Below are 134,806 nucleotides of genomic sequence, written 5' to 3' on the forward strand. Positions count from 1 at the left end.
CTCATGTCTCTCTTCCAGCACCCTTCTCCATTCCTCCAGTTTCTTCTGTCTTATCATTGGATGTTTTGGACATAAAATTACCCGTAACATCATATTTCATGATGCTCTAGTTTTTAGTTCCCTCGCCAATACAACCATTACCAAATTGAACAAATATTAGCTGAAAGCTGAGCCCTGATGTAGACCAACTTCTAGAGGAAAACATTCTTCATACTCATGCTACTCATCACTTTGGTCTCTGCTCCCTTGTACATGTCCCTTACCAACTGTACGTATTTTCCAATAACCTCCTTCTATCTCATGCATCGCCATATTTCTTGTTTCAGCATTCTGTAGTGCACCTTTTCCATGTTTATGAAAACGAGGTGCAACTCCGTTTGCAATTCCATCAACTGTTTCAACGTAAAAATCAGCTCACTTGTTCTTCTTCCTGGCATGAAACCAAACTGTTCCTCTCCAATAGTCGCATCTTTCCTTCAACTATTCTTACTCAGATCTTCAAAGTATGAAACATTAGTTTAATTCTCCTGTAATTTCCACAGTCTTGCACATCAGCTTTAGGTTTTTTTTAGGTTCACTAATATACTTTTCCTCCATTAATCTACCCTAGCTTCCACAACTTTTTCATTAAATTCCGTAAGATATCTACTCTTTCTTTGTATAGGCTTCTCCAAACCTCTATAGAGATTTGATAAGCACTTTCTGTTTTTCTGCTTTTCATTTTATTAATTGCGTATCCATCTATTTCCAACATATTTCCATCTTGCTTAGTAGTTTTCTCATTTAGTAGCTTCTTAAACTAGCCTTTCCACTTGTCCTGGATCATCGTCTGGTCTTGCAGCATTTTATCCTCATAATCTTTTGTGTGCTTAAATGATACAATGTCCTTGGATGCTTTATATCTTGCTTTGGTAGTTCCCATTATTAGTACGTATCCATCTTTCTTTTCCAGCTCTACATAAACCTCGTCTATGATCTTTCCTTTTGCTATTGCCACAGCTCTTTTAGTCTTCTTATTTGTTAGCTTGAATACAGCTTTGTCTTCTTTGATACATGTTTATCCCATCCTTTCTTCGTCTCTTCCTTATACTTTATTGTCACTTACTCTTCCTCGTTTCACCACCAAGTCTCCTACCCTTGTGATGGTCTTTGCCTAATATTTTCTCCAGCACTTCTTCTCCTACCTTCCTCAGAGTATGAATATTCTACTTCCACCATTTCTGCACGTATTCTATTAGTTTTATTTGTTGTAGACTCTTTTCCTTAAACTCATTCCTTTGGTCTGCTTCTTTTAGAATCCATCACTTTTATCCTTTTCTCACTCTGACATGTGTGCTTTGAGTTGAGTTGATTTTGAGTTTAACGTCCCGTTCAGCAGTGAGGCTATATGAGACGTGGACTTACTGATTAACGTGGAATCCGAACCACATGAACTCCGTGGGAATCGAACCCGGGTCTCCCACGCCAAAGGCGCGTACGCGTCTTGTGTGCTTTGTCTACTATTATCTCACAATCGATTATAAGAATTCTATACTGCAATGATACATTTTCTCCTTTCTCGCCTTACTGTCCCTCAGTTCCTTAGGGTGCCTAACTCCTTCTGACACTATTTTGTAAATTATAAGCTGGCAGTTTCGCTTCTCGAATGGGCAATTCGTTGGTTTTTGCTTAGAAAAGAATTAAAATTTCAGTTCATAAATATGGGGGTTGAAATAGGACCATATTGAAAAAAACATAGTAGATATTACTGATTCTTATCTGCACACTTACTTGAAAGCCAATGCTAAGTATGTTTATACCCAGGAGGTTATAAACAAAACTTATGCATCAATCATTCCTCGTGACAACTCTAAAGGGAGTTAAATTGGTATCTTTACAAGCACATGCTCTAATTCTCTTATTTTATGCCAATTATTTGTTGAGCATGACACAAAAATAGATTGACAATGGTTTATTAGTATTAGTGATATTAGTCTTTAACATCCTTCGATGATACCTTTATGTAGCGTTTCTCAACCACTATATCGCGACACATTAGTGTATCAGGAATACATGTCAGGTCACAAGATTTTTAAAGTCTTCGAAGATCTTCCTCAAAGAATTTATCTTCAGAAGAATTTTTTAAAAAAATATTACCAATCTACTTGATATCACACTTGTTTTTCAAGTTTAAAGCTGGAAAGTTTGCTTTTAACGCTGTTCATTTTTCTTTGGAAAGCAACACTGGTCATGAGAGTCTGTCAGTTAAGAGTTCGTCCACGCATAGATATGCATTGCAAAAATCGCCAAGGAAAAATACCTTACTAGTTTTAAGTTTGATGTCTTCTTTAGATTCTTGACAATAATATTTCTTTCTCGTATTCCTCCTTAAGAATAATAAGCTTTTTTATGTTAATGTTTTTCTATTCAAAAGTTTTACGTAATTTGCTTGTAAAATTTGTATCTCATAGTCGTTTCAATAATAATAATAATAATAATAATAATAATAATAATAATAATAATAATAATAATAATAATAATAATAATAATAATAATAATAATAATAATAATAATAAAACATATTGTGTGTTTGCTTTTTTGCATCTAGGAATAAAATCACATGCATGGGTTTTGCGAAAGTTTGAAACGTACTTTGGTGTGCCCCACAGGAAAAAAAGGGTTGAGAAAGGCTGCACTGAAGGTACGGAACCAAACAGAACTTCACAGCACTGGATACCAGGGTGATTCTGTTTCAAGCTGTACGAACATGCCAGGGATGCCATACATTTGCAGGAGTTCAATACAGGTGACTGGACATTATATTGAATGAAGTAAAATGGATGAAAATAAGCTAACGCTCAATAAAGTATGATGATCGCATCTTAAATTCTATTTTGAAGAGAACAGCATTAAGTTACATGTTAATTTAATAGTGAAACTTACGAAATGAATCATTAGTGTAAAGATTACCATAGGAAAGCGAAATTATACTAAGAGAAATTAAACATAATATAAAAGAACATTAACTTTTGATTTCATTCAAGAATCTTAAATGTCGTTATGGTTTGTAACTTTTAGCTAACTATACATGAACCGTTGAAGAAGAAACAGAAGCGTAGAGCACACTGTGCGTGCGTTTCCTTGATACTTACATAATGATTTCCTGTAAACCAGGATTCCACTATTTACAATTATCAGTTTCCTTTTTTTGTTGAATTCTTTCTGCTGCCAAGTGAAATGTAACTATATCTGAGAAAATGAATCAGTTTACTATCAGTTCCTCCAATTAGAAATCTGATTTCTTTAAAAAATTGGAATGTAACAAGCTTAGACACATGAGTTCATTGCCTTCTTGATCTTCCGCTAGTTTGCATGTAAGCGTTTTAATGATTTCAAATGGAAATTGATTACTGCACTTCTTAAGTGTTTTATTAAAGACTTGGAGTTACAATTGTCATTATTGTTTTTTCACGTTTTTTTAAATAACATTAAGAGAAACAACACTATTATAATTTACTTTTATACTGACCTAGAATTTACAAACTACAATAAAAGAAAGCTACTACTCTCTTCAAGGTATACACGTACTTTCCTTGTTCATATTTTTTTCTACAGGATATTTATGACTACATCAACAGAGAATCTTTTTAAAATGTCTAGGAAATTAGTAATACTTCTAAAAACATAGAAGTATCCTCTTAGCTAGGAGAACGGCTAGTCCGTCGTCCATCCATCGACAGGTATCAGAACAAAACAGTAAGATATATCGAGAAGCAGCTTTTTAAAAATCGATTCGGAGTCCCAAAAATAGGTGCCATCTGCTCCGTTAATCCTCTATTAAAATCTGAAGTGGTTCAAATTAACCATTTCCAGTTTCAACGCTTATCACTATATAACAAAAACAGTAACAGATAGTGACAAGCTGTCCACAACACTACAGGAACAAGAAGAGGTTGAAATGAACCATTTCCGGTTTCAATGTTTATTACCCTAGAACAAACATGGTAATCGATAACAACAAGTTGTTTCTTGGAATCGATTCAGCGTCTCATGAGAACATATCATCACTAACCAGTGTTGAAATTTATTAGTACCTCCGAATTTAATGTTGATTTCCGTGGAGCAAAATTCGGTAAGAGATATGGAGAATCTGTTTTCTGAAATCGATTCAGCGTCCTTAAAGAGTTCTCGATTATTAGTATAAGAAATAGCAGTGCCATGTCTCACGTGTGTACTACGCGAAGGAGTTTGGTTTGTATGGTAAGATATTTTTATAATTAATATTGAAACCATAAGTTAAATAGTAGATTTCTACCACTTCCGGTTTCAGTAGAGAGAGACTAGAGTGGAAATGGGTTTGTATTCTTAGGCCGCTTAACTGATGCAGAAAACGTCTTCTCTCTATCTACTACCGTTTTATAGTCGGGTTCAAAAAAGGACATTCTTAATTTGTACCATTTACATATATATATATATATATATATATATATATATATATATATATATATATATATATATATATATATATATATATATAGAGAGAGAGAGAGAGAGAGAGAGAGAGAGAGAGAGAGGGTGTTTCAATATAGCTTCGACAACGTTTGGGAAACTATTCCTGACACCAAGATAAGAAAAAAATATAGACCAACTTGAGTATATAAATGCTTCCTTCTGGCTATGACCAAGCTCAAGAACAAAATGTCGGATTGAAGTCGGGTAAATGGGAATGCCCACTATTTTTAGAAAGAGATTCCATTAATACATAGAGGTCGCGGTGGCTCAGTGATAGCGTGTTTACGTTTGGTGCGTGGGGTCCCTGGTTCGATCGCAGCTCGGGCCAAGTGAGCTTCGTAGTGGACAAACAACATGTGTGTGGGTTTCTTGGGGTTTTCCCGTTTCCTCCCATTTTCTTCATTCACCATTGCATTCATTTCTCATCATCACCGTCTCCTTTAGCCTCGCTGCATAATCATGGGACAAACTAAATATTTCGTTTCATATTTCCATTAATGCACAATTAGACATGGTGCCTGAGCGGCGAAAGGGTGACTCTCAAAGAAGCCATAGTATTCTTGAGATATTTTATCAAAAGATTAATGTAATAAACTGGCATTTGGCGTTTCTTGTTTCGAGCACTGGTTATATAGGGAATATTTCGAAAACTAGGGAAATGGTAACTGAGATTAAAGAAATGAAAAAAAAAAGAGTACACCATTCCTCCTAATTCGAACACCCTTATTTGCGTGAAAATGTTTTTATAATGCAGATATGACCAAAATCACCAGTGGTTATTTAGTTTTGAAACCATTTTATTATTCCAAAACCCAAAAAATCAGTTTCACTTTTCAAAATAAAAAACATTTTCAAGTATTCGATTTTTCAAAAAAACGAAAACCGAAAATACCATGAAATATGAATAGTATTACTGGCCAGTGTTATTTTTCGTAAAGCAACAATTGTTTAACGCTGTAAGCTTGTTCACATGGAGACATCAATTCCCTATGTTTTATTGGCGCCTAGGAAAATTTTGTTTAATATTTAACAATAATTTTTATAAATACCGGTACCTGAAACAGTGTACCAATGAAAGCAGTTCGCTGTAGTAACTACACTGCAGAGTTTCCTTTCCACGGGTCCGGGACTACTGTTACTACTGGCAGTAATACTAATAATAAAAATAAGAATTTAAAGTAATAATAAGGATTAGAAAAAAATAGTAAAAGTAAAATTTTCATCACTTAAACTAGCGAAAACTACAGTTGGGAATAAGTCATAGCGGATCGTCTGCTAGCATTCCGCAGCATCCCGGAGAGAATTTCACCCAGCATTGCCTTCCACATAAGTACCTGCAGGATGGAACACTTTACTTCTCGTATTTACGAATAGAAATACCAAAGCGACATAGATCAAATCGCCGGCATGACATGACATGACATTACATTACGGAAGCTGCATCGTGTCCATATCGTAGTATAAGATATGCATGCACCTAATGAATTATTATTAGTTAGGCTTCAATTCGTGAATCAACAAACGGGAGAAAAGTGACAATAATGGTGTCTACAAGGAATTGCTCAAGAACACTGTTGCATGTCGGCCTCTTCATAATGTTATGTATAAACTTAAATGATAGTCTTTTCATTACGTACACGTTTTAAAATGTCATAAGGACTGGAACATTCGTAGGGCTAAGCAGGGCTGTGCCGTAGAAAATCAGCGCCCGGGACGAGAGTATACGACGATGCCCCTATACATATGAGTGAGGTGACAGATCAACCACGTAGCGCTACAGTGGTAGATGCGAAGTGCAAGAACATTTTCTAAAACAAACCCTGCTTTTCCTAGATTTTGAGTACTTTTTATTACTTTTTCCCTTCCATTTTATGTATGTGCACATGGACATCCTCGCGAATTTTGCGCTCCCTTACTTCGGCGCCCGGAGCCGTCACCCCGCTCGCCCCCGATGGCACGGCACTGGGGCTAAGGGGCTTTAAATCCTTCAGATGCTAAACAAACACAGCATTATTTTAATTATCACAATAAAAATTAAATAAAAGTGAAGGTACATCCTCCAAATTTGTGTTTATTCAATTATTGAAGTTTAGCGCCCCCTTTCAAAACCAAGGGTAAGTTATATGACACCTGAACCGACAGTTTAATGTGGAATTCGAACCACGATAATGCGCTCAAACTTTAAAAGGCTCCCCATCATGAATCAAATCTGGGACCCATTGCATCAAGGCAAGCATACTAACCACCAGACCAGAAGAAAGAGCTCTAAATTTATATTTTTTGTGTTCGTGATTTGTTGTATTTTTAACACTTCCAGGGTAGAAGGCAGGGATGTTAACAGGGACCTGCCCCAAATTTCCGCCTCGCTCACAATTCTCGGCACTTTTCGTGAACTTATACCCAGTAATGCCAACCCGTGAAAAAATCCCATTTTATGAGCATTGATTATATTAATCTCACGAAAAGGAATAAAAGGAATTTTTGTCATAATTGACAGGAAATATGGGAATTTTCATCGACATCAATAAAATTCTCTATGAACGGAAAGAAGAGCAGTTACTCCTCAATAATCTTTAAATCAATGTTAATTGCTAAGATTTGTTACCGAAAAATGCGCACTAGTGCAGAAGTAACCTGTAATTCTAAATAAAAAAAGGAAGAAACAGAAAAAGAAACAAAAAGAAAGAAAAAGCTCCAAGAAATGTAAATTGTCCTCTGGTATTTTTTTAATACAAATAATATAATTAGCGGGAAAAAAGTAAAATTCAAAATGAGAAACAACCGACTTGAGAAAGGTTCTACACAAAACGACTGAAGAAAACAGTTCTTCTAGTATCCTTACATTCACTACAATAAGATGACACAAGGAATTATGTAAATACTAGAGATGCAAAAAAAGCCGGCTTTTTTGAATCGATGGTTTTTTTCACATAAAAAGCCGGCTTTTTTGGGAAAAAACGAGAATTTTGGAAATTTTGGCTTTTTTCAACTTCATGATTTTTCTATCTAAATAGCTTTCTTATAGTATATTCTATAGTTAGATAAGAATTCCATGACCTGAATGTCATATTTCGCTCTGAAATTCACCATCAAGATGGATGGAGCACATGTTTTACGAATTAAAGCTAACATGAAAAATGTAGTATTTGAGGGTAATTTTAGAGGCTATTTAACTTTATTTTAACTTTTGAGTTATCGACATCTTTTTTCTTCTCTAGTTTGTCATCCGTGTTTCATTTCTAAGAGCTTTTAGTACTCTAGCTTCTAGCGCAAAAGTTAAACTTGCCCGTTTTTCTATTTATCCGTCAAAGCGTACGTTTTTCAATATATCCGTCAAACCGTACTTCCACATTTCTGTTATACTGTAGCTGTGAAGTGATTTAGCATTAATTTTCCGGACACAACCTTGAATACCAATTTATATAAATAATCAGTAGCGGATTTAGAAAAGTTCTTTAGGAGGGGTTTTTCTCATTGTTTCGTTTCCTAAAAAGTCCTAATTTTATTTGGGAAGTGCTTGAAGTTTATGAGTACAGGCATAACTAATATTTCGCTTCGTTTATATGTTTAGCATTAATCTTCCGGATACAACTTTAAAAATCATTTTATACTGAAAATCAGTGGCGGATTTAGAAAAGTATTTTGGGAAGGGTTTCTTACTAATGTTTAGTTTTTTTTAAACATTCATAATTTTTATTTGACGGGAGCTTAAAGTTTATGAGTAAAGGCATAAATAATAGATATTTCGTTTGTTGCAGACATTCCGTAACTTTGGGGAACGGGCTTCAGTCCGAAAGACCGCCCCCCTAACCTTCGCAAAACCGTCACTGCTGGTAATTAGTAATAATAACGATTTAAAAACAATAAAAAAGGAAGTCGCTCAACTCACAGTACACGCACTATTTCTACATTCACAGATGGAATGAAGAAAAGCTTTGTCAGAATGGTCGAATGCTGGTTGAATCCCGGACTTCCCGATAGAAGCTCAAAAGCTAATCACTCAGTCATGTTTGTTGTGCAGTTGTATTTAGCTTAACTTAAATATATTCCGTAGTCTTTTTTTTTGGGGGGGGGGGGAGTTCCGTAATGATATGTTGAATCCCTCTTGTTAAAAATTCAGAAAACTTGAGGATTGGGTAAACTGTGATGGTGGTTCTATAAAACTTAACTGTAGAAGTTCAAGAATATACAGAACCAAAAGCTCTAGATGTTCAGCCTTTAAGTGTATCATATAAATCTAAGTTTTTCTCTTATGTTTTATTTTAATTTTATTTTGTTTCAAAAAGAGGGTATGGAATATTTTGAAGTAAAAATACTACATACTATTTTGCTAGTTATTTGTGTATTCTTTAAAAAGAAGTGTTTACTTTTAGAGTTGGCTGGTTAACACCAATTTTTTTTTTTTTAATAACTGGTTTAAACCACAAAAATAAAAAGAATGAAAAATGCAAATCGTGTGAACTTCATGGTGACGTTTCCAGATATCAAACCACCTGCAATAGTTTTATTTCCCTTTCACCTTTTAATCAAGGTGTCCCATGTTCAATTCTCGGCCGAACCACAACCCTTCTTTCATGCGTAACCCAAGTAGCGGTTCGGATGTCAGTTTAAGCGAAAGTCTTCTCCTTGATAACCTCGGTATTTCGTAAGGATGTTAAGCTTAAATATACAAAACAAACCAAATTGTATATTTCTGCATGCCTAAATGCGTGTTGTTTTATAAAGAAACCAATATTGCTTAAATTTATTGATAGAAATTGGCAAAACTTATCGATTGCCTACGTAGCTTCCAACATTAGCTTGGATTGAACTTTCAATGATATCTACGTACCGGTACTAAATTTGTAATTTAATACCTCAGTTTTAGCGTACTGATTATGGTACGTTGACCTTTAAATTTTACATGCAAAGCAATAACAGGATTTTCCCGTTATTGTCTTACATTTCAAGTAATGACGGGATTTTCCCAATGGCTAGGGCGGGAGATTCTCAACTTAAGAAATTTACTGACCGCACTTCTTTAAGCTTATGGGAGTTCTTCCGGCATAACCCCGCTGTTGCATAATAACATCAAGGCGAAACAAACTTATTTCTGTGAATATGTAATATAAATACATAAAGCAAAAAATCTAAGTCAAAAAAGCCTGGTTTAAACCAAAAAAGCCTGGTTTAAAACATCCCCCAAAAAACTGGTTTTCGGCATTTTCAAAAACAACCACGGTTCTTGCCAACTCTGCTTACTTTTGTATATAGGAGGTTAAAAAATTCTTATTATATACATTGGTTAATCCTGTGGAATTCATAATGTAAATATGTTGAAGAAAAATTGTTTGAAATATTTTTTCGAAATTCATAGTTTATTTTCGATGTTTTATATTATTATCAGCATCAACCACTAATTAAATGATTTTTTGTGTTATAGAGAAGCGATACAAAGTCTGTTTTATCAATTTAAAGCAGTATTTTGAAAAAAGCCCAAAATTTCCCAATCAAAAAAGCAAAGCAGAAAAAACCGAGTTTTTTTTTTCAAAAAAGCCGGTTTTTTTCCGAGCCCTTGCATCTCTAGTAAATACTGTAAGTGCTGACGAGAAAATTTATTTATTTTGCCAACATTTTCAACTCTTTCAATTAAGAAAAATAGTTATGTATCAACTAGTTGATAAACGTAGAAGATCGAGATTTACGGATAGCTTACTCATGTGTTGAAAATGTGTAACATGTAATAGTTTCATTTTTATGTTGTTTTTTTTTAAATTTAATTTTGTTACTAGCATAAGGTGGGAAATTCAAGAGCAAAATGGGAATTTCTGTCTGTCAAGATGGGATTTTATAATGTGTAAGGTTGGCATCACTGCTTACAACATAGGCTCTCTTCTGAAATGTGTGGCAACGCTATCCTGGAGACCGGTAGCTTTCTGATCTGCTTCATTAAAAAAAAAATAATTATGCATTCCACTTCTGTATAGACAATCTTTAGAGCCTGTTTGTATGCAACTCGACGCTTATTACTATTGGCCTCCATTATATATATTTAAAAAAATTAAATAATTCTAATATTCCATGTCTAGTTGCATGAATAAATTAAAATAATGGCCACGTTTAATCGCCGCAACCTATGATCATCTGTTGAGGAATGCCTGTCATAGATTTCAGTGAGAGATGAGAGGGACTGGACTTGCAACTACACATTCAAACTTCACCTTTTATCCCAGCTGTTACAGTCTCAAATTTTAAGCGAGTTAGCCTTGAAATTATTTTGATTATGTTTTTTAATAGACATGCAAAAAGTCAGTTGTTATTTTGCAATTGATTTTTTTTATATAAGAAGCTAACCTTTGGGGGAATCGGAATATATATACAAAATATATATAAAATTTTCATTCTCAGTGTACTCAGCTGATAAAAGAAGGAACAATACAACAATAAAGATCAGAATCAAAAAGCATCTACCGACATTTTTACCATTTGTCCAAAAACATATATTGCAATTATAAGCGCCCCTCAAGAAATTTAGCTCTGTATTTTGAATAAAATGGGAGCCAATTATATCGAAGTGAATGCGGTATATAGAATTGAATCGAAATTCTGATGGTCCATTCTTTAGTAAGTTATGGGGCAAAGCAATTGCTTTAGTAGTCACCAGTTTTGAACATGTGTGTTCAGAACTGATATACGACAAAAACAAGTTAAAATAACCGAAAACGGTTTTGAATATGGAATATCAAAGAATAAAAAGAAACCCTTTCACTCGTAAAGGCGTTTAAAACGAGAGACGACGCACTGCAAAAAATATTGACTTTCACTCACGTTAACGTATCACATGTTGCCAACACGCATACACACACACACACACACACATATATATATATATATATATATATATATATATATATATATATATATATATATATATATATATATATATATATATATATATATATATATATAACTGTTGTTTTTTTCACACGAATGGGTGCAGAATGTACACACAATCTGCTCTTTTTTAATACACATTATATATGATTAAGTAGAAGAAAGGTATTAAGAATGTACCGTTTAGTCTCTGTCACAAAATATTTTTTTCTCTCTTCATACTTTATGCTGTTTTTACTAATGAAAACATCTGGGAGGCGCTTCTAATGACTATGTCAGATCACCAGAAGCCATCAATCATAACTCCAGCATTGAATTCTGGAAAAAACATTCCTTCGGTGCGAACGGTCCCGGGTGCGATTTCCGGTGGGGGCATTCGGTCGAAAAAGTGTTCAGGCAAGCCACCCTGAATGAGGTTTTCCTGGGTTTTCCTTATTCAAACCAGGCAAAGGTGTCGGAGTGGTACCTAACTTATAGGTCCCAGACCGCTTTCTTCCTTCCCCAATCCTTTCTTCCTTCTCTTTCCCCGGATAGTGTGCTCGCCGAGGGACGTCACCCCTCAAAACGTGACAGGCTAAATGGCCTTAGATGCCGAAAGCCCAGAAATCTAAATCCTAAATCCCTGGAACAAACATTTTAAAATTCTATGATTCTGTCCGTGTTTCGGAGCGAACCCAGTCATTTTTTAAACAATAAACTTAATATGATAAAAGATTTGAAGTAAGTAGGAATAAAATTTAAAGGAAAAGAAAGGAAAGAAAAAGGTGACAATATATGTAAGTATAATTGAAAGGGTACAGAATAGAAAAAATTGAAAACTATACTCAAATAATAAAAAGTGCAATAAAATTACCTGCAATATATATGAAAAATTATAATAAACTAACAATAACGTGCATAATTAAACAAAACAAAATTAATAATCATGGTTACAACAATAGGATTTTAGGAAATTGGGCAGAGCACCTACCCCCTTTTTTTATGTAGCTTTCAGCCGAGTTGGAAAGTTATGCAACCAGCAGTGCAGTTTTGTACCGCGGGTTGTCTCTTGATAGTTATTCAACTTTTATTCAGCACCTGAGGCGCAAGATTCTTTTTAACCGCTGCCTTCGGCAGCTCGCCGTAGCAACTACCACTTCTTTGAAGAATTTAATTCTTCAAAACATGCAATGTCACAAATCATCAAGCGGCTGTAGTATTAACTCAGTTCTTACTTGTACAGAAGGTCGTTTGAAGTTTATAGTAATGAATTTGGCACCCTTTCCGCAACGCCCATCGGTGAATTTCACAGGAATACCTAAAAGACCATGCCCGTTTCACATACCATGCGCTCCAAGTACGTCACCGTTGACTTCACTCTATAACTGGACTCCTTGTCCTGTTGAATGACAACACATGATGTGTCGCTGTCACATAGTAGGGTTTCCACATTTTTGTTATTCAAAATTAGGATAAGTTATTATGTGGTAAAAAATTCCAAACTGGAACTTTGATGGGAGGGATTAGTGATTAGGAATTATACTTCTGGACTTCCGTCATCTATGGCCATATGGGTCCATCATTTATGAGTGAAGACGTCCCTCAGCGATCACACTATTCAAGGAAAGGGAAGGAAGAAAGCGGGCTGGGACCTATATGTAAGGAACTATTCCGGAATTTGCCTGGTGGAAATGAGGAAAACCTCGCTCAAGATGACTGGTCTGAAAAATAGTCTTACACTTTTCGACCGAGTGTCTCCACCGGGAATCGAACCGGGACCGCTCGCACTAAAGACGAAAGTGTTAGCGCTACGCAGGGCCACTGGTGGGAGTTTTATTTGCACTTCCTTCATAGAAAACACCTAGAAAGCACAAGAGTCATTTTCATTTCATTCCTGTTAGATGTATTAATAATGCTAGTTAGGAAAGTAAGAAATAGGTTAGACTGCAACGTCATTTAAGATTTGCTTGAAGAGTAAAGGAGACAAGATTCTCTATTGATAAATAGAGTTCCAAAGTTTTATAATATATACCTACATTATTGATTGAAATATACATACCTCAAACTGGAAGAGGAGGGGGTATTTTGCCCCTTGCCATCTTTAAATGATGCGCATGATCATCGATCTAAAAGATTATACCTAGGTATATGAACTGTATGCCGGTGCACTCGACTCATATTAAAGTGTACTATAAATTAAGATTACAAATGTAGCTGTCAATGTAAAAAAAAAAAAAAAAAAAAAAAAAAAAAAAAAAAAAAACGAAATACCAGATTAGCATATTCCAATGAGATGAGGCCACACACACACATAAACATAGAAAAGAATAAAAGGTAAGACCACCACACTAAACTTACAAGCTTCAGTTCCTTAAACTAAATCATGTTGTGCTGCAGTTGTTAACGAAACATTTTCTTATGAAATACGAACAAAATTATAAGGCGTTGTCGAAAATTTCTCCTAAAGAAAACTCATCCCCAAAAGTGTACAACCTCTTGTAGATTTTTCCATACGGAAATGACTTATGCCATATGTTCGGGTTATTAATGGAATATTTGCATATAAAATAACAAAATTGCAAAAGTCGTATCTCATAAAATCGTCAAGAAACTCACTTCAAGAGTAAACTGTCCCACTATCCTTTTGGATATTCTCATAGAAGTTATTTATGCAATATTATAGGAATGTTCATGAAATATTTATTTAAGAAATATGAACAAAATCATCTGTGTCGTTCTTGAGAAAATCGACTGATTAAATTCACCCTTAGAATAAACCACCCGTCGTATATCTTTCAGAACAAATGAGTTGTGCCATATTATAATATTGTTAATGAAATATTTATTTATGAAACATTAACAAAATCTCCTGAGTCGTTTTTGAGAAAATCATCCAAAAAAAAAACTCCCAAGCGTAAGCTACCCCTTCTCAATTTTTCCTAGAGAAACGACTTCTACCACAGAATACTTGCAATACAGTATAGGGTTGTTATTGAGAAATTTGTTTATGAAATATAAACAAAATCGTTAGACATTTTTTGAGAAAATCGCAAATTTTAATTTTCACCTTTTAGTGAATTTTCCTTATTTTTAGGGGTAGGAAGAAAATTCAAACCCCCTCCCACTGGAGAATCACATAGAAACTTTTAAGTTTAAAATTTGGTCTCGATACACTGAACGGTATAGCTTTTAGGTGAATGTGCATAAGCAGGGACAGACGGACAGATGTAGAAAAATCACTTTTTCGGTATGTACGGGGCATGAAATGAGTAAATCCGTTAAAATATCGAATTCGATTCTTTTTTCACGATCACCTTTTTTTCTTCTCTCCTTTCGTCGCTCGAAAGTAAACAAGTGAAAAAGATTGTCACAACTGAAGACCGGAACAAAATGTAAACCCACGACGCTAGATCAAGAGACTTTAAACTGGGACTATTCCGCGGTCAAAGTGAGCAGTATAGTTCAGTTTTGAGTAGAGTTTTATTTTAGCGTTTCTTTCAAGCAGCAAGGTTATACGAAACGTGGACCTACCGCTTAACGTGGGATTTGAACCACATGAGCTCCTGCCGGGAATTGAATCCGAGTCCCCAATGGATGTAATATCATGACAATATAATGGTTTCATAATATTCAACTAGTAATAAGCTGCATTAGTTTTAGGTTTTTCTGTCCACTCTGTGTAATGTAAGTTTGCCATACTATGCAAAGATTAGACAAATTATAGAATCTATGGCAAACTATGGGATCTATGATAAGCTGCTGATCTATTACAGGCTTATGATAACTGTTTCATCAAAGTGAAATAATAAAAACATTTTCCGAGTTAAGGTCTATTTTGATCTAAAATGTCATCAAAATCAGTCCATTTGTTTTGGTGTAATAATATATAACACATAAAGCTATATTTGATATTTTTCCTATAGGAGATAGATATTCGTAATTTTATAGGATTTTCAATCAATTATTTAATAAATTCTTACATATTTGAATATTCTTTTCATTATTCAGTAGTTGTAATGACACGCAAATATTATATGATAATACAGTATGAAATGATGAATATAATGAATTTGCATCAATTTCTTAGAAGCATTTTACTTGGCAATGCAGACCACATCAATAGTATTCATTATAATTATGAAATTCCTATTTAGTTGATAACAACAAATTATGGTATTTTTATATATCACAAAATTTCCAAAGTTCATCGTAATATTTGTAACATTCTTTCAGTTGTGAAACATTTCAAATGTTTTATATTCTATTGAATAATCTTTATATCTTCCACGTAGTAGTGCTTCCAAATTAGTTATATTTTTGTATTCTTTTATTACCGAAATGTACAAATAATAATGGTCTCAGGTTCCGATGTTGATTCACGCTGAATATTTTACCTATAAAATCTTACATTTTATAACGATAAGATTTTATTAAATACTTTTGATGGCTATGAATGTCATAATTTCTATATCAAGGAAACTGAAACAAAAAAAAAGTTGTTTTGTATAAAGCTTTAGTTATGTCAGCAGATATGTCAGCAGATATCAGGAAATGTAAAAGTAAATATATAGGTTCCTGTAGATAATAGTGATACTATATGATAATACAGTTATTAGATTTGTGACCTTACTAATCTTCAAGTTCACAAATGCCTCATTATATAGGAACCACAATAACAGAACGAAAACACACCAATTACAATATATCTTAACCACATATCTTTATATTAACCATTAATTCGCTTTATGCTAATAGATTAATAATTTCTTTTATTCTTTTTAATTTTCAAATTTACGAGCTGTTTTTACGAAACTTTAACAGTCGGACTGGCAAATCCCGAATAGATGTGTACACTTCTATTGACCACAATGTCTCGCTTGAATTTCATCCGTGCAAACGCCCAGCCAAGCCTCAGAAGGTTCTAGCAGGGAAATCCGTGTGTCGTTCGGCACTTAGAGAGGAGAACGATCGAATGAATTTCGCCCAGATAGGTGTGTAAAGGCCAATTGCTTACAATGAACTGCTACCTCATTCGAGACGACACCAGAATAGTTGTGTAGGGAAGCTTAAGGCTAAAATTAAATCAAGTACCCATCCTACCAAACTCATATATCTACCAGTAGCTCAACATGACCACTTCTCGATGTGATTGCCGGTGAGCATGACGATTTAGTGGTAGAGTGTGAGAAGGGTATCTCGTTCGATCTCAGGTCACGTGAGTTTGATATAAACATCACCTTGTTCGTGAGTTTTCTCAAGGTTCTCCTATTTCTTCCACATTGTCATTCCATCACTACTTTCATAATCATACATTTAATTGATTCTTCCTTTAGCCTACAATACATAAAAGTGACATGAAACTATAATTTAACTTAAAAAAAGTCTAACTCTATTATATACGGGATGTTTATAGATATTGAAACAGTCTTAAAAACTAAATTAAATTTATACTACTGCAATGGATAATATTAACAGCTTTTTTTTTTTTTTTTAATAAACCTCGGTATTAAAGGTTCCAAAAAGTACTGTAGTTGTAAGTGTTTTGATCTTTCATAAAAAATTATTACAAATCCGAATACGAAGCACTTAACCACAACGTTATGATAAGCTTAAAAGTATTTACAACAACATTTTTGTACGTATCTTCGTACGATACATTAAATACACTTTCTTAATTAACTAACAAAGAACATCCGTTCAAGAACGTCTGTATAATTAATAAGTAGAAAATAGTAATTCTTAATGTGAATACAATCAACATAGGAATTCTTCGTATTTTAGCTTATTTAATGAATGAAATCTGTTAGGCATTAGTTATTAAAAACAGGAAAACATTTCTTTACGCTTAAACATTGTTACGTTTTAATATAACTTCCTTACTACTTTAGAAAAAAACTCATTGATAACAAAGCAAAATCCTCTGAATTTACAAGTGAACAAGTTTATTTCCAAACTAGCTGAAATACCCGTTCTTCGCACAGGGAGTCCTTTTCCCAGAATGATGCATGAATTTGGAAGTGGTATGAATGTGGCATTAATTTAGACTTAAAACTACGTCGGGAATGTCATTATTAATTTAAGATACAACGAAAACTATGAATTGAACACTAATATAGTTTGTTTTCGATTATTTTTACATATGTTACCTATAAACTTACCCTCATCTTATCATACCCGTGTTAAATGAATTTAGCTAAAATGGCATAGGAAGTGCAACTATTTATCTTGATGATCCCGCTAACTATGCATTGCAAACTAATATTGGTTCTCTTTAATTATTTTTACATGTCACCACCTTCCCAATCTTATCCCTCACCCCTTTTCACCCTCCATGCCAAGAATGTGATGGGAATTTGAGTTAACCTATGGTCCACTTACGTATCAAAAATCATCAAATGTGATTGCAACGGTCTAGAGGAGTTATTCGCCAAGAGTTGTTATATTACATTTTATTTATAGAAAATGCTCCATCCCCATTTAAACGGTTGTTTTTAAAAAGCTGGGGCAAGTGTCCCCTTATTTTCAATGAGGAGTTTATATACCGAGTTTCACCTTTCTAACTTGACGGACTTTCGAGGTACTGTCAGATTTTGGTATCCCATTTTTAACCTCTCTACCCGTTTTAGTTAAACTCTTCGGCAAAACTAATACGATAAATACTTAAATAGGCCATGATACACTCAGGTACTAAAAATAATCAAAATCAATCCAGCAGTCTATGTAAGAGGAGTTAAGCATCAAACAGTTTTGTATTTCATTTTTGGAATACTAGGTCGTCTAAAAAGTATTGAGCCCTATCGAACGAATTGGCGTTAGTGAGCCATGTCTCAGAGTCTATGAGTCGCAACGAATCAAACTTAACATCATTTTACAGTTGGCAGTTGACGCTAGTAGATGTGGCAAATTGTTGTATTCTTATAATCAGACGTAAGGTTTGGCGCCGTGCAAAAGCAACAGTCAAACTGTTCAATCGATTTCGTTCTGGACATTTCGATGTCAAAAGATACTCTTGCAGTGAGTGACCAAGCATAGCAAATGTAGATGATATTTATTCTGCCAGAAGTCTAAAAATACCAGCACGTAACCAGTCATTACCTAAATATCCATCATTCAACTGTGAAAATTATTATCATAGGTATTCTGTCATTATTGGCAGGTCGCTTGCTACAACTGAGAAGCTTCCATGCTTCATGGTTTTAAGTTAACGTCTTCGTCTTTATGTACGACTTTTCTGTTTTGATACTATCCTTAACTAAAATCTCCTTCACCATCTCCCTCTTTTTCCTGCCACCATAACCTCTGGCACATCCCTCACAATAGATTCATTCTTAGCCAATAAAACTGTTCTTTTCTTCTCCACCATTTCTAACATCCTCTCATTCGTTTTTCGCTCGACCCAGCTAATTATTTCCATTCTTCTCCATACCGACATCTCGAAGACTTCTAGTCATTCTTCATAATTTTTTAGTAATGTCCATATTTCTACTCCGTATAGTACAATACTCCACATGAAGCATTCTATGAATACTCTTATCAATTCTTTATTCAAGAACCCACAAAACAGATGACTTTTCCACCTAAAGACATCATTCACTATTCCTACCCTTGCTTTTATTTCACGTATGCACTTTATATCATCACTACAAAAACAGTCATCTGTTCTATTTTCTTCCCTCCTACTTTTATATTTGACACCAACCACTTCGTTCCAATCACCATGGCTTTTGTCTTCCTAAAATTTATTTTCAGCTCTTATTTTTTACAGTCCTTCCTCGAGTTTTTTTTAACTTCTTATTTATTTATTTTCAGATTCCGCAACAAGTGCTATATCATCTCCAATACACTTAATCATTTTCCCTCCTACCGAAATACCGTCTTAATTATGTATGTTCTCTTCTAGTTTTTCATGTTTTTTTCTCTTCTAGATAGATATGAAATAATTGGCTCTAAACACTACCCCTGTCGAACTTACTTCCAATTGCACTCTTCTCTGTCATTTCCTCTCCTATTCTAACACTTACTTGTAGGTTCATGTATAAGTTTCTTATGAGTATTCGATATTTTCATTCCAACCAAATCTTCTTTAGTGTCCCCAGCAATAATTCCCAGTTCACGTTGTCGAAAGCAGTTTCTACAGCAACAAATATAACACACACCTCTCTTCCTTTTCCTATAAACCTCTCACCGATTACCCACATTAATTCAATTGCATCTTTTATGTCCTTACCCCTCGTGAAACCCAACTGTTTCTTCTCAGTTTCTTCATTTGGGATTCCATACAACCTTCTGTTCAATATTCGAAGCATAATTTTTGCTGCATGCAATATAAGACTAATAGTTCTATAGTCCTCACATCTCTCTGGATTCAATTTCTTAGCCAACAGTATCATAATTTTCTTCAGGAAATCATTTGGCCACTCTCCTGTTTCATATATTTCATTGCAGAGTCAGAACAACTCTTTCTTGCCTTTGTCTCACATATTCTTCATAAATTCGATTGATATATTATTTACCGCGGTTCCCTTTCCATTCCTAATCTCGGATACAGTTTTCTAAACTCATGCCGAAGAATATTATACTGTTTATCGTCCTCGTGTTTTTCAATCTTTACCTTAACATTAACATGTTTCCACATCATCATTTCCTTCAATTTTTGCAAAATGTGCTCTGTAACTCTGTTTTCTTAGCCAGTTTGTATTCGCGGTATCTTATTACTTCTTCTGCAGCCTGCTGTATACAAAATTTAATATGCTCTCACAGTCTATTACTACCTGCACCTATCGATTCTTCACCTGAGTACTTTTCTTCCAGGTTTTCAACGGTTAGATTCTTACTTCATTCTTTTTCAATTTTTCAGTATTCATTTTATTCACTCTTTTTCTTCTGATTATAATTTCTCGTTATCAACTTCGGCAAGCACGAGGTTGTGATCAGAGAAAATGTCGGCACCGGAAAAGGGTCGCGTTCTTCAAGCTACATTTAGATACCTGTCCCAAATCATGACAATCTATTTGATACCTTCGGTAGTTTATTGAGGATTTCAATGAATACATTCTTCTTTTGTGTTGATTGCACTAAGTGTTACTAATTACTATGAATTATGTCTACAGAAATTGACCAATCTCTCTCCCCTTTCATTTCTTTCGCCTAAACCATATTTGCCTACGACACAGTCTTCCTATTTCTCCTACAACAGATTTGAAAAAGCTAGTTACAAGAAGAAACTCGACGATTGGCTGCCACATGATCTGACCCAAAAACATTTACAGACCGAAATTCTATCTGCGAATCTCTACTGAAACGTAACGAGCCATTTTTGAAGTAGTTGATCACGAGTAATGAAAAATGGATAACAACAACATCCGAAAAAGATCATGATCGAGCAAGGAGAAGCTCCACAGTCTTTGGTAAAGTCTCCACTTACACCCAGGAAGGTTATGCTGTGTGTTTGGTGGGATTGGAAGGCTTCGCGCATCACAAGCTGCTGCCATTGAGCAGAACGATAAACTTGGGCTAATACTGTCAAAAATTAGCGCAAATACATCTATCAATTCAACAGAAACTGCAGGAGCTGGTCAAAGAAAAGGGCAGCGCCACAGTGACGGGACGATGGTGTTGACAGAAAAATGGCAGATCATCAAACAAAATGGTACATATAGGGTTTCAAAGTGTTATTTTTAATAACAGTAAATATATTCTCAATTTTGTTCTCCGAAGGCTCAATACTTATAATCGATCTGATATATAGATATTTGAAATGCCCGTTCTTCGCACTGGGACAATAGATTTGTGAAAAGTATTATAACACTTTCTTCTCATACGCATTTCAATGAAAGAGTAATGATAAAAATCCGCAATGCTACCTCTTTCAACTACCACCCCTCACCCTCTATGTCAATGGGAGCCGAACCTGGTCTTAAACGACATCGGGAGTGTCACTGTTAATCCAAGTGACCTTGAAATACATAATGACACTAATATGGAACATTTTAGATTATTTTTATATGTCATAACTCTCCACTCCTCTCATCACCCTCCACATTGCCAACCGAAAAATGTGAGAAAAATCTAAATTACTCACTTTGCACTAATGTACTAATGTACTATTGGATTATTAAAGCCTTGTAACTCGTCTCTGCTTTAAAATGGTTACTAGTTATCAGCTTGGTTTTGTATAAAAATTCAATGGTTATAACTCTACTCTTACTCAAGAGTTAGGAATGTTCTTTAGACACCAATAAATGCTGTTTTAAAATTAGGTATAAAATAAATATAAGGTGGCCAGATTTAGAATATCAAAGAATGGGACATTCGGAAAACGACATAATTTGACAGTTATATATATAGGACAGTTTGCGTAGAGCAACTTTAAAAGATATTAATAGTTAAGAATTTGTTGTGTCCAATAGGATCCAATTTGTTTAAGCTTCGTGTGACACGTGACTAAATTTCATTTGGTGATCAATGCATTAATGAAATATTAATTATTAAATTATAAATTAAAACAAAACAATAATTTCCTTCAGAATACACCTTAAAAGTGTGCTTGATTTCAGAAAATTATATTCGGGGAGAAAGAGCAAAATCAAAATATGAGGAGACTGCACTGGGGCATTATTAGCTATATGAAGTGCTCTGCACAAAAATGACATATACTCAAATACTCCGATATTTCCCCACTATGTATTGCTACTGTTCGAATAACTTTATCACCATTAGTAATTTACTTGTTATTTGAATAACTATTCTCAAAATATTTTTTTTTATTTTAAATAGATGACGAGCAAATATTAGCTATTAAAATAATTGTTCGTTACTCGAATAACTTTTTAACTTTCGAATAGTGAAAATTGGGCGCAGCAACCGCCAACTTATACCCATACCTCTAGCGGAGATTCAAATTTGGTAAGAAAAGGGTAAGCAGCAATATACTCTTCTAACGTCATGTTCATTAAAGTAAAACAATAACAACATACGAAAGAAAGTCAAAAGATTTTAAGCAATTAGTTTCCACTTACGTTAGTAAGAAAATCAGTTTATGAAATAAAGGCAACTATCCTTCGTAATAGGCTTTGAGGTGTACTCAGGAAGAGGCAAAAGTTGGTAATATCCCACAAAAAGAGATCGTCTTAACATTTTCCAATTCGTATTTGTCGTTTTGTACATTTCGAACTTTAGTACAATTTTCTTTATGCTTAAAGAAATCATCTTTCTATACTGGTAATTTAAACGGGTGAATTGAACAGTATCTTAAGGTCTTATAAAGATGTTTTCTGAGGTTCATATTACTGCATTGGGTTTCTGACTTCTCACTTGTTCAAACTCGCTCAACAATGATTTCTCTTCCATTTTTCAACGTTTATTGTTGAGTTGGCATAAATACATGAGTCAATTTCAGAGTTATACTTTCTGAATGAAATCTGAAAGAAAGAAAAAAAAAACTTCTCAGAGGTTGCAGCTCACAAACAAAAACATAAAACACTCGAAAATATTAATTGTTACTTTAAGTACTTGGTATTCACATGGTATTCTCCGTGATACTTCGTGAAGATAATGATCACTATTAAGATTATCTAATGTATCTTCAAGTGACCAGCAACTTTCAATAGTAAATGTAACTCTTATTTATAACGAGGAATCTTAAGTTTGACGTCCCACGGTTATATCCTGTTAAGTGAGTGGTGTAAGAATTGGTCTAATTAGAAAGGAGTAGAAAACGAAAAGACTCCGAGGTAACACATAAGATGTCACCTAGTAGAAGCACATATGGTATAGGATTAACCAAATAAATTTATTTTCATACAAAACGAATGACAATTAATCTGATACATGAATTGAAGGAAATATACATAATTTTTGGGTTTAGCGTCCCTTTCAATAATGCTATATGAGACGTGTACCTAGAACTTAACATGGGATCCGAATCACTGAACTGTTGCCGGGATTTGAGCCCGGGTCTCCCACGCCAAAGATATGTACACTAATCCTTAGCCATGTGGAAGGTTTTGGAAGGAAATAAAATACTGTTGTCACTGTGCGTCATTTATGATAATAATGAACACTATTTGAAATCTCGAGTTTCGATCGGGAAGGAAGAGTTTAGTAATAAATTTGCCACTTATAAAAATCTCATGCAAAAAGAGTTAATATTTCTCCAGATTTCAACCCCAAGTAATATTAGAAAAATTCACATGTATCACGTTTCGTGATAGAAGGAAAATTATTTCGCAAGTTATCATGGGATAATTACAAAATAAAGTGGAATAAAATCAACACTTTTATTCTTAGCCATCTTCAACGTTAATCTGGATAGGAAAATGTCAAAGAAAACATGCTAATTTTGATGAAGATTGGACATTCTTTTTAATGAAAGTTATCGTTGAACCAAGACTTTTACTAATGTATAATGGATCAAATTTTCGCGCTGATTTTTGCTCTCTTCAATTATTCAGTGAATCCTCAACTGAAATCAAGATCCTGGATGGAGCTCATTAGGGATGACGCCATTTTTAATTTCTTAAGTGGGGAAGTGAAGGGACACTGATATTTCCGGGAGCAGTGAGGGGGCGGACGATTCCATCGGGGGGCCTGCCCCTTATCCCCTTTAGCTCATATGATTTGAATCCCAGTCAAGCTCTAGGTGTACGTATTACATAGCCTTGCTGAAGGAGACGTTAAACTCTAATCCAAATAATCAATCAATCTATTGAAATCAAACACAGAGGTCACATGTGTCAAAGGCTTATGTTGTAACATACCAAAGAGAAGGATAAAAGGTTTACAGAGCTTACAGCAAGTTAAAACAAAAAAGGGAATATATATATTAGCATATTTCATACTTTGCGCAGATAGTTTCGGTGTAAAACGACATATTTTTAAGATGGAACTAAATTAACTGTAGTCTTGCAAAAGTAATGAACAAGAGATTATTTTCTACGAATGCTGGACTTAGTTCCTGGAATCCAAATTAAGCTGTTTGGTTAACCTTACCCTGAGCGCTGTCCCAATTAAACCTTCATCAGTCAGTCATCCTCAGCGCTGATGAGGAATGATAAATCCCAATCTATCAATCAAATAATAAAATTGTGTACTCTACGACCGTAGCAGCACATTTGGTTAGGCCCTACGTAGGCTAATGGTCGGCTGTTGATCGGTGACTGCAAATATAAAGTTGAAAAACACATTGCTCAACCTAAGGTATTTTAAAGTATATATCAACAATTAACCATCATTTGTCTAACAGCTTCCATCGTAGTTCTAATCACATTCTTTCTCTTTCATATTGGATACACTAACAATTGATTCTGTTGGCAAATATTTGGCAAAGCGGCCAATTAGAACGTAGGACCAACGTTGGCAGTTAGCTAGCCTTCCGTTCCCCACTGTTGGGCCAACTGTCTTTGCAGCTAGAGGGAGGAAGTAATTATAAGTACATTCATCAGTACTCCTGACGTTTTCAAACTTTTTTCTAAATAAAAGAAAATATCGAATTCGACGCTGATTTCCCCATGCTCTTTTAGTACTTTTAATTAATTACATATTTAAACCGATCGAAAATGGTTTGAATATTATTCTAATGAAACTAAGTGATAGCAATTTTATAAGTTAAAAAAATCTTCCATAACTGTTGAATAAGGGGAAAATCTAATGCATTTCCCCTATAACGATGAACAAAATGAAATTGAGAGTAAATATGAAGTAACTGTTAGTATTTTTTTTTTTTTTTTACGAAGCCCGTTAAAAGGAAGCAAAACAGGTTTTAATATGGAAATAAAAATTATACATAAAACATAGTTAATGCTACCGTGAATAACATATTCAAATACCTAACGGATGTACGTACTTTTTTAATATCAAGCAGAAAATTTAATAAATAGTAGGAATCATTAATGATGCGGAATATTAAATTTATTATTACATCTTCATCTTTGATAAGAGTCTTGCGAACAACTGCTCTTACAACACTTAAGCCACGTATACCTTCCAGATCCCAGCGAAAACTCCGATATCTAGGTCAGGAGGGCGCCGTATAAAACCACAGCAGAAAGCGCGCGGACGCTCACACTATCACGGGCCACCGTTCCACACAGGTGAGCCCTATCTCACTTACAACTTCGACTTAAACCAACAATAGTGCTGCCACCAAACCACAGTGAATAGAAACAGAAGTAGGATATTCTATATATATTAATACTTCTTCCAGCGAGTCCTTCTTCATAAGGACAGGACCTCCATCTTCCAGTGTTAGGATTATATGGTCAGCATGTGGAAATTAAGGTATGTATCGAGTGATGCTTCAACAATTGTGTGTGTGTGCTTTTTTCAGTTAAAACATGAAAGAAAAAAATTCTTCGAAACATCAAGGACTTGTATTCAAATCATTGATCACAGTTAACAATGAAGGATTTCTATTTAAAAAGGAGAAAAAAGTTTGGTGCTATGATAAGTGATGCGTGTAACTAGACCATGTGGCGTCAAGTTCTTTGACAGCGAACGGCAAGGAAGTGTCAATTGAAGAAGTCTTTTTTTTTTTTTTTAGAAAAGTGTGTTAGATATTTTTTTAAACGTTTATAATTTGAGTGAGGGTGGGGGTACTTGTACATGGACTATCAATAATGGATGTGAAAGTATACACATTTCTTTCTATCTTCGTGGATTCATCCAGTTATATGTGATGATTGTGCATTCTCAAAACATAACAGGAATCGGACAGAGAAATTCCAATTACAGTCGGCACATTTTGAATCGTCAAGTACCAAGCTCTTTCGCAAAAGCAAAATGTTGTCAATTTATTTTTTTAAGTCTGTGAATATTGTTCTGGTATCTTCTTATGCATTGGTATCCCATATTACCATTTCATAATTTACACTTTCCAATATTGTTTGTTCATGTGAAAAAAAATACATATTACTTCGTCTTCCGCGTACCGTATTAAGACATAAGGAAGTGTAACAATTTCTGGGAATAATAAAGAAAGAATCATATGAGAAAAATGAAAGAAACATGCAGTTGTGTCCTATCAAAAAATGCTTCCGGTAACTTTGTTTATCAAGGGATTCAAGATTGACTTATGAGAAAACTTCTCACAAGTAAACCTTACGTTTGGGTGAATCGAGTTGCTGACTGAGACACATATGAGAAAGTAGTACTAAATGTGGTCAGTATTTCAGTGAAGTTATAGGTGCGAAGCTCCAGGGGTTTAGGAGATACAGCTACCAGAACATCACATGGAAGTACAGAATAGTCTGCATACAGTTGGAGGTAAAAGCCCTGTAAGACCTCTTGTAATGACAAAAGGTGAATAACAAATATATGGGTACATATTAGGACTAGGGGGAAGTCATATAGTAAGGGTATACTTGACGGCGGCCATCTTGAAATCCGCCATTTTGAATTAAGGTTAAGTTTTTAAAATAGGAGTAGGGTCATGTGATACATGATTTAAGGCGCAAATTTAATCAGAAGAACAATGGTGACATTAATTTTGATTTACGCGCAATTGGTAAAAAGTTACAGGGAAATTAAATATTGTTGCAGCATATGTATTATTCCTTTACCCTACCTTGTAAATTTTGTGTTAATGATAATAATTAAATAAAAAGCAGGTGGGTAAATATTAGGTCTATGGCAAGAGTTGCCTTTATGGCGGCCATGTTCAAATCCGCCATTTTGAATCAGACAAAAGTTTTAAACATAACACATAACATTGACACCTTATTAATAGCAAATTTTACCATAAATCCAACTGTATAACGCCACCATTGTATTTCTGATTAACTTCTAGCCCGAAGTCATCTATTGCATTACTCTATTCCCATTTAATTTTGTGCTGGTTAATGATAAAGCAAAAATGGTTATACCGTTGGATTTATGGTAAAAATTTGCTATTAATATGGTGTCACTGTTATGCGTTTTGTTTAAAACTTTTGTCTGATTCAAAGTGGCGGATTTTAACATGGCCGCCATCAAGGCAACTCTTACCATAGACCTAATATTTATCCACCTGCTTTTTATTTAATTATTATCATTAACACAAAATTTACAAGGTGGGGTAAAGCTGCTGCAACAATAATTAATTCCCCAGTAACTTTTTACCAATTGCGCGTAAATCAAAATTAACGTCACCATTGTTCTTCTGATTAAATTTGCGCCTTAAATCATGTATCACATGACCCTACTCCTATTTTAAAAACTTAACCTTAATTCAAAATGGCGGATTTCAAGATGGCCGCCGTCAGGTATACCCTTACTATATGACTTCCACCTAGTCCTAATATGTACCCATATATTTGTTATTCACCTTTTGTCATTACAAGAGGTCTTACAGGGCTTTTACCTCCAACTGTATGCAGACTATTCTGTACTTCCATGTGATGTTCTGGTAGCTGTATCTCCTAAACCCCTGGAGCTTCGCACCTATAACTTCACTGAAATACTGACCACATTTAGTACTACTTTCTCATATGTGTCTCAGTCAGCAACTCGATTCACCCAAACGTAAGGTTTACTTGTCAGTAATCTTCTTATAGATTTATCTCATTTACACTCCATCATTCTTATGTCTGAAAAAGAAAACATATCATATAAGACAACCAAAAAAATTATTCGAACTGTTCAGTTTCTAAGTATTGAGCTTTTGAGGTATATTCTCAAAGTTTGTAATATTTCACAAACTACAAAGTATATTTAAGAACTGGCAAAAAGTTCTGCTTGAAGTACTTCTTGTATTATTTCCTAAATTTTAGCACATTTTATTCTGTTTTTGTTTGACGTTTAAAATCATTAGCTAGGTGCTCCCGCCAGATATCGAACTCATATTCACGAACATGAAAACATTTGTTTACGACTAGCCTATTTAGAAATCTATATGCACGTGGTTGGGAATATTTTATTGTCATTGAAAATTATAGATCACAGTGACGTTTTAAAATTCAAAGGAAAATTTAGTGTAATTTGGAGATTCTTTTTTTTTTTCAAAAATAGTAAACATTGTCTTAAGAAAAAGTCTAAACACTCCCATTTAGTAAAATAAAATTTAAAGAAGCAAAAAAAAATATATGACACCAATTACATATTAATCATATAGATCTCTAAAAAATTATACCAATCCCAATATATGATTTTTTGTCATTAAATTTGTATTCGCTACTTACGATTCCAAGATAATTCGTTTTTTTTTTATCAAAGATAACTGGAGCAAATTGAGGTATTGATAACGTATCTTAAGTATAGCATGTTATAAAGAATATGCGCTTTTCTGGTGACCCTATAATTAATACGGACTTTTAAAAGATGGTTGTAAAGCAATATGATGCTAGTTTTAAAAATCCATCCCTATCTTAGTATTTTCTTTTTCGTGGATTTGTGGTAATCCGTGGTAAATTAAAGCAGTAACGATACACTAATCTATAAAAGTAGCATAATTCCAAGATACATTTCGTTTTCTTATATTTAACTAAAAGAAGTGCTTCTCATCACAACTTTCTTACAGAAAATATTGTTGATTCTGTTTAAAGTAGTTTTTTAAAAATTATACTGACAATTTTTATTAAAATATTGATAATAAAATTGTTTAATTTTTTGTACTACATTATATTATTATTCGATTTGAAATTAAAAATAGAGATACTATCAAACCTAGGGTCATGTCATACACGATTGGCTCTTAATTTGAGCTAAAGAAGCAACAATGAGGAAATAATTTGTGAAAAAGCACAAACTTTGTTGCACGTTACCTCCATATGTCAAGTCATGTGGGGTTCAATTCCTGCCCAAGATATTTATTATTACTAAAGTTTACTAGGTTATTTTTCCTTATACTAGAAACATATAGGGATAATACGTGATGTTTAACATGCAGGTGTCTTTCTGTAGAATATTAGTCACTCACAAGATTGCGACAACCTGTGCTAAACTGGTATATAATTTTTTTCTATGAATATATATTTCTATACACAGAGAAACATAAGTAAGCATAGCATGTGACTTACTGGTAGAACGCTAATCACTGACGTGAATGTCTGATTTGATTTCAGACTACAAAAGCTAATGATGGACCATATCGTATCCGTGAATTTTCTCGAGGTAAACCTGTTTCCTTCCTCATCTTCATTTCACCAATTTTTGCGTATTAATTTACTTTTATCTTTCATCTTTAGCCTAAAGAGCATAAGCGTACAATATTAAAGATATCATTTCATTTCATTTACAAAGCAATCAATTTTCTTAGACTCAGAAGTAAAGTAAATGAATCTATTTAAAAGGATAGTAACATTTCAGAACAAAGTATAATGATTCTAAAATCTCATCCTTCTTGAGTTGTCCATGGCTTCGTGGTACAGTGCTCATCTTTTATGGTAAAGTCTAGTGTTTAACACCGACACGTGGTTCCATCGTTTCCTTTTACTCTATGGACTTCACCATATGGATACCTTAAGAGGGGACATTATGGAAGCACATCTTTAAAATTTTGCCCGGAGGAGGGGAGAAAAACTTTAGTTGCAATACTTCAATCAATTAAAATGTATATAAAAATGTCTAATTTTTGAAATAACAACATATATTATAAAAGAATATCCAGAAGTCAGAGGTTTATTGTAGTTCAGAGACATTGAATATAAGTGGATGCTAAACATGTCAGAAACACCTAGGGGTGCGTCACAAGACATGGGAAGGTAGACAGCCATGGACTATCATTTATTTACTTCTCCTTTAGCCTCAGAGTACAACTATGGAACCTTTTAAAATGTATTTTTTTAAAAAGATTCGTCAGTTCAGGTATAATACCATGCAATACATTAATTAAAGCGTTAGAAGAGCTTGTGTGATCTTTCTATATGGAAAATGTTCAGAAAAAAACAGATGCAATGCACGATTCACTACATTCGTGTAGTATTTTCTCCTAGCAGTTATATATTACATTGCTTTATGTCTACACCAGGTTTTCTCAACCTATTTCAAATCAGGACCCTAGGCGTCCTACCCCCAGGTTAAGACCATGAGTCTACCCAATCACGTTTTCAGTTTATTGACTAACATTCCTATTTAAACAGATATCTGTCCGGTTTTTATTTTGCTTAATGTAAATGAAAATAAATATGAACTCTTATTTCAAAATAAATTTGAGATATTTGACAATAGAAAAGATTGTTGATTTGATTGATTGATTTTTAGTTTAGCGTCCCTTTTCCGCAGCTAGACTATATGAAACATGGAATCCGAACCATATGAGCTCCCGTCGGGGATCTAACTTGAGTCTCCCACTCCAAAGGCTCGATTATCACCATAGCACATCCTATGCTCTTCCTCTCCTCCCTGAATATATCAAATAACCTACAATCATCTAACTATAAATATTTCTAGTATTATAAACAATCGTTTCGTATTTATTTTTTCTAGACTACTAGCTGAACCTGGGATCTCTACACATCGATCATTTACATATGAGCATGAATCTCCTTGTCACTCCTCACAACATCTGTACATATCCCTTTATAGACACAAATGAAAGAAGTCTTGATAAAAATCGGCAAGGGTTACCATAAAGGGGAGTTTTTTTAGATTATTTTTTTCAATATCTCGTACCGTTTGCAAGATTTGAGCCTACATCCGATTGGAGTTTTTAATTCATGTATGATCAGTATTTTCTTTCTTCTTGCATGCAGTATGTAATAAGCAAATACATTACACATACAATTAATTATAATGTCAGTGATATATGGTGTTCATTGGCCCAAAATACTCCAAATAATAAAGATTCATTTTAGGCTGGAGAAATGGTTATATTCGTTTTTCACTATCATTTGGGCATAAAACAAACACTAGGGAAATATACTACTCCTGCATACAATTATGTGGTGTTGGAATCTCTTACTAGTGGGATATGATGCTTTTCTTTTTTTAAAATTTCAACACTTCCAGTGTATCCCTAACAACTGTAATAAAGAAATAATGGCCATGTTTCTTAAACATTCAATTAGAACTGGACAATCTAAACAAAATTTGGAATCGAGCAGCAAAAACGACACGTTCCTAGCACTTCTGATTTTCGAGACCTCGTTGTTGAAAGGATTGGAGACAAACATACAAACTTTTCTTTGGAGACAAACATATAAACCTAGCATTCTTAATATATAGATTTTTCAATATCAAAATTACTTCAACTCATACGAAAACTGTTAAAAGTCATATTTCACTAAGTTTAATGTAACTTGCTGAAAAATGTTTATTGCAGACTTTCCCAATTCAAAAAAAAATATATATATATTATTTTCCTAATCGATTTGTTTTGTCAAATTTTCGTGAATGAAATAAATCGTTTCCTACAAAATAGACATATATTACATAATTGTTTCGTAATGTAGCGCACTTGTAAACACAAGATCTTCAGAGACGATAAATAGAAAAGAAAAACTGCTTGTGAAACGTTGCACAAGGAAATCTAACGGAGAATCATAGAAATCGAAAGTGGTAACGGTGCTTCGCGATACGGTGACACACACACACAGTTAGAGTGAATCAGTGTTACGATCTTTCAGTCTAACATATAGATTGCTTTAAAGTTTTTTTTTTTTTTTTTTACTAAAGATATCACTTTGTACAGTGCAACCTTTGCTATTATTTCTCAGACATTTTAATGAAACTATTATTACACCCTTTAACACACCTCAATTAAATTTAATATTATTATTAACCATATACGATGTTTTATTGATCTTTGTATTTCAAACATTAATGGGAATGTATCTATAGAAACCCACAGTGACCAAAAGAATGATGATGGAAATTGCTTTGATTAGCGTCTAGTTAAGACACCTGAAGAGTAGAATGTTCAGTTGCACTCATTCAACCATAACCAATAACTTATCCACAAATAACGCCCTTCGGTCTTTTTTTGTTAATTAATATCCTGACCATGATGGTCACAGAAGAAAATGTATACTTGCTCCCATATATATTTATACTTACAGTGACAAGTTGAATTGATGGTCGTGGTCAATTGAATGAGAGAAAGCCCTTTTCCGTTGCGCTCACGTCATTTGTCAAATCAACGCATGGTTTCCTCTATCTTTCTCCTCCTCTGATCGTCAAGAATTTCAGAAAAAAAAAATCGGAGAGACTGAGATCCACGTACAGACTATCGCCAATTCTTGGGATAGATTGCTTCGTTGTTCTTTTTCTTATGTTGTATCTGTCCATTTTTCTCTTTGGAAAACAGTGGCGGATTGCAGTTAGTAAACAATTATATTTTCTAGTTGATGTCTGGCAACAGTTCTTTCCTAAAGTCTTAAGTAGGTAAAAATGTGGGAGGAGTACAAAATTTGATTTGCAAGAGGAAAAAAGAAAGAATTAGTGAAATTAACATGTGAGAGGAAACATGGAATACCCCGAGTAAACCTACGGGCACGGTTTGGTTTACTACAAAACTCACATGATCTGGAATCAAACAGGGATCTCTCGCACCAGAATTGAACACTTTACCACTGAGCCATTAATATTCCCTGTTATTTAGGCTTACATATGATTTCCAATATATTAAACAACTAACTAACTTTATAAGATTTAAGACTCATTGTAAAAAGATCAAAACCATGGCAACAGATGTTACACTGTAGCAGTCCAGAGTTGTTATTAGTTTCTAGGTTTTAGATTTAGATTTATAATTTTCCTTTTATCTTCTTCTTGGTCTATCAAAAATATATTTCGTAAAGATTTTTCTCACTAGAACTCTACAGCACCCACGCATTTTTTGTAGTAATATGGTAAAAAGTAGTACGTCATTTCTTCCAAAAATTTGCATTCTATTATAAAGCTTCCTAAGCAGAAAAAATAATAGCAAAGGAAGCTCTACAAATAAAAATTTCTTTTAGATTTATTTAAACAAATTACATGTAGTTCGGAATAGAATTGTAGTCTGTTCATTAATCTAAACTTTTCAATGCATACAGAAATTTTAAAAACTAGGTATTTACAAAGATGAACATATCACATTTGCCATGTATGTAATCAATATGAACATTTAAGCGACTCGATCAACTTACATGGAGTTATGCATTAAATAACAAAAATATGCAACTACTACTTGAAAATATCTATTAGAAATCACAATATATGTATATATTCGCTTTTATAATCCATATTGACACAAGGCACATTTGACGTAAACTGTATATTTCTCCAGATGTTCTAGATATTCAGTAATTTTTGTTTGTATGTTTTGACTAGCAATTTCAAGCAAGTGCTTATCAACATCATCCTAAACCTTCAAATTTTAGACCTCATTGAATAAACGTTTATAAAATAATAATAAATACTTAGAGATCTCAATTTAGCTTAGTATCATGTATGGTTAGACACACTAGCAGAGAGAAAAATCAAATCTGTTCTACTTCTAATTGAAATGATTTTGTTCTCCAACCGCCCTTACTATTCTAGTTGTCAGTGTATTGTCCTAAAACTAGCATAAGTAAATAGGAGCGCTAAGCCAATAGAGTTGAGACACGATCGCCAGTTCTTTTATACTCCAATTCAAAAGGACGTATGGAAAAAAAACAAGAAAACTGGTATAAAGGGATATTTTCTTTTAGTAACATCTGAGCTATATTACCTATAATTTCGGATATAAAGAAGGAAGAACCACACATTAGTGTTTTCTCTTGTGACGTGGGTAGTGCGATAGACATGGATTTTGAAGTTCGATGACAATGTTGTTACTGATAGCTGAGACTAATGTTGTAATGAGATTGTTGCTTCTAACAATTAATTGGATGATCTTAAACAAACCTAAGCATCACCATAAACATTCATCTATCGCTAGCAGGTTCTCTAACCGCAAATTTAGAACGCTAACATCTTCGTTCTATCACAAGTATTTACGATCTTTACTATCGAACTAATTGCAATCTTGCACTTGCAATCTTCTTGTTCTCCTCAATACTACTACTACTACTACTACTACTACTACTAATAATAATAATAATAATAATAATAATAATAATAATAATAATAATAATAATAATAATAAATCTATTCATCTTGACGCAAAAGTTATCGCTTACTTTGAAAATTAAACTAATAAACATCTACATAATTTCTACCGTTAACATTCCCGGCGAAAACTTATGTGGTTTGGATCCAATGTTAAGCTCTAGGTCCATGTCTCATATAGCCTCGCTGCTGAAAAGGACGCTAAACTCTAATCCATCCATCTACCACTAACAGCTTTTACACACTTCAAAAGCATTTAATGTGGACATGAAGACCAGTATTTCTTTTTTTTTTTTTTTAAAAGTTCCTTGCAGTCGAAAAAGTGTGTATGATCTGAATGAGTTTGATTCACGTTGAAGATAGAATTTTCGGTGTTTACTCAGCCCCATGTGCCGATTGGGGATTTCAATTAAGTAATACCGAAAAATACTTCAGTCTTGAAAACCAAAAATAGTGAGGTTGGGAGCCAACGTGATGGCTATGTATGACTGTGGTAAAAAACTATCACCTAGAGTTGTTAAAGTTAGTCAAATAGTTATTCATCATCATCATAGGTATTTCACCATTATTGGCAGGTCCCTTGCTGCAACTGAGAACTTTCTATTGTCCACGGTCTTCCACTAATCTCTTTGTCTTCACGTATGATTTCCCTCTTTTGATATCGTCCATTAATTGTAGTCTCCTTCGCCCCCTCCCTCCCTTTCCTGCCACCATACCCTCTAGGATGTCCCTCATGATACAGTTCCTTCTCAGTTTCTCTTTCTCTTTTCAATAATATCTAAAATTGTTTTTTTTTTCACACCATTTCTAATACCGTCTCATTCGTTTTCCGTTCGACCGAACTAATTCTCTCCATCCTTCTCCACACCCACATTTCGAAAGATTCCAGTCGCTTTTCATCGCTTTTGCGTATTGTATATTTTTCTGACCCATATAGTTATTCAAATATTCATTATTGGCATATATTATGTTGTTATTCGAGTATCCGAATATTTGTTTTCAATATTCGAACGACTATTGGGATACTAAATCGTTATTCGAGTAATTAATCATTTTCCAAATAACGAATCGTTATCCAAATAATTATTCGAATAATTAATTTTACTCTAATAACGATTATTCAAATAGTCGTTATTCGAATAACGATTTTTATTAGAATATTCGAGGAATTCATTAATCGAATATTTGAGAAATACATTATTTGAATATTCGAGTATGGTACTGGTGAAATCTAGCCGCCTTTATGTCTAAATATAAAATTACTTCAGTAAAATGTTATGCATGGCTACATAGTGATATCTATAATGAACGCCATTTCTAAGCTAACATGCAATCATAATGTACCGACTACTTATATAACAAATTCTCAGTAAATAGTTACGTTGTCGCTTACTGTTTTTTTTTTCTAAATAAGAGTTCATGTTCTTATTACTCTGCGAGCTAACATAACACTGATGAGCTCTTCTTTTCATTTTATTTTGCATAAAATGTAGTAGAGTGATTACCATTAGCACACTTAGCTTTCTATAAAGAAGAGAGATTACTGGATTTTGTTTTCTTATTTATTTTGAATAACATACGTGGTTTGCGGATAAATAATTCATGCCATTACATAATAGTAGATACTTAATTTTAACTGTCAGTATTTCCAATAATTCCATACTGCTCCTTATATGGTTTTTCAAGTAGTTCAGGCATTAAAAAAAGAACACATCTCTGATTTCGGCAAAATTCAGCTACGCATACGTAGGACGTATTTAGACGTTCTGTGTCTCGGAACATGCCATCTCCATTTGAAATATTAATCCTACGATGGAATCCCGAGCAGCAATCTGGTCCGAAATTCGATCTCTGGTTAGAATGTAAAGTTAAATTGTAGTCACATCTCACGTAACCTCGGTGCTGAAGTAATATAGCCCGGTAACAATGACTTAATCGGTGGGACAATTAGAATTATAGCTAAAAAAAAAATATGGTGTAACAAAGTGTCATACACCCAAATGAGCAAAGCAATAGCTAGAAATGATTCATTCTCGATCAACTGTTGTAAATATATCAATAGAACGTTGTGCTAGTTTGTAACTTCCAGTTCATTCCAGTGCGTATAAATTCTAAAGTTCTTCCACTGGAAATCGAACCAGGGACCTTGTGCGTCAAATGCGCACGCGATAGCCACTAGATTAGTGGAGGATGGTATAGTACAGTTCAGCATTTTGGCTTTAAAGAAAAATATTAAAGTAACCAGGACATCCATTTTTTTGTTTCAATTGTGGATAGTATTCCAGAGCTTAAAAAATAAGGTCCAAATAAATACATAAAATTAAATTAGATTTTTAAAAATAAGAATACATTTAAACCAAGAAGTATCCCACAAAAATTTTGAAAAATTTTACAAATCTGTGACATCAATATCCAATCTGTGGTATCAGTATATATACTACAGTTTATATCAATTCATCAGATTGGAGCACCTAAAAAAAGGAGGCACAATCTTAGGATTAGCGTAATAATTCTTTTATATGATGACAGTTGGCTCTTTTAATTGCATATCTAGTGTCTGACACCGCTGAAATAAAAACTTATATTAGTCTAAATGAAAGGGAAATTGAAAAGGTTGGTAATAAATCGAAAGAGTTTCACTTTTTTTTTATATGTAGTCAAAGATCCCGTTATGCTTTTTCCTCTCCCTTCCTTGCTCACTCCTTAGCATTGAGTGTCCTTAGTCATTTCACTTTCCCGTTGTTCCATCATTCAACTCAATGTATGCTACGTCATGTTACGTCACTTTGTTATGGCGGCAAAACAGTTTACCTTCACACTCCCGTTATAATTTTGTACTTGTGAATTCACCGTTGAAAACCACACAATAACAACATATGTCAAATTATATAGAATATTTGTCCACTGGATAAGGACAAGTCAAATTTTTTTTTTCTCTTTTATGTAAGGCTATACCTTTTATACTCCTATCTTGAAAATTGTACTATTAATATTAAGTCAACTTTAGAAGTTTAATTTTACAAAACAGTTAATCACAGATTATAACAATAAATCAAAATCATTATTAGACAATGGCAATTCAAAATTAGTATTTTCCTTAATTGTGTTGAACACTCGCGCCATCTTTGATTTTAAGCTCATTGATTTATATGAAGAATTATTTTTCTATTTTCTTTAAAATAAACTGGCACTTAAATAATTTAATTTTAGTGATTTCTTCTTCAAAACTATTTAGATGTCCCTCTCTTAGTGAAAATTAAATTTCATTACATATAATTCTAATAGTTAATAATCATATCTAAGTTATTAAATTTACATGAAATGAAAATTAATTTTGAAAAAAAGTAAGGTAAATTTCACTACATTCGAACAAGAAATTAGTAAAATTACATCATCATTATTTTAGAATTTCAAAGAAAAAGAAAAATAATCCCATATAAACCAATAGGCTAAAAATCAAGATAGCGTTGGTACTCGACAATGTTAAGATCAATTTAATTTTATATATATATATATATATATATATATATATATATATATATATATATATATATATATATATATATATATATATATATATAAACAATGTTTATAAAGAAAAGAGAAAATATCTCTGAACTGGAGCTTACCACTGTCAACAAAAATAGTTTCTAACTTGAAATAAAAAAGGCTAACATTCGACATTATTTGTATACCGTAAAATGTTCCATTAAGTACGTTTCCCATTATTTCTTAGCTCATTGATTTTTTTTTTTACAAATAAATATATTAATTTTTTCTTTATGTCTAATTAATATATTCCTTGCTTTGACGGAATGCATTTCCGTTATAGATAAATTTAATAATATAACTAAAACTAATTAACTCTATTTCCTATGGAACCCGGAGGTTCAATGGCGCGTTCACAAAAGCTTCCCATTGACTTTTATCGTTAGCCAACTTCGGATCCAATTTCTACTTTATATTCCTATTTCTGCGAGATCCGTCTTAATATTGTCCTCATATCTCTGTCTAGGCCTTCCTAATGGTCGTTTTCCGGTTGGTCTTTCAGTCAAGACTTTGAAACCGTTTCTACTTTCTTCCATCCTAGCTACATGACCTGCCCACCTAACCCTCCTAGACTTGATGTCCCTAACAATGTTTGGTGAACCATATAAATTATGTAGTTTCTCGTTATGAAATTTCCACCATTCCCCTTTCTCGTTCCTTTTGGGTCCGAATATTCGTCTCAGTATCTTGTTCTCAAGTATTTCCAGTCTACGTTCTTCCCTTGAAGTAAGTGACTATGTTTAGAACCATACAGAACAGGAGTGATTACCGTTTTATATCATTTGAGATTATTCGAATTAAACTCGATTATAAAATTAGTTACCAGACAACTTAATTTTCACAAAGCAAAAGGGAGTATTTAAACAGATTATTTTAAAGAAGAAATCAGTGAAATGACAACATTAAAATTACAAGTAATTTCAAAGACAAAAGAAGAAGAGATAATCTGCTTCCATGTTCCATTAAGTACGTTGAAAGCCAAGTATAAGCTTCCAGAGAAGGATTGCCAGTTATTTAGATTTATTTTTTTAAAAACTGTCTATGAGATTCCATCTTCGAGATGTAATATTACAGCTTATTCACATTAAAGGCACTTTTGTGAAAATAAATTTATGCGTGGGTTTGCTTTACTTCACAAAGCAAATCTGGAAAGTTACAATTATATAATTACATCTTTTATAACCTTTAAATATAATTTAAACCATCTAATATTCACTATAATGTTTTCAAAAATATTTTCGTTTTAGGTTTTATAAACAAAAGCATTTTGAATTTCTGAAGTTATCTATTTAAATTAAGGAACTCATAATTATACTCTTTAAGTATCTAGTTGTTTCACCCAATTTACCTTTCTCGCTGTACGACCTTGGCTCAGCCAAGTATAAGCTTCCAGAGAAGGATTGCCAGTCATTTTTTCCTCTCTTTCCTTTTGGAAAATGAAGTAAATAGCGGTTTATTTTAGGCGATGTTTATTACTATACTTTTGTTGTGATGACTGGATATTATATGTCATGCGCAGGGAAGATCTGTTTCTTCAGTTCAGCACCACTCTTTGGTTCTTCCTCTTTTTCTGTTCTACTATTCTAACTAAATCTACTGTTTGTGATAGATCAACATAGTTTTTCAAGCCATTCTTTTGGTTTTCGTAAATATTCTTCTTTCATCAAATTACTTCACGATTATTTACTTTAATTAAACATTAGTCTCCATTTAGCTTAAAGAAAAGCGTAATAGTGGGACTTAGTTTCATTTTTATTATCTGAAATATTACTTTATACTATCCGCGGCTTGATTAAAATTATTGAAATTACTTTACAGTTAATAAGAGGATTCCGCCAAGGTTTAAGAAACTGTTTATACGATAGATGACAGATTAATATCATTGTAGTTATTGTGATGTTATTATTTCAATTAATTATTATTTCCGTTGATTATTATTATTATTAACTTTATAGTTACTGCAGCAGAGTAGTGTGATATATACTACTCAAGATTTTTTATAGGGCACTTGATGCGAATATGAGCTTATCGATATTTATTAAAGATATAAAAGAAAAGAAATATATCAAGAGTTTCGCAGAAAGGCATAAAGTACGAAATTTAACCAAAAGAAAGTATTTTCTGGTGGAGTTCTCACTCAAAATATGCATTGACAGTAGATATCAACCTACCAAGTAATTGATTTCTGGCTATTTTAGCGTAATTTTCATCTTTAAGTAAAAGCATTTCCTGCAGAAGTTTCCTTTGCATATCTTCATCCTTCATTTTTTCTTTTTTTGCAATGTTTGTATTGATTTAAATATTAATACAATCTTGGAATCTATTTATAATGCTTCCCTCAGCATAACTTTTAACTGTCACTTCAAATTTGATTTTTTAAAACCTGTTTACTTGATTTATTGGTAGAAAACACAAAAGCTGTTATTTTAATGTATTTTCTTCTTCTAATAAAGTCTTCTGCTTCGAAAGATTCTACAGAAAAAAAAGAAATGTTATTCTGTAAGCTGAAAAAGAACGAAGATTGTATATTACAATAAACGATAGGGAAAGTGGAGAAAAGTATCCGAAGGAACATCCTGAGTAATTAATTTTCCTCTTACTTCAGGAAGGAATTTTTGCACTGTTGCCAACTAAACACTGGCAAATAAAAATAAATAAATAAATAAATAAAACGTTAAAAATTCCACAATTTATTGTTTATAATTTGCTTACAAGAAAGCACGATTTAATGTCCAACTTCTTGGAAATACAGCAGTTTAAAATTCAGACTTTGTGATATGATCCGAGTTATTTAGATTTATTTTTTTAAAAACTGTCTATGAGATTGCATCTTCGAGATGTAATATTACAGCTTATACACATTAAAGGCACTTTTGTGAAAATAAATTTATGCGTGGGTTTGCTTTACTTCACAAAGCAAATCTGGAAAGTTACAATTATATAATTACATCTTTTATAACCTTTAAATATAATTTAAACCATCTAATATTCACTATAATGTTTTCAAAAATATTTTCGTTTTAGGTTTTATAAACAAAAGCATTTTGAATTTCAGAAGTTATCTATTTAAATTAAGGAATTCATAATTATACTCTTTAAGTATCTAGTTGTTTCACCCAACTTTGTCCTGCTGTTAATTACATAGATTCTTAATTGAATGCCCTAATAGTTTGCATTTAACAAGTTTTATTTTTAGTTTTCCTATCAATCAATCCCAAGCCCTATTCCATAGTTATGCGATTACTCAAAATTTCCATTGTACGTACAAGGTTTGCTTCTAGCAGACTTAAATCCGATTTAAACCATTCGTTGAGCAAAACAATACGTTTATTGTGTATATATATATATATATATATATATATATATATATATATATATATATATATATATATATATATATATATATATATATATATAGTAACGTGTAACAGTTTCGCCAACTATCCACTTTGGCTTCATCAAACTAGATAGTGTCTGATGAAGCCAAAGTGGATAGTTGGCGATGTTACACGTTAATATATATATATACACAATAAACGTATTGTTTTGCTCAGCAAGTATTTAAATTAGATCAAAGACTTTGTTATACGGGCAAGAGATAATGCAGTTAGCGACATCTATTAGCGCAACTGTTTATTATTAGAATTAGAGTGGCAGACAGACTAATTTTCTACTTATAATTAGGAAAGTAGATGAACTTATGTAATAAAAGTATAGATGAGACCAACATTTATATAGAGGCTGCTTTTGAGACTGCTAAATTTCCTTTATGACTTAAGATACAGTATTTACAGATGTTATAAACCAGAGTCATCAGTACTTCCGAGATGTTCCCTTACAAAATGAAATTACAATCATCTTCAATTTTGCCATAATACGTAAAAAAGAAAAGTGATTGCAAGATTGAGGATATTTCTATAAGTTCAACCCCTGACCGGTTGAAAATTTTCGTAAATTCTACCATAGCTAATCTTTACTTCCACTTTTCACACAAGGCCGTATTACGTAGCCATATCCGCCATTGGTGTCAATATGTCTTAAATAATTCTTCAAAATAATGAATCATAAAAAGGATATTTGCTAATATTAGTAGAACGATGCAAAGGTAGGTCGCCATAATGCTGCAGGGCAGTGAGTTCATTTGTTACTTTGAACAAGAATGACACTTAACTTATCATTTACTTCATGATTAAACGTATAGAAAGGAACAATAAGGGAAAACCAACAGAAATTGTCTAATGAACTAACACTTTTTTTTCTTCTTTCCAAACGAAGAAAGTGAACAAAAACCGGTTACAGTTTCACCTTTTGCAGGTACCTTTCTCGCTGTACGACCTTGGCTCAGCCAAGTATAAGCTTCCAGAGAAGGATTGCCAGTCATTTTTTTCTCTCTTTCCTTTTGGAAAATGAAGTAAATAGCGGCTTATTTTAGACGATGTTTATTACTATACTTTTGTTGTGATGACTGGATGTTATATTCTTTGCTTCCTGTTTTGTTCTTGACTAACAAATTAATTTTCGCACTATTTTTACACATAACGTGTTTATAGCCTAATAATATTGTTGGTATATATATTTATCAAGTAGACACGATTATATAATCTCGAAGAAAATATCGAACACATTTTTTATTTATTTTAAATATTAAATAAACATTAATAATACTGAAATTTTATTACTATTTTTCGGTATGTGTGGGATTTATACTGTAATCTAAACAATGTTTTACCAAAAGAGAGATTACCGAGTTCTAACCCCCTTTCCGTAAGACATTAGGAGAAAATATCTGGTGAGTTAATGGTAAAGAGTTCATTTGGTGCAAGAAATCCTTGGTTCGATTCCCAACTACTTGAGTTTGTGGCGGACAACATCGTTTCTTTGTATTTCCTCCATATTCTCATTCTACCTACTTTAGCCTAAAGAACATAACGTGCGACATAAAATTAGAAATTTCATTTCATTTCACTAAGCTCATACAACATTACTAACTAACATAACAAGAACAAATACATAAGAATAATAACATATTTTTACAGAATGACAGCGAATAGTTTCTACATTAAAAGCTAATAGTTTCTGCGTTTCCCAACTTCAGTCGGTTTAGTCGGTTTGCAAGGGTAGTTTTCAATAAGTTTTATACTATAGTTTCGATGTAAGTTTTAGAAAGTGACATTGCGATTGTTGAATATCGTTCTTTAATTTTTTGAATATATACAGTACGTTTCAAACAGACATTAGATTAATTAAAATATGTTTAAATGAATCCCAAAGTAAAGTCCGGGTAGGAAAATTTTTGTCCACGAGCTTTCATGTCGAGAATGGCCTAAAACAAGGAGATGCGTTGTCGCCATTATTATTCAACTTTATCCTGGAGTACGCTATAAGGAAAACCAAAAATATCAACCAGGACCTAAAGTTGAATGGTATGCACCAGGTTATGGCATATGCTGATGATGTAAATTTAGTAGGGGATGACAGGAGAACAATAGAAAGAAATGCAGAGGTCTTATTAAACGCTTACAGGGAGGCTATAGAGACATACTGCTTAACATGTTTATAGAATGCAAGCCATGTGAACTCTTACCAGGTATCGAAGCTGCGTCATTGTCACTAAAATACTATTATTACAAGAAAATATTATTATTGTCATTATACCGTCCTAGCAATTTCTGTTCTGCTATCAGAGGCTTAAATATTCATTTACTTACAAAATGCTTTTTAGAATAATTGTAGTAAATATTTATAATAAGTTTTTCAATTTTAATATTTCATTGTTTAATATGTCTAGTATACTATATGATATATAAATACTAGACGTAATATAAATATTTGCTTTTTCTCTTTAAAGTTCTAAGAAAATAATTAGTTCGTTTGTTAATCAAACGACTAATACACTCGACACATACATTCGTGCATACGACTAATATACAACTAACACATTCGACACATTTAAGATGTGTAGGACAAGTCACTCTCTTAAGAAATAGGCGCTCAGGGAAATAAATCTTTGAGTACATTAAGAAAAAGAGGTGAGGTAATATAGGGAGTTAAATACCAATCCAGACTCGATTAAGTCGACAAATCATGGGATCCAATGGCGAGATTTTGTTTCTGTGACGATGAACATTCGAGGTTCTCAGGCCATTTTTTGTTTGTTAAACATATGTTGTGACACGTATTATTGAGTTATCTATTAGTAGTCATAAATAACTGATCTGTATTGGATATTGAAACTTATTGACAAAAATAACATAAAATACAATAAATATAAATGATAACGTGACTTTAGACATAAAAGAGTCAATTGTAAATATCCAAATTTTAAAAGCCGAAATGCATTTTAACACTGTCTTCAACATCAGTTGCTTTCAGTTGTGACTATTGGCCATAATACCCAAAGTATCCAGGAAAGTAATGTTTTTTACAGCTATTTTCAGACGAGCGCAGGGTAGTAAATGCAACATTATTTTTGTCAAATATACATTGGCCTTTCAGATCAAAATTTATCTGGGAGACTAGAAAGTATATTAAGTTTATTCAATAGATATGCATTTACTTTCCGTAAAGCAAGAACTTTGTGACCTTGTATATAGTACACATATATATATATATAACGTTTAATATGACGAATTGTGATTACTCTTATTTAAAAAATGAGACAATTTCTTTCTGAAGTGAAGCATTAAATTACAAAACATATTCTTATGAAAGAAAGGATTAAGGGAGAAAGCATATCAATTTAGTATATCCCTAAATGTGATAGCAATATAACATAACTGGTAATGAAATAAGGATAATAAAACTAAAAAAATGTAAATTCATTTCACTTTTCTCATTTAACGAAAGGTGAATTTCTTGGATGATACAGTTTCTCTTTCAATATTCCATTCCCTTTCCTTACGTTGCTGAGAAATACCTGTAATTAATCCACAATATAATTCAACTATATGTGTTTTCGTGGTGATATAAAAAAGAAATATTTTGAAAATCCTGGAAGCTATGAGGAGAAAGTGAAACATTATCTGTGATGTAAAAAAAACTCATTTTGCTGTAAGCCTCTGATAAGCTGCTACAGATTCAAACGTTGAATACTGTTTTTCCCACTCGTCAAAAGTAACACTGCATTACATTATTATTCTTTCTGTTATTCGTTTGTGAGAAAATTCCCAAACAGTTAAAATAAAAAAAAAAGCATCACTACATTCTTACAACGATGAAACCTGTAACCTATTTGTACGTCATATTCTTTGTTAATTATGTATGTATTCATGTAACAATATTGAAACATTGACAGTAACTTTTTTTCTTGAATGAATGAAGATAGAAAAGTAAGAAACAGTATGTGAAATATTTTAAACGTTGATGAAACGATGTCACTTAATTATAGATTAGATGAGAAAATAAGTGATGCGTATCAACAATTGGTCTGAAAAACAATATAGAAATACAGTTTGGAAGAAATAGAAGAATGTCAAGTATATGATGTTAGTTTACGATCTTCACTGTTCAATCTTTTGGTTAGTGGGCAGGCAACAACGGTTTTCTTTAGTTTTCAACCTCATTTTAAATAGATTTTATCTATTGACATAATTTCCATTATGGTTGATCATCTAAAAACACTCTAATTCAAGACTTTCTTTATTTGATTTGATTTTCAATTGAATGTCCCCTGCCGGGAATCAAACCATGGTCTCCCACGCCAAAAGCACGTACGCTCACCGCTTAGCCATGAGGAGTTCACATGGCTTTCTTCTTCGGTCTTCCTTCTTTTCCCTCAAGTAGAAATAACTCCATTTGACGTGTCCTATGAGACGGACAATCATCGAGTTTCTTCTGTTCTCTATGGTTTTCAGAATCTACTTTCTATCGTCTACCTATTTCAAAACGTCGTTATTTCTTTTTCCTTCGCAGGATACACGTATGTTCTACAAGCACAAAGGTTCAAAACACTTCATTTTCCTTGATATTAATATTTCTAAAGCGTACAGCAAATGCAACGCTCTCAATTAAGTGTTTTTGGAAGTTAGTAGTCGCTCTTTCTTCCTGTAAAATAATTTCTTCTCTTAAGTTATTCGTGTTATCACGTCTGCTTTAACTGTTTTTGTTTGGGGTAATCACATCTTTACGCAAATGTTTTCACATCTTCTATCTTAACCTCTTTTAACTTTACATTAATTAATTTTGTTCTTTCTTTATACATTTCATGACTTTTATTTATTTCTTGATTTTTCTCGTTTTAATTTTTTTTCTGTTAGTGGTTCGTTAAGCCGTGAAATAGACTACTACAGTTTTTTTCCATCGTATTCTAACACTAGTGCTATATCATCAGTAAATCTTAAATCTGCAGAACAATTTCCTACTTATAGTACTATAACTTCTACTTCTAGTTGGAAAACAAAACTTCGTTGACTCTTCTAATTGTTGAATTAAGATGGTGAAAATCGTCATCCCTGTTTTAAATATTTCCTTATTCTTTCTTCCTTCTATTCTTCTTCCGTTAGTTGCATGATTATTATATAATGTCGTACACTATATCTCTGTTTCTGTAGTCCAAATTCTTTGCCTGTTATGAACGTAGTATTCAAATCTATGTTATTGAAGCTTTACTGTATATATTTAAGTTCCCAATATTTGCATCCTGACTTTACTAGAAATAAATTAATAAGAAAATTTTATTTCGGATGATGGTGAATTAAATATGCACTGCCATTCTTTTTATTTGTTGGTCATATACAAGTTCTTTATGAATTTTCATAAAGTCTAGTCCATCGCAACCTTCCCTATCATGTTCATTAATGTTTCCCAATTCACTAAAAGCTGTTTCTAAATCAACAGACGCCACGCACATTTCCTTCTCTACATCCTAAAACCTCTGATTACTCACAACACTCCAGTACCATCTCTAGTTTCTTTTCACACACACTATTTCTTCCTAGCTTCAAAAAGTTACAAATTCTGTACATTTCTTTCTTTAGCCTATATTTTCATTAACTCAGTGGGTATACTGTCTACGCCCCGTCGCATTCTCATTCTTCTTTTGCTTATCGTTTTCTAGAATTAATCCTTTAGTATCACGAATCCTTTATTACTTTACTTCATTTAGCTCATCAATACCTAGACTAGAATTCAATTCTCACCTTCAAGTCTTCATTGTATCGATTCAAACTACAGAAAACTGATTTTTGACTGCTTAAAGTCTTTCCATCATTAGTTTCCAGCGTAATTTTGATTGCTCTATGTCATTATATTTTATCGCGTTTGTATCTGTATTATGTTTAACTGTTTTTTTTTTAAAGTTTTCCTTCGAATTATTGTTTAGCTTTCTATAGTTTCCTCCTTAGTACAACCCTATTTTAATACCATTCTTTCACATTTCTCTTCAAAATAGTTGATTTTTAGCCTTTTCTCTTTACTATACCCTACAGTTTCTTTGAAAACCCCAAGAACACACGTTACGGTATTTCACCGCCCACTAGTTCGTGTTTCCGTTTTTTTTTTTTTTTAATTCAATTTGTTAATATTCTACTTCTTGTTTCCTACTTTCTGCTAACTATGTTTTTCACTTTGATATACATTTCAGCCAGCACATGGCTGTGTTCTGAGAAGATATAGGCTTCAAAGAGGCCTTCGCATTCTTAAAAAAATGTGGAAGCCCATTGTATATCGTTTAACTTTCTTTGTTTCCAGAAGTTTTCAATAAATTCTATTTACCATCATCTAAGTAATGTTTAATGTCAATGTGGTAGAAAGAAGGTAAATCAGAATTTAACATACATGAGCAATAAAGTCAGAAATCTTGTAAAAGGAGTTACTATCTGTGACCTTGCCATCGATTCATTCATTTATTATTATACGATCTTTGTATGCAAAACCAGAGTCGACATTAAATTGGTTAGCAACAAGCTTTCCATGTCCTTGGATAGGACACCAGATGAAGTAGTATAAATGTAATTTTGCATCAATAATTTTTAAGATTTGCTAAGAGGAAGTATATAACCAGTTTGCCCTCGTGACTCACTACCGGATATGCAACTCATATGTCAGTTATAAGGATAAAATACAATAGAATCTTAATGTTTTAATGTTCTTTACATCAATTTGAGGAAGATATGAAAACCATACTTACTTTTTAGTGTATTTTGCAATTTAAAATTACAAAATTGTAATAGATGTACAGAATCTTAAAAGAAGTGTTAGGTATTTGTTATAATTAACCTTGTCAATGCAATTTCTGTAAGAAACAGAGCATAAAATGCATCAAACAAAACTTTTCGTGCATGCATTATATTATGCTCTTTTGTCCTTAAAACAAGTTAATTGTCATTTAGTTTTAACTATAACAGCTCAATCCAAACGGAATTCAATTTCATCAGCTTGAATTGAATTAAGCGATGATGTTATCAGGCAGAAAAATTGTTAATATATCAAAATTGTCAATTAAACGTATTAAGATAACCAACACTATATATTCCAATGCTTGCTTTCTTGATTTTGTCCATATTACTGGATCAAAGGAATTATAATTTGTATTTTGACTAAAACATTAAATGTATTCTTTTAAACTAGGAAACATTGTATAGTATTTTCCCAGAAATTATATTTTAAAATAATTGAAATTTTTAATTAGGATTTCCAATATTACTTATCACAAACTCGTTGAAGAGCTAGGCAATATTTCTTATGCTATTCTCACAGGACAATGGACATTTGTATGATTGTGCAAGTAGCCTGTATTTTAGTAAACACAATCTACCTTTACTTAAATCAAAATGTCTATTTACAGTAGTAGCTGTTAAAGTCACAGAGCCTAATTCTGTTTTTCTCCCTTAGTCTCAATATGTAAAAACCGAAGTATTGTAAAATCAGAATGTATTCACATTTATCTTATATTATTTTCTCAGATTGCTACAGTATCAGACCATGTTTTAGAAAGTATAATCAGTTAGTACTAGTAATATATTTATATAAAGGATGGAATCTACTGATATACCCACATACGAGTGACAAATTGATTGTTGGATATAATATTAAATTTATTGATTAAAATAAGTTAAATCTAACATATTCCAGGATGTAATTGCATAATTAAATAATTTAAATAAAAAAATCAAGCATATGATTATGAAATTATTTAATGTCATAGAATTATGTTAAGTGTGAAGGAACAGGATATTCCAATTAATCAACGACAGATTGTTATCCAACGAATCCTCATCTCACTAAAAATCGAACCTGGATATGTTGTAACAGGGAATATCATTCTCCGATTGACCCATCATACTTGCAAGTTGTTTATTGTTCTAGAAAGATAATATTTTATAACAACGTACATATTATAATAATAAAAAGAATGCGCTATATTGTGAAGAATTCTCGTAATATTGATATTTCTTATTGTAGTTGTAGCGAGAGATTTCAACGCTCGGAATAAAAGCTAACCAACGAATTCGCACAAAACAATACATTTTATACTTTTAAAGTTTTCACAATATGTTACAAGAATGTAGCAGTTTAGTTGTTTATTATGGTATCTTGTTCTCTGTTTACTTTTTAATACATCTGAAACGCAAACAAACACTCACTAGTTTGCGAGAAAAATGTCGTTCTTACATTTTCAATATTGACATCAATCTTTGTCGTATGTGACCAGTTCAACCGGAATTATCTAAGAAAAATCATTCAAAGAATGAAAAATATAATAACGAATTTAATATTCCATTAGTATTATGGTGTCATGTAAGCACAGAGGTAACAATATAACAAAACATTAGTAATTTGTTCAATATACAGTAGATAATAATGGAATGAATGTTGGAAATTCCATAATGAATCTTAGATTAAAACTACAAACAATATTTGCATAACAGAAAATATTCTTGCAAACACTTTGAGACTAAGGAAGGATATTTTACAAAATGACTAAGCTACTTTTATGTACACCGAAGGAATTCACATTTTAGAATTATTCAAAACTTTTATAAATCTAATTCAAGAACAAACAACAATGACGAAGATCTTGTAATGACCAAACAATCGAATTCAAAGACTTCATTCATTTAGGCTGTTCATGATTACTTAACAAAAGTTTCCATTAAATTCTAATCTGTGTGAAAGCAATCCAGACATATTCTTGTTACTCATCTCATTAGGATTCTGTTATATACTCGTATTATCCTTTCACATTTATGTTGGTTAACTTAAAGGTCTCTTGGTCTATACAAGATGCTCATATTCCCTATATGAGCTGTGCATTCTCATCTTAGATGTCTTCATCAGATAATTTGTATACTGTTAGGTAGGTGATGTGCACATACTGTGAAGTTTTATATTATGAAGCTTCATTCATTCACTTTTACCATTTTTTAACTTCTTCTTCTCTGAAAGTTAGCATCAAGTTTCAAGTATATACATTACAACGGGCAAGTTATATTTTATATACTCTCCTTGCTTCAGGGATTTATTTCTAGCCAGGGAAGCCTGGGAATTTCCCCCCTTCTAAGTTTTGGTTTCCCTGTCTCTAGGTTTAATTCAATCTTCCCAGCCTGGGAAGATATTTTCGACATTTCTTAGGCTATACAATCTGTTTTAAAGTACAATAATTCAACTCCATATTTTAGTAACAATTCTTTACTTTTTTTAGTATGTTTATTGTCGCGAGCTATGCTGGTCTTGTTTATAGAATTCTTTCCCGAAGAAAAATCTTGCTGCTGAAACCACTGATTATCGTACTTCATCTGAGTAGCACAGTAATAATAATAATAATAATAATAATAATAATAATAATAATAATAATAATAATAATAATAATAATAATAATAATAATAATAATAATAATAATAATAATAAAAACATTTTCAGTTATCAGTGAGCAGTTACTGCGGTTGTGAATTGGTAGTTTCTTCGTTGACAAGCACCTTAAAAAGAACATAAGGAAGTGGATATTAGACTATATTTAAATAAAGGAAAAGCTCCTGACGATTAAAAGCCAAGTAATTCCGGTACACAAAGTAAGAGGCTTTCGTGTGAATTGTGAATGAAATGCGTGTTAAAAAGATAACTGTGATATTTAAAACTGCCTATGTTATTGCCCAAAATCGTCTGTCGTTTACCGTCCATCTTATTAAATAGTAAGAAATAAATGGAATGAACCTCGAACAAGTTCTCTACTCTAATGTTACGTGTTCAAATATTATTGACTTTGAAGCTACAGAAATGAACGAAAAATGACCCAGTATCTTGCGAATTCCGATGAACCCTTCGCGCCAATGATGGATGAATCCTCAACTGTGTCTCATAAATCGGTTCTCATCCGTACTGTAGTTAATCAGGTGTGTAGCAATATATTTTTACGTTTATTTGAGTTATAGGTGACAACAGCCAGAGAGGTTTGTGATTCCATAGTTAAAATATGTGAAAGTATGAATCTTTCCCAAATTATATTACGGGAAAGACTTATAGCAGTTTGTATTGATGGCGCAAATAACATGCAAGGCGAAATAAATGGTGCTGTTTCTTTACTGTGTTTACTCAATGTCCCCGAAGAACAGGGGAGAAATCGAATTAATATCAAGAGAATTAAGTATTCGCTTCTATAATATTATTAAACTTTTTGATGTACGGTGGTTAGGCTCTTCATACCGTTCAGTAGAAGCATTGCGGAAGTCCTAGTGGAACACTTTCGAGAAGCTTCTACAAATTTTCAGAGAAGCTTTCAGCAGCGTGCAATATTTTCAGATATGTACGTAAAACTCACTAAGTGGAATTTTGTTTATGAAATGTCCATGATCCGAGATGCGCTGGAACCTCTACATATCCTTAGCCTGTTTCTACAAGAAAGGTCTGCATTCCTTTTACGGGTAATAAGCAAAATTGAAGGGTAAGGGGAAAAAAAGAAGAAATATCACAAAACTGCATTTTCGAGAAAACTGCGATTTAATATTGAAAACCGCGTAAGAAGAATAGGGTTAGTTGCATCTTTTGCCCCTTTTTATATGAACATTTTTACATCTACGTATGCATGGCATATACAGTCAAATAGTACCAAGAGTCGCCAACAGATAGGACAAAGCACCCGAAAAAGCACACACATGGACATTCCTTGTTTTTTTCCCTTACCCTTCAATTGAAAAACTAAATGTTCTGGAAGTGTTGAAAGACAAAGGCGGCATGTCCATGAAACAATTACGTCAGTTTGAAGAAACTGGTCAGTTTTGTGGAGTCTCACTGGCAAAACTCTTAGGCAATTCTCTTGAGAAGTATCAGAAAATAAGACTACAAGGGTCTAGCAGATAACATACAATCCAATTGGCGAGAAGAATTGTCTGCAAGAATGTTAAACGGCGACAAAGAAGTAGTGCAAATTTCAAAAATAAAAATAAAAGAATTAAAATGTTGCTCTGATGATTTAGACAAAATTCTGCAGGAATTTCTAGAGCATAAGGTGAAACCTAATATTGGCCCAAATCTACAAAATCTTAACATGGAAGTCAGTGTTTTTCCAGTTTCTTCTGCAGAGTGTGAGAGAGGCTTTTCCAGCTTAAACTTCTAGCATACAGATACTAGAAACCATTTATCTGTAAAAACCCTCGAATTTATTCTTTTCATAAACGTTAATGGACCAGATATTACCTCGTTCAATGCAGAAAAGTATGCCATCAGCTGGATAAAAAATGGTCATCATGACATCATGCTACTACCAACAAACCAACTGGGGAAAAGACGGTATCCGATGTAAAACAACCTCGTATTGCTACACTATTCTAAAGTGAGGTACGGTGTGAAAGTATTGTTAATTTCTAAAGACAGTGTTAGATAGCATGCCGTAAATCATGCTTCAACTTAACCCTTTCTTTGTTCAATTCTGGATTCATTTTAATGCCAGTATGTTTTGTTGGCCAAAAGTTTACTTCCAGCAGAACATTCATAGGTGCACATACCCCTGAATCCAATTTTATTAAGTACAAGCAGCAAAATGGTACTAAAACTTATTTATGATAATGAGCAATGACATTTAGTAGCGTCTTTCCCCTTCTATTTAATAAAATTAGGCTCAAGTATATGTGCACCTATCACTGTTCTACCCAAAGTAAACTCTTACCTTTTGTTGTATTTATTGTTCGGGTGGGGAATTTGGTGTTTAAGGACCAAATTAGAACAGACTAAAGAATTATTTGTCATAGCAAAACCGTTTTGCGTAGGAGTGTGACACTTATTATGACAAGATGTGCAGATTGCAATGCAACTATAGGGCTTTAACTGGATGTTCTACACTTGTCCTCAGCAGTAGGACAAAAAGTAGTGCGGTAACTAACGCATGCAATCTAATCTACCTAACCAAATCTTATCTAACGTACCTATCCGTATTTACCATAAAATTGTTTTTAAAAAAGTTTAAAAAATGATGAACTTGGGGTCTCCTGTCAAACTATTATCATAATTTCAAAGTAGGTAGGTTCAAAAATAACGTTGTCCCAACCCCACTTTAAAGTTGTTCTGTTATATGGAATACAATCTTCCATAAATATTCCCCCTTTCTACAAAATCCACAAATAAATCACTGCCTTGCTTGTCTAGAGGTTACCGCGCATGCTTTTCCTCCCGAGTTCAATTCTAGGTGGGAGAAGATCGAAGTATAGTAGTGCAGATCCCACTTTAAACTATAGATATTGTCTTGTGTAGCCTTCATCACAGAATATCAATCAATCAAATAAAAATATTTTTGTATTTTTAATTTCTTTCATTTCACATACCAGTAAGCGAGCCTGGAATGTCTGTTAAAATAAGATATTGAAATAAGACCTTAAACTTAAAAATTTTAGAGAAGTATCAAGATTTTATTATTTCTGTATTATTTCAAATATTAGTATTGTACTACTAAAGTAAACTCAACTATAATCTTCGTGGTACGGAGTGTCGAAGAATTTAAGCTGATAGCCCGGTAATTTTAAGTTGGCGTGTGTGTGTGACCACCAGATCGCAAGTTCTCGTCATTTTTGCTGATATTGTAGACCGAGGTCTACTACTTCATTCATTGAATTAGCTTCCCATTTGTCGCCGCAAGGCTGGGTAAACACTGTATTACCAACTCAACCTGGTTCTCCACAATGGTCACCCTTGCAATCTAGTTGGAAACTCTCTGACTAGTTATCAATACGAAAGACTGCTTTAGGAGCCAAATATCCGATAATATGCTACATTAAGAACTAGTTAGCTTTTCAATTTTTTACTTTATTATTATTATTATTATTATTATTATTATTATTATTATTATTATTATTATTATTATTAGTAGTAGTAGTAGTAGTAGTAGTAGTAGTAGTAGTAGTAGTATTTTCAACCGTGGATATACTAAATGATTTTTGTATTAATAATCATTTCGACATATTCATTTATTATGTTAATTCTTTGAATAATATGATTAATATTAATATTTCCTTTCGTTTTGAGATCTTCAAAGAATCCTTTCATAGTAGTCCGCTGACGTTTCTCTCCAGAAATGCTGAACTGCAACATAGTTAAAAGTAGTTTAGGCTACTGTGTTTTTGATAAATAAAAGTTAAAACTGTATGTTCTCAATATCGGCTTCAGTAATTTTCTTAATATGATATCTTGTAAATCTGTTTCATAATAATAATAATCCTACAATTTGTCACTATTGATTGCCCTGGAGAAACCCTGAAAGTATTGTTTAAGATTAAAAAAGTATTGTTGTAGGATGAAATAAAATATTCATATATTACTGTACAATACATACTGTTAAACTACTCGATAGAAAAAAATATTCAATATTAATTGTTGAGCTTGCGGAAGAAAAAAAATTGAATTAATATTTTAACTCTCTTAAGTTGATCGATAAAGACACAAACTGGAAGGAAACTTTCTTCTTGTTAATGAGTACATTGCAAACCACAAATCTTATTTATTTATACATTTATAAAATAATTTCCACCAAGACCAAAGAATAATGAACATATAAGGAAGCATTGAAAAGTGCATTTGAATCGACATATCTAAAAATTATTCAATGCATGATATTAAAAAATAAACTGCTAATAATTGATATATTAAACACATAATATCAATTTAGATATTTTACATATTTACATATGCTCAACAATTTACATTAAATATTGTTTTTTTTCTATCAAAGAGTTAGCAGCATGTGTTGCATCAAATAAACATTTCTCTTCAATCTAGAAAAGTATAGTTTACTAAAGAACGAAAATCAAAGATCATGGTGAATTAACTGTTTGTTATAACTAGAAGTTATTACAGACAAATACAAGAATTAGTTAGAACTATTATGTTTCAAAACAAGAATCTTAATATCTTGGGACTAAATATTGTTTTAATCACAGATATTAAAACACATAAATGTTCAACACATGTCAACTGATAACATTAAAAGATCTTGACGCTCATCGATTAATACTCTTCAACTTGTATTTAACACGATTAGAAAGTGAAGACAAGAAAAAGTTTTCGTTCAGTTTCATATAGAAGACAAAGTGATGCAGTAAGAATGAATAATGTTGCAGCAATGATGCAGGGTGTGGAAAAGCATTGGATGTGGCAGTCGAAGAACTAGTTTGGTTTACAATTGGCCACGTTGCTCATGTTAAGAATTACTTGTTGCAAATCTTAACGTAGGCGTCGCAAAGAATTTTAGAATCTTTTCACTTTATAGGAATTTCGCATTGTATGAGTCATCTCTATCGAATATCTTTGCTGTATGGAATTTAAATGTGTTTAAAAGCTCAAATGAAACACTTCTGAATAAAATGGAAACTACATTCTCCTATAAATCTAAGTTGTACGTGTCGAAATGTAACACTATTCTCCTTCCACCAAGAGAGGTCTAAACTAGTAACATGTATTTGTAAAGTTAGCTCGGGTGACCAGTATATCTTTCTTTCCCCTCACTCGCTAACTTGGAGGAATGTCTTATAAGTATGTAATGATTCACTCAAAATTTAGAAACGTAGCATAAGTTTGGAGCTACCGACCGCAATAAGTAATCAGCATTGAAAGAAATTGTAAATTTCTTTCATTTGTAACTATTGTCAACTTACTGTTATTTCAACAAACTTAAAGTTTACTGATTATTTGAGATATTCGTATTCTGGTATGTGTATTAATTTAAGTCACACTCGTTTTAACTGTGGGGGCGCGGTGGCTCAGCGGTAGAGCCTTCACCTCTGGTGCTTGGGGTCCCTGGTTCGATCCCAGCTCGCGCCGTGTGGACTTTGTGGTGGACAAACACCGTGCTCGTGGGTTTTATCGGGGTTCTCCCGTTTCCTCCCACTTTCTTCATTCCACCATTTCACTCATCTTTCATTATCACCGTCTCCTTTAGCCTAACCGGCATAACAGTGAGACGTAAAACTTAAAAAATTCATTTTTTTTAACTGTCTATGTACATTAACTTTTCTCTAAGGAATCTGCTTAGTTTGTTGCAGTTGTATAACTATATGAGATTAGAGTGAGATCTGAACCACTTCTGGTTTTGTACCCGAGGTAAGTAAGGAGAATCGAACCCGAATTACCTGTACAGAAAGTTTGCACAATAACAACTTGACTACTAATTCTCGCTCTAACAAACCTAGTATTCTAGAAGGCTTGTAACAGAAACAGAAAATATATATCATTGGACAAGTGTTTCTAGCCAGTAAAGGGAGAAAGTACTTCTTTGTGAGGTAATATTAGACTACTAAATGTAAATTATGGTATATTTGTCTTTATTTATGGATGTGAATACGCGTATGTAGAAATAGTAACACACAATAAGTTGTTCAAAAGGCAATATTGCCCAAAAATATTAATTGGCGCAAAAGGACGAGTTAGTTGTTTGTATAGGGGAGCCAAAGTGTCATTACCCCTCTGTATGCTATTAATATGGGTGTTGATGGAACTAAAGCGAATAAAGTAAGCTATGATAACAGAAAATATGTTATCTGTTATATGAAAAATCTATAGATATTTTATTCCAAAATGTCTGTGCGTATACCATCATTTTTATAACAGTGAATTATTTGCTTCAAGTACGATGTAAAATTTCTCCGCAACATTGCAAACTGTTTAAAAAAACATTCTCCTATCACAATATCGTTTGAGGGGAGAGACTTGTTAAACCTTGGAGCAAAATTCCTGTGGATGTTTATCATTGATCTGCCTATGTGAGGTCACTCATGAGCTCCGGTGCTCTTTACAATCCTTTCCTCCACGGTATGCAGTGGCTCATCAGCCATAGATCTCACTATCCGTACAAACAATAATACACTAAATACAAACAATACAATTCGATAATGAGAAATACCTATAATAAAACATGTAACAATTAGATCACTGTTTGCAAAGAAATACGTACAGAATAAGCACTTACATCTCACTAAGAAATAATGAAACTTTCTGTTCACCTTGTGTAACGATTAAAGATAAGAAGTTAGAAGGAATGTTCATACATATAATTTAGTTGTAGTTACCTGAAAATAAAAAAGTTAGCGCCTTTATTTAAGTCGTATACCAGGTACGTAAATAGACGGACCAAAGAAAACTACAACTTGAAAAACAGACTGTCTAGATTCGAGCGCGAGAACTCCTACTACGCTTTCGCAATCACGTATTCCATATATGTTTGTAGCAGAGTCATTGTATAACGATTATTTGAAATAAAGGCTAAATAGAAATACAATTATAATTTATAAAGTTAATAATTAATTAAAGAGCTTAAGAAAAGTCTATAATGAAGGAGCAAGACAAATAGTACACGCCCTGTCAATACCTTTTTAGTCACTGATTTACTACCGGTAACGAAACTGGTTCTGATGAAAGCTGATAATTGATAATTTATATCTTAAACTTTTCAAAAGGCAATTAATCCTTCGGAAGTTATTTTTTCTTCCTTTAATATCAATATATCTCACAAGAAATTTAATGTTCATTAATTATTATTATTCGAGACACCTTACAAGTGGAAAAAGTATTGTAATTATCAAACCAAGTCGAAATACAATATTTAGACATATTTAGGTATTTCATCGTATCTATGTTTCCAAGGCTTACGAAATCTGAATGTTTATCGCCGCCGAAACAAAAAAACTTAAAAAAATAAATACTATCCGGTCCTAATCCAGTCTACTCAGCATTGTTATTACATACTTCCCTATTGTTTTCCTTCATATTATTCTTTTACTTTCTTCTTGGTTTTCTCAAAGGAATTTATCTCAGAGTCTTCTCAAGTAATCTATATTTTCCTAGTTTGTCTCTTTCTCTTTTGAAGATTTGCCACATTCTTTTTTAACGGAAGGATGGAAGAGATTATTTATCAAAATTACTATGTAGTTGTGAGGGGTTGTTAGATATTGTTTAATGTAAGAAAAGTAAACAAATTATTGACATTATTGTTACAAGGAGAAAGGGTAGAAGGAAGTAAAAAGCAGAAACTCGAGTTTACGGTTGCGTTATCTACTGCAATCCGCTCAAATTCTCGAAAATGTATTGTACTATCGTGGTTCAAAATTACGAAGTGTCTTATAGAAGATTTGTAGTAACTTCTGTACTTCAGAAGGGTTTTCATACATTTCAGTATACGTCCTTTCTTGGAGTTTGATAGTCAACTTAAAATAGCTCAGTAAACTGACCTTTTGCTTAAGAAATACGCGGCTGCAGAAATGAAACTTTACAAATGAATCATGTTCTGTCCTGAGTCAATCGAATCTGGCTTATTCTTGTCCAGGTTCTTAAAATCCTCTGGAGAATCTTAACACTGGAAAATTTCGAACAAATTGAGAGACAAGATAATATTATCTTGCTTCGGACCGTGGCTGGAAATGACACATGCTGACTTCTAATTATTCAATTGAAGACCTTACTTCAGTATTTGTATAGTTAAAAATCTTCCGCTTGTTAAATAGTTTATGAGATACACATATCTTACACGAAGAACGTACGGAATAATAACAATTTATTCATTTATATAAGCTGAACGTTGACTGGCAAACTCCCGTTGACTGAAAACTTCTTACGGTCTCAATAAACGTGATTGAGAAGAATTGATTCCGAACAACTAGAGAATAATAATAATTGACCGTCTGCGTGGATAGGTGTATCCGGAAAGTGAACGATTTTAGTCGTTGCTTGGCGGCATTTTATTTGACGTACTATGAACAAGTTCCTGTAATGCAAAAAATATTTATCTTCAAGGTTAAATGGTTCGGTGAACAGCCTTTTTCCTTTATTTCTTTACTTTATAATTGCTTTATCAAGGCTGATCGGTTACCGGCAGACACATAAAGGGTCGTATCGGCTGCTACGTTTAAATACTTACTAGTTTGCAAGAGCTGTAATTACCTTCACCGAATTTCATTCCATCACAAAACAAGAGGTACTCATTAGACAAAAAAAAAAAAAAAAAAATGTAAGGGATTAGTAAAAAGAATATATTTGAAAGGAAAGTGACAACCAAAGAATTAATAAGGTTGAAGAAGAGGAAGAAAGAAAAAAAAGAAAATTTGAAAGTGATGAAGATAAAAATTCGTAACTCTAAGCGCGAAAAGAAATGGTTCTACACAACATATTATATTTAGTTTTCATTCGAAAACATGTAATAGTGTCTTGAAATCAATGCTATTTTGTTTCCGTAATGACTACCTTTGTTGTTTAAACTTGCTTTTGGTTACTTTCTATTTCGATAATTGGATAAGAACTCATTCATTACAACTTTTCTCTCTCTCTCTCTCTCTAAAGATGTTCTTCTTAAACGAAAGTGCTTACAGTGATCATCATATTCATACATCATTTCCATCTTCATGTAAGAAAATGCCATACTTTATACAGGGTGTTTCAAAACAGCACCAACAACGTTTGGGAAGTAATTCCTCACACCAAGATAAGACAAAAACTATAGACCAACCTGAGTGCACAAATGCTTCCTTTTAAAGTTATAGGTTGCAGAAAACATGAAAAAATGAACTGTAAAGGTCCATAGTTCCGAAACTACGGAACCTACCGTAGTTGGGTCAAGACTTCACTTAGGAACTAGTATGTGCCCTAACCAAATATCCAATTTGCAGAATCCTGCGGTACTTCCGCAACAATTTTTATAAATGTATTTGATGAGTACTTCAGATTTTATGCCCGTAGCCAAATTGCCTCTACAAAAATTGTTCTCCTGAATATCTTAGGATTCTGAAATATGTATTTTTGGATAGCACACATACAGTATTAGTTCCTAAGTAAGGTCTTGACCCGATTACGATAGGTCCCATAGTTTTGGAGCTTTAAAGTTCATTTTTTAAAATATTTTCGGCAGCCATAACTCCGAAAGGAAGCATTTGTGCAGCCAGGTTGGTCTATATTTTTTTGTCTTATCTTGGTACCAGGAATCACCTCCCAAACATTATCGGTGTTATTTTGAAACTTTCTGTATTTAAAAAAAAATTACTTACGTTGAAGTATCGAACTGATCAAAGTCAATATGCTTCCCATTTTACTTTTATTTATTTTCTACATTTTCTCAAAATAACTAAATAGAAATATGAAGTCATCCGAAGTCCAATTAACAGCAACTTGCTATTTGTATCCAAAATGATTGCAGAAACAAGCAGCAATATAAAAATGAAAGCATAACGCTCTACAATGTAAGAAATACTAGAAAATAAAGCAGTAGAACTCTTAAAAAGGTGAAGTTAGTTTAATAGTATATATATATATATATATATATATATATATATATATATATATATATATATATATATATAATGACTGTAATGCACATGCAGAACAAAAAACAAAATTCTCTAAAAGTAGAATCCGAAACATATAGAATGCAACAAGAATTGGTAGTGAGGATTTAAAAAAAAAAAATCAAGAATCCCTATCTTCTCTTCAAATTCACATACACACACACAAGAAAAGATGAAATCTTTAAGTTTTACGTCCCACGGTTATGCCGTGTAGGCTAAAGAAGACGATAATGATGAGAAATGAATGTAATGGAAGAATGAAAAACTTGGGAGGAAACGGGACAACCCCGAGAAAACCCACGCACACGATGTTTGTCCACCACAAAGTTCACTTGGCGCGAGCTGGGATCGAACCAAGAACCCTATGCAGCAGAGGTGAATGCTCTACAACGGAGCCAATGCGACCCCAAAGAAAAAAAATCACACTTAAAATTACTCGAATGTTGTGTTCGAACTCCTGTATACGAAGCATTATTTTTTTAATTATTTGCTACTCATACTCAAATTATTATTCGGTATTCGGTACTCTTATAACTTTCGAAAAAAATCCTGTTGTTCCTTTAATTAATCGATGAATTGTTTTTATAATTACTTGAACAATTTTTCTGTACTCTTATAATTATTCTGACACTTATTCGTCATTCTTATAATTATTTCAATAACTAGCAGCGTTCACCCCGCTTCGCTGCGGTCACCCCGGAACGCAATAAACTTTGTTACTTAGATAATTTTTACTTTTTCGCTTTCAAGTGATATGATAAAAACCATAGAAGATTGCAGTAAATGTTAACATTATATCGCCTGTCATTTATGTTAACCCGCCCCGCTTCGCTGCGGTCACCCCCGAACGCAATAAACTTTGTTACTTAGATAATTTTTACTTTTTCGCTTTCAAGTGATATGATAAAAACCATTATAACGCCTGTCATTTATGTTAACCCGCCGAGTGACACGGTCATGCGGGTTGCATATAAATACGTTTATTTTTATACCTATGATGAACTAACAAAGGATTTGTACGTAATGGACACCTGAATGGTCAATTATCTCAAGACACTGGTAATTGAAAATTAAAGTGATATGATAAAAACCATCTAGGGTCCAAATCCTAATAACCCCCCAAAAATAAAAGAAATTGGTTCAGCCGTATTAGCGTGATGAGCGGACAAAGGATTTGTACGTTCTCTTTTATATATATAGATTATTTCAATAATTCTTCGTTATCTTAAGGATGAATCGAACAATTATCAATTATTCTTATAAATGAACAATTTTTCGTTGTTCTTATAATGAATCGAGCAATTGTTCGTATTATTCGAACATTTTTATTATTCTTATACTGCTTTTTAAAAAAGTATTTATAATTCTTATGATTATTAGAATCATTTTTAGGTTTTCTTGAAGTTCGATCAACGATTATTTGTAATTCCTTTAATTATTTGAGCACAGACCTTTCTTCGTGATTCTAATTTATTCATTATTTTTAACAACTATTTGTTATTGAAATAATTGCTTGTTTACGTATAAATAAATTGTGTGAAATCATATTTGCATAATAATTCTGTTTTGGAAATTTGGAAAGCGAATATTGGAAGAATAACTTATTCGAATTACAAAAGCATCATACAGTACCTTTGTAACTGTCTGTACACAATGTTACAACATAATAATATAAATCTAAAGAAGACTAATTTATAGTAGATATTATTAGTTTAGCAACTCAGTGCTGACACTAAATATGAACAGACAGAAAAGCAAGAATTTAGATATTCATCTGAAAGTACTATAGAAGTTTCACCTGTTTTTTGTAGTGTAAATCTTGCACTGTAAGATTTTTCCGTAAGGTTAGAAAGAATCAACAACAAATAAGCTGACGTGACACAGTTATTAAACTACAATCAAGGCTAACACCATTTCAGATTAGAATAATGACTTATCACTATGGTTATTTTCACAGTTATAACTTGAAATAAATCATTATTATTAAAAAAATCAATCATAGTTCTTTACTTAGTTTTTTTTTCTATAATCTAACAGCACTTTTATGATAGCTGATTTGGCAGTGACTCACTATAATTTTACTGACAAAAAAATATAGTGTGGATTCTAGTTCATATTATATTCTCATATATTAACGAATAACTAACTACCTGTATCCATTACAGCAGCGTTTTCCTTTTCTTATTTCATTCCCTTAGAGTGACGTCAGTATTTGTGAGAGCCTGAGTAATAATTACGAAATGGCAGGAGACTGAAGCTAAAGTGAATGACTGAGCATTTGCGACATCGCTTTGTGATTGTCCCAGGCTCCTTTGACAACGAGCAATAATTGTGTTCCGTTCTTTGACAGCAAATGTTAGATATAAATTAAAACTTGACAATATTAAAAAAAAAAAACTTTTACGCTAGCAGCATACACTGTAATATATGTAGCTTGATTAAGTATCGCAACTCGTTTATATGTAACTTATTGTTTAAATTTAACAATGGAACTCGATACTATAAAAAGCAATATTCTTCCGGGCTCAGGTCGTAAATTGACATTTTTAAAAAAATAAAAATACTAATAAATTTTATTTCTAGTTTCGAGTACCAAATTATGGATTTATTGTAATGTTTCGAATATTATTTCAGTTTCATAAAGTGAAACACTTTGTTGATGTTGCTCAGTTGCACAACACCTGTTCGCCCCTGGAACGAGAAGTCCGTGGTTCGGTCTCCGGTCACTCAGATTTGTAGTGGACAGCATTGTATCCGTGGGTTTACTAGAGATTTTCCCGTCCTCCCTTACATTTTCATTCTACCAATTAGTTAATAGTATTCGGTTTCATTAATCACGCGTCTCGTTTAACCTAAAGAGTATAAGAGTATAATTTGAAAAGTTATTTTAATGCTTTTTTAGGCTAGATACAAACAGAATGCATTAAGAAGTCTCGAACGTTATATGTTTTTGTTTAATTGTAACAAATTTTGCTGTTGATAATATACTTTTCCCTTAAGGTGGATCGCTAGGTGTTCCCATTGCCATGCTAAACGCTGCTTGAATAGTGTGGCGTTGCCAGATAGTGTTGAGTGTTTACTGATGCCAGATAATAAAGGGAGTAATCATGGAATTCTGCTTGGACACTTACTAGAGAAATAGTTTTCGACCCTTACCGCAATTCCGCTTCTCGAACTGCAACGCTAGAACCCAGGAGTTTTCTTATTATGACTACTGCAGTAAACGTACAAATTTGGCAAAAACGCATTATGGCATTCTGCGCAAGTTTCGTCTCAAACTCTATTTCCTTAAATGTAAATTAATATTTAAATAAAATATGAAACCTAACACGAGAAACGGTGAAACAATATATCTGTTTCGTGAGAAGATCGTTACTTTAAAATACTTTACACATACACAGTGGCGGCGGTTGGACATTAAAAGTGGGGGGGCAAGACATGATCTGAACAATTGTATATCAATGTTAGATTTCCTGAGTGTTTCTAACACTGTTTGATGAAAGGTTGTATAACTAATAGGATACTATCTTTTTGCACTGAAAATACTGCATATCGTATTTCTATTTTATTAAGTAAATTCATAAGAGCAATACAGGTAGGTATTAACCCTTTATACTCTTAAACAACGAAAGTGTAAGAAGAGATTTGAGTTCTTGTTCATGAACATCTTAAAATTCTGTCTGGAAAATTGTGTGATAAGATTACTTAGTAAATTTGCAAAACAATTAAATAGAAGGGACAATATTAATCATAGTAATGAATAATATTGTAGTGAATAATATATGTAATGACGCTTGTTTTGCAGAAGTTATATTGAAACTAGGAACTAATGAACAACTTATACTTTTAATTCCACACATGCCATTAAATGATTGTTTTTACTCTTAGAAAATTAAATACAGTAAGTACTCCAAGCATATGCTACGACATTTAAAGAAATATGCAATTGCAATATTAATTGCTTTGAATTGCAATTAAAACGCAATTTCTGTAGTTTTCTTAACTCCACGCGAAGACAAATAACCAATACGTACTCACGCAATGGCAAATATATGGCACTATTTTTTCTATAAAACAGAAATGCATACAAAACCTTTACCAGGGTGTTCACATTCTGGAAAATAAGTGAAAGTCAGGTAAGTAAAAATGTATCAGGTGAAGTTAGGGAAATGGCAGATTGGTCAGGAAAAGTCAGGGAAAAATCGATTTAGGTCCATTGTTCAATTACTGAATTTATGAAATAGGGTTGATTTCTTTACTGTTAATGGATGCAAAATGTGGTGTTCTCAATGATGATATTGAGGGAGTCAGTGTTCTCTGATTTAGTTGTTAAAACTAATTTTCTGCGAGAAACACATCTAACTGCATCCTGGCATATTTGCTCAAAAGGGTAGACGCTGTTCTAGAAGAATTGCATGGTGCCAAGAGGATATCTGGACAAGTGGCTGAGAACGCGAAGAAATGGTATCTCCAGCTCACAGTGAAAGCTCAGACTGAAGAATTTAAGGAACACTCGAGTGAATTCATAGCCAATGACAGAGATTGTATTGGACTTGATGAGTTTTTTACTTAGTCTTAGGAAATGGGAAGAACTTCGTTGACTTATGGTCAGTTATGAAATTGTGTTTTATCTTCTTTCACGGAAACTCATTTTTTGAAAGTGGTTTCACAATAAATAAAATTCTCCTTGTTGACAACTTACAAGAAGAATCTCTGATGCCTGAACGGATCATACATGATTCTGTGATGAGAATAGGTGGATCACCAGGATTAATAATTACAAGAGGAATGACAAATTCAGTGAGAAGTTCAATGAGACAATATCAGATGTATTTGGAAAAGAAGAGAGAAATAAATACTGGAGACGAGAAGAGGAGGGAGAAACGGAAGATTCAGCAACAACTAAAGGTGTTAAAGGAAGAAGAAAAGAAAATTAAACTGCGGAGACAACAAGAAGGATATTCAGATCAATGAGAAGAAAACTATGCGAGAAAGGATGAAAACAAATTTCAAAATGGGTTGCATTTAACAACTGCATCAGCAAAAGTATGTGTTACATAATGTGTGTATATGTGTGTGTGTTTTTTTTTAATAATCATTAAAATCATGTATGAACTGTTTATTACTATAGGCAATATTATAATATTGTAATTGGTATTATAATGTGTATTTTTTTCATATCTTAAGTACTTTGTATACTGCACACTTTCGTTTGTAACAATTTGTGTAATATGTAGGCCTAATCAATATCGGCCTAATGCACATGTTTGTAAATTTACATTCGTTTGAAAGAAAATTTAAAAAAGAAAGAAACATAAGCGGAAAAGAACAAGGCCAACTATTAGGAGTGTAGAGGCTGGGGTTTCTTTCTTTTTTCTATATTTTTAAGTTATTCAGGGGTCAGGGAAACCTGGAACTTTCGTCACGGAAAGTCATGGAAAAGTCAGAGTTTTTTCTTTCTCCAAATTGTATGAACACCCTGTTTACATTTCCAAATAAAACTATATAAATTAGGGCGTCACTTCAAAAAAGTGGGGGGGCAACTGCCCCCTCTTGCCCCCCCTAATCGCCGCCCATGCACATACAAATAAACATTTCAAAAACGGAGCACTTCTAGTAAGCTCTAACAGCAAGTGCCATCTTGTGTGCTCATTGTAAAACGAATCAAATATTTTTTTATTATTTATTACATTTTTCGATATCAGGAGACACAATCAAATGTATTAGTATCTTGTGCTGTAGCTGAAACATTACTCTATCTTGTAGTACAATATTTATAATATATAGCGTTTCATTGCGCAGTAGTTAAGGCAATGAGCTAAAATATGTACTGAATTCTGGGTGGTGATCCACCTTAAACAACTATGTATTTAAAATACAAGTGTTTAATTGATTTAATTAATTAAATATGTAGAGAAAATGTCGTTAAAAGTTTTTGAACTATCTATTAAATATTAATAGATAATTCAAAAACTTTTAATGATATTTTCTCTACATCTTTAATTAATTAAATCAATTAAACACTTGTATTTTAAATACATACTTATTTGGGGAAAAAGAACTACTAATCACGGTTAGATATTAGAATTCCTATTTTAAAATGTATATTTTACGAATTGAAAATACTCATAATTAGTGATTTTTAAGAGATGGGTATTAAAACTTCCCGGAGATAAATTTGATTGGTAATCAGAACATAGTCGTCTTGCACTTCCTCAAGTCTCATCAGTATCATATATCCAATTCTTACCCAGCTTTTACATTTAGTTTCTATTCAATTCTTTCTTAAATTTTACTTGTTTTCATACCAGTTGCGTGTGCAGAAGTTCGCCAAACGGGCTCAAGCTCTCAAGTTTATATAATTCCAGGTGTTTGTATACATATCTTAATATAATAAATGTTTACTTTTGCATAATATCTTGCTCAAGCAGAGAGTTAAAACCCCCGAACTTTCTTGGGTATTCCAGTATTTCATACTATTGTATTATATATTACTATTCGTCAATGTTTGTGGTTGTTTATGATCTATCTACACAAAGGTAAAAAAAATCAAAAACTTCATAGACAAGTTGTTGCCAATTGGATACTCTGTGACGTCATCTTTGCTACTTTCATTCTTAGCAAACCACATACAAAGGAAAAGGGGTGTTAGAGTTCATAAAGACGGTGGTGACAGACAGACAAAAACATCAATGACGTAGCCGATAGTTTTGTGCAGATAAGACACTTGTGGGTACATGATTACTAGTACCCAGACAACGGTTTTGTTCCCCCTTCCCCCATCTGTTTCTTTCTGTCTATTTCCCGATCGTAAAAGAGTGTTTCCAAGTCATACAATGACAGCTATAGATTATCTAAAATGTGGTAAAGTGCACAATATTAAAGAAAAATCACTACCAGACATGTGTCTGTAGAAAATAAAAAGAGACAAATACATAACAGTTTGTTACAGTCTTCGATAGATTGGGTTCACCTGACTTATTTAATCAACCTATTAACTCTTCTGATAGCTGCAAATCGCTGGTGACTAGAGACAAGACGTCACCTTTCAAACTCCGCCTAATTTTGGGTAGAATTCTTTATTCGAAAATTTGTTCGAAAACTTATATAGATAAGGATTAATTATTCCTACAAGTATTCGAATAACAAATGATAATTGCAACAATTATTAGGATAATGACTACTTATTCCTACAATTATTCCGATAACATATAATTATTCCAGCAATTGTTCGGATAATGGTTGATTATTAAAATAATTGTTCAAATAGTGAAAACAAATATCTAGAAGTTCGAATATTCAAATAACAGCAGAAAAAAATATTCGATCAACGAATATTCGAATAATCTTAACAGAACTACTTTCAACACCCAATGAAACAAAAACATAATTTTGAAATGAAATTCAAGTGCAAGGTTTAATTTCTGACTGATTCAATTAGCCTTTGTCAAAAATTCTCGTATCAATTCCTGGGTCTACATCGTGCAAGTGAGTTTTCTAGATAGGGATTCTTTGTTTCTTCCCACATTCCCATTCCACCATTTCTTTCGTTATTGCCTCCTTTAGCCTACAGAGAATAACACTAAGACGTTAAACTAAAACTTTCGCTTTATTTTGTACTTACCTACAAAATACTTTATTTTGTACTTTATTTTGTACTTAATTGATACAATTTTCAGAATTTATAAGTAAATACTACGAAAAGAACAAGAAAAAAAGTACAAGTAATATATGTTAATGTAAAAGAGGAAAACTATTTCCGAAAATTTTATCCACTATACATACTAAATGCCTCTTATGTGAGCATTGCTAAAGAAAATACCGTTGACAGTCGTTGAAATTGTCCAATATCACACTTTACAACTTTCTAATTTAAAAATTTCGTGAGAGTTAACATTATTTGCGACGAAGTGCAAATGTCATGAAGTTAGTGTTCTGGACAGAGTAGCCTATCTTTGGCATATATTCCATGTTAAACTGTAGATATGTATCACATTTACACTTGGAACCAAAAAGGGATGTTAAGCTCGAACCTAGTGAAGCCAAAACAATAAGCACGCAATTCCGGTAAGAAAAGTAATAAGAATTAATACCTATGGTATTCCATTCAAGGAAATTATATTTGTGAAATTACTCGCGTGGAAAATCCAAAGCTCTTCTGAAAGTTATTCATGGAAAGTGGATATTGAAACGATTTTAATCATATAAATAATGCGATTATCTACTAAGATTGTCAGACAACTTTAGCTTTCATTGCTCCTGATTACTCGCCAAGACATTTTCCTTGAAACTATCTTTGAACATTTTAAGTAAATTGTTTTCGCTAAAAGTGTGATATTAGAAACGAATCATTTCATGTTTCAGGTGCACATACTCGTACTTATAAAGTGGACACAACATTATAAGAAAAATGTTGAAACTTAAGTCTCATATCTAACGAAGAATGATATGATATTTGACTATATTAGTAACATCTAGTAAAAAGAATTAGCTATTGAAATATTTTTTTCTCAACCCTTTCTTTAAAGTTCAGTTTGTTTTCAAAGTACTAGAACAAATAATGGATACATTTCAATTTTCCAGTGTAAGTGAACAGTACAAATTGCGGTAGCGTTTATAACCTAATATATTGTATATGACATGCCATCTAAGTACCTAATTTTACAGAAACAAAATGTCATTTACTATTCAATATTCCAATATGACTCCTGGCAAATAATGATACTGCCACGTTAAGGCTGTGTCCAACACTCGGAATGCGATAGGATTTCCCTATATGATAACATGGCATGTTTCTTTCCAAAATTTTATGAAAACTATTTATCTTATACAGTTCAAGATTCGGCCAAATGTTTATTAGTATTAATATTGCATGTTCACTTTTACCTTTTCTTGCTAAAGTAATATTAGAACGCGCTAATTAAAAATTAATTTTCTTCCATTTAAAATCTGTTTAAGATATTGGCTGTATTTTGCAACAGTGCAGAACAGCAAGTAGGAAGGTAACCAGGTAGATTTATTTCATTCTCTGCCCCCTCTAGGTCACGTGCTTGAACTTAGGGTTGTCAGCGGAGAAAAAGAAACTGATGGAATGCAGATTGACAGCAGATAAGAACAAAGTCTGTTTTCTCTCTCTTCATAGATCGTAAAGATTTCCTTTATTCTACGTAAACATCTCCGCGAATAATTACCTGTACAGGCATATTGCAGCTAACAACGTACGAAAGTTTCATAAAATCTGTCTATGTTGTTTTCAAGTCTGTTCATCTTATAAAATCAGTTTCGAACTGTAGAGCAAACTCATTTGTTGCATAACTGACGAAAGTTTACATATAGATCAAAGAGAAGTCTTAGGAAAGACGAACAATATACTAAATGCTGGTACTTACTGCCTGTTAGGTATATTTGTATCAAAATTGTTTAATAAATTTAGAAATAAGTAAAAATAAAGAACGGTCCGTATGATTCTTTTACTATATATATTTTATTTACATATCTGCATTTTGAATGGCATCGAGAGAAATGGATATATTATTTCCAGCGTTGTCACATTTATTTTTAAAATGTAATATTAATGAATTATAAGAGCTAGTTTAAAAATAAAAAAGTAAACATGTAGTATAAGAGTAGGTTAACCTCTGGAAAAAGTTTGAACTACATAAGACAAATAGTTTTCATAATATTTTGGAAAAAAGTTCACCATGTTATTATATAGGGACTGATGATCTCAGTTCAAAATGTTAGACACGGCCTCAAACGATGCACGTTTACCAAAGAGGCATTGGAACCTGTTTAATGATAGTCATGATATGAGTGTCTTTAGAAACATTGGCGACTAAGGCTCTTGTTTGAATATTCAGATCCAAGATCGTGGCTTGGAATATTATTTCCTCAGGTAACGCCATAAAAAAGAAATTTGTAGAAGATAATCCAGGTACCAAACCGACCAAGAGCTGTCACTATAATAATATGAGGAAGAAAACACAGTACAGTGATCATAGCACATCAAACGCATTAACATATAATGTCAACGCATCTATCGCACACCAAGGATTGCTTTTTTTGTGATTTGCGAATCAAAATGTGCTATGTATGAGGTTTCAACTTGCAAGACGTTCTTATAAGTAGGACTTATGACACAAAGTACAGCATTGAAAATTTAGTGGAGTTTGGAAAGTCACTTGAAACATTTAAACAATTTAGCAGCAAATAATAATACAATAATTTATATAAGAACATAATGTTGTAATAAAAACTGTACCCATAAGGTCCAAAACTTTTAAAATAGATATTGCTATTCCGAGAGGACACGTCAAGACAAAATTTAAGGAAAGTAAGTTATGAGCATGGAGGAATGTGTAATTTTGATATGCCGTAGTTAGTAAATGTTATAATTTAGTCGGTTTACTCTGAAGTTCTTCACTTTAAACACTACGTCTATTAGTTAATTCTTATTTCATGCGATTTGATAGTATATTGTTCAGCAATAGTTAACTTCTTGTGAACACTATTTTAGACAATGGCATTTTGTAAGTTCTAAAAGTGGTATTTCAAAATAGTAGTAATATCGCCAATTTGTCACAGTTTTAAAAACTTTTCACTCGTATTATTTTTACCATTGCTACTCTATACACTCGTATATTTTTTTCTGCCAGAAATAATGACTCAATATTGTGTTTCTAAATTATGCTTCATTAAAAAATGAACACTAACATGCACAAAATAATTTTTAAAATCTCTTAGCTCATTTGATGGAGGACGAAGTCGCTTGAATCCATTCGCAGCACAATTTTTAGGCTGTACAGGCTACCACAACAATCAATCCAACTAACCTATACCCTCCTCGATGGTCTTGTGGCTAGTTTCAAGTAACTTTGGTACATGAGGTCCTGGAGTCAAGGGTGAGAATTGGACTCACTACAGTCATTCAGAGAACATTTTAAATTGTAGGTTCGTTCTATGTAGCCTCGCTGCTGACACAATGGTCACATATTCTCGCCACCCGTATAGCCATATACTAACCACTTGCGAACTGCAGTAAGATTGTTCATAGTAGAGTTGACCGCATAGCGGCATTACTCTTGATTTACGGTAAGCTAAAGACTATTTATCATGTTTTGTAATTATTATCATTATTTGTAATTTAACATCAGTAAAGTTTCGTGTTCAGGGTAATTGGATGAGTTGAAAGAAGATTAACAATATTAAATTAGCTTTAAATACAATCTTGGACACTTAAACGCACCATTTTCAGTAGTTTCCTATTATACAATTAAGTTGGAATTGAGTACGTATTTTAAGTGCAATAGTTTAACTTTGCATGTATTGAAGGATTTGATTGTTTAGAGCAGGCATATAAAACTCAGTATCTCTAGTAGCCCAAACAATCATCAGTGTACAGTAATGTGGGCTTCACAGAAAATATTCGTATATATAAAAATATCCATTTTCTTACTTAATGATGTATTTGAAAAATGAAAACTGCATAAAACATTACTGTATTTCATTTATTTTTTAAAAAAAATAGAAGGAATAGAACGAGATCCGAATAACAGATGAATACCTATTGTTTCTTTTCCGATACCTGGAATCATTTTCCGATGTGTGGAGACAATCTGCTAGCACTAACAATTTTCAAACATCTCGCAGCAAACTCTTTTTCTTTCCTTAAGCGGTTAAAGTTGTTTACACTGACACGTACTACTGAACATCGAAATCATGTACGATACAAACTTTCAGATTGCTGTAACCCCACAGAAAAAAATAATGTAAAAAAATCCTTACAACTCTGTAAATAAGTAAATTATATATTTTTAGGTACATTCTTGAGTAAACTGAAAGCCACAAAAAATGAGTCAAGGGCCGCGAGTTTGATATGCTTGGTTTAGAGCAGTGATCGCCAGACCGTCGATCGCGAGCTACTAGTAGCTCGCGGGGAAATTTTCGGTATATTGCATTAACATTCCCGTTGTCTAACTTTGATTTCTCCATAAACAAATGTAAGATTTTTTTTAAAAAAAGAAAAAGTTGGTACTTCTTTTCGTTAGTATTTGACAGTAGGATTTAAAAGCGATATGGTAGCTCAGAAGCTTCATAAGTTTGGCGACCACTGCTTTGGAGAGTCAGTAGTTAGTGATGCGAGCCGATATCGGAACGCCCCTTTGTGTAAGCAAGTTACTAATGAGAACCAGTGGCCAAGCCAGGGGTGGGCAAGCGCTCATCCTCAGATGACTAACTTAAACCTGACCCTTACTATTCCCAGAAATGCTGTATTTTAATGTAAGTCAAATAATATGTAACTAGTTTCTTTAGTATACGAAAAGTAGCCCCACCCGCAAGAAATTAAAGCTGGGTTCGTCACTGACTGGAACAGCCCAAAGTAGCAATAACCTGAGGGTCGGAAGCTGTAAGGCGCCAGGGGTTTGTACTTGATATGCAAAGAAACTAAGACATTCATTTATACATTATAATTTTGTTCATACTGTACTCAAGAAGTAATGTCATTTTAGTTACGGTTTCTCATTGCTAAATCTTTCGCGTTGTTATCTTCAATGAAACACAAATTTGTTTTCCTGTTATGAACTTAATTCACGTCTCACAGAATCTTTAGTATTTGGAAAGATTGCAAAATCTGAAAACACAAAGCAAATTAAACAATCAAATGTTGTTGTTGTTAGAAAGGACATTGAACTCAGTAAATCAAATTTTACTGATACAAGCAACTAAGAAAAAGTATCACCTAAAGGAATAGACCTACTTGAGATTTCATGTGTTACTTGAGGTGAAAACTCCAGAATACCAATAATATTTACAATGTAATCATTAAAACATTATTAGAAAATCCCCTTTCCTCAAAGCTGAGGAAGTATTTTCATACAAAAATAAATTATATTACTTTCAATTCCTTCAGTTCTTTATCTAAAATCGTGCAAAAAGTTTTTTTCCAAGACAGAGGAAGAAAAGTTAGTAAACACTGCAATGGAACTGGGCGTGTCAGAGAATGTGTTTATTTATTAGACAGCATGTATAGTTGTTAATATATATAGTGTGTGGTTATAAGGGATTAATTCTTCACACATCACTGCACTAGAATGCTTTCTTGATCATGTTCATATAGGAACGTTGTTTGACGATACGAGTAGCGATGATCAGCTAGTACCATCTTTGCCTGTTATTTTCTTTAGTAGAAAGTCGTCTTCACATATGTTTCAGTTTCCTGCTTAATCGAATATTTCCTCAGAACCCGGTTTCATATTTGCTGGGGCGTGAAATTATAAATAAAATTTCAGATTTCTTTAATCACAGTTCCTAAAAACTTACAGATGATAAAATTTTCTATCAGTATTTGTTTTATCTTTGAATCTTCAAAGACAATACGAGGACACAGGGGGGTCAGGACTGCTTAGGAGAGGTAACCCCGAGAAATATCAGGGGGCTCAGATCTTTGAGCAGCCCGTGAAAAATAATCTATTTCTTTTTTTAAGTTTCCTTCATTCAATTACGATATTTTCAAATTTGAAATTCTAAGCAGCGACAAAAGTCATAACTTTTCTAAAGATTAAGTTAAATAAAATAAGATTTTAAAAATATGGACTTAGCGATTTTCCAAACACCTTTCGAGGACAAGATTAAAATTTAGTTCCATCGAATAAGCTGTTCGACGCGTTTTAGTGGTAAAGCGCTAATCTCTAGTGCGAGGGGGGTTCCTGCTTAGATTCCAGGTAAGGGTGCCCACAAGACAAAAAATTTGTGAAGAGTTAGGATTCGAGACAGAGCTTTTCCAATAGAAGCACTTTTAAAGACATCACTTTCACATCTTTTCTTGTAGAGACAGCATCAACTCTTATTTCGTAGGCAACTCTAATCACAGGACAAGTGAGTTTGTGGTAGACAGCACCATGTCCATGAGTTATCTCGGGGTTCTCCTGTTTCCTTCCATTTCTTTCATAATTATTTACTTTTATTAAACATACGCCTTTTAGCCTATAGGACATAATCGTCGGACGTAAAACTGAAATACTAAAAGAAAAGAATAAATTATAGTAATAAAGATCTTGGGCGCCAAGAGATCATACATGCCTTGCGTTATATCTATAATATATAGTATTTCACTGTTCTAGTATCTAGCGAGTGTGACTGTGGTCCCGGGTTCGATTTCCAGTAGGAGAGGACGAAATGCATTACAGTTGTTCAGATCCTCTCGTACTTTAAAATGTAGGTCTCGTTCTATAAAACCGCACTATTGGCAAAGGCCATAAATACAAAACAATTCAATCTAATGTAAGATATCTCTAAAGAAAGGGAAGTTCTTCTGCAACCTTCCCACCATAGACAGGAAGAGGGTTTTCAAGTTAATCTCATGAAGCTATATTGGATATCCTCTCATGCAGCTAAGTGCAACCAATTTTCCAACTAGATGCCAAAATACAAAATTACAAATTAATATTATGATTAATTATTTTCCTAATATTTCTTAGTTTCTCGTTTGTCTGAAAAGAGAAAATGGAAAAGTAATGCATTATAAATCAGAAATACTTTTTAAAAAAAGTTAAAAGATGAGTTGAAAAAGAAGAGAATCCAAAGGCTTGACCATTAAAATACTTGTGCGGCATTATACCTGACACCAACAGCGTGTTAATAACACGACTAGCTGCAGGCAACAACACATGTAATATGTGTTAACAGTATTCCTTGTAATAACGATTTCACTGCGCTTCTGTACATAAATATTGGACGACGACTCCAGTTAAAACGGAAGTTCTTGAAATCAATAGGCCTGAAGGCGAAACAAAACAAGGAAAGTAAAAATATTCGAATCGTCCGTACACAAGAGATTAGAAGAGAAAACGTATGTCGATGGTCTCTTGTTACTAAGCATATAGTAACATGATTCTCTTCTTGCATGCAGCAGCCATTTAGGAAGGGGAAAAAAAGAACTAAAATGAATAAAAAATTAAGGAAAAAAATAAAAGAAAAACAGAAGGCAGAGCATCCGGTGTTGGCACTCGATGATGGAGAAAGGTGTTGATGAAGTGCACGAGAAGCAACTTTCTCCAGCTCCAAGACTCGTCCTTTGGCCCACTTCTTCTGCCTCCAACGATGCAACACATTTCAGAATTGCCAACTATGAGTAATTTATCGCATTAGCAACTACAAAAAGTTTAGTATTGTTTAAAAAAGTGTAAACAAAGTAATTACGGGATTCAGAGGTAATTTTAGTTTGTGAGGGATTTAGAGATGATTTGAGTTTATGGAGGATTTAGAGATAATTTGAGTCTGTGGAGGATTTAGAGGTAACTTGAGTTTGTGGAGGTTTTAATGATAATTTGAGTCCGTGAGAAATTTACAGATGATTTCAGTGAAGGATTTACAGATAATTTGAATTTGTGAGGATTTAGACGTAAGTTTTATAGTGTTCATGAGCCAGACATTTCATATAGGTACCCAAACTCCCTAATAGACTAAAATAAAAATTTGTTTCCAAATAGAATAAAAGATATAGATATTTTCAAGATATTTCTATTTGGAAAAGATATTTTCAAATAGAATAGAAATTTGTTTTTATTTTTTTTATTGAAATCTGTGACGTCTGATATCTCAAGTATAACACTATTTATGATAATTGTGCGAAACAACCTTGGATTAATTTGAACGTACTTATCTACAACTTCTGTAAAGTCAAAAGTGGCGCAGACTAACAATAAACTATTTTCTATCAGAAATACTAAACCTGATGATTTGTGAATAAGAGCATATCCTGTTTGAGCATAGCTATAATATTAAAGTTAAGAGTTGAATTTTTAAAGATATATAGATAAATTTAAAGGTTAATAAGAGCCACGATGGCTCAGTGATAGCGTCTTCAACTCTAGTGCGAGGAGTCCCTGATTTAATCTGACGCCACGTGAGTTTGTGGTAGACAATATTATGTTGGTGGGTTTTCTCAAAGTTCTCCCGTTTCCTCGAACATTCTCATTCTAACCATTCTTTCATTGTCATTTACTTGCATTAATCACTCGTTTCTTTTATTTTGAAGTTTAGCGTTCCTTGCAGTTGCAAGGCTATATGAGACATGGACTTACAGCTTAACATGGGATCCAAACCACATGAACTCCTTTCGGGAAATCTACTTTATTGCAAAAGACATAGTCGTAAGACTTTGAATTAAAGATTTCGCAACATTTTATAAAAGTTAATTGGCTTTCTGCTGTAGATAAACCAGAAGATTTTATCAAAAGCCCTTATTCTATAGTACAAATTTGTAAAGAAATGTCAAAGAGATACGGTAAGAACAAGATCAAAGTTTAATGTCTTAAGATTGTATTTGTATTTTTCTCACCAAATGTGAATGTTTTCTTCTAAAGAAGTTCAATACAAAATTTAAATCTATAAATTTAGTTTTACTTACAAAAGCAAGTATAAAAGTTTATTTTTTTTAAAAAAAAAGCTGCATTATTGTAACACGTTCAATATTCAAAGAAAAAAACAAGCGAAAATTTATTAGAGATGTAGAGTTGGAAACTCTGCGACGGTGCTCATAGGTCTCTGGCACCAGCCCAGAGCTTTTGATCCCGAGGTTCGTATCAAAGACCTTGGATTGGAATCTATCGGGAAAAGTGGTTGGCCAGCTTCTTTTCCCCGTTGCCATCCATCCCTCATGAATTTCCCTTTCGTTCTCTTTCCGGTGACTGACCTTTCGGCATTTAACTAACAAGCAACTCGTTGGCCATAAACATCAACAGGAGAGAAACGCCAATTCGTGGCATCAGCTATCCTTTTCTATCCATTGTCATATAACCTAGATTGTAAATGATTGGTGACTTACACGATATGGTTTTCACATGCTAATGGAAAAAGGAGAATGGCACACGCAGCATGTTGTTTCGTAGCGGAAATTTATTTAGTTCTTTTTCCCTTAAAGTGATTATCAATGTTTCTATGCAGCTGTTAACATGAATTCACTAACATAATTAATTCATTAGAGATATTAACATAAATTCATTAAGTAAACGTTAAAGGTTATTAGAGAAAACTTCCGAACTTGATTTTTGTTCTTAGATACACTTTTGAGCTGAACCATTTAATATAATCCTAAACTTAAATGCAGATTAAGAATATAGCCTAATGAATAATATGGATTCATAATTAATTCCGTACAGATTAATAATGTGCTTCCAAACTAATTTTTAATAATAGTTTTCTGGTTCGTCTGGAAATAGCATTTCCTTAGTATTATCAGATTACAAAGATCATCTAGTCATTATTAAGATCATAGCCACGAACGGCTGTATATTATTCTTTTATATTAATAAATTTAATAATTTATTCTTCTTCTCCTTCTTCGGTATGTATGTATACAGCAGAAAATAATGGTGTTAATATATATTCAGTTTTATCCTAACTAGTGGTCTCAGCATGACTGCAATTTTAACGGTGACGTATTTCAACACCAAGAAACCGGCGGTTAACACAGTCCCGGTATTACCGATTTGACACAGAACCAGTGTTGAGGGATGTGGAAAAAAACACCACGGTAGTGTTGGAGAACTCGGTGAATGAACGAGGGAACGCGGAAATAGGAATAATACTACGGTGTTCTTTTAATATATATCCTCTGTTGCAAATAGCAAACGCAAGACATTAAGGTAGTAATATTGACAACTGTATTGTTCGTGAGGGATCAGCCAAACGTTTTATTTGCTACGAACAATGACTTGGATAATGCCTCATAACTGCTTCAAAATCCTGTGTATCAAATTAAAACAGCTATACTGTAATTTTTTTTTACCAGTGTACATTGCCTTTTACAAATATCTAATTAACTGAAATTGAGAATTTGTAATTATTTTATTTTATTTTAGCATGGTTGTCAAATCGCAACATTAAAGTCACTCTGTTCCTCTTCCTCAATAACTATGTGTCGCCCCTTGCAACCACTTATAAATGGGTTTGGCTACACTTTAGTATTCCGTATATTAATCATACCTGCTTACTAAGATTTTTTTCTCTAAACGTAGTTGTTTGGCAACTGTATCAAAGCAACATCAATAGTGTGTTATTGAAACGACTTTATATCAGCAGTCACCATCTCAGATAGTTGATTTAATTCTACAATTCCAACAATTCACTCCAAACTCCGATGGAGTTGAAGTAGGACTAGACATGTATCAATATTTAAGATAATTAGGGTAACAGAGAGCCATTGTGTTGAATTAACACAGCCATTTTTATTCTGCACATGAACAAACTTTTATGACCCATAACAACTGTTGCCGTTGTAATTAAAAATAAAATAAAACAAAATGTTTTAGTAAGACAATATTTCTCCCTTTTTTCACGTCTTTCCTTTCAGATTCAATCACAATACGTGCTGCGATATAACTTAATATAAACAGAATCCTTACCAATTTTAAACCTACTGACAAGCTGGTTACTGAAACATGGTCATAATTTTGTTAGCACTCTCTGGAATAACTTATATTTGCTAGATATTAATCAACATATTTTCTTTTTAATTTAAGTTTTTTAATGTTCAAAGTAATTAAAATTGTTGATTACTTGCGTCATGTTCATTTTATCAACCCATTAATTTGTTTCGAGACGTAATCTTCTCTTTTCTTCAAATTTTAATTGTTTAATTTTACCGATTCCATCTTCAAATCTATATAATTGTTCCTTTACTTTGTAAAAATGGACGTCTTTATTTATAACCTTAATGTTATATGAACAAAATTTGATTTCTAAATACCAAAATTATTGATTACAAAAACATAAAGGAAGATATATATATTTAATGTAAATTTTGAAGGTGAAATTGGTAAAAATAGAATCATTAGTCTATACGAGATGACACATGGATACAGATTAACATGAGATATGAACTTTATTTGCACTCTGAAAATCAATCGCCACTGTCGCCAATCAAAAACAATATCACATTATAAACTCATGGAGTAGCGCAAATAGAAAACTTGGTTGTCCTTTCTCCAATTACATGTATTAAAAATTTATATACACTCTTTAATATATGAGTTAAATTCATTAAAATCTTTTGATGGTATTTTTAGGGGTGTAAAAATCGTGTTCCGATTATTATTAATACTATCAGTTACAACACCCAGTGGAAATATCGTTACTCCCAAATTTCACATATCAGTGCTGAATTTGCTTTCCTTTTTAAAAGATTCCTTCACTGCTAGTTCTTGTAAGTGGGAACACAAACAAGAGGAAATGATAACTGTTTGTTGTGTAACACGGGAAACTAAGTTAATTAAGCATGGAGCGTGGAAGCTTCTACGCAAGTAACCGCTAACTGTCATTGTGGGAGACAGAAATCACGCCAACAGCAAAGAATTACAAAACGACATCCTTCACGGATCAAGAGCATGCAAAGAGCATGTTAATAATAATTATAATAGTAATAATAAAAACTTTGAAAGCTATAAACCGCTCTTAGGCAAAAGGAATGCACTTTAAAAATATCAATATATAACGCAGTGCAAAACGATGAAAAAAAATAGAATAATTATTAATTATAGGACAATAGGCAACTGACAGTGAATTTATTATGATCCTTGTAAGAATATTAAGATATACGAATTTCTAAAATTCAAATAACTTAAAATCAAGATTCAAATAGCCAATGTTCTTAAATATTTTCAAAATAATGTAATTAAAATTTCATTTAAAAGAAGTTAATGAAACTGTTTAAAGCTTCACGCTCATCAAGCTGAAATATATCATTCTGTTGTCATATTGGTTAAAATATTCTAGAGATTAATATAACAATAATATCAAAGTTTGGCATATAATGATTTACTCGTTAATTTGTGTGACTAAAACCATGTTTACAATATATGCACGCTCAGTTTGGACCAATGTAGATCGATTCCTTATTCCATAATTTAGTATATATATATATATATATATATATATATATATATATATATATATATATATATACATTCATAACAATACTATAATTATAATCTGAGTATTGAAAAATATAACAATATATATTACCTTTCTACGAATGTTTATCTGTAGCTTGTGGAGAAACTATATCTCGGCAAATGTTTTGTTTGTAAAACTTTAATGCATTATATTTGTAAAATTAGAAATGATCTCATCTTCTTCAATTTATTAGAAAATATAATATAATAATAATATTACAACGAAATATATAATGAATAAATACTACGAAATAAATTTGTATCGGAAGTTTTAATAAATCACATTACTATTTAATAGGAACTTCACAGAATTTATTAAATAATGCATTATGTATGTACGTACAAAACATAATCCATATATAATTAATCATTATGTAATATAGAAATAATAAATTTAAAATATCCTATAAACAATGGTGTTGAATAAATTGTCTTTAGATAACATCATTCATTCTGTACTCTTCTAATTATTATATAATAAATTATGAAAATCGAATCAAACACACATCATCATCCAAAAGGATAGAAAGTGTCTTGGTATTTCCTCTACAATCAGGAAATTAGTTAAAGAGAAAACACATTGGATAAAAAGGAAAAAACTTCAATTCCTGTACACAGCAAAGGTGGAAACAGGATTTTTATCTGCACGCGGGAAACACTGTTACTTGTTTCTTAATGTGGCTAGTTGAACATATGCTTTTGAAGTCGAATTACGTTCTTAGACAAGACAGACAAAGTTGCGTAAATTTGGTACTTTCTTTCCGAAAAATATTCTTCTCAGGAGAAAACTATCTAATTGTAGTAATCCTAGTATATGAACTATGCCTGTAGATTATTTTTATGAGTTTTTCCAAAGAAAATTACATAGAAACAGAAAATTTGCTTTGCCACTGAATTCACATATTTATACCAAATAGAAAAAGTGTTTCTATTGATGTTTTGAAAATATTTTTTGATGTTTTGAAAATGAGAACGGAAGTTGTAATACATAGCAAATTATTTACATTCCATTGGAATAAATTTCGTAGTGCTTATCTGAAATTTTTCGTGTCAAAACTTTAAAAATAATGATAATTTTGACGGAATCAAATTGCCCTTGAAGATTAATTAGAGGTAACCAAATTTATCACGTACTGACAGTACATTATCTATCAATGTGCAATCTTCATTATAACAATGATTTCTATATTTGTAGTTGTTCAGTTTTACCCATTGCCCTAAAAGATCTGATGCAAATAAATCTCTATTTCCTATAATTTTTAAAATAATTTTTAACAAAGTCAAAAGACACAGAAGTTAACTTTATTATAAAATTAACAATTTTATTAAAATCAATTGAGTCACAATTTTTGTAGACTTGTAAATACTAATTTCTATGGTATTTTAACCCAGAACAGCTTATCAAAATAGAATAATATCCAAGGAAACACTGGCGCAAATCTCAGGGAGATGAGGAGGACGTGTCCCCTTCAATCTTGGAACTGGGAGAGACTGTCCCCCCAATAATCGGATTTGAAATGTGTTTTTTGGAAGAAATGTGATGATTTGTCAGATTGCCACAAAGGAAAGTTAGATGAAATTGATGCCCCACCAAAATAAGTCTCAAACCTGTCCACCTCCCAATGTTGAAGACAACTCTGCTCCCTTGATCCTTCACAGCATTGTTTTTCAATTTCATAAATATTTTGAACATTGCTTAAAAAAAATTATGGGAACGGTCTTATCCGACTTCCCCCCCCTTCCGAATGTTGAAGACAGATTTGCGCCGCTGAAAGGAAATGTATAAATGCGTCTACTAAACTATTCCTTTTATATGTAATATTACAACGACTCACCAAAGGTAGTCATCAACCTGGTTCGGCTAATAATATAAGTAGATCTTGAGTGGTAGTATTTGTTTACACATTAAAATATCTTCCGTGATTACATTTACTAGTATTCTCACCTTTTATATTGAAATTACAAAACGATGATACGTTTTAAACAATTTTATTCGTTGATTCTCTTTGAACGAATATGTACATAGACTGTATTGCAATCGTACATGTTTGTTAGGTATCTATCAACAACTACATAGCAACTAATTATACAATAATGTATATATCTTATATATTTTGAAAACATTCTTCTTTTGTTATTTTTAAATTAACATTATATCTGGTATAGTGCTTATGTAGAAGCACTTTCTTCCCAAAAATACAAGTAATTATCAATTTATACAAAGTATCTCGTTGTATAAAATGTCGCCCGACGATGGGACTGAATATAAAAGTTACAAGGGAGCTTGGTTTTTATATTTAAGAACCACTGGTCCGTTTATAAGAACAATATTCCATTAATTATGACCTATACATTTTGATCGACCCTCGCGTATATATAACATTATTTATTTTCATTCATATAAATATATTTATAATAAATCTTTCATTTCATTATCATTTATCCTTTATTACATTAATATATATATTTTATTATTAAAACGTCGTCGCTTATTTATATAATTAACGAGGGGTACGAATTCAAAATAGTAAGAAGCAATTACATTTTAAAACATGAGTCACCATGATCAAGGGCGCATTATATAGTAACTACTTTAGATGATATTCTACAGTATGCCTTGTATCAATTAAGCGTCAGAATATAGAAGAATCATATTCAAGTAACATATAAGATGGTGCATGAAGACAGTCGTCGAATAATTAGCTTAATAGAATGAATCATATACTTAACATAATCTTTGACAATTAAGTTTCAACACAAATCAAATATACTATAAATAACCTTTGCTTTTAATGAATCGAACTATAATTCTTCATATTAACGAGAAAGAATTAAAATCATTTGAAAATTATCATTTGTTGAAACAAATGTGATAAAATATTTATGAGTCCATTAACTAATCCTATCAAGTATAGTGCTTGTATATCGAAGTCATAAGAATTGTTTTCATTATTGATATTAACACATAAACTTAAAAATAAATGTTCACAAGAATCTATAGCTGGTATGGGTTTAACCCTTACTTCATTAACTAGAGTCAGTTTAAATTTGTACTAGCATATGATTCTAATAAAGTACATTGTACTGCACAATCATGATTAGGTTCCGTACTATTTTGTACATGTATTGCGTCGTGATTCTGATTTTGATACGAAGTGCCATCTCTTGAACAACGATTATGTCTATACATAGGATTTGTAGCATTTCTAGAGTTTCGCCATGTATTTCGATTGTTTTTGTGTCTACTTCGGTTGAGTGATCTGACATAATTATTGTCATGATTGGTTAGATTAGGTTGATTCCCAACATAGCTTTGCCTATTTTGCTCGTTCTGATTGCTTGAATTTACTCGATTTAAGTTTTGTTTCGTATCGTTCACACTACGGATATTTAGATTTCGAACAGGTACAAAATAATCTGAATTGTTTTTAATTTTATCTACTCCCGCTTGATGATTCGGTGGGAATAATAAATGAGGGATTAGTTCCATATATTGCGATCTATCTATACACATTATATTGCACTCGTCCTGAAATTTTTCTAGGAAAGAAGTAGCATTTTCGTTACATTTACCAATGCATTTACTCATAACACGTATTTCACTCATATTTAAGCTTAACTTTACCTTCCTTTTATCATTCCGTGTTCTTGTTGAGTGACCATTCCTATCTACGGCATGATGTGTAGATCCACCGTCTTTTTTCCGCTCAATTGTATTCTTCGGATGGATTTCTTCCAAAATAATGTCCTCATCAGATACGGGTGAAGGCGAGGTCATCTCTTGTGAACAAGGAACTTCCACACAATCATTAACCATGTTGTTATGACATGCATAATCTTTAATCAGCAACGTCTTAATTTCTTCATACTGTCGGCTGGATTCCTTGGATTTCTGCTGTATCATCTGCTTTAATTCCTGCTTCATGGCTTCCATATCGTCTTTTAGGCTTTGTTCATGCCGCTGTAAAGCTAGTATGATTCTGTCTTCTAATGTCATTTCTGGTGCTGGATTTTGTTCACCGTTATCACTATCACTGGTTCCTTTCTCCATTGTCTCACCGTTCATTTTTCTCGTGATTATTCTACCACTTCTAAGTCTTGTCAAGTTTGTAGTCATTAACCTTATTACAGAAGTAAATTCACCCTTACTTTACTTCGGGATATGAATTTACAAGAGTCCCGGGTGAGGTAAACCAAAATTTTTATAAACGACTCACCAAAGGTAGTCATCAACCTGGTTCGGCTAATAATATAAGTAGATCTTGAGTGGTAGTATTTGTTTACACATTAAAATATCTTCCGTGATTACATTTACTAGTATTCTCACCTTTTATATTGAAATTACAAAACGATGATACGTTTTAAACAATTTTATTCGTTGATTCTCTTTGAACGAATATGTACATAGACTGTATTGCAATCGTACATGTTTGTTAGGTATCTATCAACAACTACATAGCAACTAATTATACAATAATGTATATATCTTATATATTTTGAAAACATTCTTCTTTTGTTATTTTTAAATTAACATTATATCTGGTATAGTGCTTATGTAGAAGCACTTTCTGCCCAAAAATACAAGTAATTATCAATTTATACAAAGTATCTCGTTGTAATATGAATTAACAAAAATTTAGTAAAAGTATATCGTTTCAGAGCTTTCATTTTATTGCATCAAATAATGCATTTTAAGGTTTCGTGTGACACCATTTAATTCCTATTTTATAGATTTTTGTGCAGGTTAATGTGTCATGAAATTCCAAAAGTATGTTGTGCGTGTGGGTTTGGTGATGAAGTAACACAGTGTGGTCAGTGGGTTATTTGGGATACTCCCGTTTTCCTCCCACTTATGATTACACCATTAATTTCATAATTCATTCATTCATTCTTTTGCATTTCTTGTTTAAATTGCCCAAGAAAGGAAAACGTCTGGCGCAATCTGCCACTTATTCATCCATCTGCTGTGTGCAGAGGCGACTGAATTGAAAATGTTTTAGACATTAAGCAAAATAATAGAAGACAACACTTTGCTTTAACCAAACAAACTTTTTTCTATTATTTAAAACAAACACTGCTAAAAACAAAACAAGTTAAATTAATATGTTATTTGTTTACTTAACATATTAATATACTATATATATATATATATATATATATATATATATATATATATATATATATATATATATATATATATATATATATATATATATATACTTATTGTACAGAGTATCAAGTACTTTGTTTTAGTAGTATTTGTATAAAATAATAGAAAAAGTTTGCTTTCATTAATATATCACGAGTTTATTTCATTCAAACGTCATTTGTTTTGTGTATGTCCATGATATCTAATCAATGATTGTGTAGGAATGAAGAAAATTTGGTGATTGGTAACATTACTTACTTCGAATGGATATTGTATATATTCATAACCTCGTTATTTCATTTAACCCAATATAATACTTTTCTTTTCGAGCTAGAACTATGATTTAGTGTCCCCAGCTTTTAGCTCATTTACTTAGCATGTCTAATCGTGATCATTAAGCCAGTAAGTAGGAAGGGATGCGATATATTAAAATCAGTGATAAGAAAATTTAATTTGCACAAAGGAAGGAACACAATAATTTTAATAAAGAAACTAGTAAGATCAAATCATTAAAAATCCTCTTTATTTCATTGAAGATAGAAAAAAAATAATACTTCTCCAAATGATGAGCTTCCTTGGAAAACCTGAAGTTAGGAAACAGGGAGAAGAGATTGATAGTTAAGATAAGGAATAGCACAAAATATGACTAAATGTTACTTCATTATACAGATATTCACTTGCACACGTTCAATATTGTGACCTCTTATTTCTCACAGTATGAAGAAATCAGATTCTTACAACTATGATCTCAGGCAAAATCGTTTGATCTGTCACATATACCTGACATAGCTTCACAAAAAGTGATACAACATCAGTCATGTGTGACCACCGAGGGAGTCCACCAACACTAGTAGCTATTGAAAGCGTAATTATTTTGTGGTTAGATGAACACACTTATAATTGTGTTACCATCTAAAGATAAGAAGTATATATACAAGATGAGCCACGGGAAATCTGACACTTGAAAGTGGGAACACTGCCAAACTGAAGCCCATGGTAGCACTAGTTGCCTTGTCGCCTACATCTCAGAGGTCTGCAAGTTAGTTTACCAAGAGTCGTTGGCCAGTGCACGTGCGTGTTTAAGCGGTGGAAGCCTTTGTACACGAGAAGAGCATAGTTACTGTTCGGCGGGAGCTGCGACATGGACAGGGCCGGCATTTTAGTGCCAAACAGGAAAGTAATCACCAGATGGGTGAAACAATGAAGAGAAACTGGTTTTGTCGTCGACAACAAGCACGAAAGAACCTTCAAGGACAGTCCATACACCAGAAAAAATGGTCATGTACGATAGGCTTTGCAGAAAAGTCCGTAGAGATCAGTTCGTTGCCATTTAAGAACACTGCTATGTCGCAAACATACACTATCATCTATACAAGATATAAACTGTGCAACACCTACGGCTGGTTGAAAAAAAAGCTTAGAAAATATATTTGTGACCTGTTTTTGGACAAACTGAATCACAATGAAGACTTGCTGGACAACCTTATGATATCTGATGATTCGAATTATCACCTGAATGGATGTGTCAATAAACAGAATTTTCATTCTTTGTCGGACATAAATCCTCAAATTCTTCATGAGACTCCAGTACAATCCTAAGGTTGTCATTTTGGTGTGACATTTTCCTGTTTGCCACTAAAATGCCGGTCCTGTCCACGTCGCAGCCCCCACTGAACAACAACTATACTCTTCTCGTAAACTAAGGTTTCCACTGCTTGAAAACGCACGTACACTGGCCAACGAGTCATGGTAAACTAAATAGCAGACCTCTGTTATGTAGACGGCATGGCAACTAGTGACACCATGCCTCAGTTTGACAGTGTTGCCACTTCCAAGTGTCCCATTTCCTGTGTTTCACCCTGTACACGCACACACACACATACACGTATGAATGTGTGAATGTGTAAAATATCTTTGCAAATATTAGTGACAAAAGTAAGATAGATACGTGAATGCAGGATAGTATAGAGTCACGTGTAGTGAGATAGGTTGTTGCTCTTGCCGAGAGAGTATTAGAAAGAGCTAGAAGCGACCGGTCAACCCACACCTGACAGGTGAGACAACACCAGCCTCACACAGTGATGCAATCTGATTACAGATGAGCAATATTTTTCTTCCTTTATTTTTAAAAAGGACAGGAGTGGTGTTGATGACAAAATAGACGACAAGATTATGTAGAAAGAGGTAATATATTTTTCCCACTTTCTCTCGTCTGTGACTTCTTAATAACTCAGACTTAGTGTTGGTTCAGAAATGGAAGCTTCATATCGAGTTTTCACTTGCCTTTTTTCTTTGTAAGAGACAACGCCTTATAGGAAGGAAAGGTATCTAGAATTTTTAACGTTTATTCGTCAAGCCTTATTTTTTGTGTTTAGACATTTTTTACGTTTTTTTTAAAAAAAAATAAATAATTTCTCGTTTGTGTTTACTGTAGGAGGAAAAGTAAATGAAATCTATCTGGTTCAACGTTAGAAGGAATTTTAATTAGTTTATATTGTACTCTAGAATTAAAATATGCATATATATTTCTGTGCTGTTACTTAAAATATGAATAACTAGGTTGTGTAACCACTTGATATTTTACATACATACATATATATATATATATATATATATATATATATATATATATATATATATATATATATATATATATATATATATATATATATATATTCTTACTACTTAGACAGTTTTTTATTCAATGTCTTTCGTGTATAAAATTAGAGCAACTTTTACATGTAAGCAAGCTACTGTCGATTAAAGAAAAAAAGCTGAGTCAAACTGAGGTACAAAAACTTAGTTAATCTGGTTATATCGGCTGTTTATCACTTAGACCAACAATGTTAAAATAGATGTTTTCTTCTATACTTCAAACCTTGCATCATGGTTCGTAATACCATTCTTGGAAATGGAAGATGGTTCGAGGGTGTGGCTAATGGTATGTTGTTTGTCATTATTTGATTTACAGAACTTCATAAGATTTTTTTCCTTTAGAAATCTTTTTTTCTTCTTAAGTCTAATTTCTCAAATCGTGCATTTATTTCTGAATATAGTCAAGCACTCTGCATAGAATAATTGATGTGTACTGCACTATATACTGATTACAAATTGGGTTCGAACTCTGTTGATTGACTCATTGAGTGATATATTCTTTTTCAAAAGCACTTTCTGGGTATTTTATTGTTTATCGGTTTATGGTCTTAATTTTTATTTTCAGCACTACGGCCATTTAACCATTTAACCATAAAGGAGATACGGATAATATATTGAAAGTACGTTAAGCGGTTACCATAATATCGAAAAGGTATAACATCAGAATCGTACAAGCTAATATTTTCATTACACTTCATTATAAGATTCTTGCAGATAAGTTTTACTTTTCCAGTGACTTCCAAATGAGTTAGTATACAATTTTCATGTGATTTCCCGTACATTAAAGTAATTATAAAGACAACACATAGGTAAGAACTTTGTACGGAGTGCATATCTGTATGAATAAGAGAAATAAGCATTTCGAACCAACTGAAAGAAGAGTATTCTAGATATTCGCAAGATGGCGAAGTAGAAAAATTTCACAGCTTTCTTACAAGGCTGGCTAGAACATTTATTATAAAAAATAAAGTAGAAAAGTAACGGTTTCGGAAGTATAGCACTTCCTTCCTCAGACTACACTCTACAACTACAGAGTTGAATAAGATGGACACAAGGCCATATTATCATAATATCTAGAAAAATTTTCAGCGCATCATTTGGAAAGAACATATCTGTATTAAATTTCTCAATTTTTAGTTACGCATAAACCCTGCAAGTTACAGGAGACGAGTTAATAAAAGCAAATGATTTTGAAAGAATTTGTAAAATGAGAAAATAGACGGAAACAGCAGAACTTCAAAAACCAAATGGATATGATATTATTCACTACGAAGTCAGTGAGATAGAATCAAGCCAGGGACCTCTCACACCAAAGGTGAGCGCTTTACCATTGAGTTGCCGTGCCTTCCTGGAAAGAAAAGGAATAACCTATGTGTATTGAAAGAAGCTCATGTACAGTATCTTAGTCGGAATAGACAAAATAAGACTAGCATTTATTGGAGTTAAGGACCCACATTCACGCACCGATGCTACGGGGGATTGTGATGATAAGATAGATGATAATGGAACGAGGAAAGTGGAAGGGAATGGGAGAATTCTGATAAAGCATGAGTACACTACAAAACCCACTTGGCGGGAACTAGAATCGAATCAAGTACCCCACGCGCAAGATATGAATGCTCAACCACTGAGCCATGCGGTCCCAAGAAATAGCATGGCTGGCTACTTAATTTACCACTCAGGATGGATAACGTCCTGCGGTAGGAAGAGTTGAAAGGAGAACCAGACGTGAAAGACAAAGAACTGAGTATCTTGATTATGTATATGAAAGAACGATCATTAAGAGGCCTTATCACTGCAAAATTAAAATACTGCTAATTTTACAGTAATAATGTGATATCTTCAAATAGATAAAAAGATAATCGAATTGTAGAACAAGAGCGCGCTAGACAATATTGTTTTGCATGAGGTACTATTATCAGGAGTCACCTAGTAGCTTTCCGTTTGCAGCCATTTAGAAACGCGAAAATAAATGCCTATTTTCTAAATGGTTGGAAATCGAAAGCAGATAAAGTGTGTCGTGATAACGGTATCTCATGTAAAATAATATTGTCTAGCGAGCTCTTGTTCCAGTTTTCGATTATATTTTATCTATTTGAAGATATCACATAATTACTGTAAAATTAGTGGTATTTTAATTTCGCCGTGATGGGGCTGCAGATGAAACAACTAACACAGAAAAGACAGGAAAATTTATCCTTCAGAATTACCATCAATTTTCGGTTAAGAAGAGAAAATAAAGAAGTAATTCACTCCCCTTAGCCTGTTTATTCATAAATTTATTGATAGAATGGATATTGTAAGAGGGAATGTACTTTTCAACAACTTTACACAAAGTAACACCTTTAAAGATTTTTTAAAATATAAATAACTTAACTGATAACTCTCAGATAACTAAAATCTTTTTTTATAATTCTCATCTAAAACAGATAATGAGAAACGTTGAATTTTAGAAAGAAGGTAAACTTATTAACAGTGAAATTTCCAAATGAGATAATAATGCAATATTGCATTACATTACATTACATTTGAGTGCATAGTCAAAGGAGTTTAACAAGAAAAATTATTTCCTTAGGAGAGCCACAACAAACTACAAGATATGTTTACATAAGCCCTTAATACGGATCAAATGGTATGAAATGTGGCTTAAGGCACATTGATTAATAGACAAATGGCATGGCAAACGAAAGAATGTTTTACTGGTCAATAATGTCACAAATCTGAGAAACAATCAAAAAGGGACTTTAAGCTCTTTTGATGAAATGCACCAAAGATATTCTCATCTTCTGTAACTAAAATTAATTAAATATAATTGCTTATTTTGTTTATTTCAAAGGTACAGCGTATATACACATCACCGGAATTTTACTGGAAAGAAAATTATAAAAAGCACTTATCAAGCCTCTGCATGTTTATGTGTTTTTTTTTCAATTATCTAAGAAGCTATCGACTTGTTTCCTTAAGCCATATGTTGGTTGCTATGCTTAAGAAATGTGTAATGTAGACTTCTATAAGAGAGTTATTAACATGGTAGAGCGCTCAACTCTATGGTGTTAGAGATTCTTGGTTTGATTCTAGGTCATGTGAGTTTATGGTGGACAACATGATGTTCGTGAGTTTTTCTCGGGGTTCTCCCATTTTCTCCAATATCTTCAAACCACCAATTATTAACTTTCACCAATCATCTCTCTCGTTTCATCTACACGATATCAACGTAGAACGTAAATCTGAAATATTCTCCAGTGTATATACCATCAAATAGAACTTTTAACAAGTTTATATTTTTGACTTAAAATAGAGGTTATTTTTCTTTAAAATTTAAAATAAAAAGTTTGTTGTACACACTTCAGTGTGTTATCTTTGACTTCATCTAAGTGGCATTGGATGGTGTCAAACGTTTGATATGCCTCTAGAGAAAGGAGTCCAATAGATTTACTCTTCTTATTAGTGACAATGAGGTATCAGTAGTAATGAAATTTGTGCATTGAATATTCAAACATCACTTTCACCTATACGGTAGCTGCCAAGTTTCCTTTTTTTTTAAGCGTTCCTTTATGTTCATGACTTTCAAATCTAATTTGAAATATTTGCAATATATACACATACTTTTTGTTAGATTTTCAGCTCTGACATTACGAGTGACAGAAGTGGTATATGTAATCATACTTATGAAAGCGATATGCTTTGTGAATACTAACTATATCACAACACACACACACACTCTTCTTATTCTGCAATGGACAATGAAAGTAACATTTTGCTTAATTTATTGGTGCTGATTTCTTTCATAAACAATGAACGTGAAAAAAAATGTCTCTGAAAGAAAATATTTGTTACGGAATACATTTGACGAGTCCCTGATAAAAAAAAAATAAAAAGTGCTATTTTGCAATTTGTGTTAATGAATTTCTTCTTCAAATATGTATCATCGATATCTTTATGATATATCTATCATCGATGACGTTTATCATCGAATTTACTCACTGATGCATAGGAATTATTCCTTTGCCTGGTTTTATTTTCTTTCTTTGAAGTTACGTGCTTATACAGATTGGCTTTGAAAGTGTAAAAGTTTTTAACGACTTCACCATCGTGACGATGTAATGAACGCTTTTACATCGATCCTATGTGAAGTGCTTGATACCATGTTAGCTTCGCCTGGCTTTCGACCACATGCATTTCGATCCCTTCCTTATAGCTGCAATAGGCAGTTTATTAGTTCTTACTTGTAGCATTGTGATGGATTTTTTTCGCTTTCTTCTAGATGTGGCAAGGCAATGGAAATATCAGAACTTAAGAATTCACATTCATTAAGCACAAAAATGTTTAGTGGATGTATTCCAAAACTCATAGAAGGAAAAAAACATAATAGTCACTAAAAGCATGTTTGTTTCAGTAGCAGCATTGTTTGCAAGAGCGCTCAAGGTTAACATAACAAATAGATGATGTAATAAAAATATATTCTTAGTTCTGTTGTCATTGTTTGCCTTCTTCGTTTTGTGTATACTGAAAAAATATATACATTCACATTTTTTATTTATTTGTCTAATATTTGATTTATTTTTTAAAGTTATCTCTATATAAGATAGTACTGAGGTATTTTAGTGATACTAGTACAGAAGAAAATGGGTCAATAAGCAAGAGCACATCCAGAGACTTTTTTTAAAATCTTTTTTAGAAATCCTTTAACTTAAAATAAGATGTAAAAACAAATTGATCTTTACATACGTACATTGAAATCAAAAATAATTACGTTCTAATAAGTTATCATTTTATCACACACATCTTTTGTCTTGAGGACACTGGCACTAAGTATCCACATTTTAGGATCGTATTTATAGATGCATTTAATGATGTTTTCCCTCAAGATCTGAATGTGCAGGGTGAGAGTAAATTGCTGTATCATAATCCCACCCAGGCAAGATTTTGAAATATAAGTTTTAGGTAAGTAGGTCCTAATGAAAATGACATTTTGACCTTATTCATAAACATTTCTCAAGACATTCGATCTCGCTAATTCATAGTCAAAAATAAAGTTGATAGCAGGAATGGTCTCATATTTTCTACAAGATAGAAACAGCAGTCTTGATCATGATCCTGTTTCGCTAAGAAATTCTAAAAACATGTTTATGAGTTTGAGTTACCTCAAGAGTAAATTTTTATAAAAAAATAAGTTTTATTCAAAACTCAAGACAAGATCTTAAATGGGTATCATCTATAAACAGGGCCCTAAGCAATTTTTGAAAGTGAGCTGATGTTAGTCTAGGTGTTGCCTACGTAGTTAGCTAAGCTGCCTGTAAGTGGCATCAGCGTGTAGCATGCAATGATCGTTTTTGGGTATAGAAAGCCACGGTCAGTTTGATTACAGTCCGTGTGGTGTGGTGAGTCGTGTTTCTTGTGAATAATAATAGTTATCATCAGACTTCTTTCTCTGATTTTTTTACTCGAAAGAATGTGTAAATCGAAAAACCCTAGTACTCTGTGAAACTTGGAGCGAACCATTACTGTAGAAAAAGAAATGAATTTCATTAGCCCTGATGTCCTACGAAGGTTGTCAAACAGTATAATACGCAGGATTCGGACCTGCCTTTAGGAAAATAATGAACATTTCTAACACTTGCTGTAAGACATTACCAGTTGTGTACAACTACAATCCATGAATCAAATCAAATTGGAATAAAACTATGTTATAATCCACAGTGGAATTACAGTGTATAACATCATGATGTGCGCGATAAAATGATCGCACTTTTACTATGAATAAACAGCATGAGCCTCCCCTTCTTGTAACATTTCTGAATACAGCGCTAATCAAATTCTCCGTTGTGATTAAATAAATTAGTTCCAGTCTTTTGAGTAGAAGATTTTGATTCAATTTCTGATAGAAGTGCACTGGTTTAAAATACCCGGAGACGTCTCATATAGCCTCACATCAGGGGCGGATCCAGGACGGACTTCTGGGGAGGGCGGTGGGTTGTAATACTGCTACTTAGAGCTACTTTTAAGAGCTCCAAACTCTGGGGTGGATTTTATTTAAATATAAAATCAAGTTTCCTCTTCGGGGGGGACGATCCGCCCCTGCCTCACATATATTGAAAAGACATGTGAAATTCAAAAAGAAAAAAAGTAGTGACCAATATAACTTTTGATTAATAATATATCATCCTCTCTATGTTCTTTTGAACAGCAGGTAAACGTAACACAACCTAAATCAAACTATTGATGTTACGAAAAATGTTAGGAAAGTAAAATGTGTTCTTATTATGGAAAGTGCTATAAGAACATAAGAAAATGCAATTTCTAATTTTACGTTCCACGAGAATACCCTTGAGGGTAAAGTAGATGGATGATTAATGAAACTGGATGATTATGAAATAATTGGTGAAATAATTATGTGGGAGAAAACCCCGATAGAACCCATGTACACGATTTCGTACACTATAAACTCACATTGCCTGTGATCAAACCAAGAACCCTTCGAATCAGGGAGGAGCACTGTACCGCTTGTATTTAAGGAATACTTACTTCCTACTGGACTCGACAGGGATATGAACACAGAAACATTGAGAACAATTAAAACGTCCATACTCTTGAGAGAGATTCATGGGTTTAATCTCACGATCGTCAGCGTATCTCCTCAGAATGCTCAACTACACATACCAACTACCACTTAGCCTCTGTGCTCTCCCTATTCGACTTTGCACAGGAAACTTTTTTACTTTGGCAACGTGAAAGCCAATTCATTAAGCTTGACAATAGTGGCTAAATGACAGAGAACGCCATTTAAAAAAAAAAGTGCTTACGTAGTTATTAATTTAGAATATTAGTTTGGGTTGTTTCAAGTTTTGCAAGTCAAATATATTTAGAATTGCAATATTCAACTAGTTATATATAAAAACATTACAAAATGCAAATAGCCATAGAGGAAAATAATTTCATTGCTGATTCGTGGCTGTTTTTCCCATGTAGAAAAAGAAAGTTTACTAAGTGACTGGGGACATTCAAAGCCACCTAGGAAATCTACTCTTGTCTGTGAAAGTAAATAAAAGTCAAGCTGCACAGCAGAGCCTTTCTAAACCACAACCTGTCCACATAATAGGCTAAATGTCACTGCTGACTGTGAGCTTAATAATTGTCAAAAGGAAAAGAGGAATTTATTACCTAATTGAATCGTCCGTTCTGTATGGTCTGTTATAGAAGAATAACAAATTGAAATGCAAAAATGCAAAAATGAAAAAAAAAACTTTCTAAATCAACACAACCGTGCGATTTTCTGAATGCAATGCGTAAAAAGAAAGAGTAAATATGTTCATGTTTTTAAAACCAAATTAAAATTCTATACGTACCATACTACTAATAAGATACACCAATAAAATCAATGGAATTATTTAGTTTATAAGGTGCTTACGATATAGATAGATCAAACTGAAGAAAGTATGATCACATGATGAAGTAACAAGGTCAATCTTATTTTTCAAATTTAGATCTCAGTAATCACATTGTGAGCTTTTAAATCGCAAATAGAAAAAGCTGAGAAACAAAATAAGACATAATACAGGCTGATTAGAAAGTAACTGTGCAAAATAAAGTCTTAATCTTATTTATTACCATATGAAATGAACACCATAACAATGTTGACATAAAATTTAAAAAATAAGTTAACCAATTTTCTTAGTCGACATTGCAAGTGTTACATGTAGATGTCATACTACCTTCTATCATAACATACTACCATCCATATTTTAACTCCTCCAAGACAGAAGTTTGATTTTCAGAGTGATTTAATGTGACTTTTATCCCTTCTTAAGAATAAGACTGTATTATTACTGCAATTAGCCGTCTCATAATTATATTGTGTATATTATTCACAGGTTTTAAGGTGTGAGTAGAAACTCACACGAAAATCTTACAGATATTTTTATAAGTAATAATCATAGAAGCGTCATTTGAATAGACGTATTACTTGACAAACATTTTTATTTTCATTTAGTTGTTTTGATACATAATTTAATTTCATGTAAATGATCAAAACACAATTTCATTTTCTCAACAAGTAAATTGTAGTCAAAACATCTATGTGATTGATTAATTCGTTTGGTTGAAAGTACAGAAATTCGAACCTCAATATCGAGTAATATTGACAACCTGGTGGTTACATCATATTCATAAAGGAAACTTTATGATACTGCAATCAATGAAGGGGTGTGAACGGTCAAATGACTTTTAGTTTAGTTTGGTAATATGTGGTCAGCATATCGGATCCTATTGCCTTATTTCGGATTTTGTACATCTGGAGTTCCCGGAGTTACCAACTTAAGTACATAATTCCCAAATTATCTCTCCCTCCCCCCTCTCTCTATCTATAGATAGATAGATAGATAGATAGATAGATAGATATAGATATAGATAATTCATTTTTATCTACAAATAAAATTATTTGAATGTGAAAAAAGTTATTACTTCTCAGATATATATGAATAAGACATATGTCAATCTTCTTTTCTAAAATATTATTTTTACATACGTTGATGTTCGTAATGTGACTTGAAAGAAAATATGAGAAAAATTACTTTCAACATTCAAATAGTTCTACTTGTCTAGATAAAACATTTAAAGATGTACTTTATCTTGGTTGCTTTACTTTTACTTTTTAAACATAATACATACAACAGATAACAAATCTTTTACTATTAGCCTCAGCCGAATTTTGTATAGCGATCGTCCTTTTTAAATAGACTATTCACGAAATCATGTTCTATTTGTGGACTGGATATGTTTCTTTTTAAGATCCAATGAGATAAAAAGTTAATTAAGTCACGTGGATAACATTTCATAACCATTTTTAGAAAGTTCTCTATATAAGAAAGAGGAATACTGCTTCATTGAAATTCATGACAGTAATATCTTGACTAGCAGTGGAAGGAAATTATTATAGATCATCTGACAATTTTCTACATCTTAAAGCTCTTAAGTGGAACAGGAAATTATTGTTTACTATTAAACGGAAATATCGTTTCCTTCAAAATATAAATATTCAAATACAATTGGTTTTTAAAACTGAAACTAAATATTCACGCTTATTTATTGGTTTCTGCTGTTTTTATACTTGCTTCTATTTTGGAACTTAAAGGGAAACAGGGAAGGATGGGCAGGATTTTCGCATTACGCTGATGGTTATGCAAATTATATTACCTTACTTTCATGCTCTAAGAGTGTATCCGATATTATTAAAGGTAGCTACGTCTAGTATGATCACTTTCAACACCAAGTATTTTAAGCGAAACAGGCGTATCGTAATGGAGGGTTAATCTCTAGTGCGCAGGTCCACATCAAGATTCTTTTGTATGTGTGTGTATGAATGAGTACTTTACTTGTGTGCTTTCTCAAAACATACGCTAATTCTATTTTGACATGATTTTACCTAATTATATCGTTTTCATTCGTTTGCATTTATCATAATATTTAGTGAAGGACATAAACATGGAATGCTAACTAGAAGATCATGTACACAAATCAAAGAATATGAGGCGTCTAGAAAATCAATGACGTATACTTCAATTGTTAGTTTTGAATACTAAAACTTGAGCAGTTCTGTTTGTATTCGAACTGAAATGTCTCTCATATGCACAATGTATAAACCAATGACACTCTCAGTGTTTATAAAGGAAGTTTCACAAAATGTACTAACAGAAACACACACACACAAGTAAAAATGGTCATCTTGTCGCATAAGTTGTTGCTATTCTAGAGGCCTCATATCTTTATGAAATTGGATTTGTTTATTTGAATGAAAATATACTGTGAATTACTTAGCTTCCAATCAGGATCGCCCTTAAGGGGAAGAGGGTCAATCCCGGCAAATATCAGAGTGCCCGTGAAAAATATTTTTGTTAGAGTTTTCTTCATTTCGGGCTGAGAAAATTTGGGAGGTCCTCACAGAAAATTTGTCTGAGACTCGTGGAATTTATGGGCAGCTCTGCTTCCAATAATAACCTGGTCAAACAACATGAGTTAAAATACGAAAACACGATTTAGCTTTAGATAATCCTGCTTCATATTTGTTGTTTAGAAGATCATAAAAATGCACATATAATATTACATTAAGCATGCGAAAATCAATAAACGAACATCTTGCCTACAATGGCTGTCTCATCTCCGAAAGGTCTCGTCTGTGTTTCAATTGGAAGAGCTGGTGCTTCGTCTCGCATCTTATTATAAATAATCTGTCACGTCTCGTCTTATGGACAACTCGAGACGTAATAAATGTTTGCAAATAAAATAAGCGTCGGTCGTTTATTACGTATTATTTCTAGATTTAATTTGGAACACGAAACATAATATTAGAGGAAAATGCACTATTTTTTTTTTTTTTTTTTTTGAGTGCTATATGAAATATTAATAATGTATACTCATCAACAGTTAGAAATAAAACTTAAAGTTGCACTTGTATTGCATCAAGTACAAGAATTATCAAAAACGACTTTACGACTTTGAAAACTCGTATTGATTTATTTATTTAGCTTACAGACATAGTTTTGGTGTCATTTTGTAGCAAAATACATTAAGTTTTTCTTACTTTTTACCGAAAGAGGTTCAATGTGGCTTCAATTGCTGATGTGGCACACATTCCATCTGAAGTCTCAGTTGCTCTACAACGTCTTCAGACGCACGGGGACGACCCGAAGATTTGTTGTGTCTTACCAAACATCCAGTTTCAATAAACGACTTATGCCACTGACAAATAGTAGGTCTACTGGGACAATCTTTGCTATACTTTGCACGAAAATTACGTTACAGAGTTGTCGCAGACTCGGATTCTTCAAGCCAAAACACACAACTAGCACGCTCGGGACCAGTAAAGGCTCCATTTGCATTTTCTAGCGCTTGCATTGGCTTGTTTGTGAACTAATGTACTACGTGAGTCAAAGCTTGATGTATTTTGCTACAAAATGGCACCAAACCATGTCTGTAAGATAAATGAATAAATCAATTTGAGTTTTCAAAGTTGTAGAGTCTTTTTTGATACATTCTGTATGTAAGAGATGTGAACAAAAGTATAGACAAGCTTATGAATTAACGTAACTTCAATATCAAGGAATAGAGTTAAACAGGAATTTATTAATATTCTGAATTTGATGCCCATATTACCAAAGTTCAATGTGGAAAAAATGCCGAATTTTATATCTGTCTTCTCTTTATATGCTTATTATCTTTTCATTTTGCTTTAAATGACCCTGAGTTGTAGGGAAACTTTCCGCAAATATATATATATAAAAAAAAACATGAATAAATATTTTGAACATACCGTATATTCAAAATATTCATTCATGTTTTATAAATTTGGGGAAAGTTTCACTACGGCTCAGGGCCATTTAAAGCTCAAAGTATATAACAGATGATATACAAAAAAAAAAAAAAAATTAATAGCACAAGGTTTTCTAATTTTGAGTTAAATTCATTCAGTATTGAGTTTCTGTTGGTAGCATTCAACCTCAATACAACTCCACTTATTGTCCTTCTAAAGTGTAAAAATAATCAACAACAGGAAGCAATTGTTATCTCAAAATCAAAGTTTCCGCTTTTCAGTGAACATACTGAATACTTTTATACTGTGAAATTACTCAAATAAAATAGAGTTGCATCATCTTCATTCTTCCGTTCACTTTATTTATAAATTCTTTCTTAAGTCACAAATATTGAAATTACAAAATGTATAAAAACGGTGAATTGAGAAAAGAATTCCTGTTTGTTATGTTAACTTTGGCGTTGCTTTACTAATTGAAAGAAGGATATTAATGAACAGTCTTGCATTTAACCTACTTCTCACGGTAGGCTTTTCTTTCAAGTTACAAATTACTCCAATAAAACTTACCGCAAGGCCTCGCCTCGTCCTTGCAAAGAAAATCGGGAACAACGCATCACATCATCAGAATCATAAGTGTCAGCAACTAAAAGTGCATCACAGACCAAAAAATGTATCTGAAATTCGTTCGTAAATCAAAGGACTATTTTGATACAGAAATGCAAAGTGCATTTATTACACTAAAATCAGGTACATTTATTTTTGAACGCGTCTTACACTTATTTTTATTTTTTTTTTTTTATTTTACTTCATTTTTCATTAAAAGTTCCTAATTTAAAACGTTATTTTACTCGTGCACTTCTAAAGTTGGCTAACTTCAAATAAAATTTTACAGGAAAGCCAGAAACCTGGCACTCAAATATCATCTGAATATTCTCCTACCTTTTCCGCGTGGAAACAATTAGTTGATAACTGTAAGACTTTTACACGCTGTATAATTTATTATTTAAATAACGTGGAAAACTAAAACCTTTTTTTTTTTTTTAACAATTGACCGATTTTGTAACAAAGCGGCTCAGGTGCCTCCCAAATATACGAAAAAATTACACTAAACTACATCCAAATTTTCTAGTATAAAAATGATGGAGATATTATTATAAAAGTATTGTAGAACTGTAGATGAGGGAAACAAATATTACCAGAGACAACCTAATAATAATTTATTTTAATAACAATAAAATTATATATTTAGTTTCTTCATCGCTATCTTGTTAGCGTGCGCATCTTCGGAGAGTGAGTATCGGGTTCGATCCCTGGAGAGAGCTCATGTGGTTCGGATCCCACGTTAAGCTGAGAAATTCCATTTATTATTATTTTCTTTGGAGTCTCCTTTCCAACTCCAAAACTTTACGGTACGTTACGCAAAGGGGCGTTTGAATGTGAAAAATCTAGACATCACACATAGAGGCGTATGTAGACCGTTGAGCACCATAACCTTCTTCCTAATAGATTTTGTGTTCCTATACCAAAATGATTAGAGTAGAAGGGGGGATTGGGTGGAGGGGGTAATTGGGCGGAAAACTCTTTAAAGATTTATATTTTGCATTTCGGTATATTTTTATGGAAATTAATTACACCCAAATTTTGGGTGAATAGATGTTTATCAGAAAAATGAATTTTGAGAGCGTGTAATAATGACAAAAGAAACCAAAAACTGATTTGATTGAGAAATGACATATTTGAAACTGAGTTTCAGGTTTGTATATGTTTTGGTTTGAGTCACGATAAATCGCACATCTGTTAATGTTTTGATCTTGATTTTTAATGCTGCTTAAAAACATCATAAGGATGGTGCCGTGAAGAGCAGCTATCTTGGATCCTTACTGTGAGGCAGTTAAAATTTTGTTAAAATTTGTACCTCTCAATTACCTCCAGGAGTAATTTGGTGCATGATGTGGGGGTAAATGGGTGGAATGCCTTAAGTGAACATTGCTTAGAATTCATTTAAATGCTGTGCTATCTTTGTCTGTTGTGGTGTACACTTTTGTGTTAGTACATTGTACTTATTAAACTATTTTATTCAACTTAGGCCTCCAGTGGCCGTTGTGTATGCCAATATAGTGCTCATGCTGTAAATAGGACTTGTTTATCAATCCAGAGTTCCAACACATGTTCTTGTAATAGTTTATAGTTATTTAGCGTTAGTCTTATTATCTTCTCCTTTTTTTTTAAATATCAGGGCCTGTTCTCTTGTTTTTTGTTTCTTTTCTTACGTTTTTGGCCAAAGTTTTGACAACTTTTATTTTTTTTTCGTATGTGATACATTTGGGATTAAGTTCACAGGACAATATACTATGCTATAAACAATAACTGGAAGACTTGAAAAGGCATTCAAATATCTTTGAGATTTAGAAATAATAAGTTACTCCTTATTTTGCATAAACAAAGATATATTTTTTTTCTAGGCCACATAAAACTATTAGTTTTTAAGTGAAATACAAGTTACACACACCAAATGAAAGCTTGAGTTTTCTTCTTTAACACCCAATCACCCCCACGAGTTTATGTGCGAGTTTTAATCATTTTGCACCCAATTATCCCAAGGGGGTAATTGGCTGGGAAACTGTTGCAGCATCAAAAGTAAAGATGCCGAAAGCTTATCACAATCACAGTAGGTGCAGAAGAATCTGTAACATGCAATCAGTTCTTAAAAACTAGAAAAACACCTATAACCTATGAGGAAAAAAAGGTTAAAAAACATACTTCCCATTTCCCCCCTTCTACCCTAGTGTTCGTGTCGATTTCAGTTAAATTCCAGGTTTGTAGTATAGGATTTTCAGTGTTGTTCTATCGCATGGTTGGGAATAAAATGAAATGAAATCTTTCAGTTTAACGTCCCATGATTATGCCCATTAAGCTAAGGGAGTCGGATGATTAGCGCAAGCGAATGATGATGGAAGAATTGGTGAGGGACCACATGAGCAGAATTACGTATATTACCGGTACGTGTAAAATTAAGTCATGGGTGCCCCGCATGTTAGTTTCCCCGGAGGCCCATCATGCTCTTAACATGGCATTGATATTCTATGGGTCAGGGCTAAATTTTAAACTGCCGTTTTCCTTCTTTTTTGCTCTTTCTTTCTTCCTGTTTTTCTTACATAATATGCTATTTTTCTCTTTTCTTCTATTACAAGACATAGTTTCTTAATAAGGAAAATTCGAAAAGTTCTTCCGGAAAACGGTTCTAATGATTTTGTTCATATATCATGAACCGAAAGACTTAGGGTATAGGGACTAACAATTATACGTTGACCAATTCCTAGACGAATATTTAACGATAGGGTTGTACATACTGATTTCTCTGGGAGTAACTTATGAAACCAGGAACATACTTGTTATCACGGAGATTTGTAAAATAAATAAATAAATAACTTTATATTATACTTAAATTATAAAACTAGACTTCTAGACATTACGTAATTAGTTATATATATATATATATATATATATATATATATATATATATATATATATATATATATATATATATATATATATAAGGAGTGGTCAGAAAGTAAGGTTACAAAGCCTGTAGTGAAACGTGTGTATATTATTTCATACAAACAATACAGCCAACAAGTAGTATATACAATTTTTCCACATAGTCTCCATTTAGGTTGGGGCACTTGTCACACCAAGGGAAGAGTTTGAAGATTCGCTCTTGGTAAAAATCCTGCCCTTGCGTGTTCAGCCACGTTGTTACGAAGTGTTTCACCTCCTCGTCTGAAACGAAGCAACGGCCTCCTAGGTGCTCCTTCAAATGTGGGAACAGGTTAAAGTCTCTTGGAGCAAGATCTGGGCTGTAAGGAGGATGGAGCTGCGTTCAAATTTGTTGATGTCGTGCTGGGTCGGCCGCTGTGCTCTTCGTCAGTGACGTTTTCTCTACCAGCCGCAAACTGTCAACACCATTCTGCGATATAGGCTACTGACGATTCATTAAACCTCTACCAGCTGCCGGTGAATTTCAACCACGGTTATATGTTTCGCCCACAGAAATATAATAACTTAGCGGACCTCTGCGCGAGACCAGTTTTCCAAACGAGTTGCCATTTGTGTTTACCTACAACTATCGCTATAGGTGGCAGGTGGCTGAAATTCTGCACAATTGCCAACTCCATACATTAAAATTACCGCACACTCCTCATTCCTCTATAACAGATGAAAATCCAGAAATATCGGCTTTGTAACATTAGTTTCTGATCCTCCCTCGTATATATTTTGTAAGTTATAGGTTTGTGATCATCATCATCACAAACATACACACACACAGAGGCAGACACAAATAGTTTTAATTTATGCATATTTCACTTTAAAAAGTTCAAGGTTAAAAAATTACATTTTGGTCGTAGTAAGCATATTTAATCAGATTTTTTAAAAGGTCGTTTTTTTTTAATAAAAAAATATTTTCAGTGCAAAAAGAAAAACTCAATGGACATAGTGGAAAAAAACATTAACACATACTGATTTTCTTACAACCACTGCTGTTGGAAATATCAGTTGTCATTTCAGCTGAATTTTTATATCGGTATTTTCTCTGAGACTTGTAATTGCGATAAATATTCCTATTGCGATAGTAGCAAACTTGCAGTTTATTTACTTATTTATTTTTCTATCAAACGTATCGTCTATTCATTATACACGCGACTGAAGATTGAATTTTGGGATTTTAATTATCTCTGTGAAAAAAAAAAGAGAGAAAATAACGTAGAATTCCTGTTATGATTCCTATAAAAGCTCCGTTTCTAATTTGTCTCGGACATTCGCAACTGGTGTAGTAGGTCATAGCGCGCGCGGCTTTGGTTCGATTCCCGGTGGGAAACCGTTACAATTAAACACGTTACGATAGTTCGGTTGCCAACTCAAACTGTAGATCTATGTCTTACTTAATCTTGATGTTGAAAAGAGACGCTGAACTTAAATCAACCAACCAATAATTTGTCTCAGAAAATTCTAGAAATATAAATATCTACATTATATCGAAAATGGCTTGATTTTATTCAAACACAATTGTAGCTCTGCGGTGGAGTGGTATCACTTCCTTATTTAATTTTCTATTATTTAGTTTGTAATATTCATCTTAGACAACACAAAATGTATAAGGGTCCGCGGTGTCTCAGTGATAGAGCGTTCATCTCTGGTGCATCGGGTCATTGGTTCGATCCCATCGCGGCAAGTGAGTTTTCTGGTGGACAAACACTGTGTGCGTGGATTTTCTCGGGGTTCTCCCGCACTTTCTTCATTCCATCATTTCATTCATTTCTCATCATCGCCGTCTCCTTTAGCCTAGCCGGCATAACTGTGGGACTAAAACTTAAAAGAAGAAGAAATGTGTAACAATGAGAAAATAAACCAAGATATAAAATACTAAAGAGTTCGTAAAAATTCAGTTTTTTTTTTTTCAGAAAAACATTTCTGAGGAGAGTGGAGAGTAGTTTCATTTTTGGATGTGTGCGGAGAGTGATTGGAACTACTCACTGTCAGAAGCATATTTAGAAAGGCCTATAGGTCTTGAGATCTACCCTCACCCTCAAAAAACGTAAACTACACATTTTTCCATTCAATATGTAAAACAAAATGTTATAATAAGAACAGCCTGATTGCTATATTGGATTTAGCTAACGAGTCCGAAACAGAGTCCTAAATACGATGCTAGTGGTACTATTAATATTTCGAAATAATTAAGTTAACAAGAGAGAGTTTTATTCTGCAGACTCTTCATTCGAGATAAACAATATTATTACCTTTTTTACTGATTTGTTTCTCCTTATTTCAAAAAAGAACTTGCACATCTGTTTAAGTGATTATTGATTAAATTTGTAAGTAGTAAGTAATAAAGCTTATCATGATTCAAAAACATAATTTACGATTATTTTAAAACTGCGCTTATTAAAAAAAACACACACACACACTCGGGATTTTTCTAGATGGATAGCAGATAAAGAAACTTTAGTTTGAACTAGATCTAATATCTAAAAGTTTTCAAAGTAGAGCTTTAAGAAACATTTCCGAAATCATTCTTCTTCCACCGCCTTCTTTTACTACACCAATCAAAGATTTAACAATTTTCTTGTGGGGGAGGGTTAATCTCGAAATCTGGGGGCTAATACCTTTCAGTTATCTTCCTGAAATAAACACTGAGAAAATTCCAAGTACTAAAAAAATAAAAAAAAAAACAAGTGAATTACACAATCTGAAAGATTATAGCTATAATTTCAACAAAATAAAATTTAGGCTGAGCCTGACATACTAAAAATAATACAAAATTTAACATTTTCCTTTTGCTTGTTTTTCATAAGTGAAAGGAGATATTGAAATACAACTTACCATAATCATAGATAATGCTATTCTACTGTACAATAGAAAATATGAACCTGAAGAATTTTCAGTGTTACCATCCATAGAAATCACAGTTTTGCCAGAATAACATCTCCCCAAAATCTAAGTTAAGGCAGCGACTAGAAGAATGAACTCCTGCGTTTGATTACGTATCATGTCTTGAAATCTTGTGAACTACTTTTTAAATAATAGTTTTATTTAGTTTGTAATAAACAAAATATATTTAACATATAGGTATTAAAATTAAATAATAATGTTATTTAAAAAGTAGTTTACAGGGTACCAAAACAACATGATATGCAATCAAATGCAGTTGAGTTCATTCTCCAAGTCGCTACCTTAATTTAGATTTTAAGGGAAATGTTATTCTGGCAACACTGAAAATTCTTCAGGTTCATATGTTCTGTTGTAGAATAACATTCTCTATGATTGTGCTAAGTTGCATTTCATTATTTTCTTTCACTTATGAAAACCAAGCAAAAGAAAAATTGTAAATTTTGTATTATTTTTAGTATGTCAGGCTCAGCCTAAATTTTATTTTGTTGAAATTATAGCTATAATCTTTCAGATTGTGTAATTAACTTGTTTTTACAGTTGCTTGTCTTAAAGGTGTTGAATATCTGCGTCATCTTTTCTTTCTCCCCCCCCCTTTTTTTAGCTCAGAATTATACGGTTTTGCTTTAAAAAAAAACTGGAAATTTAATATTTTGATTTTACTGATCTCTTCTTCAATTACATGTCCTTTATTTCATGAAAATTAAATTTTGTGATACATCATTTTAATATTTAATAAACAGCTATAACTTAAATAACATTTAACATATATACAAATTACAAATTTATTTTGAAGAAACCAAGAGATATTTAACAAAATTTGAAGAAGAGATCAATAAAATTTGGCCCAGAACTTGAAGGGTTATACATCCGTTTGTAAATTATCTTCATCTATTCTATGAAAACTGACAAAAAAATCTGATATCTTATTTTCTATCAGCCGAATATGACCAAAACTTACAAATAAGGAACAAAAGGAGATTAAGAAAGGTATACTGCGTTTTTGTCAGTTATTACTGTGTTGTATGTTTAAGAAGTATTTCCGAAATTTTTCTTCTTCTACCGTCTTCTTTTACTACACCAATCAAAGATTTAACAATTTTCTTGTGAGGGAGGGTTAATCTCGAAGTCTGGGGGCTAATATCTCCCGGTTATCTTCTTGGAAGAAACACTGAGAAAATTCCAAGTAGTTAAAAAAAAAAAAAAAAAAAAGTGAATTACACAATCAGAAAGATTATATTTTGTTTACGCCAATTACATAAATGAAGACGTGAGTTAGATTACTCGCTCTGTTTCTCCATTAAAAACAAAAAGAAAAAAAAGAGGTAACTTGAGAATAAAAAATTGTTTTCTAGTGTAGGCTATTATATAGGGAATCTTCTCGTTCTACATTTTCTGTACTAATTACCTTAGCAAGATGAGATATAAACATCTATTGCAATTCTCATATGTATGGACGAATGTTTTTGCAAGTTTTCGTGTAAATAAAAAAGGGGGCAATTCAAGCTTAGCCTTACTTTCTACTTCACTTCTGCTATAAATTTTAGTAGCTGTGTGTAGTTACATACAGTCATGACTTAAAAAAAGAAGAGAGAGACCACCTTTCTCTCTAAATCTCTATAGTCACACTAATAAGTTATACGTATTAATACGTTAAGTTCTTAAGATAGGCTTCAAATGGATAAAAAGCATAGTTACTGTATGTTCCCATTGCGTATCGGTTTGCGTCAATGCAACACAAAATATGCATTTGAGTTTGCATAATTGACATAGTAGTAATAATTATAACTGTAATAACTTAATTATAATTATAATTGCTTGATGAATTTTTTGCCTTGAACTGCGGTCCTGAATTTCGAAAAAAAAACGTAGTTTCTTAAAGAAATGTGGGTAGGGTTGCGAGATCCTCATTGGCGTAACTTAAAAAAAAAAAAAAAAAAAAAAAAATTAGAAGAGAAATTTAGTGTTGTAGAAGCTTTATCTTCTACGTTCCGCGAAAGTTCTTTTTCATTTTTTTATTTGTGGTTTCTTGTTCTGTAGGAAAATATTTTAACGAAACTGTTGGTAATTACTGAGAGTATTCTTATGATACTTTACCATAATAGGGCAATGCTGCTCAGTAGCTACGCTTAAGACCTATTTTTATGGCAACGTTGCTTTGAAATAAACCCCTTGTATTTTGTAAGCAAAGTACAAAAATACTTTAAAAATTACGAAATTATGATCAGGAAGATATGGTTCAACCATAAAAACAAACTAAATATTTTAATGGTAATGCTATCAGTGTTTGCCAATTAAAGGGTTAATAATTTGCTTTGAGAATCTTAACTATTCAAACATTACTATACTATAAATAAAATAATAAAAGTAAGACTGGTCAATCATACATATATAAACAAGAAAAAATACTACGTCAATAACGCTAATTACTTGAAACAATACAAACATAATTTACGTTACTGAAGCTATAAAATAAAAAAAAAAAAATCGCATATGCGCAAGTTGAGAGGTCGTTATACTGCCCACTGTCACATTGGTCTAGGGATTTTATTACATTAAAGCACCAGACCATATTTTAAAAAGTCGATGGGTGGGTACAGTATAGACACTATTAAACATGTCGAACGCAAGCATCACTAAAATTGTTATGCGTAAATTGAGGTAAATTAATAATATTATTTTCGTCCAGTTGAAAAATTCTGGGGAGGGCCGGCTTTGCTTCTAGGGTGGCCAGCCCTCCCTCTAGTTCCACCTATGGAGATCCGACGTTTTCCCTGTAAGTTTTACGTTTTTTTCTGGCACAATTGCACATATATCATATACTGAATATCACATATTCTCATTGCTCTTTCTCTCTCTGAACATCTGACAATCCTATGGGTGTTTAAGTCTCTTTCCTCTCATATATGCATGTCTACCTAATGGAAATCTACATATCATAAAAACACGGTTACATTTAGATATGTATTAAGTCACGCTAGTTTCTTACGATGGCTTTAATAATCGCAAATTCATTATAGTAATTCTTGCGAGTATCTATGCAGAGATTCTATTCTTATTATGCTAGATTTTATTTGCTTAAAGTAATGCCCAGCTTCTATTTTAAAATTAAATGTATTATCCCATTAATCGATAACCTATTTTAGGGCTATATTCACAGCTCTAACAGAGAAAACTAAATTTAGCTCCAAATTACAGTGTGATTTCTGTTAAATTGTTAGACTAATTTGAAATTAGTTAATAAATGGTACGGACCACCGCAAAAAGTAATATAACGCAAAAATATTCACCTCGATTATAAAAGGTTAATCTGCGAACACCCCCGTATTTCGAAGAATCTGGGTAAAAGCATTGTCGTGTAGTCGGGTAAATACCGTGATAATGTAACTGTACAAAGATTGAAGCCTTACAATGCCAATTTTGAATAGGTGACAAATGAAAAACAAAAGTTTTTTAAAAGAATTATCAATTGTGTACAAACTATCTCACCGTGTACAGTAGCTACATAGTGTCTCGGAACCATAGGTCGCTTATTGAATTGACGTTGGCTGAACATGTTATAGGAACTAAAGCTGACTATATTGTCAGAGCTTATATTTTTTAGCTATAATTCTCCAATAACAACATTGAATTGTAAGACTAAGTGTTGTGATTTTGCTTTCAGCTGTTCTCAGCACAATAATCTGTTTTAAGTGGTTCAAAAAATTTGTTCTTTGTTCATCGCGGTTCATATCAGGGGTACGCTTCCGAATTGGCTCCCATACCCTTGAATCTAACTCCGCCTTTTATATTTTTTTTTTCAATTTGTAAATCAAATTTTGAAACAGGAAACATCAAATGTAAGAATAACTGTTGTAAGAACGGAAAATGTTTCTTGTCTTATTGGGCGAGGGTTCTCAATGAAATCAGGTTCCAGCCTATTTACCTAACAATGCTAGGCACGGCTACTAGATCACCAGAGCAGAAATACATTGGCCAGTCCATTTTTATGGTTTCAAAGTAACATATATAGAAAGTTGAAATTAGGAAGGTATAGAGAGAATAAGGATTAAAAATAAAACCTTCACAAGAGATGGGGATTAAAATATTTATATCATCCAGTTCATTTTGTAATCCCCTATTATTATTTATCTAATACATACGAGGTTCTCTTACATATTTAAGAAATCAGATTCTTAACAGAAATTTCCTGAGTTAATATCACAACATAAATATACACAAAACAACTTTAAATTCTATCTATTATCGTGTACTGTTTCAGTTGTTATATTTCTTTATCATCAAAGACAAGTAAACAATCATACCAGAAACAGAACCACAGACAGACGAAAACCCGACATAAATAAAAGAATTATTTTCCTTGACCTGGTTTCACGATGAAATGGCTTCGAGACCGGATGGGCCTTTTAACTTTTGTTTTCTTCTGTTGTCTCGCAGCGTGAATAAGTAACAGTTCTTTCATATATATATATATATATATATATATATATATATATATATATATATATATATATATATATATATATATATATATATATATATGAAGGTAACCAGACAGACATATAGAGAGCAATGTTGCACTACAAAGCATTGACCGTGGAATGGATCTTTTAGACACAGAATGATGCTCCTTAAATCGTAGTTCCGCGCTGATTTTACACATAACGTAATGTTACGTCCCACAAAATGTCATCGACAGGTCACTCCAAACATGTACGAAACTAGTTCTACATTGTTTAATTTGGGCATTATGTCAATAATTTCCGATTATAATTATGAAGATTTTTATTTCCATGTTGAACTTGGAAATATCTCCATCAAGAAACTTACTGTTAGAACTTTGAAAGATGTAATAAATATATTTTTTACAAAAAAATAATGAAATGTCTATAATTTAGTGACCTTATTTCCTTTACTTTCATAGCGAATGGTGTCGGATAATGTGCTATCTTTGCTTTTCAGTATAGTGATTTATATGGGAAATTATTTTTATATTTTTTAAAAAGGTACTGGGTTTTAATGATTTAATTTTATTGATTTCTTTTTTACAAATCTATTTAAATGTTCCTCATTGCATGAAAATTAAATTTCGTTACATATAATTTTAATGGTATTCAATTTAAGTATTATTAAATTTATATATAATACAAATTCATTTGGAAAAACATGGGGTATTTAAACAGACTCAAAAAAGAAATCAATAAAATCACATTAAAACTCCAGTTTATTTAAAGAAAATAGAAAAATATCTTCACAGATAATCAATGGACTAAAAAGCAAAGATAGAGTAGGTATTCCACACCGTTAATATTGGCTTCCAATGTATTTGCTGTTGCTAGAATGCTCACTAGAGCGCATTCCAAGAAATGACGAAGTAGTTACCTGGTCACACTTTACGTGCAATTGCTAGAATGCTTCCTAGAACACATTTCAAGAGGTGGCGAAGAAATTACCTGCTGATACTTTATGTTCTCTTGCTAGAATGCTTCTTAAAACACATTCCAAGAAATGGCGAAGAAGTTCTCTGCTGATACTTTTTGTTCTCTTGCTAGAATGCTTCCTAGAACACATTCCAAGAAATGGCAAAGAAGTTACCTGGTGATACTTTGTGTTCTCTATGATTAAAATAATGATTGATTTCAACAGAGAACAAGAAAAATAGTCTACAACAGGCACAGATTCGTGCTTCTTTTCAACTTTCCTTGCCTCTATATGTTATTCCAAGCAACAATGCCCAAAATACGGTGTTTTCTCATTAAATTTTCAGTCAATCTTAATATTTGCAAATGTCTAAAGGTATTGGCTGTAATATTTATGATGAAACATGTATTGATGTATTTCTGTATATAACCAAATTCCTTCGAACTCACATGGGTTCATTATCGTAAAACATTTTTTTTTTTTTGGATCTAATATAAATTTAATGCAGATAGATCTTAATCTGATCCATACGAAAATTCTAATTGGCATACGTCATGTGAGTGTGTATGTGTTTTCTATAGCTGTTCATATTTTATTAAACCTAATCCTTTTATTAATTATCATAACATTAAATTATCATCTATATTAGTCTTAGCCCAGATCTTAGTTATATTTAAACACTTCGTAGGGTGGAGCTTTATATTTTGAAACAGAATTTTCTCTTCTGGGTACCTTCTTAAGCTCCGGTTTGAACAATAGACCATTCTTCTACATCAACCAGTTTTCTTCTATCGTCATTCAGCAAAGGTGAAGAGAGAAAGTGATGTATCTCTTTAAGTATTAAGTCAAAGGTTACGGGTGTGGACATTCATTTGTTTATTCGTTGTTAGTAGAACATCAGTATGAGATGTCACATTTTGCGCCCATCTTTGTGCAGATTGTTTTGCTCTGACGTAATGATTTTGATCTTTTAAAACTCAGTTCTACACTTTTTCTAAATATGACATTCTGTTGATATTAAAAAATAATGTGGCATTTGCAGTAGGGAAGAGTGAGAGAGCACCGCGGAATGGCGCTTGTCTTCCTCAAAGAAGTAATATGCCAAGTGTATTTTCAGCTTGGACAGGACATTTACCTTTGATTTACCTTTATCGCACTGTAGAAACACCATATAAAGAATATTGAGGATTAATTAGACATCATAGTAATTAAATACATATAAAATGTTATATCACAGTAATGATTTTGTACCTGATCCTTTTTTTTTCAAAGTACCAATTATTTTGCATTTACAATTTACTTTTAATCTTTTCTGTCAAAGTTTAAAAAATGATTATTTCAGTTTCTTCCGAATCAACATGATAAGCTAGTAGAATTTTATTATCTATAATTTCAACAAAATAAAATTTAGACTGAGCCTGACATACTAAAAATAATACAAAATTTACCATTTTTCTTTTTGTTTTTCATAAGGGAAAGAAGATGATCAAATACAACTTACAATAATCATAGATAATGCTATTCTACAATAGAAAATATGAACCTGAAGAATTTTCAGTGTTACCATCCATAGAAATCACAGTTTTGCCAGAATATCATCTCCCCAAAATCTAAGTTAAGCCAGCGACTAGAAGAATGAACTCAACTGCATTCGAGTACGTATCATGTTGTCTTGAAATCTTGTGAACTACTTTTTTAAATAATAGTTTTATTTAGTTTGTAATAAACAAAATACTTTTAACATATAGTTATTAAAATTAAATAATAATGTTATTTAAAAAGTAGTTCACAGGGTACCAAAACAACATGATATCTAATCAAATGCAGTTGAGTTCATTCTTCTAGTCGCTGCTTTAACTTAGATTTTGAGGGAAATGTTATTCTGGCAACGCTGAAAATTCTTCAGGTTCATATTTTCTGTTGTAGAATAACATTATCTATGATTGTGGTAAGTTTCATTTCATTATCTTCTTTTACTTATGAAAAAGAAGCAAGAGAAAAATTGTAAATTTTGAATTACTTTTTATGTCAGGCTCTTAATGCTGTTGAATATCTGCTTCATCTTTTTCTTTTTTTCTTTTTTTTAAGCTCAGATTTATACGGTTTTGCTTTTTTTTTTTTTTTTTTTTTTTTTGAAAAGAACTGGAAATTTAATATTTTGATTTTACTGATCTCTTCTTCAATTAAATGTCCTTTATTTCATGAAAATTAAATTTTGTGATACATTTTAATATTTAATAAACAGATATAATTTAAATAACATTTAATATATATACAACTTACAAATTTATTTTGAAAAAACAAGAGACAACTAGATTTGAAGAAGAGATCAATAAAATTATATCATTACATTTAACGAAAACAGGAAAATAATTCCCGCCCCCACCCATATAAGTCAATGTGCTAATAAGTAAATAAATGGCGTAAATACTCAACACTGTTAACAGTAGCCGTTCTATTATTACTTAGACCGAAATAATCTAAACTACCTATCGCTGAAGTATTCAATGACCTTAAAATCATAAATTAGAACTACAAGAAGAGAACAAAGTTATTGAACTCCCATCAATTTCTTCTACAGAATATCGCAATTACTGGTGCAAGATTCTTTCAAAGTCTTCTTTTCCTTAAAAACTACAGTAAATGAAGCTATAATACACACATTGCATTTTAAATATAACCCATTATCGAATTTGTATATATTGTCACTAGCCTTTCTCCTAGTGACACTTGTAAACGTCCGTTTTTAGATTTGTGTAACTTCTTTCTTGCTCTTAATTCAGATTTTGTATCTTCCGATGCAGATCTAAGTCCCAGTCGCCTTTATAAATAATGAGTTTATTATAAATAATTGTTTTTAAATTTATCAATTTTAGTGTAAAAAATAATGGAAATGATAGATGAGGTTGAAAGAAGGAGGATGAATTTCGGCCTTCCTTTGTGTACAGTTATTTTTAAAATGATTATGTCAAAGTATTCTTTAATGACATGAAATTTAATGAACCATTTCTCTTCTACTTACAGTTATGTAGCTGTGTTGTTGGTACTGCTCCTTGATCACTCACGAGGTCATCCAAGAGATGACAAGAAACAGGAGATAGAATTGATAACAGAGCCACGACCTGGAGAGGAGTATGTTCTATTCCAAAGTGGACCTATTCAGCTAGGAGGAAGTCCTCGTGCGTCTGCAAGAAATTTTAATAACAAGCCATACGAGGTAACGGAACCGGATTATTATGACGTTACCACTTATAAACCTTCTCTCAACAAAAGCTCGGGAGAACCACTTCTTATGGAGTTGTTAACAGGTACTATCCTCAAAGCTGAAGACATTCTACCCATTGGTGATGCAGCGCAAGTGACCACCTATCGACCACAATCAAGTACGACAGAAGAACCTGAAGTTCAAACTTCTGTCTCCGTGGTAACGAGTCGTGCAGTCTTAGTACAGGGAGGTGCTAAGAAACCAGGAGGTGTACAAATTGTACCCGAAGCTCTTACTGGAGTTCGACCAGTACGACCTTATGATGAGGAAGAACGCAAAATAATGCAGCGCAAAACTCAAGCCAGCGTAGAAGTAACACAAAAGCCAGCAGGACATAAAGTTACCAAAAAAGATGAAGCAGACCCAGATCATGAGACCAAAAAGAAAGTCCAAACAATAGAGATAAAACCTGAATCAAGATCTGGTTTTAAAATCCCAGGATTTGATGGACAACCACTATCCCAACGAACACCAGTTGATATAACGGTTACTCCTCAAGACAAAACATATTCTTCAACACCACGCAATCTGCAAGAACAGCCGGCAACCACCGATTACAAAGATCTAGTGCAGCCATTATCAACTCCTGCTGCTCCATACAAAAGTGAGTTAGTTTCAGTAAATTTATTTTACGGCAAAAATTTAGATAAAAATGATTTCCGTCTCGGCAAAGGAACAGATTTAGATGACAAATTGCTAGTACCTGCTGAGTCCGCACAAGCATCTAGAGTCAATTATAAGAAGGCTCCCAATGGCCAAGACTACGAATACGAATATGTATATTATTATTATGATGATGAAGACGAGGCTAATAACACCCAACCAACACAAACGAATGCACATGATGGTCCACCAGTGGAAAGCATTCAAAGCGGGGAGAAAGAAGCACCATCGCCTACTACCACTACAACAACCTTACCAACTACTACTACCACTACTACTACAACTACTACCACTACTACCACCACAACAACAGAGAAGCCCAGCAGACGTCAGTACCTACCTACAGGTGGAGCTGCTATTAATCGACTCAACCATGACGATATTTCATCTGAAACTCTTCGACCACCTAGTAGAGGACGTGGATCAGACACTAGAGGCAAAAGCTCTCGTGGACGTCACTATTCTTCTAGAGAGGAAGACCAATCATATGAAGAAGTTTCAACTGTTGCTCCACCAAGACAACGCAGTCGTGGTTCCAGCAGTAGTAGAATCAGTGACGACACTAATCCCACAGGAAGAAGTAGATTTAGATACACAACTATTGAACGAAACAGAAACCCTGCGAGTCGTGAAGAAACATCAAGCGAAGAAAATGATAGATTTGTTAATAATGAAGTTGTTCCTTCGCGTGGAGGTTCCAGATTTAGGGGAAGGCCGAGCAATAGTCAGGAAGATTTGTCTAGCCGAGGAGAATCAGTAACCGAAGAAAGACTCCCTTCAAACACACGATTCCCTCCTCGAAGAACAACTCCAAGTACCTTAGTAGAACCTAGCGATGATACATCATCATCTGATACTTATCGAGTGCCAACAGCATCAAGAGGCGCTGTACGTCCAAGTCTTGAGCTTGTGGATAGCAGTTCGTTCAGAACACATTCCGGAACACCACCAGTTCCTGATCCTTCTCAAGCGTTTGTTCCTTCTTTCCCACAAGTTCCTGGCGGTCCAGGTGCTCCAGTAAGATTCTTAGGTGTCTCTCCAGAAGATACGAATGCAAAAGTTGCTGATGTATACGAACCAAACTTTATTCCCTTAATTCCTGATCCAAAAGAAGAGGATGTCTCAACGTATACCGCTGTAAGAAGCCGAGGAAGACCAGTATCACCAACACCAACTCAATTTATTGGTGACTTATCTTCAACAACAGAACGTCCATTAGATGTTACAACTACTGTTGGAACGCTGGAGGAAAAATCAGTATATGATCTTTATGCAATACTTCAAGCTCAAGAGAACACAAGTAACCTGGTTGATGGATCTACTGAAATTCCAGGAGAAGGTACAGGTCTAGAAGCTCTAAGTCACGAGCAAGAAGAGAAGGATGCGTATAGAACAACAGAATATCAGACAACTACACCGACAACCACTACAACTATTCCAACTACTACCACAACAACCACAACCACAACTCCCCCTCCTACCACCACCACTACTGAAGCTTCCGGTCGTGGACGTTATAGAGGCCGAGGGTCAAGCAGAACATCTCCAACGCAACAAACTCAAAATAGAGCTTCATCTAATAGATCTAGTAATCGTCGTTTCCGAAGGCCAGACAAAGGGTCTGGTACAACAACAGAAGCTTCAGTTGAAACCAGCACTACTTCTGGTCCCAGAACAAGAAATCGATTCAATTCAAGAGTATCGAGTGGCTCTAGATCATATTCAAGAAGAACTACCAGTACAACACCAAGAAACGAAGAACCTCTTAGAGACAGCGCAGGGGAAGAACCATCAACAGGTACTAGAACTCCTGTAAGAGCTGGAAGTAGATTTAGACAAAGGCAACAGAGTACCGCTGCCACTTCTGTACTTGGAAGCGTTGGTACAGTCTCACGACCAACTTTTGCTGATAGATATAACCTCAGACGAAGAGGAAGCTCAACTACAACAGCATCTCCACAGGAAGAACAGACACAGGGGGATGATGAAACAGGAGCGGAAAAAGAATCGTCAGGGTTCACTAAACCAACAGTAGCTACGCCTGGAAGATCACGAGGTCGTGTTAATATTGCCCATTCAATTCGTCCAATAGCACGACCTGGCCCACGTATCAGTTTACATTCAAGAGGTCGTGTAGGCAGCACAACCACTACAACTCAAGCCACTGTAGATTCTGAGGGCAAAGCTGAGACTCCAAATGAATCAGACACCCCAACTGCTGAAGCATCACAGAGCAACGATAATGAAGGAACAGGCGACGAAAGAGATATTGTTACAACTCCAACTCCAGGTCCTTTGACACGTCTTAGAAACAGGCCTCGTCTACGGATCACAGAGAAACCAGCTCACATCCGCGCACCAGCTCCCACGAATCGTCGCCAATTGGTTTCATCTTTGCTTCCTCGCCGTCGACCAGGACAAGCTCAACCAGAAGAAGAAGTAAAAGCTCAAGAAGGTGAAGAACAGGAAGTAGAAGCTAGCAAAGCTGAAGAAGAAGAAAAAGAAGAAACTCAAGAACAAGAACATGTTACGTCATCAACCACAGCAGCTCCAGAAGAAGGTAATCGATTATCATTATTAACAAGAAGAAGAGGAAGACGTCCTGGAACGATATATTCCCACAGAACACAACATCAGACTGAGGAGGGAGCGTAAGTCAGAAGACAAAATTATCACAACTGTGTTTAAAATGAGACAAAATGTCGAGTGAGAAGTGTAAATGGAGTCTCCTGTTTGTATATTGTGTGAGTGAGTATGTGTATTAGTTAAAAGATGTGCCTGCGTTGTGGTTTATGCTTGGACTCAATTTATAACGGAGAACATATGAATAAACGAAATAACTGCATTAAAAGAATGTGCCTGTGTGACCTCGAAATATTAGTTATCATACCCACAATTTTATTACTTCCAATTTTTTGGTGCTTTGTATATTTATGACTTTTCAACAAACGGGTGATTGATAGATTTCGATCCCATTGTGTCATTCTTTGTGTGTCACCTTCTCATGTGTATCTGATTCCGCTACTGAGAAGGAATTAATACTACCAGGAAATATAAACATACATGCATAGTGCCAGATATATATATATATATATTACTTAATATATACAGTACATATTCAATACTTCAAAAAATGTTTGGTTATATGCTACTGCACACTTACTACTGTGGTTACTTTGTATATTGGAAGGATATATAGATTCAACAAAACTCATTTTGTTGTCAACTTTAGCATGAGACATTGTAAAACATATCATGTCACTGGGTGCCTAGAATATTTCTTTTCAGCTAGATGGATGTATATTTTCTGGAGATGGAAATCATGACTTAATTACTTTTTCTTCGAAAAGTTTTGACTTTTTTTTTTTTTTTTTTTTGGCTGATGTTTGCCAAATCTTGTCGGTCGGAGAAAATTATGAATCTAGTAGTTGTGATAGGAACGTCAAATTTATGTCCACAGGGATGCCTTTTTCTCTCTATTAACTAATTTTATTTTAAAAATCGTATATGAACTTACATTCATTATAATATTTTTATTACTATAATTGTGTGATGTTGTTTAGCATCAATGTTCTATATATATATATATATATATATATATATATATAATGTCTCAATAAGTGTTTAGTAAAAGAAATTTATTCTGTTTTCTATAACATTTTAAATTCTTTATTCTTTTTCATACATCTTTACCAAATTGTCATTAACTTACTATCGCAATGACTTGACGTTTGAGGCACTGAAACGTTTGGAACTTAATGACTTCTTACAGAGCATAAAATTAACATCTGTTTATATCAATTTATCAATAATAAATCATATTTAGTAACTTCTTTGTATATTTGGCCATGCAACGGCTTGATTTAGTAATTTTATTTCTGGTTCCTAGCTCTGACAACGATCAAGCCATTGCGGTTGGAGTACACAATTTTTCATTATCTTTTTGCAGAAGTATTGCTAAGGAAACTTAAATTGTGCTTTTCTTTTCTAAGTAACAGCATGTATGATGTAAAAAATGTTTCTTCTCCTTTTTTTTTTTTTAATTTTTTTTATTTTACAGTGAGAACCTTGTTTTTCTCTATTCCGAAGATTCATTAATAATGACTTTACTCTTTATTCCACTCAAATGTACAGTAAAACTTTCCACGGGGGGTTGTTCTGTAAATATGGCGTTCCTAGATTTGTGTGTTGTTTGCAAATATTTCTATTTTTGTGATTGAATGCTCATCTATCAAATATAATTGTATAAAAAATATCTTTTTTTTAAGTATTGTAAACAAATCATGTTCCTGAATGTGAATCAATAGTGACAATATTCTTTTCAAATACTTATTTGGAACTATTTTGTTCCAAGAGAAATAAATGTTCCCAGATTTTGTAAGTAAAGCTGATAGATGTACTCATTACAGAAGTTTTATTATAAATAAAAAACGAACAAAAGTTTTGTAATGTAAATAACTATCAACAATAAATAATAAAAATTTAAACAAAAGAGTTTCCATTCACCTTTAATCATGTCAAATATGTATCTACGTATAGGTTGAAAATGGTACGTGTAAGTTTGTTTTTAGACTCTGAGGCAACCTCCAGAATTATAAATGTGTATTTTCTTTACTTAATGATGGGGTGCAAGACAATATAATATGAAGAAACTTAGTTGTGAATCAGAGCACATTATAATCACTACACTCTGATCAGACGATTTCGAGTCGTGCTCAACAGGCTCCCTGTTTATATTTGTAATAATTTCATTTTTAACTATCTACAGATTGTCACCTAAATAGGTATACTATTATACTTCCTAGTAGTTAACTAATATGTCCTATTCTCCTTCAATAGATATTTATTTTCCTTCATACAACAACCTACTGGTCAATCCCTTTTTAACATGGCACTGGTAACTATAAGAATTTCTTTCTTTCTTCAAAACCACTAATGATTATACGGGATATGAAGCAGCACTTAAGCCAAGTTCTCTACGTAAGTAAGTTTGTTAAAAAGTAAAATATTGAATTACATAGAAAGAATCGTTACAGCTGTGCTGCAGCTAATATGCACAGATGTCTGAATCTGTCAGTCCAACGTACAAGCTGAAAAAGTCTTAATTGCTCATATTATATGTTAATCATAGCACTAAATATACTTAAAATAAGTCACACATCATAAAGAAACACTTAAAATAAAAAGAGTATCCAAAAAATATAGAAGATTCTTGGTAACAAAGTTGAAATAATATTGAGTTAATTTTTTTTTGAATTTTAATAACTTCCATAACAACAAAATCCATGATATTATTTAATAAATGAATAAAATAATTATTCAACACTTTCTCCGATAACTGTAATCAGCTTTAACGAGTTCACAACCTCCATTATTCATTCAACAAATTCTTCACAACTCATTTTTACATTGCTTAGAATAAAATACGGAACTGGCAATCTACAAATATATATAAGAACCATATCTAATTTTAAGTTATTTGTGTATATATATATACAAATAACTTAAAATTAGATATTGTTCTTAATATTCTTCATTAAAGGTTTAGGAACATAAGTTACAAACAAGAAATTTTCACCTCAAATAAATAAACAGATATTTAAGTTGCTTTTCCTTTTTAATTGCAGCAGGTAGTTGAATCATAAAATATCACATCCCAATAGCCGCAAATGTTTCACCGTTATTACTCAACAATTGACTCACGTCAAGTTTCATCAACTATTCATTTTCACTCAATTCATGTTGCCATGTTAAGTTGAGGGTGAATATACCGAATGCAGTATAAATATCAGTGCACCAACCTCAAATTAATCATAAATTTTCTCCTGGACAACAGTTGTTATATGAAAAAGAAGCAAAGTAGAATTGTTTCATATGAACCATGGCCGGACTCAGGAACTTTTTGAGAGGGAAGGGGGAACGAAGCCATTGTAATACTCAGGATATTTTCGAGGCAGGCCTACCTAAACTTTATGAACTAATAGAGAATACTAAATGTATCGTTGCAATTTTAATTCGGGTGTGATCTTAGTGATGTCACCTTCATGCTGTTTTCGAGCTATGTAACCATGTCTTTTTAAAAAATCATTGTTGACCAGGGATTTATTTGTAGCCAGGGAAGCCTGGGAATTTCCCCCCTTCTAAGTTTTGGTTTCCCTGTCTCTAGGTTTAATTCTATTTTCCCAGCCTGGGAAGATATTTTCCACCTCTTTTAGGCTATACAATCGGTTTTAAAGTACAATAATTCAACTCCATATTGTTGAGCGAGCTATTCTGGTCTTGTTTATAGAATTGTTTCCCGAAGAAAAATCTTGCAACTGATACCACTGATTATCATACTTCATCTGAGTAGCACAATAATAATAATAATAATAATAATAATAATAATAATAATAATAATAATAATAATAATAATAATAATAATAATAATAATAATAATAATAACATATTCAGTTATTAGTGAGCAGTCATTGGAGTTGAGAATTGGTAGTTTCTTCGTTGACAAGCACCTTAAAAAGAACATAAGGAAATGAATATCAGACTATATTTTAATAAAGGAAAAGCTCCTGACGATTAAAAGGCAAGTAATTCCGGTACACAAAGTAAGGAAGTAAGAGGCTTTCGTGTTATTTAGAACTGTGATATTTAGAACTGCTTATGTTATTGCGCAAAATCGTCTGTCGTTTACCGTACATCTTATTAAATAGTAAGAAATAAATGGAATGAACATCGAACAAGTTCACTACTCTAATGTTACATGTTCAAATATTATTGACTTTGTTGCTACAGAAATGAACGAAAAATGACCCAGTATCTTGCGAATTTCGATCAACCCTTCGCGCTAATGATGGACGAATCCTCCATTGTGTCTCATAAATCTGATCTCATTGTGTATATCCGTACTGTAGTTAATCAGATTTGTAGCAATATATTTTTAGATTTATTTGAGATATAGGTAACAATAGGCAGAGAGGGTTGTGATTCCATAGTTAAAATATGTGAAAGTATGAATCTTTCCAAAATGATATTACGGGAAAGACTTATAACACTTTGTATTGATGGCGCAAATAACATGCAAGGCGAAATAATGGTGCCGTTTCTTTACTCCAGCGAGAATTAGACGCCAATTTATTCGTGTTTCACTGCATGAGTCATAAGCTGGAACTGGCTGTTCACAACGTTGTGAATACGATTTCAGATATGGTTTATTTTCAAAGCCTTGTAGAGCGATTGCACGGTGTTTACTCAATATCCCCGAAGAACAGGAGAGAAATCGAATTAATATCACGAGAACTAAGTATTCGCTTCTATAATATTACTAAAGTTTTTGATGTACGGTGGTTAGGCTCTTCATACCGTTCAGTAGAAGCATTGCAGAAGTCCTATCCTGCTGTAGTGGAACACTTTTGAGAAGCTTCTACAAATTTGCAGAGAAGCTTTCAGCAGCGTGCAATATTTTCAGATCTGTACGTAAAACTCACTAAGTGGAACTTTGTTTATAAAATGTCCATAATTCGAGATGCGCTGGAACCTCTACATATTCTTAGCCTGTTTCTACAAGAAAGGTCTGCATCCCTTGTACAGGTAATAAGCCAAATTGAAAAACTGTAAATGTTCTGGAAGCGTTGAAAGAAAAAGGGGCATGTCCATGGAACAATTACGTCAGTTTGAACAAACTGGCCAGTTTTATGGAGTCTTACTGGCAAAACCCTTAGACAATTCTCTTGAGAAGTACCAGAAAATAAGATTGCAAGAGTCTAGCAAATAACATACGCTCGAAACGTTCAGTGGGGCCGAGGTTTTACTACAATCCAATTGGCGAGAAGAATTGTCTGCAAGAAAGTTAAACGGCGACAAAGAAGTAATACAAATTTCAAAAATAAAATAAAATAAAATAAAAATAAAAATAAAAATAAAATGAATTAAAATTTACCGCTGATGATTCAGCCAAAATTCTGCAGGAATTTCGAGAGCATAAGATGAAACCTAATATTGGCCCAAATCTAGAAAATATTAACATGGAAATCAGTCTTCTTCCAGTTTCTTCTGCAGAGTGTGAGAGAGGTTTTTCCAGCTTAAACTTCCAGCATACTAATACTAGAAACCATTTATCTGTAAAAACCCTCGAATTTATTCTTTTCATAAACGTTAATGGACCAGATATTACCTCGTTCAATGCAGAAAAGTATGCAATCAGCTGGATAAGAAATGGACATCATGACATCATGCTCTAACAAACCAACTGGAAAAATGACGGTATCCGATGTAAAAGAACCTCGTATTGCTACACTATTCTAAAGTGAGGTACGGTGTGAAAGTATTGTTAATTTCTAAAGACAGTGTTAGATAACATGGCGTTAATCATGCTTCAGCTTAACCCTGTCTTTGTTCAATTCTGGATTCATTTAAATGCCGGTATGTTTCGTTGGCGAAAAGTTTACTTTTAGCAGAACATTGATAGGTGCACACACCCCTGAATCTAATTTTATAAAGTACAAGGAGCAAAATGGTACGAAAACTTAGTTATGATAATGAGGAATGACATTTAGTAGCGTCTTTCCCCTTCTATTTAATAAAATTAGGCTCAAGTATATGTGCACCTATCACTGTTCTGCCCAAAGTAAACTCTTACCTTTTGTTGCATTTATTGTTCGGGCGACGAATTTGGTCTTTAAGGACCAAATTAGAATAGACTAAGAATTACTTGTCATAGCAAAACCGTTTTACGTAGGAATGTGACAAGGTGTGCAGATTGCAACGCAACTATAGGGCTTTTACACTTGTCCTCAGCAGTAGGACAAAAAGTAGTAAGGTAACTAACGCATGCAATTTAATCTACCTAACCAAATCTTATCTAACGTACATATCCGTATTTATCATAAAATTGTTTTTAAAAAAGTTTAAAAATGATGAACTTGGAGGGTCTTCTATCAAATTAGTACCATAATTTCAAAGTAGATAGGTTTAAAAATAACGTTGTCCCAACCCCACTTTAAAGTTGTTTTGTTATACGGAACACAATATTGCATAAATATCCCCCCTTCTACAAAATCCACAAATAAATCAGTGTTGTTGACTAGGGGTAATGGTCCCTTAGGTCCTTTCGGGTATAGTTCTGATATTAATGACATGCACGAACATTTTGAAAAAAACGAAATAAATAGTATTCACGTTTTCATTTAAAAAGCAAGCAGAACACAGTCGGTGAACCGAAATCAGAAGCTCCCGGCTTGCAAAGCTATAGAATACAGCCTCTGTTGCCAGGTTGTCCACTAAATTTCGTACAGATCTGATGGAAAGTTATCGACAAATAAAACAAACTGATCCTGTCCCTGATCCAGCGCAATCACCAAATATGACAATCTTTATTCCTTACACGATGAGCTAGTTGTCTACCAAATTAGGTTAAGATTCGGCCTGCACTTACCAAGAAATAAAGTACCTCATACAAACACAGACACATACGCCTCTTTCCGTGTGCTTACGCCAGAAGCTAAAAAGACGAAACAAAATATAGACAGATTCATTTTTTCCCAACGTCAAGAAACAAAAAGTATCATAAAATTCACCTTTCATAATGAAACCATCATTTGGAAATGAATGATGACCACTAATCCTAAAAGTAATTCAAGACAACGTAAAATAATTCTGAAGTGTTTATTAACTATAATTTTCAGGAAAAAGGACATCGTTTCTGGATAATTGTTAGTTTTTTTTTTTCTTTTTTTTTAAAAAGTAAAACTATTTGATAGGAAATATTCTGCTCTTTTAAACTGGACCAGTTCATTTTCTTTCTAGAGGTAGCCGTTTTTGATAAATTAACCAAAAACCAAATGAAGGTGCCTCTTCGCCCGCAAGTTTTTCAAGATAGTGACAAGTTGGATCAGTAGGGATTTTTAGTTTGTTGATGAAGATAATTACAATCCTAAGAAGCCAAAAATTCACTACTACAAGCACCATACAAGAAAATTCTAATTTGATTGTTCTAATAGGTAAATTCGCCAGAGAATGAAGTTTGCTACAAAATTACTTTATGGTTCACACAGAATCTACGTATAAACCTTCAGGTTTTCACCCAATGTTGTAAATGAAATGATAGAAGTAATTATTTCAACTCGTGTTTTAATCAATATGAACGCATTGATTCATATGATTTTGGTGTTACTCTTGACTCTTCAAAGGAAAATATGGTGTCTAGACTACTGTAATGACTTCTGAAAATAAACATTTAGTGCTATTTGAGGAAACGAGGTATCAAATAGCTTGAGTCAATTGGAAAGTCTACGAGCAAAAACACAAAATGTAAAAAATTGTTGAAACGGAGAAAACTCATTTTAAAATTTAAAAACCTGTTAAAGCCTGTACTATTTGAGCATCTCTTATGTAAATACATATGAATCTTCAATATTTTTGCAATCTCTGATTTACCGGTTCAAGCCGTTTGAAAGTCGTATTATCTCACGAGGCGACTAAAAGTAATTTCATATAATTCTTCCTGAACTCCTTTTAATTGTAAAAATATTGACTTCAAAATGAATAAATAAACAAGAACAAAAAACGTAATAAACATCATAGTTTAACATTTTGTTATCGTGTTTCCGGCATGGCGAGATTGCATACGAGAGGATGGTGATAAGTAATGTCCGGATTTGTATGTAATTACATATTTTTTCCTTCATATGTAGGTTCGTCAAATCCTTAAATGTTTGTGATTCACACCTGTAGGGTGCTTCAACTCAAGTTTCATATTACATATTTTTACATATTTTGACCAATATTTCTATGGTTTCTACATATTTTTTTACATAAAACTGTCTTAACATTTTGCGTGTACTGAAATTTTAATTTAAAATTAAAAAAAATAAATAAACTCTCCAACTGTGCAAGGCTTGCATCTAGATTCAATTTTGTCATGTCTATCTTTTCGTTTCTTTACCGAAAGAGAAATATCTCTCTCTTTCTTTTATTTGTCAAACCATTTTTCGCAGAATTTTCGCCGATAACAAAAGAAATATAAGAAGAAACAAGTAAAAATCCTCCCTCCGGGATACATTAGCAGCGCCCTTTATTCTCAACTCTGGAGGAAGACAGATCACGTACTTGACAGGCGACTGGCCAGGAAATTCCTAAAATGAAGTCTATTTGATTGTTATCGGAGGTCGGACGGGAAAAAAGATGAAAGGAAATCCTGCAATTCAAGTTAAAACTGTATGCTAGTGTGTTTCCAGGAATTTACTGCAAGAGTTCGTTCCAAAAGGCTGGCGACAATGGCAATATCATAGCAGGTAACCTAAGCTTTCAAAAAACTTCGCTTGTTCAACTGAATGACAGGAGGACAATACTATAGTATTGCAGTAGCAAAACGCACGTGTTCTGTATTGACCGTCGAAGTTAGAAATGGCTCCGGTTGCCTCAACTTTATCCGCGAAATTGCGGTCGTGGGTAACTATCGATGATGCGTTTACTACGGACGGTAAAGTGGTATTGTGCTAAGTGTGTGATAAAAAAAATTGGATGTTCAATGAAATCTGTTAGAACAACATGTACGAAGTGCACTCCATGCAAGAAATAAAAATTTGCGAACTGTAAAAAAACAAGTACTCTTGACACAAATGCATCAAGATACTTCAGTGAATGAGTTTTTCAAAGACTTGTGCCAAGCAATGATAGCAGCAAACATTTCTTGGAACAAAGTTCAAGTGCCAAAATACCATGCTTTTCTGGAGAAGTACTGCGAGCGTCGAATTCCTGACGAATCCACTCTTCGAAAGTGTTATCTCGAAGTTTGTTATAGGGAAGCTATAGAGACCTTTAGGGCAGAAATAGGTAGTTCATATATTTGGATTTCTGCGGACGAAACAACAGACGTTTTGGGACGTTATGTAGCAAATTTAGTGATTGAAAAGTTAAGTGAAGATGCTCCATCTAAATCCTGTCTTATTGCTGGAACGTACGAATCATTCCACGATTGCTCGCTTTGTAAACGATGGTCTTAAAGTGTTGTGGCCGGGAGGAGTTCAGGAAGAAAAAGTCATTGTTCTCTATATAGACAGTGCAGCGTACATGTTAAAAGCGGCTAGAGCACTTAGTTTTTTACCCTCACTTAATTCATTTCACTTGTATGCCCACGCTCTTCAGCGTGTTGATGAAGAGGTGAGAGACAACTTTTGCGAAGTAAATCAACTAGTTTCTTCCACGAAAAAAAATGTTTGTTAAGGCGCCACAACGTGTTCAAGTTTACAGAGATCAACTGCCAGACATGCCACTTCCTCCGGAGCCTGTGCTAACGCGATGGGGCACTTGGATACAGGCAGTACATTTCTACAATGGACATTTTCAAAAAATTAAGCCTGTTGTTCATTGATTTCCATCGGAGTCTGCTGTGTCAGTTGGCATTGCTCAGAAACTGTTTAATGACTCAAAAGTAGCGTGTGATATCACATACATAGACAGCAATTTTGGTTGGCTACCTACAAGCATTAAAAAGCTAGAGACTGTTGGGCGGCCTCTTCCGGGATCCATGGAAATCATAGAGGATGCAAAGAGACTGCTGCAAGGTGTGTGTGGAGATGTAGGAGAAAAAGTTCGAAAGAAACTAAATGCAGTGCTGGAAAGAAACCCGGGTTATGACAGCTTATTGGCAGTGTATGAGATTCTCAGTGGTGAAACAAGAACCCTTCCCCTGAAGATATTTCCCCCAACTACATCCCCCTGTTGAAATGCGCTTCTGTTACTTCATGTGATGTGGAGAGATCATTCTCTGCATACAAGAATATTTTATCCGATCGCCGACAAAATTTTACTTCTGATCATTTGGAAATGTACCTTGTAACCCATTGTGCAACAACACACAGTTGAACTGCAGGCACATCTTTTGTAAGTACTTTATTTCAAATTAAAAATGTTCATTAGTGGAAATATTCTTCAATCTTAGTTCAGCTGGTATTGCTTAAAAGATATAGAACTGCTTTTCCCTGCATGAAATTAATATATATAAAACAATAAATTTCGTTTTAAGTTGCTTTTAGTATTTAAATTTGTATATTGCGTATAATTCAAGATTGGGCCGTAGTGACGAATGCGCATTTAGTGTAAAAGGTTCTAGATTTGAAACGGGACCACATCACACCACATGAGATTTCTGACATACAAATGCCGTATGCATTGCTTTTCTCGGGCTGTCCTGTTTCTCGCTAGCCGATTCACATCTTCTTTCATTCGCGTCTGATTTTTATTATCCTGCAATCAGTCACGTCAGTGACGTATGGCTGTCTCAGATGTTCAAGCATTTCACTTCATTGGGGGACTTGCATTAAGCAGGATAAAGTGTAGTAGATTTCCCTTTTTATTTTCATTATTCGTTTAAATATTGCATACTCATACGCGTGTTAATATTACGTTTTCATAAATATGTAACATATTTAATATTACATATTCTTATATAATATTACATATTTCTTACATTTTTAAGCGATTTTTGTTACATATTTATGTACATATTTACGGGGTTGATATTATATAAAAATCCGGACTCTAGTGATAAGTCCTTACTTAGCCGACCAGGAAGGAAATATTTGCACCAATGAAACTTACATGCTATTCTACATATTCCCCTCGAGGATCAATACACTTCTGACAACTTTCTGTCTTCAAGTAAAATTCTGAAGATTAGTCTGAAAAAAAAAATCTCCTGCGACTATTATCACCTCTCCATTACCTAAAAAAGAAACCTTCTAAAGCTTTTTAAAAAATTTATTTCATTTTTTCAAAGATTTGGGAATAGTCCATAAACACTGGGGATTAAATCTGGAGATTAGGGTGCATGGTCAAAGCATTGAAACTGTAATTCTCCCAAAAATAGAATATCCTTTCGAAGCTTCCCGCGTATTTTCTCCTTCAGAACGTTATTCAATTTGTTCAAAATACTGAAATAATAATCTGCAGTAATTGTCTAGCCCTTATGCAGGTAGTCAACTAACAGCATACTATCTTTGTCCCAAGTCACTGTTACAAGCACTTTTCCCGCAAATTTTTGTGTCTTGAAATTTTTGGGCCTTATCGAACCTGAATGATCTACTGCAATGATTTATTTTTCGGATCATAGTATTGAAACCAACTTTCATCCATAATTACAACTCAGTTCAAATATCACTTGCCGATCGCTGAAAATGACTCACTATAACGCTCGAACTCTCCATACGATACCGTTTCTAATCTCCATTCAAACAACTGGGCTCTCGTTTGGATGAAAGCTTCTGCATGCCCAAAGGTTGGTAGATAATGACTCCAACATGTTCTCTAGATATATGCATTACCTCAGCAATCTTCTTAGTCGAAATACGCCGATCGGCTAAAATCATGTCAAGAATCAAGCCCATTTGTATGGGATGGTCACTTTACATGGCTTTCCACTCCTGGACGTATCATCGGTACCAAAATTTCCACGTGAAATTGGAATGATGATTAATTTGTCTACTCAGTTTATCAGTACTTATTCTATCTTGTCTATTTAATATATTAAAATATTACAAACACAATAATTATATAGTAAACGAAACTGCGGTAAACATGTTCAGGTTTTCTGGATATAACATTGGTCATTGTTACTATTGACTTAGTAATTTCATTGTAAATTGGTCTCGCATGCTGTAACTAAAAGTTGGTTAACCAAATAAATTGCATTATATTACTTAATACATGGTCCGTGCATTGAGGCATTTTCCTTACTGAGCTAAATTGAAAAATTAATTAATCCAAGTCATATATCTGAACTATGATTCAGTTTTATTGTGAAATAATAAAAATATGAGACTTTTCATTGCTGAACATTTACTTAAACAAACGCGTTATGCCAGATTCTTCCCTCAGTCCCACCATGCGAATACTGAGGTGGTACACTTCGGATAGTACCTGGCCGACTTCCTTTCATATATATTCATGTTTCATTGTTAAATCTTCCTAGAGTTAAATAAATTTACAGCTCAAATAACAATAAATCAGTTAATCAAAGTGATCTTTTCAAAAGGAATAAATATTAAATTGTAAAAACTGAGGTAGATGCGGAAAGAAAAGCTTTCCTAAACCCATTCCTTGATTTTGGTCTCTTTACCAAGTAGAAAAATATTTCAGACCACTATATTCCCGTATGGCGTACATAAAATTTAATTTGCGGGTATCCAAGCTCACAAGTTCATATCTATCCAGTTTTAAGTTAATGTATAGTTTTCGTAATATCTTGTTGAATTGAAGGGAAGGTTAAAACTTGGATCTCTCTGTGTACGCCACTTCGTATACATATATGAAAGTAACAAAGAAACAGCTGTTTCTTTTTAAAAAATGTTTATTATCACGCTATATAGTCATGATAAAGATTTCATATATGACCATACATTTAGTTACTGTGCACACTTCTATATACAATTTCTAATAACACATTTCAAATATATATATAAAAAAAGTCTAAGAGTACCACATAAAATAAAAACATACAAAAGTCCTTTGGATTCATTATATTTTGAAAAAAAATCAACAAACCTATTAATTGTTGAATTTTACCTTTTTTGCTTTGAATACGAATGCTTCAAGAGTACGATAATGGTACACATATGTATAGGATAAAGATATACCAGTTAGAAAATAAGTATTGTATATAAATGTAAAATGTACAAAAGTTCGATATTCTTAATTTTGTAGAGTACAAGGAAAAGAACCTTGTGTATATTCATACTATGTGTAATACTAAGTTGCACATTCAGTCGATAATACTGCATACTCAAACCTAGTTTTTCTACATTTATTTATTGTTTTTGTTTTATGCATAGCCAAAATAAACGGTTTACATACAAATATATTAAATGAATTATTTTTAAAAAAAACAAAGGTCGAATAGCACATTAATTAAGTTACTCGTGATTTTACTTTGCAAGCACTAATTCAGTCTTAGAAACTAACGAAAACATATGTTTATAAATGAGGAACCTAGCAGAAAAGAGAGGCATGCTAGAATACATTTACAGGGAGAAAAGATATCTCGAATTATTAGTGATTTCTTAGATTACATTGCAAATAGGCATGAAAATTACACGGGTCCTACAATAAATGAAACTTTGCCAGATTGTCAATTGAGCAAAAATTTAAGATTTCCAGAAATTTGTATCAAGTTCCTCGTTTCTACGAAACCCACCAGATATTAAACAAACCTTTCACAACATTGATTCAATTTCGTATCAGCGAAAATAAGAAACTTTTTTTTTTTTTTTTTTAACTTTGGGAAACTATTTGATTATTTTATATAAATTACAAATGCAGGTATATTTTATGTAGTAAAATTATAGTAATCTACAAAAAATGAAGTAAATACGTGGACAATAGATTCTATTACTTTAACTGTCAGGATGACTGACTCGTATTAAACAAACAAATATATACTATAGCTCTAATAAATAAGTTTCAACACACATTTAGCAGTAATCGTTGCTTACGATAATCCACAATTTATTTCTGCCATCTACCAATCATAATTGAAAGAAATTACATCTAAGATATATATTTACTGACATACTGGAAGGCATTTTAAGGTATAATTACGAACGTGAAAATTACAGTGATCAGTAGTCCGGATATGATGTCACGATGTAAATCAAGTCTATGGGAAACTATTATTTTACTCATTGTCATACAGACACAATTATATTATTAAGCCAAAAGCTATTTATTTTTTTTAAATGTAATTTTAGATGGTCCTCTATAGCAGTCTATAGTTGAAGACACTTGTGATCAAACAGTGGTATTCAGCACTTTTTACACTTAGTTTAATATTCGTTATCTCATACAAAAATGTGAAATTTCAGTCTTTTAGCTACTCAATAACTTAATATTTAGTTATATTTTAAAACCAATTTTTCTGGTGTTACTGTATGCCCAATTTGCTAGAAACACATTTTGTATAAATTGCACGTAAGTAAAGGCAATTCCTAAATTGGACAAACAATATGTTTTCTATAATGTACATTGTATTTCGAAATTGGTTTTCTAGAAATTTGGTCAACCGTTGATAAATTCATACATTAACTAAATCACATTATTTATTTTTTTATGTAGAAGAAATTGGGAATAATTGCTTTAACGATCCTTGCCACAATTTTGGACAAAGCGCCCATTCACATAGCATTGTCTAATGAACTATGACTCTTAAGGAACCTGAAGATATACCTCTGCACAAAAGGATGCAAATGAATTATGATTGTTACACGGTAGTTTATTTTCACATACATACAAAAGAAGAAGTTTTATAATATTCTCATAATTAGTTAGTAGACAATTATTAATGAAAAAAAAAAAAGACTAGACGCGCGATTTGGAAAATTCTAACCACTAAATCATTCCCTAAAACTAGGACAACTGTTACTGTTAATATTAGGAAGGTTTAAATTAAATGTAAACTTAGGAATACTTCTGTAAAATTATATTATTATTTTTATAAAACTGATTGAAAGATAAAATAACTCTGGAGAAGTCTTTTTAAGTGTAATTCTCACAGAAGGTTTCTAGTCCACTTGAACCCACGAATTCAGCAGAGCAGGGCCAGTTTCTTCTTGTGAATCAAAAACACATTTAGAGAACTTGAAATTAAGTAGCTTGAGTGGAAAGACATATTGATGATGATTACGATTAGGGTCTAATCCTAATAATACATTTCTTCATTCAGATAAATGAATAATACGTTTCTTTATATAGATGTCAATTAATATTCGATATGTCACTTCGATTTCCTGTAGTAGGAGAAATCCAGATTATGGTGCAAGGTAATTGTGCAAGAGGAACTGGCAAAATCAGACCATAACTTTTGTTAATTTAAGATTTTAAGAAATTTCCATATAAATCCATTAAGAAACTAGAGTTACAAGAATCCGTATTTAGCGTACAGTCTTAATTTTCGATTTTAAAATTATCAACTGTTTATCTTAATTCTATCTAAAGAATGTGTATTAAAAAAATGTCTATAGCAGCAAAATTTATATTTTGCCTTCCTTAGATTAATTCTCATTTCTGATCTTAAGGCACTATTCCATTAATTACAACTAATATACTAATATTGAAGGTACATTTTATAGGTTCAAGACCAACAGGTAGATTCTTATAAACGACATGCAAAAACACATACCATCAATATTGACAAGGAAACTTTTAGAATTACAATAAAAGAGAAAATAGAATCAATATTAAATTCATAACCCTGGAGTAAGTAACTATTAAGAAAAACGATACGTTAGCAAGCCTAATTCATCTTGACTTTCGAATTTTATTACAGGATATACATTTTCCACAGACTGTCAGTACAAAATGCAGAAATGGGTATTAATGGAGATGTTATGAATACCAAATACATGCAACAGTGTTTCGGGCTGCAATTAGTAATCTGACGTGTTATAACGGATGCAATATGTTCATATTCCTAGGATTACAAGCGATTGGGACAAGGTTTTTTCTCATTTGTTAACTCCGCCTTTCTCAACTGCTGTGTCGTGCAGCCCCATGGTGTATGTTGCGAAATTATAGAGTTTAAGGTTTAAATTTTATGGCACCCGGAAGGCCTGTAAGTCTTATACGACCATTTTATGTTTATCACGAAGCATTTATTAAGTTAAAATCCATTTTTAAGAAGGACTAGAATAATCAACGCTTGCAACAATGCTCAATTTTAATCGAAGATAAGTATGTCGCAGTGTTATGGGGGTTCAGTAGTGCTGTCACTAAATAAAGCTGGGAAGAGTTAATTAACTTCTGAATACATTTAAAAGCATGATGCGTTTTAGACGCAAATACATACAATTGAACAACAACAAACATTCCAAATTTTACTCTTTGGTCCTAAATTAACTTGTAATCTTTCCACAAATATCATTAACTTCAATTTGTTTTGAAATATAACTCTTAAAATATACCGCAGTATTAACAAGGTGATTTCATGTAATATAAAGAAAATTGTATGTAAAACTCCTTTATGGATACAATTATTCATGACAAAACATACACAATCGCCAAAGAAAAGAGAATATCCATGCAGGTTTCAATTCTCTAGAAGTTTTTTTTTTTTTTTCCACAGTCAGAAAAGCTTTTAGTATTTTTTTTTTTTTTTTTAATTATCTACATGAAACTTAATTTCTTATTTGCTACTATAATATAAATGTACATTTCGTTTTCTTGAACGGAAGAATGAAAAGAACTTGTACATGTTTTATGAAAATGCTAATATAAATTTAGGAAACATTTATCCACTTTGAATAAGGGCAGATTCATTAGCAGAAGATATTGCTACATAGCTATTGC

The 134,806-nt window shown here is 32.9% G+C and overlaps 1 protein-coding gene across 1 annotated transcript; it reads left to right on the forward strand.

Annotated features, from left to right (window-relative positions):
* Positions 1–25,390: 25,390 nt before the first annotated feature.
* On the forward strand, positions 25,391–119,969 carry LOC145668517 (uncharacterized). Its single transcript, XM_081736491.1, has 2 exons — positions 25,391–25,620; positions 114,574–119,969. Exons 1-2 carry the CDS (start codon positions 25,598–25,600, stop codon positions 118,130–118,132), a joined length of 3,582 nt encoding a protein of 1,193 aa, XP_081592617.1. The 5' UTR covers positions 25,391–25,597; the 3' UTR covers positions 118,133–119,969.
* The last annotated feature ends 14,837 nt before the right edge of the window (positions 119,970–134,806 follow it).

Source organism: Thermobia domestica, chromosome 13 (genome assembly GCF_964235325.1).
Source record: "Thermobia domestica chromosome 13, izTheDome1.hap1.1, whole genome shotgun sequence".
NCBI lineage: Eukaryota > Metazoa > Arthropoda > Insecta > Zygentoma > Lepismatidae > Thermobia > Thermobia domestica.

Coding starts and splice junctions, on each gene's coding strand:
- LOC145668517 (XM_081736491.1), top strand. CDS start 25,598: ATGGTCAGCATGTGGAAATTAAG. Junction 25,621..114,573: donor GTCAGCATGTGGAAATTAAG/GTATGTATCGAG, acceptor TTCTACTTACAG/TTATGTAGCTGTGTTGTTGG.